Source organism: Pomacea canaliculata, linkage group LG2 (assembly GCF_003073045.1).
Source record: "Pomacea canaliculata isolate SZHN2017 linkage group LG2, ASM307304v1, whole genome shotgun sequence".
NCBI classification, from domain to species: Eukaryota; Metazoa; Mollusca; class Gastropoda; order Architaenioglossa; family Ampullariidae; genus Pomacea; species Pomacea canaliculata.
Window position 1 is genome coordinate 4,188,282 of NC_037591.1, and position 144,179 is coordinate 4,332,460.

The following is a 144,179-nucleotide window of genomic DNA, read 5'->3' on the forward strand; positions in this document are numbered from 1 at the left end:
CACGCACTCTTCAGAAGATTTTTTTTTTCTCGATTATCTGTTCCTCATTAAGACAGCGATGACGTGAGAGATGCCGAGCAAGACGATAACAAGTGTGCATGTGAAGTGAGAAATACTTACCGCCTTAAACATTTTTTTTTTATCAATACCTGTAAGATTTTCAAAATTTTCCCTTATTTTTCTCACTCCTTCCCTCCAACTTCTCTCTCAAGGGTTGAAAGGAGCAATAGCTACCTTAAAAACTTTACAAACGGAATAATATATATATGTTGCAAGTTTTAGATTCTCAGGTAAAAATAAATATTGGCAGACAGTATTAATACCTGCAGACCGAATTCACACATTTCTCACATATTCGAGACTGTGTCCGAATAAGAAGGTTTACAGAGAAAATTGAGACTTGGTCGATGTCTCCCGGTCCTCGTGTCGACACACGTGTGTCTCAGGACTGACTTGTGTTTACCTGTGTTTACCTGTGTTTACCTGTGTTTACTTGTCACAAGGACAACATCGGAATGAGGAAGAGTGTGAGGAGGAGTGTAGTATGACGGAGGCCAGGAGGAGCCGGATGTGTTGTAGAGTGAAGTCGAGAAACTTTACTTCGTAGCGAGCAGGTGACGAGCTCAACACAATGTCTGTCTATGGAAACATTCTTTTCATTCAGCTCACCTTTCATGTACAAAATATTTGCAAAACATTTGTCTTTGTTATTCAGCTCCAGAGTTGTACAATTGGGATTGACTTACTTGCCTGACTTAGTCTTAGGACATGACACCCTGATGTGTCCTAACAACAAACAACAACAACCTGATGTTCTTGATCTCTGACAGTTAGTTTGTTTGCTAACAGAAAAATTTCACGGTCTGATGAGTAGGTCGCGCAAAGTAGGCCAGGGTTATCACATAATATTTTATTTATTCCGGGTACACAGTGCTTGTTGTACAAAGTTTATTTTTCCATGCATGAGATTTCATTCACATCCGAATGATTTTCAGCTGTGCTGGAAGCTTCTGTCGGTAAACATCAATACAAACAAGCATCCAGACATTGATTATCGTCGCCGCTGCGCAGACTAAAAAGTTTTGTGAAGATCAACAAGTTCACAACCCACCCGACATTACCGGTTAGCGGCTGTAGTTTACTGCGTGTTACAGGCTTTAACGGTCAATACATCATAGCAACTGTTTATTCTTGCAGCTTTTGTTTTTAGTCTTGGCAATTTAAGCTTTTAAGTTTGAAGGTTTTGCCTGAATATTTTCCTCCCTCCTTTATCTTGCGTCACTGGTGTCGCTCCACTGTTCATCCCTTTCGCCTTCCTCTCTGCCTCTGGCATGGAAGGGATGCTGGCGAGCAAGTGTTTCCGACTAATTCTAATTTCTGCTGGCATTTTCTTGTCTGATTTTTGCTGGGTCAACTCTTTGTGACAATAATTAAGCTGGCAAAGCAGTCCGGGGTCTACAAAAGAGTATAAGAATAGTGACTCAAAGACAATTATACATGTAGCAGTAAGCAAAGTCACGCAGACAAACGCACTGACAGGTATGGTCACACAGACTTACACATAACAGGAAGAATTGTCTCACAGATACCAAATAGTAAATAATGTTCACACAAAGGCGACTACCCACGACCACTACACGTGTAGGTGCTTACAATGTCTGGCTGCTTGTTTGGATCATATTTACGTGTTTGTGGTTTTCTTCTTGGCTTGCAGAGGGCCGAGGGGAGTCTGGCTGGGACCAGGCACGTGACCTGCCTCACTCTCGAAACCAGGATCACAAAAAGTGTGGCAAGCCTGCTGTGGGATTAGAACTTGCTGCAGTTCAGTCAGCCTGAACGACGCTCACCCTTCTGCTTCTTGTGTTGCCCTTCATTCCCTCTTCCTTTCCCAACGTTTATCCTGCACCCCTCCTTTATTTTTATTAATATTTTTTAACATCAGTTCAAAGTGTTAAGTGTTATAAACGAATAACTTTTTCCCAACAAAAGCTGTTTTGTGGGAGGATGCAGACGAGGACATTACCTGCAGGATAAGCAGCTTCTGCAATAAAACCTTGATGGTCCTTTTGGCCGCATCTTGTCTGTAAACTGGGTTAAAATATAGAGAAAAAAAATTTTGCTGGCTGTGGGGAAGGTACAGACATGTCCTACGAGTCTCGCCTGACTTGGTGGGTGGCTGCGCACGAGTTGATGATGTCGGCGAGTTGGTAATTGGCGTGTTTATTCTGTCGCGTTTCCATGGAGATTTCCCCACCGCCATACGCTAGGTTGGAATTTGTTTACTAGGGTGAACTAGGAAACTAGGTTTCCCCTCTTTCGGAGTTTAGTTTTTGTTGGACGGGACAAAAAATATGATGACTGGGATAGAGTCTGGCCAGACGGCGGGACAGAAAGAGGGAGACAGAGAAAAGGAAAGAGGGACACACAAAGTTGAATGTTACACTCCACCCTTTGTCCTTTCGCAGTCAGCAAAAAATGAAACGACTGTTCTTTATCAAGGTGTGTATGAGTGCACATTCTCTCTCTCACACACACACACGCACTCCTACAATGCACGCGCTGGATGAAACATTTTATGAATACAAGTCAAGATAACTGTATTTAGTACGTTCATTGTTTTGTTTTTTCACAGAACTTTATCTGTAAAGAGATTTGCTTTCCATAAACTAGAAACATCATGTTTTGCTCTGTCCCCGATTAAACACAAGTAACTGTCACTACTTGTCCCCCAGACAGCTGCCTAGGGTCCTGTTGGTGACACTGGACTGTGTGCTACCCGAGTCTTGATGTACAACACAGGGAAGTTTAATGGCGGGATGAGCTGTTGGCAGATAGGGATGCAGTCTTGAAACTTTCCAGTAACCATGTTTCTCTCGAAGTCAATGGAAATGTTGACGAACGGTTGTCACTCTGGTCGTCGTGCGCAAGGTTGGCTGCTGTCAGGAGATTTATCACAACATGTCAGCAAGAAGGGCGTGAACTACAGGTCTCGACAAGGTTTGCCCACAAAAATCTTGTAACAATATTTATCAAAAAACAAAATAAAAAATCCAAATACTCTGACGCGGGATGGGAAGAAGCTGATTGGAAGAGTGAGAAAGTATGATGGAGCAACAATGGGCTTCTGGGAGGAAGTTTACATACCAAAGTTAACGATGAAAAGACTGGAGGCTGAGATGAGAGGTAACCGGAAGTCGTTGGCGGAGGCTGTGATGTCGTCGGTGTTCGTCGTGCACACTGGCACTGTCGCCGTGCCCTATCCGTCAGGAACTGTGATCTCGCGAAACACAGGGTCTGGCGGTTGGGCCTCGGCGCTGGTGGTCCAGACGACGATGACGACTGTTGCGTTGACGACCAGCAATAACAACAGCAACCGCAATGGCAGCATGACAGAGTTGCTGACAAAAAATTTGAATTATTTGCACAGTGTGAGACATTTCTTCAACACTTGATCGAGCCAGACTATTCGTGTCTCTGAAAAAAAACCTTTTTGATGTTTTTTCCTTACTACTGTGACCAATGGCGAGAACAGGTAACCCTGTAATGCAGTTCTTAGAATGAATTTTATAAAACGATTCTCAACTGTTGAAATCTTTCTTAATTTTTATCGAAGCTTTATTATTGGTCTCCAGAGGAAGGCCAAAGATGCACTAGCAGCTGTCTCACAGTTCATAGGTCAGAAACACTCTTCAGAGGCAATGTTAGTGAGAATGAGAGAGGTTACAGATCGGCAAAGTCCACTTCGAGGAGACTGCAGCTGATACAGTCTCGATGCTCGGAAAATCTCGCTAGCTTCAGGAGAAATGACGAGAAAGCGTGCCATGCCATTTTTATCAGTCACTGTGTGTTGTGAAAGTCACAGTGATGATGATAATGGCTTGATGGGCCTCTCATGACATCGGAAATCGGGCTGACAGTCGCGAGTCTCCCCCATGCAACAACAACAACAACAACGACAACCCTAGGCCACGTGTCTCGAACTGAAATGAAGATTTTCCTGGATTTCAGAGCAAGGAGGACGCCTGCAATCATGTCTTTGACCCAGCCCACCAGAAGCAAACGGCAGCGCGGGTACATGTCTTTGCCAACCCTGCCTCCTCTCTCCCACCTTCCTCCTCTGTACAAATCCTGCAGAAGCAAAGTTTTGGTCCTTTTTTTAAATTTTGAAGACAGATGGTTGGATCTTTGAGCTGGCGCTTAAATCAGCAAAATGTGGGAGAGAGGAACATATTTCAATCGCTGTACAGCATGTGAAGTTTTATCTCCGGGATTAATTTTTTCTTAAGAATATTTAAAGAAATGTATGCGAGCTGACAAACACGCTCATGTTCGGATTTATAAAATTGCAATGGACACACGTGACCAAATATATTGCGGTGTATGATAGTCGAATTCATTTCAAAAGTAATTCTGAACATCAGTCACGACTCGCGTGTCTTAAGTGTGTGTGTGTGTTATTCGAGTGTCGTAAGTGTGTGTGTGTGTGTGTGTGTGTTGTACGTGTGTGTGTGTGTGTGTGTGTTGTACGTGTGTGTGTGTTGTACGTGTGTGTGTGTTGTTTGAGTGTTAGTGTTGTTCGCGTACCTGTGTGTGTTAAGTGCGCACCTTCCCTCCCAGACTAGGGATATGGGAGATGGCGAGGCTAGAGAGTGTTCTCGTTTAAGCTACTGTTAAATATTCTGTTATTCCGGGGGATATTTGCACCTCGTGATCTCGATGGATGTTGTGGGCTGTTGAGTAACGACCGAAAGACGAGTGAGCTGTAAGCATTGCCAGCCATACCACAGCTGCCTTGTCCTGGTATCACTCCCCATGCAGCCTCAAGGAAGCAGAGGTAGTGTTACCCCGGGGTTAGCCATGGCACGGACAGGGAAGTCAGAAGTAATTACGGAAATAATTGGAAGAAGGCATTGAGCTTGATGCTGGTTGATGATGTAGAGACCTACAGCTGTAGCAACACAATGTTTGGTTATTTATTTAGAAAACTATTAAGCATTAATTTTGTATTCTTGGACTTATCTTGATTTATTTTACTGGCCGCACACTAGCGGTATTGTATCTGTTTGTTAAAACCGTTAAGGTGGTGTTTCGCAGGGATCTGTTTTAGGTCCCGTGCTATTTATTATGACTTTCTTTTATTTGAAGCCAGTTTTTGTGGACATTTCTTAGATATAATCTCATCCCATCCCTTTAAGACCGATGCCGATGTTCATAAGTAGCTGTGATATATTGCACATGTAAATAAATAATAAATAATTAGCCAAAATATAAAGATAATGCCACAATCATACAGTCTTGTCGATTTTTTTTCTTTATCTTTAAAACTTTCGTAGTTCGGGTTCCAGGTCTTGCATAGTTTCCATGTTCAACATGGAATCTTTGACAAAACTTAACCTTTTCACTTTTTTATTGTCATTTAAACTTTGGCATTAATATATCATTGATATAGCAGACAACTTCCATTAGCTCAGATGTCAAGATCATGGTGACAGCGCTCAATTTCATGAATTTGATTCACCATGGATGCCTTAAATATTCTCGGTAAACTTCAGGGCCGTAGTCAAGGATCGAAAGTCGTTCCTCCCTGGGTACAATGTGGAACTCCAGGAGAAGCATCTTGTTTTGGAAGTTATAAAAGCAATGTTCAGACCTCACGCTTCATGTTTCTTCACCCCCGAGGTACCTTTGACACTAACTGATGCTTTCTACATTCCTTTCTACAAATCTCTCTTTTCTTAACTATCAGATAATTCCAAAATTCGTGAATACCACTGAAGTCTTCCCGTTCTACATCAGACCACCGCATGCAATGTATCCGAACAACACGAGAACTCATTTCGTCAAATCAGCGACACATTCTATAAACTTTTACAAAAGTTCTCAAATTTACTTAGAAAATTCCTTCTGTAGAATAGGTCTCTGATCCTACCTCGTGTGCAGGGAGTTCTGTTCTGGTAATATTTGGATTGACTGTACTGTAAGTGTGCTTGAATATCAGTGTTGTCCATAGGAATGGGAATCCCATGGGAAACGTCCCATGGGATGGGATGGGATGGGACAGCACACATTTGTATTTCCCATGGTAGTCGATACTTGATATTGTAAAATAAATTTACGCTGAAATTTGCATTGTCAGACTTTTTAAGCACAGGAAAAATACTTTTTTATTCCAGTTTCATTATGCCATGACTTTGTTAACATGTGTGCAATGCGCAGTGTTGTCCATAGGAATGGGAATCCCATGGGAATCGCCCCATGGGATGGGATGGGATGGGATGGGACAGCCATACATTGCCATGGGATGGGATGGGATAGAAAATATGTCCCATGGACAACCCTGTTGAATATGCATAAGGTCAGTTGGCGCACGTGTATGTGTCTGTGTGCGCGCGCGTGAGAGGTGTGAAAGAAAGGTGGGAGAGAGTAAAATTTATTATAGAAATATAAATAAATATAGAACAAATGTCTATATTACTATAAACCAAAACTGTATATATATATTCAGCCTTCATAGTTTATTATCTTTGTCACACACAACGCACACATATTGTTTCGTATGTTAAGCACAAATATGAAACAAGAAGAAGATAAAAAATAATTGTGTAACAGTGTCGATATTTATGCTGGGGAGCAACATAACCGAAATATCTTTCCATAGTAACTCCTTCATTAGCCGTAAAATCGTGCACATTTTGAATAGAGGCACAGATAATACACTAATTAGAAAACTTTGTACAGACCCATTGCGGGAGAAAGAGGACAGCAAAAAAAAAAAGGTTATAAATATTAAAATAAAATCACAGAAAATAAATAATAAAAATTGGTATCGATAAAATATGCAATAAATTTGAGGAATTAAAAAAATGAAAACTCAACATCAACGTGTGCAATAGGAAAGATGCACGAAAAGAAAACCTTTTTCTAACAATGTGTCGGACTAAAGCTGCCGCCCAGTAATAAACATTTTGCATACCATGTCTTTGTAAAATATTTTTAAAGTTTAAGACCCAGACTTTTTACTAAAAAGTCTTGATATTTTGTCCTTCTGCTTTTGGTACATATTGGTAAATGTAATGTGTTACTAACAGGAGCATCTATGTGTAGGACACTGATCGGCAAACGACGAAATAAAAAATTTAGGAACATGTAATATGAATATTTGCTAATGGAATTTAAATGTCTGCATCAGTGGCAACATTGGGGACCATTGAAATAAAATGATTTTAACCAGAAGGTGCGAGGAAACGAACTTCCGTGTCGCCATCAATTTTTGTTCTGCTCAAAATACAGAAATATGTCTCGTGATTTGACCATTATTTAACGAAAATTGGGCGAAAACTATGAAGAGACCATAGTTTTTCCACAGACTGTAACCTAGTCCATAAACTATTTTCTCCCTTCGATAAATTTTCCAGACGGCAACACAATTATTTTGCTGTCGGTGATACACGAGACGCAGGTAGACAATCAACGAAATAAAAATTATATGAAATTTGGACTGCGTGAAAATTTATATTTAATTTTTTATTTGTTTTTGCAGAGTTCTCTATACTAAAACTTCGGATGTAAAAAAAAAAAAAATAATACAACTATCTACTAGAATAAAGTATACATTTTTCAAAGTATAGTATTATTTCATATAATTAATACAACATTTTACCTTTAAAATTGAACGTCCATTTACAAAATCATGACCATGAGAAATTTCGCTATTTTTTTAAATATAATTTTACTTTTCCATGTTCTAATTTTTGTTTGTTTGTTTGTTTGTTTTGTTTGTTTGTTTGTTTGTTTGTTTGTTTGTTTGTTTGTTTGTTTGGGTGGGTAGTTTCTTTTGCAACTGCTTTAAGAGATTGCCGACAAAATCGCTACAAAAACATACTTTAAAATTTTCCATTTTCACGCAGAGGAAAATATCTTTTATAAAGTAATATTTCATTTTGACAAATCTATCACATGAACTCTGGAAAATCGTACAATAACTAAACTGCAGTCTCAGTCGTTACAAAATGCAGATACTGGGTTTGGCAATCTTTAGACACAATCGTCAGTTAAATTTTACAGGTAAATCGCAACTTTGAAATCTTGTTTCTCTCAAAATGTGAATTCTGTAGTACACGCGGTTTAAGAAAATAGAAGCAGTCCACTTTATATATACATAACTAGTAACTACCATATTCGTCAGGTACAGGTAAAATGTATCATAACTGACACAATATACAGCATATATATATATCTCTGTGATAGCCTACCTGTGTATTAGTCATTCACCTATCTCCCCCCACACCCATAGTATGCATCAAAACTCACCCGACAAAGCAAATGTAGTAAGGAGAAAATGACTTGTCTTATACAATATAAATATTATGCAAATCCTATTATGTAGTATAATATTATGACATTAAACTCAATATATACAGATATTCACAGCTATACTAACATCATGTTATTGCAGTCCCAAACTTGTGCACCTCAACTTTACAAATTTTCACAAAAGCTTGAAAAACTTCGTTTACAAAACAACCGACAGCTTAAACTTGGCTAAAGTATTGCCTTCTTATTTACTTGGCATTTTTCAGTTTTTATTCCAATTATTTGATAAAAAAAGACAAACCTTCAAACCTGACCTGAAGCACGGCCACGAGCATCCCCATGTTTACCTCACACGTGGCGAAATAGTTCTGACAAAAAGTGCTCACTCAGTATGTCTGATAATAAACTTTAAAAAAATTTTTCTCCAGTATTTCATTGACCTTAACAATTAAAAGCGAGAAAATAATGCCACTGAAAATTATCATAAAGCTTCTGTATTGTTGTAAATGTGATTAAACAAGATTAATTACAGACCATGAGGGGCGAGACACTTGGATCGTCTAGCCTCACAGGTTACGAATATCATCCTAAAACCACTGACATTCAATCTCACCGAAAGCTGATTGAAAAAAATATTTTAAACTGTTTTTAAAATGTTTCTAGAGAAAACATATGAGATTCTAGCTTGCCTCCTACTGTAAAAACTAGCAAATTGTTATTTTACCCTTTTTCTCCGTGGAAACCTGAGAAAGTTGTTTGTGTACGCGATCCTTGGTTTATGTTCATGTTTACAAAAGGCAAGAAAATCACTGTTCAACATTTTTTGTTTCTCAAATCGCTAAATCTTAGTCTCATTGAATACTAACAAGAATATGTCAAAAAAAGATCCGTTCTTTGAAAGAAAAAGACGGATTTTTGGTTGAAAATTTTTGACAACAAAATAATCCTTGTGACTTTTGCGAATATTTATAAAATTTGTTATCAAAACGAGTTTTTGACCAACAATTATTTAAGATATTTTTTAACGTGGAGTGAGAAGAAACCACTGACATACCTGGAGGCAGTGCGAGGTTCGTCTGGAGATATTTTATTCTCGCCCGAGGTACTAAAATAAAGACGAGACATACACGCACAGAAGGAGTGACCAGACCTCGACAAAAAGAAGAATGAATGTACAGGAGGGATGGGAATGAAGCGGAAAAGAGGGAGTGGTAGACATTGCAATAAATTATTTAAAAGTACAGCAAGGAAATGAACATCGGTGAAGAAAAATTCTAAGTTATCCCAGAGATAAATGGATTACCTGGCAATAGAGACCAACGAGGTCCAGAACTGAATTCTTTTAAAATGAACTTTAATCAACATCAATAATAAATCAAAATTAAAGTAGGAAGGAATGTGATAATTATTAAAAGTTCAAGATTCACAGAAGACGATATGGAAATATGAATATTATAATAAATCGTAGTATTTTATACGAGTTCTGTGACAATATTCCTGTTTAGTTTAGTTCCACAGGTGAAACAACTGATGAATATTCCTTCTCACCAACCCTTTCTTTTTCTAACTTCGTCTTTTCTTCTTCCTGAAGTCCGTATATTGAAAACACATGATGCGCAATCTTTGATTTGTAATAAATATTTTTTAATCGTTTTTTAAAAAAAAAGTTTCATCCAAGACATCGAAATTTGTCGAACGATCGATTCCGTATTCATTTCATCTTTGGCGATTCCGGCACTGGCATCCACAGATAACAAACAGGGTATCGATTTCTCGGTCATGCGCAGTGAGAGAACTGCTGCAGGCAAATGATGTCTGGGTGGCTGCCCGCCCATCACTCCATACAAGGAGCGGGCCGGGCGTCCAGATATAGAAAGGTCAAAGGGCATGGTGAGTAGGAGTGAGCGTGTGGCACTGCGCATGATCGCACAGCTTCTAGAACTCGGGTGGGGAAAAACCCAGACCAGACTATTTTTCTACTGTGACTCAGTTGTTTAGACCGTCCCCTGCATCCCGAACATTGAGATCTTTTGAACAGAAAATGTGTGATACAGACTTTGACTAATCGTTCTGTGCCAAGGAGTGCTTTGCCCGCAGGTATTTAAAAAATACCTCAATGTCGTAAACAAGAAATGTTTTGGCGAAGGGTGATGGAGAAATCTGTTTGTAGTTGATACCTTGAGAAGGTCAACTACGACAGCAGGCAGTAAAGAGCAAACTGTACTTTAGAGATGGAAGTGTAGATGGGGAAGGTAAGTGGTCATCAAAAGGTCATTGTCAGCTTTCGTATTCGTATTCGGCGATCATAAAGTCACTGCCACACTACAACCACAAATGTCAGTATGATGACTCACGTGGCAATCAAAAGTCCTACACCTATTCAGTAAATGGTCAATGATCAAAAGTCCCTCTACACCTATACAATTTAACTTAAATGATCAACGATCAAAAAGTCGCCCTGCACCTATCAAATTTAACCATAGATGGTTAATAACGAATACATTACTGTAACTTATCAAGTTCAGCTGTAAATGGTCAACGAATAAAAATTTACTGTGCACCATTCAAACGATTAAATTCTCCTCCCAATTTCTTTCCTCTCTCCCTCATCCATTCTCTTCCTTGATTTAAAAGACGAGACACACTGGTGACCAGAGGCCTGACCGAGGTGAATAAAACGTCTGCAAGCTGCTTGAACGACCATAAATGTGTTGGTTGGGTTTGGGTTTGGGTTTGGGTGGGCTGGTTGGTTGGTTGGTTTCACGCAACTAGTCTCTGTCAAGGCAGGAGCGCTCTCTGAACGTATCTGTTCACAAAGATGAACAGTAAGCTCATGTCTTCCAACGATCTTTAGCCATAAGATCAAGTGTAAAAACAAGTTTTTTTTTTCTTGTTTATTTGTTACTGTAAAAATATTAACTCTATAAACCAGTGTAACTAGACAGCGAGCTGTCAGTGGTTCAGCGTATCTAGGACAGGGGAGACTAATCCCTCCTTCCTGCATTACCTTCCATGACAGGTCTGTGCAACGCCGTTCACTGGACAGCAGCAGACGTTCAGTCAACGTGACGAACGAGCCTCCGACTACGGCATGGTCACGTTGGTGAGTAGACGCTCCAAACGGCGAGTTATTGCCCCTGACGACGTCATTCATGAGCTCTTCCTTGCGATACTCTCCCCTGACATCCCGAGGGGAAAGTATTTTAGTCGAGGGCATAGTGTTGCTAGAGGGACAAGAAAGCGACTAGAACCGAAAATAATCACCGACACTCGAAATTGAGGTCGCTAGGGTTGTCCTGTGATCACGTCACCAAAGCTACGTTCCCGGATGTGTAGTGGCTGTTGTAAAGTGAGTCAGGAGTAAGTTATGGACACCATGAGATTAGTCTGAGCTTCTATGCGGTAAACAGCATTCTTTTATTCTACTTTTTTCTCTCTCCATCTTGCAATTGTAATCATTCAAAGGTATTTATATTTTTTTACGGAATATGTTTTTCGGATGTTTGTTTATTCGATTACTGACTAATTTAAAACAAAGTGAAGAAGAGACATTTGAAACGAGAGAAGTTAGGATGAGTTGAATTAAGACAATTAAAAAGGTATTGAAGAATCTGATTGTTTGTATCAGTATTGACAACAGTATACCTGGTAATACTACACGTGACGCAGCGCGCGCTCAAGCAAAACAAACACCCAAACAAAACAAAACACAAATACGAACACAAGGCTGACACGTACACATCGCATGGTCCAAACAATTTTAAATCCACCCCCGCTAAGCAACTAAGATATCGGGGACTGGGTCAACCTGCCCGAAAGTGCAACATCACGAGTGCTGCTACTTCGATTGCATGCGCCACACACACACGCACACATACACACACGCACGCACACACACACACACGCACGAGAGAGTGAGAGAATGTAAACAGCAGATGTTTGGGAAAGTTCAAGGACTGAAGGTTGTTTGTGCAGTTCAAAAGCTCTCCTTGGCTAAAGCAGTTTAAGGCTGCTCGTCAACACATACCCACCCTTCTATCCACCCCGACCATCACCCACCTCTCCCCTTCTGCCATTCTCGTCATCACCCGCACCCTTCCACCTCTGCTTTTTTCTTACCACTACACCCGCTTGGCCACTTCTGTACCTGTTGCTGGCACCATTCCAGTGAACGGACTCTTGTACACGTTCTTCTCTCCCACGTAGCCGCATTTTTTCCTCCTTTTTATTGGTTATACCCAACTTAAGTGCGCAAGCACACACACATACACACATGCAGACACACATACACACCCTTGATCGTCCTGTCTAGGTTTTTCCCTCAAGATCCCTTCCGGTACAAATATTTGAGGATCATGTGTACACTCTCGTGAGCCGATCTTATCGACAATATTATTTTCTGTATTTTGAAATTGTATACAGTTGCTTTTTATTGTGTGTCGTTCTCACCTTCCACCTGTCCCACACGTCCATTCACCTGTATCCACCCATCCTTCATGCTCTGGTTATTTGCATTGTTCCGACGAAAGAGAGTTTGACAGGGTGCAGTGAAATTAAAGTTTCTTCCAGTATTGTTCTTTAATACGAAAGTAAAAAGATTTGCTTTCGCATCGTCGTCTCACAGAAATTACTTTTGTTTGTGTATTTACGCACGCAACTTGTTTATGGATGTTTTGTTTACTAATGTCTGCTTCACTTTTTGTGACGAGTCCGTGTGAGAAAGGTCTTCAAACTACTTACCTTACCCTACTTACAGTTTTCAGCCCCGGGGTGAAGCCGCTCCCTGCACTGAATATTTGAAATTTTGAATTCCACTGTCCGTTATCTGCTAGTAGGCGCGATGGCGCATCTGTCAGGATTTCACTTCACATCTCACAAAAGGAAGAAAATAGTATCTTGCTTGTTGTCCTTCCTTACGAGGCTTCATCTTTGAGTTTGGCATATGTAATAATTAAAGTATTTAAAAATCGCCTCTACAGCCGCGAATATTATAGACACTCGACAGCAAAAATAGCATGGCAATGAAAAAAAATAAGACAAATATTACTTTAATGAATTATTGAAAAAAAAAAACGAACGAGAAAATACACACTATTAAATAAAAAATAGACCACATTGATACATCATTTACATGTCTGTCAAGAGGACATTAGTGCAGCTCATGATGAGCAAAGACAACAAATAAAGTAACACGGACACACCACTCATTGTGACTTCCAACCATAGACACAGCAAACTCTTGTTTTTCACCTAGCGCCAGTGGACTAGATAGAGAACAAGGTTGAAGGCAGATGAAACTAAAACGGATGTTACCTGGGTTTGTATAAAATGTTTGTGCACGACAGTGTTGGCTAGACACTAATCAGAGAAAACTTAGGGACTGCCAGCCATTTGCTTCAAAAATCTTTTTTCCAATTTTTTTCTTATCAAGTCTTTATTGATGAAGGCGACGATTAAGTTTCCTCGACAGAAACAATTGATTCACGTGTGTGAATTTGTATTTCTTGCTTTCATTTTCTTCATGCATGTGAAAGAAGTAGCGAAAGCTTAATAATGATGGAGACGACTAACGAATGTCTTCTAGACAGTCGCATGCAAACGGTGCCGGAAACAGTTGATTTTTATCTTAAAATTTCTAATTATGTTCCACAAATATTAATATCCTTCCTAACACCCCCCCCCACACCCACAACCCACCAGACTATGTCACGTAGAGATCACGTAGAGTTCACGTGTTTTATGACAAAGAAGTAGTATCTTTAAATCAACATGGCTGCCAGTAGTTGTGATTATAGTCACGTGACTAGTCCGCCTGCTCGTCCATCTCTGAAGATTTATGACACTCTCCGTCCTTACTCTTTGTTCGCTTCTTCCTCTTTATGTCTTCTTTGTCTTTTTACTGTTTGTCTGCATAGTTTTTTCTCCGTTCGTCCTTCGTATTCTGTCCACGACTTCTACTTCAAGCGCTTAAAGCCCGTCTCCTGGTGAATGTGATTATATCGCATGTTGATGATGATGATAATGAGGAGGAGGAGGATTATAATGATGATGAAAAGAAATAGGATGATGAGGATGAGGAGGAAGAGGATGATGATGAGGAGGAGGATAATGATGATGATGATGAAAAGTAGCACAGACCTTTTGTATTAAATTTGTTATTTTATCAATTTTAATGACACAAACTGATAAAGTAGTATGTTTTTCATCAGTGACGAGGGTATTTTCACGTTTGTTTTTCATCAATAGCATTTTACATAAAAGTAGTACTTGCTTATGCCAGCGTTTTCTGTTGGGAATTTCGTCTGGCACAAGGTTGAGGTGTTTTCAAAGATTATTCTTTTATTGTTCGTTAAGGGTAAGGACGCTGAAGGTCGGATGTTTGTCAGGGTTGCTTGGCCATTGATAAGCGCGGCAAAGGCATGTGCCTCTACCATCATTCCCACCCCACTCCCACGTAACCATTTCCGGTGTAAGTACTCTCCCTTTGCTGTAAGGTCACGAATGCCGACTGCGTGTCTGGCTCCTCTTTTCAACAACAAAAAAAGGCGCCCCCAGCCTGCAGATGAAAACCTAGGAGTGTCCACATGCCGACCCAGTTTTTTTTTTTTTTCTGTGCTCAAGCTTTTGGGGGATCGGGTTTCCGCCCAAGGAGGTATAGTGTCTTTGATAAACCTGTTCCACATGGCTGCTTAAAAAGAGGGAGGTTAAGGAAACGGGACAGGAGTGAATTCCACGACTTATTGGGAGACTTTTCAAAACGGAGATTGAGATGTCAGTTAAGGATTGCATCACAAGGTGCAAAGCATTTTATTTATTTATTTTCGTTGGAAAATTGAAATAAAAAAAAACCATGACTGTAAACAGATCATTTTTTTTTTATTTTACTAAGCTACTAAAACGAGGCAGGTTTGTACAAAGCTTCCGGCTTAGTCACATTCTTTGTTACGGCTCGCCGAGACTAACTTCGCAAGAGGCTAAGCGTTGGTCTTGGCAAACAGACAGCAGTCCACCTATACACGTCCGTGGTTCATTGACACAAAGAGATTTTCTGACGGACAAATGCTACGTTGTTACCTGTTCCCCAGGAATCCTGCTGCAGGGGAGACAATTCTACTGCCAAGTTAGGTCACTGCTTTACGGAAGTTATCTTCCTTCAACATTGCTATTCACAGTCGCATCAACAGGCGTTGGCGCTCTCTCTCACACACTGTGCAGATATTTACATACAACTGTATACAACCACAGGTAAGCTCTGTCTCTGTCTCTGTCTCTCTCAGACGCGCTGTGTAATGTATCTGAGAGTACCAGTGCAAACGGCTAACTGTGACTGTCGGCTGTTCATGCTCTAATTAACGTGGTCATCATGCCCTCATATTACTTAATGATCCAATCAACTTCAAACATCAGCACGAGCCTTCTTCCTGACTTGAGTAGTTGTCCACGGTACCTCACATTGCACTCACTTCAAACAACACCGCCCGTGATTCATTGGCTGAAGATTGCATCACGTGATCTACTTTGCGTGAATAAAACGATGTCGCCTGGAAAAATTGCATCGTAACAAGAAGCAGTTACACATAATAAAAATAGAGATGCAAGAGATAAAGTGAATGTCTAAGGGTCAGACAGATTAGTTCCCTTACCCTCTCCATGACTGTGTAAATAGTTAAAATAAATAAATAAATTTAAAAAAAATTAAAAAAAATAAATAAAGGTAGGTTAAAGTAGTACAAGTTATTTATTTCTGATTTTTGTCGTGTTTACAGAATATTAAAAAAAACTTGATGTGATATTTAAAAAAAGGTGACTCGACCGTTGAAGGGGTCACGAACTAAGAGACACTGCGGCTAACTGTGACTTGGACAATGACAACCACAGTTCTTGTCTGTTCTTCTCTCACTCATCACGAGGAGCTCGGTACACACTGTCCACTACACTGTCCTATCTTTCTTTTTTTATCATTTAGTGAGTTAACTCGCTGTTTCTTTACTTTTTTTGCTCAACCGTTTTCTTTCATTCATTTATTTTTTGTCTTTGGTTCTTTTTATTTCTTTTTTCGTTCGTTTTTTTTTCTTTCTTTCGTTAATTTGCTTGCTCACACGTGTGTACATCAGTTTGTTTCTTCCTTCCCTCCAATGGAAGTTCGCGCTGTGGAATCTTGAGCTTGAAAGCTTGACACATTCCTGTTACATTCCCGCCACTTTCCTCACTCGATGTTTGACGTACGGCGAAGTATTTGTCCACAATGACCACTCCTCCCTCTTCTCCTTTCTTTTATCTTCCCCTTCCCCTTAGCCCCTCACTTCTCACAATCTATCTTGCAGACACCTAACAAAGCTTTGTATTCCAACACACCATCCAATTTGACACACTCCGTAGCTCAAATGCGAAGGGATTGGTCTGTAATTCGCAAACAGTTTTCTCTCTCTCCTTCTTTGTTCCGGATGACCTTCCTTTCTCGTCGTCAATCCTCCACCTCATCCGCCACTCCCAGTTAGCTGCAGCACACTTGGACTGACAGTCGAACAAAGGAACAGGGCTACGTGTGATATCTGCTCCACCAGCCTGTGGATGTGTAGGAGTGGTCCTTCTTTTTATAACATCTAGGTACGAGAGTTCGGCGCTCACGGCTTCTGTTTATTGCCAGAAATAACTCATTAAATGCCACCCCCTTTTATTGTTTTTTTTTATATTATTCTTAATTTATTTTTCAAGCATGAACTGGTTTCAGCAGTTGTTTTTTTTTTTAAGTGTCCTGCACTTAAATTGGACCAATAATAATCGGTCGGGGTCGAATTGGAGTCGGGGGAATGTGGCGGGTGGCAAGGAGCGGAAAGACTGCGCACTTCTTCGACGAGAAAGGAGGGGCAGGAAGGGCAGGGGTAGCAGGAGTGCGTGGAGGAGAGAGAGCAAGAACTGTCACGTGAAGTTTTTACAATTTTTATTTTTTATTATTATTTTTGTAGAGGGGTGAAGATACCCGAGGAACAAAGCCGGGACCGCCCTCACCTGCAGCTGACTGGTGGTGGTGGCCAGTCCGTTGTTGGGGGCCACAGGCAGGTGCGAGGGTCGTGATAGCTAATCATCTACCCTACGAGCGCGCCAAGCGACAAAATTGGGGGTGGGTGGGTATGGAATGGAGGAGCAAGACTCTTTTGCAGGCGAGAAGCATGTGGTGAGAATGCAGGTATGTTTACAGCGGTCTAACCTAACTGGTCCACTCAGTTTGAATTAGCAGTCACTTGATTGCTCCTTGTCACGACTCAGACAAATGAACGCACTCACACGTCTGCACGCATGCGCACAGGAACTTGTTGCACTTCCGTTGTCTTTTTCTGGCGTCTTGACTCTATTATCGCCGCCATCACGCTGGGACTCGCAGCAGGTGAGCACATCCTTCACCACGTGCACACAAGTGCGCTTTGTAGTCTCCGGATACCTGCTGTAAAACTGCACTCGTATGCCGATGTCTACCCTAGAGGTTTCGCAGGGCACGAAGGGTAGGGAGCAGGGGCAGTCTATATCATCACCCTCTACACTTGAACCTATCCCAGTCTCTGGCCCCTTAACTGGAAGTTTAACTTACAAGCTTTGGATCACGCAAACTACAAAATATGGTTGAAACAAAGAGTCTCGGGTGAAGCTACCATCGACTAACCCAAGCCTGACCATCACAGCATGGTCAACAAATGTCTTCTCTTGTTGACTCCAATGATGCTGAAGCACATAAACCGTAAACTTCAATAGTCAAAATCCTCAAAACAACACTTTCAAAATAAGCAACAACTTATCGTGTTTTCTTCCTCCATGAGTCACTAACAAAGTTTATTTCTCTGCCTGACTTTTATCCCGCTATAGTTCCACTGATTTTCATCAAGAGCATCCCTAAAACCTTGATACCAGTTGATACTAATATAATTGCACTTACATAACGGTAATGACTGGGTCCTTCCTTGTCTGTAGGATAAAGAATCTTCAAGGATGCTTAATCCGGACCTCATTATCCAGAGCAATCAACACCAGAGGCTAACACCTTTTTTAAAGTTATATTTCCAGGATCATTGGTTTATTCTTTTGCTCCAACCAACCAGGTGTTGTTTGATTCTCATAACACAACAGCCGCAATCAAACTTGCTGAGGACAACAACAGCTTTGGCGGGGTTATTCAGTCCATCTCTTTGTTTTCCTCACACGTGGAAGGTGAGTGCACAGCTATTATCTTCAGTCTGTCGCCAGACGATGGTCACCAGGGCCAAGCCCGTGTAGCTATCACAGAAAGCTGTTACAGGCAGTAGGTATATAGACCTGTCTCCATTCAGGGACAGCTGGGAACTGAGGACGGTCTGTCTGAGTATTTACGACAAGGGCATAGTCGGTCATCGACACAAAAATATTAATTAGTTTGTTTTCGAGTCGCTGGGCGTCCTCCTATTTTTATTAAAGTCCGGGAAAGCGCCGCTTTGCATTGTCTTCCTTTTAAATTTATTTATTTATCTATTCTCCTCGCATCGCCATGGGCTATTAAGTGAAAATAAATGCTTAAATATACTAGAAATTTCCTGCATAACAGGTGTAAACATTTCCTTGTGTCAGCTGTGGGTCGTGACATTTTATTGTTGTGTGCACCAGCTAAACTCGGCCAAGGAACCTCCGCACGTTGTTTACGCGTGGCTGGAGCGAGGTCGGTCAGCGCCCTCTGCTGGCAGTCGGCCGAGACGGACGTGTTTATGTGCATCATGACCACGCAGATATATTATATATATGCTACAAGCCAGTGTTTTGACTGCAGAAGAGAGAGCGAACAGCGCGCCTCATCACCATTCAGCTCCTTATCCATGGGAGCAAACTCTGGTATGTCTTTATGTTCAACGTAGTTCAGTCCCTTGACATGTGATGGTCACCGGGGAACAGGATGATGCTCTAGCTGTCCTCTTACTATCTCAAACAAAAAGTGTGATTGTGTGTTTTGATGGGGTTCTATAAATTGTGTTAATTCTACATCCTTGTTGCTCTTTCTACTGACTCTCTCAAATCATTATATTAATTATCTTTAAAAAAAAATTGTTAATCAACATTCTGAATTGCTTTTGGAGAATAGAAACGTGGCTTGCCGTAAATACCAGTAACAGAAGCGAGGAATAAAAATAAAGGCAAAGGATTAGATAAAATTTGCGTTACCGATTCATCAAAAACATGCCCGAGGAACCTAGGAAGATTTATTTTTTTTAATTTTTATTTATTTTTTAATTTATATATATTTTTTTATTTATTTTATTTTATTTTATTTTATTTTTTGCTGCAAAGAACCCGTCCTATACTCAAGAAAGTTGTAATAGTGTTGACAGTCTCCTGTTTGGGATTGAAAATACTGTACAGTTTTATCAGTTGAATATCATATGAACTGTGAGCCAGACTGATAACAGAGTACTTGCACAGTTCCAATTAAAGTATAATGACTGGAAAGTTCTGATTTCAGATACAAAACCCAGATAAGTTAGGTAAAAAACACAAATAATTTGTACAGATGGCTGGATAAAGAATAAAGAGTTTGTACTGAAAACAGTGTGTTGTTTGCTCTTTGCTCTTTGGTCGCAAATAAAAACGAGTTTTGTGATACTGGAAATGCTTTTGAGCGGCATCTTGTCAAGGTTCATGGGAAATCACATGAATGCTTTACACTGCATTAGTGAGGAAATTTGTAATAAAATAATGTAACTATGAAAAGTTAAAATCAAGAAAAAATCATACGTAAAAATCAATTACCGACAATTATATTGAGAAAGTCAAGTTTATTAAAATTTAAAGAACTGGATATGACATAATGACAGGACGTTAACAACAACAAATGTTTCAAACACAGGTATTCTTCTTTCTTTCTCTCTTACTTTATTTATTCTTTCTCTCTCTCTCTCTCTTTTCTTTTCTCTTTCTCTCTATCTCTACATATTGCCAAATACTCTAACAACACATCTTGCTTTGCTGAACGAGTAATATCATGTGACTGACTGTAGTAACTAAGGTTACTAATAACTGAAATGCTGCCTACAGTATTGTTGCTGTAGGATTTACTGTTTGATAAAGGTCGCTCAGCCTTGTCCAGGGTAGTTTAACGGACCTAAAGGCAAAAAATAATTTAAAAAAAATTACTGATGACTTTAAAAAGTCTGCAATTTCTGTTAATCAATACGACATCGATAATGCAAATGGAAAACAGAAAATGATATCGTAATTGTGATAAACGATAACATAACTAAAGCTGTTAGGATTCATCAGACTCAGGCAAGTAACTACTCAAGTAGTCTGCAAGATGATGATGAGTGGGCAAGGAAATATTTCATTCAATTTGTACTTTCTATTCTGAAAAGAAAATGAGTGTTTCCTTAAAAGACACTGTGATGGCAGTAACAAGGCGCAAAATAATTTGCTACGGACATGTCTTACGATCAATGGGGCGTGAAGAAGGCGGTCCTGGAGAGAAGAGTATGGGAGAGATAAAGGAGAGAAAGAGAAAGGATAAATGAAAGTTGAAAGACAAGAATGGCCAGGTTTAAGATTTAGAAGGTTTGAAAGAATGAAAAAAAGAGAGAGACTGCGAAAGTTAGCTTTAAAATTGCGGCGATGATGATGATGATGATGATGATGATGATGACGATGATGACGACTACTTACTGTCCCCACTGTCGCACTGCGCTGTGATGGAGGGGACCTCCACGACACACGGGCTGTTGTCCTGCGCCGGCAGGTTGTCCACGTACACCATCACGAAGGAGTTCAGCAGCTGTCCAAGGGCGCTGCACTTGCGCTCAGGCAGAGTTCTGCCGCTTTGCTGCGCCAGGCGGACGACGACGAGCTGAGAGTTTCGGCGGGCGGTGCATGCTGGTAAATAAAGTAAATAAATGACTTGAGACAGTACATACTGGTAACTGCAAGTTAAATTATGTACATGCATATTTATTCGCTCACAAATGAAGATAATTTAAAATACGCATAAAAATAACTCTCTCTTTCACACACACATGGACGCACGCAAAAGAAATGAGCCTCTCATACTCACTGGTGCTAGGGTCAGTCGCAGCCCTACTAAAGGTGACATCAGGGCTTTGCTGCGAGGTCAGTGTGCGCCCCTGGGTCACTTGGCCAAGAACGTTAGTTAGAAGATTCGGTTGTATCAAGGTGGGTAGATTAGCCGGGTCTGTAATTCCTGTGGGCGTCTCCGCAATAATTGTTCCAGGAACAGGCAAGCTCCCTGGGGGCAGTATTGGCGGCAGTAAGGGCAGTAGAATGATGTTAATGTTTGTTGGTGTGGTGGTGGCCGTGGTGGGTGTCGTAGTGGTAGTAGTAGTGGTTGGTGTTGTAGCAGTGGTGGTTGTGGTTGTCGCTGCTGTTGTCATAACAAGCCTGACAGGGAGAAGTATCTGCAGAAACAAAGCGGATTCCTTGAAATAATAAAGCCCATAGAATCCGATTCAAACTATTGGCCCGCAATCCTTTAATTGAAATAGTGTTAAGACTGATAGAAGTAAATAATTAAAAACGTTAAAGCTAGTTGACAGTAAGGATGGACGGAAGGCGGAATTAGAGTCATTCTAATACATCAATCTGTAACAAACGAATTTATACAACAATGATACGCACGATGATCATACCTTGCTAAGGCTGCCACCTCCATGCATGGAAGGCTCCACCACCAGCAGGTTTCCGGAGCTGCCGGCATGGTGGAAGGGGTCGTGATGGGGCTGGAAGAAGGTGGGGCCATGCACGACCGGCCCCACTCCGTGGTTCATGTGCATGTTCATCATGGGGCTCTGGTTGATGACGGGAAGTGGGTGCAGGTTGTAATCGTCTACTGACACCGGCAACCCTTTGGGTCCCACGGGGTTCCATTGCTGGTACAACTTGGCCAACTGCGGGTCCTTCTGGATCACCGGGATGAAGGCCTGACCCAGACTAGACATCCCAGCTGAGGACTGCCGATCGGCAGCGGGTGGGTCAGGATGGGCTGACTGTTGACAGCCTTGATCGCAATCGGGTGGTCAGGCGTGCCAGGAAAGAGCTGTTCCCCAAAGACGGGCTTGCCGATAGGGAATGGAGGGCCAAAAGGCAAAGGTTTCCCTAGCGGTAGCGGCTGACCAAAAGGTCCTCCGACAGGATGTGGTGGGACCAAAGGTCCTCCAACAGGATACGGTGGGAGCAAATGTTGGTTTTCGAAATGCTTTGGAAGGACAGGAATCTTCCCAACCTCCGTGTCAGATTCTAAAGGTAGATGTCCACCAATACCTGGAGCAGGTGGCAGAGGCTGTGCTGGCAATGGAGGAACCCATGGAAGTGGCTGTTTACCGGAAACCGGGAAAAGGTTGTTCACGGGAAGCGGGTACGGTTGCTGCTGTTGCTGCCAGGGGGAATTCCCTTGCACAAACTGTGGATAAGCAGGAGGCTGGTAGTTGTTGTAATTTTTGTTGAAGTTGCCAATAAAGTCTGGCTTGCTGTACACGGGTTTCTCGTAGACTTCTTTATTCTCGTATCCATTGTATGCACCTCCACCATTTTGGTAGTTTATATTGGAGTTGTAGTTTTCATTGTTGTTAAAATTCTTGTTGCTGTTGTAGTTACTGTTGTAGTTGCTGTTCTTGTAGTTGCCGCCTCCATACGTACCTGTGTGTCGGTCGCCGCCGTAGTTGTTGTTGTTGTTGTACCCATTGCCATTCTCACTGCTCTTGACATAGCGAGTCTGGCCGCATTGATGTACCCGCTGTTGTACCCGGTTTGGGGCTTAGAAATATACACAGGCTTGTACACTGGTCGTCTGGTGGGTATGGGTCTGTACACGGGGGCCGCCGTCGGCTTGAAATAATTCGGATTTTCTGTGTAGTATTTTCTGTCATAATACTTGGGGCCAGGCTGGTACGGGTAAGTGGTTTCTTCCTCTTCATCTGAGTTATCTTCATCGTGTTCTTCATCATCGTCCGAGTCCTCTTCAGATCCGTCTTCGGTGTAGGTGGCGCCACATCTGACGTTATCTGGCCAATCGCAAACGCTGATATCCACGTTAAAACGAAGCCCTGTGAAAAAGACATGCTCCTGACTTAGTGAAGAAAAAACACACACTAAAAATATTAAGAGTGATACTTATTATTTGACTATTTCTTTGAGATAAAAGCTAATATTTTTTTTCTGGGTTAGAGCAACCATGCCCCACAAGGAGCTTGTTTCTTCCTCCCCCAGCTGACACCGAAGCCACATGAAGGGTGAAGAAAGCCTCCTACCTGCGGGACAAGTGAAGGAGTACGGCTTGCCGTTAGCACATCGCCAGAACCTTGTGCAGTCCTCGCTGTCCGGGATGTAATCCTCGCCATCGTCGCATGACACGCTGCTGGAGGTGTAGGAGGAGGCCGTGACGCAGACAGCAGCTGCAACATGTAGGGAGGAGCAGAGCGGCTTAGAGTCACCATGCTGCACGTGCTGCATTCGCTGCTCTCGAACGTGTGTTTACCGAAAGAGAAACTCCGTTTATTGTGTGTAAACACATTTAAAACAGGTAACCACAAGTTTATAAGTTGTAAATACAGGTAAACACGTTTGTAAGCTCAAAGGCCTGATAGATGTTCTACACAAGACTCCATTCATTTATTTGTTTTTTGAGGGGGGGATTCTAGGTAGTCTCTCTGAGTTCGGACATCTTGTCTGCGTGTTATGGCTCCTGAGTTTATTGTTTTGGTTTTTTTTTTCTTTTGCACTTTTCTTCGCTGTTAGTACTGTACGTTAATAAACAATTTCTTTTTGTCCAAAGCAGATGAAGAGTTTAAAATCCGGTAACTGTTTCGAGCGCGTTTACGTATTAGTTAATGTAGCTAAAACTAACTGCATTTTATTAATTCTCATTTAGAAGACCTTACTTGGACTTTTTAAAAAATCCTCTGAAAACTTTCAAACAACTTAAAATTTGCGAAGACCAGCAGATTGACTACGTTTTAAGTTTTCATGCGTGCGGCGAAGTTTCAAACTTTCTCTTTCAAAAGAAACACGAAGAAACAACATAAATGGTTCTCACCTGCGATGATTGGCAAACACAAGCGGGCGAAGGAACCCATTCTGAATCCCTACACGCTGCTGAGAACACTCAAACCTGGCTGTGACCATGCTGACCCTCCGTTATATACCCACAAAAAGTTCAAACCCCTATTTTTCTCACGTGTGTGCGGCTAGAGGCCGCTGGGCCTACTCGCGGAATTTCTCATACCGACTCACGAACGGTGTGCGCACACAGGAAGTGACATCAGCACCTGTCACCAACAGCTTCAGGTCTTCTTCATGGCACAAGTTCTTTGCCACAAACTTCCGTAAAAAATTTAATGAATGACTTAAAACTAACGACAAGTCTGTTGTTTTCGTTCCCTTAAGAAATAATTTTTATTTAGAATAATTGTCGATTTCACAGGTATGCCAGTGTGTACAAATGTCTGGACACAAGCTAAAAATAGGTATGGGTTTCCTCAGGTGTGTTTTGGTTCTGAATCATTGCCGCTCATGAGATGCCGCAGCTTTGCACAGAAGGGAAGCTGTCGTAATCCTTTGAAGTCAGTCGGTATCAGGTGTGACTAACATCTCGTTGGTTTCGACTGGCACAGGGGGCGATCACTGTGGCGACACCCTCGGCCATTAAGTGGAGACGACAAGGACAAGAACAGTTTCATTTTGTATATTTTGTACCGAACAAAACGCTTTTCCTCTACTCAGCGCCGCTCGAACCAGAAGTAAAGCTCGAAGTTAATGTGGAGAAGTGTACCTGCGCGCTCTTCTGTGAAGATGCTGGAGATGACAAGATGACCGCCCCTCCCACCAGTTGCCTGCTGTATTTTTCTTGTGAGTGTCAAAACACACAGCCGCCCGTTAGTCCGTATTACGACGTGCCAAAGGTCGGTCGCAGATTCTTTACACAGGTAAAACTCTCTCCTCTTAGCTACCTGTAGCTACCAAGCCAGGTGTAAAGTGTCTCAAACCTTGTTATGCTACACTATAGTCAGTGGTAATGATTCAAACCAGATTGTTTATTGATCTTGTGTCACAGTAGACTTTTTCTTCAAACTATTAAAACCAGCTTTGATTGCGTTGGTGCAACTGTACATAAAGTTGTCTGAAAAGGCAAACTACCGTACGCACCTAGTTATTACGAAAAATACTTCCAGTGACTCAATAGTAACACTAGCCGGGTACCAATACCCGAAGAATCCAGTGGTTCTTGGTTCATATCTCATATCAGGGCACACAATTATCGCGCTTTTTTGTTTTTTTGTTTTTTGTTTAAAAATACAAATAAAGATAACCAACTTGATCTGTATAAACTGAGTTTGATGAGAGTATAAAACTTGTGTACTCGACATCTTTGATGACCTTAGTTTTGAAGCGAGAGTTAGCAGTTTTCCCAGCGCAAAATAGGAAACGTAGAAATTGCATTTTGTTTCCAAAGTTATAAAGCATATGTTCAAACCCCAGGGCACTACTACTTTACCCCAGGGCACCTTTGTTACCGGCTTTATCTAAAGTCCCATGGAGTAAAACATTTGATGGACGCCCATTACCGTGTGAACAAGCTCCATCTGGTTATTCATCAGTTGACCTCTTATACAGAGCTTGGATAAACTGGACGACACTCTCTTTAATGGGAATTATCTTATTGTCTCTGTGTGCTTGTTTTATGTCTATATATGTATGAACAATTTTTTAAGGAACTAGTTATTTTTATGTTTTCTTTCTTCACAACAAGAAATATTTTTTACAAACAAACAAATAAACAAACAAACAGAAATAATAGAAGTTTACTAGTTTCATCATCAACATTAAACACAAGGCAGTTGAAGCAGCATCGCACCAGGTCCTTTATTGCCCTCTCATCAAGATGTTTTCTTAAAGCCAGACACCGACAGCGACCACGCCGACTGCTCATGGAAACTGGCAGAAGGCACGCGCCACACAATAACAACCAACAACATTATCAGGGAAGAACGATTTCTCGTGACATCATGTCATCGCTTCTCTCCAGCGCGTGCATCTAACAATCAAAATGGAAGAGAGGTACGTCGCATGCGCGCTCGGGACATCCGGTCAGCATCAGCAGCACGGTGTTGACACTCTGCTCGAGCTGAGAGACTCTGTCGTCAAGGTGATGACACATGGCAGACGGAAGGGTCACGTTGAACGAGTCTGAAACAAGAGAAGGGAAAGATAAAAATAAAAATGACAAAGCAAAGAGGGGGACCTTCAGTAGTAGTCGTCATCGTCGTCGTCATCGTCATCGTCATCATTATCATCGTCATCATCAACAACATTTTTTTTTTCTTCGCCAGCTAATCTATCTTTTTGTGGGACTACTCAGCTAGAAAATCAAGGTGAGTACTCGAGCTATCCACGACGATGGTGGGCAGATCGGTGAGGTCAATGGTCAAGACAGCGTTGTCGCCCGCGCCCTCCTCCTCGTCTGTAGAAGCACCGAGACCACCAGCGGCAGCGCGACCGGCGGGCACGTTGCTGGAATTCTCTTCCTCCCTCTCCTCGTTCTCGCCGTCGGCTGGTGCAGCGGCGCCGAAAGGCAGGTGAGGTCTTGGCAAGTTATTGTAGAAGGTTGAGGCCACCACCTTCCTCAGCACCAAGATGAACTGTTCGTTCTGATCCGTGCAGTTCACGAGGTCAATCTCCACGCATGCTTCTGACGGAAACTGTTGCAGGAGAGAACAATGAAAACCGGCAGTAAGACTGAGGGACCGAAAGGCAGCTTTAAAAAACAGAAGTGCTTGATATATATATTGCTTGACATACATATAGTTTACATTGTAGCAAAAGCGCAAGAAGTTTCCAAAGGCGGGAAGAAACTCTTTACCTGTATGCCAGACCCTCTTCGCACTTTTCTAGGGTCAGGTTGAAATTAGTACAGGTCACATAGGTCGTACAGGTAGGGTCCAGCCAGTAAGGCACTGAGCCGTTTTCAGACCTGCACCATTCGGTCACAACATTCTGCAGAGGTGGTTGCTGCTGCTGCTGATGTTGGGTCGGAAGCTGCTGATGTTGGGTCGGAAGCTCCTGCTGCTGGGGATAAGCGCTGGTGTCTACAGCCAGTGCAATGAGGACGCCACCTGGGATTTCAACAGTTGAATGTTTTTTTTTACAGACCTAACATCATTAACATGCAGCGATTCTGAAAATAAAACTAAGAATAATGATGGAAACAAACACTGAAAATAATATCGAACAATACTGGATATTTCATTGAACACCTACCAACAACAACGACATTTTTAGAACAAAACAGTAACTATACAGAAAAAATAATTTTTTTTAATTTGAAATTTTAAGCTTAGAAACACTAGAGATCGTGAAAGATCGTTGCTGCTAATCAAGATCACAGTGTTTTTGTTTTTATCCAATGGTTTGGGAAGCATTTGCTGGACTAAAGGTAAGAGCATACCTAACAGAGGCTATCCCTACTACGGTCCTAAAGTCAAGAAGAACTTGAAGAACTCACCAAAGGCCAGACAAGCCAACATGCTCTTCATGGCTGCTTTTCACGAAACTTAGACAGATGAGTAGAGTACAGTGTCTCTTAGGCAACTGCAATATTGCTTCAAAGTTTGTACCACGTCTACTTATATGCAGACCAAGATGAGGACGAGCAAATCTCCCGCTGGTGACACCAGGTGTGGTTTAGCAGTTGATGGACATCGCTTCCTGGTTTGTGAAATCTTGTCAAGCTCTGCAGTCCAAGGCAGATTCACAATGGGAGACAGATTCTTGCTGTTGATGTCGTGCCTGAGGTTGTGACCAGAAGACTAATCTCCGTCGAGTAGTTGGTTCTGCTTCCTACATCCAGCTGTGAGATCATGTTAACACTATTATGCTTCTGACATGTCCACAGTCTGCGCATGACTGTGTCCCTGTCATTTGATTCTCTGATGTGAAATAAAAGGACCTCTCCCGAAATGTTACGATCATTAGCAAAGATTTTGAAAGGTTTTAAATTCGTTGTCTCGTGAACAGAATCCACGCAGTTTGTGTCCGTAATACGGGATGGTCTTCGTGGCAAACCATTTATCAAAGGAAGATTAGAACAAAACTGTGTAGAATCAGAAAAGTGTTGGCTTGTGGGAAAATTGTAAAGCACGCTAGATAAGGAAAAGTACTTGTTTTAAAACATGTGTCTTTACTATCACTGTTATTTCAGCGTTTTTCTCACCCGCCTCCCCCAAATGTCTCTGGTTTGGCGCAGCACCCCAGAACTGCTCATCTCTTGTATCATGCACCATGGTGTTACTGTCTAAAGCAAAGTCCTACTTTGATATGCATGTACTAATCTGCACGAAATTTTCTTCAGTTAAGTTATTAAGAGCATGAAAATATTCTTATGAAAGAGGATTGGATGAGCAGACATGCTTAAGTTTTTTTTCCTTTGCAAGTGATCATTTTATTCCCAAAAGCAAACATACCACACAGGAGACATGCTCGTGAATATTCTAATAAACAATAGAATAGAGTAAGCATTATAATAAAATTTTTCAATATATTTATCCAAGTGAATATGTTCAAAGGACTGGGCACGAAAGACTACAAACTGATAATTCGTACAACAAACTCAAGCGTCAACAAACAGGTAACACCAAGACGAAAACATGAAGTACATGGACGAAGAATTGAAGAGTGAACGGAACAGTAGTCTTGAGTTTAAAAAAAAAATTCTTCAATTAAAGTGATTAATATTGAGCCATATTTAAAGGATTTAAACGTCATCACACTGAAGAGAAAAAGCTTAGAATTCTATTCTAAGAAGGAAAAGAAGTGACTGCCGAATTTCTCTCATCTGATGTATGATACAGAGAAGAGCAACACAGACTAAAGATACTGATTCAGGTACCAAGGCGTCAGTAGCTCACTTTGAGGGCAAGTCCATGAAGACAGCAGATAACATATAATGGGCCATTCTTTAGTATTAAACATTTTATATGCTAATAGTTTTAACCTCTCCAGCCAGGAAAAATCCTTTAACGGGCTGGCTTTTTGTTTGGACGGATCAAGAGTGTGCACGTTTAAATGTCATCCACATATACACACATAACACAACGTTAGGACTTACTGCTTGATGACGAGTCTTATCATTTTATTTACAAAGTTCTTGTAACCAAGCTGATATACATTGTTATCAAAAGTCAAGATCATCATCTGGATCTTCATCATCAAAGTCATCAGCATCATCAGGAATATAAAAGATCTGACCAGGATTCTTTTCTGATGATGTTCTGCAGCAAAAATGAACAATAAATGAACCTTTACACTGTTAACAGTAATAACTCTGGCTGTTCAATAGTTTTGTATAGTCAATAACATCAGCAATAAGAAATAGCAATGTAGATGATTCAGATGGTAAAGATTGTTAAGGATGATGCTGTTCCAGCTCACATGAAGAAGTGCATGGAGTTTCCATTTATTATCATTTATCACACTCACAATTAATTCTATTTGTGCATGCTATACATGGATGAGTGTTGTTTGCTTGTCCAGCAATATTCACCTAAAATTGTCTTGAAAATAATTTCAGGGTGTGTTTGTGACTAACAATGCTACTTCTGAGCATGAGTTTGTGTATGGGCTGCAATAAACACAGACAAGTCCATGTTTTCAAGCAAAGCTTTTAAACATCAAGGCAGTTACTTACACACTAGTATAGGGAAGAACTACTTGGTCCTTTGCAGCTTTCTCTTCAGGACGAAGAGTCAAATTAAAGGTCAAGTTTGCTGTAGGGTCAGACTGAAAAATGAAAACTTTCTTCTCAAAATAAGTAGACAGTTTTGATACAACAATTAGCACGCACACATTTGGTATTTAAAATGACGACAGCTATTATGAAAGAGTACCTCAAGTCAAGCAGCAGTAAAGCTTCATAGTTTCAGCTATCCAAATGTTCAGCAATAATAAAATTCATGCTCTAAATGATTTAATAATGATATTCAATGAAGCAGGAGTCAATTCTCAGACAGGGGGAATAAAACAAATTTAGGATAACTCTACAGTGTTTAAGAAATTGTTTTTTAGCAGCATGACCTCTTAAAAATCCTCGGCATAATCCCACAAAGCCAAGTCTGGTTAATTTTCAGATGAGGTCTGAGTCATTCCCTACATTACCCAAACTAGGTGTTAAATTTTTTTTTAACCTGCTTTTCTGTAGCAATGCTACTGGGTAACTTTTTCTTCACAACTGCTGACACATCTGTTACTTGAAATCTCTCGTTTATGTTGAAATCTTCCTCCTGAAAGTCCAACAGAGATAAAACAATTATTAAACAACAAAATCAAAAATGGACTGACAAACTTACATAAAGTCAATTTTATAAAAGAACAGCTAAAACAAAAGTTGCTTGTGACAGTGATGGTGATGATGATTTTCATAACCATATTGATGCTTGCAAAGTGCATTTTGTAATTTATATGCTCACATTTCTAATGTTCCCAAAGCACTTGTATTCAGCCTTTTTAGATGCAGCATTAAAACAAAACTTCTTTCTGTCATATAACACCTCAAAATAACTCTTTTATCAATCTATTAAGAAGAGGATTTACAAAATCTGAGTCCTGCTTCAAACAGCTGTTTAGATGGGTCATCAACTTAAAACTACAGAAGCCAACTATGTTGTTTTGGCTCTCAGAATAAAACACATCTCATGCTCTAACAGTTATGTTGTTTAACATCACATTGCATACCACTAATTTACATGCTGCTTGATATTTAATGACAAAAATATTAACAGACGTTTGATAAAGTTTGAAAAAGAAAGCTAAATAAATTCTTTTCCTGGATCCATTGATAAGCTAATAGGCTACATGTACTTGCCCATTCTGTTGATTTTTTCCACAGTTCACTGTGTTGTATAACACAGCCATGCATGTGATGATGAGTAGATGACGGTCTCAAGTGAATAATCGTAGGGACACGACTCTGGATGACTTTGATGGTAGCCTCATCATGCACATCACTGTGTACCAATGCCACCACCTGCTGAACTGTGTTGCCTTGAAAAGAAAAAAAATCACTTAGAATCAACCATAAATTAGTTAACAAAAGACAAATCATCATGCATGTCTTAAATGAGTCATTATAAACATTGTAATAGAAAAGAAGCATGCTGTTTACTATTGTACTAATATGATATACTTAAATGATATTCAACTCTTTTTGTATAGAAATGTAAGCATACAAATTACATTATATGACAAAGTACACCTTAAAGGCAGTAATATTGTTATGATCATCACTGTCACAAGCAGCAGGCCTGGTCATGTTTAGGGGCAACCAGATGAGGTATCTGCCGGGGTCCTGCACTTTTGATAGTCGTCAGAAGCCCCACGCTTTTGATTAATACGGCAACTAGGTTCCAAATCCCTATGCCTCAGGGCCCGCAAGGGCTAAGAATGGGCCTGACAAGCAGACTTTGTTTTTGGTTAGGGATCTACAAATCCAATTGCTCATAGAATTAAAGTTCATATCACTTTACCTTTCTCATTCAAGTTAGCAAAACTGTGCAGTACTTGTGGCACAAGAGCAGGGGAGTGCCCTTGTGCTAATATTGTCACTGAGTCTATCACAACACCCAGCCTCTGTTCCTCTCCAGTGATGCGTGAGAGCATGTTAGTAATAATGTGATATGCCGTTTGAGATGTGCCACAACAGTCACACCAGTTCTTCATGACATCAATAACCAGAATTCTGAAAATACATCAGTGAAAATGTAGCTTTAAAGGGCAAACCAGTGCTCAGCAAAAACTGCTGGAAATAGAGTATAAAGTATTGAAAAACGTATTCCAATTGTACTGTATGACAAACAGGCACAAGAAATACTATATTAATTTTTTTCTTAATCACACCTGCATTTGTGGAGAAAACAGAAAATGATGAAAGGTTAGTATATCTAAAATAATGTCATATTAGCATATTTCTCCTTCTCTCTCACACACACAAAAGATATACTGTAATCATACCTATTAAAAATTAAAAGTAAGACACAAGGAAATGTACCTTTTGGTTAGTTCTTCAGGTAAAAGCCTAATAAAAAATTCTGCAGGTCTTTCATATGCCAGTAACAAAACCATGTCACATCTGTAGGAAAAAATACACAATTAACTCTTGTTTTATTTATATACAAATTTGAACAGATAAGTCTAAGTTTACTTTGCACAGTAACTGCATTAAAGGATAAAAGAAACCTACAGACTAGAACTTCTAATAGAAGATCTGACCGGAGTATGCCATCACTAAAAACAAGGTTGAAACAGTTTTTATATAAACATTTGTATCACACAAACCTCTGACATAAGTTTTGAAGAAATGCAATGACTAGCTGTCTCCCAGGATTCTCTTCATTGTCTGCAGCAACAAGTCAATTTCATACATCAGTACATCAGCCAATCATACATCAAATTTCTTATTTGAATGGGATTCGTTTGACAATCACAATCACAGGTAAACAAAACTAATCAGCTGAAATATTAAAACAACAAGCAAATGATTCGCCAATAATAAAGACGCTGTCCATAAAACTGGCTAATCGTTTAAATTTCAAATATGTAATAGATGCTGGTGTACTCTTTCACTTTCGCTCGCAACTCGACCATGCTATGTATAGCTTGTCACCTCGAAAATGATGAGAAACATTGTACCTTCAATCATTATAATGCGAGACTGAGCTATTCCTGAGAGCAAATATTGAAGCATTTTTAAGGGGAAGGTTTGCTTGTTAAATACAAATGCAATGCTCCTTCTTTGCTAGCGAAATAGCTGATTTTACTGTCGTCTGCAATGTACCACCATCATCACAAGGGAAACTACTCCCACTAAACAACCAGAATTCCCTCCCCTTGCGCAGTTTTTTTTACCCCAGTTGCTGGTCTTTCCACAAACATGGACAGAAAAAGTGTAAATTGATCACGGTTTATTTATTTAATTTATAAGTAATTAAACACATCTGTGCATCACATTTTATGCTCCATTTCGAAATTATCTAAATAAAATGATTTTTCTGTATTAACTTGTTTCAAACCTTGCTTTAAATACGCAAAGATCTTTTTGCTTACGCAAAAAATTTACAGTGCAAAAATCTGAAAAGGGGTCCCTCAAAGAATTTATTGATTTTACAACTTATTAAAAAGCTCTACAATGAGAGAAAGTTCTAGATCACTAGAAGTAACTAATTGGCAGTCGTTTGCATATTTCCGAGGACGGATGCCGTGTGCTATAATTTGTATATATTCTCTTGGAACAAACTGGGAAAATAACTGCATGCCATGACGAAGTTAAGGTCACTGCGGTTATAGTCTGATTTTTATTATTATTTTTTTTTTTTTTTTTGAGTTTAGCGATTGAAGGAGTAAAAAAATAAGTTGAAAAAGACGCAATAAGATTTAATATACTTTTCCCCGATCACTACGGATCCCACTTAATTTAAACTCCATCCTTATAGAGAGGTCGATAGCCAGGTTAATTTTAACATTACAGGGGAGCAAGTGCTGTTCGTTGCAATCTAATTTCGATCATTATAATCAATCCTTCTTATCTTATCAGGTCTTGTCTTTGTCGGTTCAATCACACTAATCCCCACCTAATTTTAGGTATCCTTGAGTACAGTATAACGCTTGAGAAAGATCTGGGAGGGAAAACACAAGGGTGTTTACACAGGTTTACGCAGGGCCGGCCATACAAAGTCAGTTGAGACAACAGGTGGTCAAAACAACAGCACTTTGAGACTTTGGACTTTGAGATAGACAGGGATCAATGAAGACATTAAAATAACACTAATTAAGGATATTTCTGGCATTAGTGTCGAAAAATAAAATACACTCAACACCCAAAAAAAATTATTCCCAAGAAAATGGATCCAGAAATAATCTGGGCAACTGACTCGTAATAAAATTTGTCGGTTTTCTTTGATAAGAAGATTAACTATTTTATAGGGTACCATAAAGGTTGAGTCTCTTTCTCGCAATCAAAAGTTTGGGTACAATTATAGTCATAATAAAAAACGCTTGTATCTGAAGAAGTGACTGAATAAACATTTGTCTACTTGCTTAGTGACCTTTCTCTGATAAAAGAATAAGCTATAATTTTCGAAAACTATTTATTTATTTTTTTATCTCTTTTTGTTTCACACACACATGCACATTCATGCATAAGCTTTCTGTTTGCCAGAGTTTCACAAGAATCAAAACTGTTCTCAAAACGCAACTAAGACAAACAGCTTTTTGTTGTTTAATCTGTTGTGATTACCTTTAATATTTCAATATAAATAATGGTTGGAGCCATCGTGACCGCAACGACCTCGTCTAAACTTCCAGTCGAAATCCAAACGGTAATATTCACAGGAGAAAAAACATTCATCAAGAGTAAACAAACATCCGTCATGGGCAATGAGCTCGTGGGTAGAAAGTTTCGTCTCAGCCCCGCTGGGCGCCTGTTTGTGTTTGACTTCCACGCAAGCGATCCTTCAAGTCACGTGAACCACGAAGACGCATCAAGTCCAGTTTTCTGGTTTAATTCCACTCACAGGAATGAAGTGGTCGTTAGGAAACAGGTTTAAAACAAAAAATAAAAAACTTCCTTAAATCTTCTTTCTCTCCCCATTCTTTCTACAGAGAGAGTAAAAGAGAGAGAGAGAGAGCGTAGAATAATACTATAAAAATAATTCCGTTTAATAATAATAAAAAAAAAACACTCAGCAGTAGACAAATGTTGTGGTAAAATGCCACAAGTCTTTGAAAACAGTCATGGACATTTTCGATATTTCTTACCAGACTGCGCTCCTGGCTAACCCGAGTGAAAGTCGAATAACTCAAGAAACACTTATCGCGAAGGTTGGACGAGAAGCGACTGCGTGCACGCCGATCACAAAGGTTAATGTGTTTGTGTTGCCATTCCAACGACATTTCTCTCAAGTCTGGTGCTGCTGTGTTCCAGCCTTCCTTCAAAACAAGTGAGTTTTCTTGGCAGTGCAACTCGTCCTGTAATGTTACAAACCCGTTACATTTTTTCATGTAAATATTTATTATTAAGTAACAATATTAGTTTGCATAATGCGGTTGCTAATACGGTTTAATTTAATTATTCTATTTTACTTCGTCTTCTAAGAATAAGTATTATTTATAAACACATTAAGAACACTGGTTTTTTTTTCACATTATTATGTCTTGACAACAAAACAAAACGTAGCTAAGGTTGAAACCGATTTATATATAAAATAGCCACAAAGCAGTATTTTTGATATCAGGCTAGGACTGTGCTTTATTAAGAGCAGGGAAAAGCACACATTTCCCCTAATTACAAGGTTGAGCAAAGTACAAATCAATATTTCCCCCGATCTGAATGAATATCCTCTCCCATCCGCTCAAGAGATACGAATTTCCAATGATTACCATATTCTGTAAAACATTACTATACGCTGCAAAATTACAATAAGCTGTACACATTGTACTGTACGATGTAAAGCTTTCCCGTACATTACAAAATTCTGCAAATACATCAAAATATGCTGTAAAAGTCAACCAAAGATGTCACGAGTACTCACCACGATGCCTGATCAACAGATGATCCCAGCCAACCCAATGGCAGTAGCCTTGGCAACGTATATAAACGTACCTACTTATATTTATGATACTATACTATCATTAGCAGTAACACTGGTAGCCAAAAACCCACATTAAAGACTAATATAAATGAAAATCTTACAAAGACAACAAAAATTAAACACTCACAGAAAAGGCAATCAAATCATCCAAAGCAGGGGAGGGAAAATTACTGCCCGAGGATGTCTTTGGGTCGGCCCTCCACCAAAATGAGAAGTGCACTTGTATTCATTTTTTTATTCAGCCTAGGTTAATTTAATTGAAATTTAATTTATCAAGTACAGCAGCGTGAGAAATCGGCAGTCGGTAACATTCTAACACAAAGTACAAAGAGGACAAAATTAATAACAAGGCTAATGTGTCTGATGGAGTTGACTGAGAACTTCGGGGGCGGCTGCCTTAAAAGGAAAGGCTGGTTTTAAAGTTTTATTGTGAGCGAATTTAGATAGCTTCACTTCGCACAATACATTTAGTAAGTGAACACCATTATGTTGTCCATTCCATTATCACTAGGTTTGTTGTGTAGTCACCTGGCCTGGGTTTTAAAATACCATTTTACTGGCGCGCCCCATAGCTTAGAATTTTGAGACCGGCCTTTAGAAAAAACTTTGCCCACCCTGATCTAAACTCAGGCTGAAAAGTATAAATTAAAATTATAACAGAAAGCTAAATAAACATCTAGAATATAGAAACACGAGGGATCCGGTAACCAAAGCAGTTCACCACCCCTGTGGACATGGCAGGTCTTCTGGCACCGACAGCATGTGACAACAGCAGGAAAGGAGGACACCAGCACAGTTCCTCACCAATGCAGGCTTGGCAGGACTCCTAGACTCCCGAGAGCCAGGACAAACAACAAGAAAAGAGGCCACAAACAGCTCACCACCAATGCCAACAGCCAAACCTCCTAGACACCAACAGGAACAGAGGGCACGAGCAACACCTGCGGCGCCACAAACAACGACCGTCCTCTCACATCTTGTTACCACTCACACCATTTTCCTCTTGGTTTAGGATATTTATTGTAACAGGTCGACTGTCACTAAATCCTTCCCTTCATAGTCTCGCAAAGTCATCTGGCATCATTTACAGTCCATGTAGCTAACCCAGAAACCATCGATGGTAGGATGCACAACCGAGAATCCAAGGTTCTGGACTCGTTGACTTCGATCATTTTCAGGGTTGACAAGGGTGACGTGTCCTCACGATGACTACCATCTTTTGTCGACATGGCCTCGCTCTGAAACTGTAGCAGGGGAGGCTGGTAATGATTACTGAAAGTTTGTTTTTATCTCATTGCCGTGTTGAAATTTATTTGACATTCGCCGCGGTTGTCCCACACGTAGGATCTTGTAGAATGTTACCGCACGGCAATTAACGAACAATTGCACGAGGCAAAGCACACACTTCACAAAGACCATATTTGTAAGATCGAAGAATGTCTGTTTGAAAATACTGTTTGCTCGCATTGTCTTCTAGATGAGTGTTATTTGAAGATAAGGAAGGTCTTGATTTGATGACTGACAATGTCCTTTAAAACGTATAAACCTTCTAGAAGAGCTGGAGGACAAAATAGTTTCCAGACCTGAAGCCTACAATGAGATATAAATGTGTCCACTCAAAGCTGAAACATACTTTTATTCACGTATTTCTTTCTTCTCTCTGTCCGTCTTGCCGTACAAACTATGCTTGACTAATATCACTTTATTTTCTGGAAGATTGCACACAACCTTTTTGTACGTTTAAGATTTTCGGATTTATCCTATTTGTTGTCATCTCCATTGGTTTAATCATATCGTCAGCATCTGTCCCGTGTCCAGGACCAGTCTAAGTCCTAAGACGATATTACCACCAGCTCTCACCAACGATTTTTTTGTTCAGCCTTTCCTTGAGATGTGCTGAATGAGAAAAATAAAGACATACCAAACTACAAAGAAATGAATGCAAAAGCTAGAAAGAAGTGTAGGGTGCCACTTACCTTAAACTAAATAATATTCAATTCAATCCGAGGTAATTACTTATCACGGGGGTCATCAAAGAAATAAATAGTGAGGGATGAACAAAAGTTAAGAGAGATATCTTTCATGTCAGGTCTAGTTGATGCTGGAAAAAAAAAAGAAAGAAACCACCTATCGGTTCTTCGACCACAGTTATGTCACTTTTCTGGATTAAATTGAATCCAGCGGTCGTTAAGATATTTACGAAAATCTGCAAAAAGGGAAATTAAAAGAACTAAGAAGCGGCATGCCAGCATCATCACAAAAAACACACGAAAGTCCAAGATGAATTGTCTTCTTATCTCAAAGCCAGCACACAGAAAATGAGAGCAATGTCACATTAAGGAAAGAGAAAGAGTGATTTAAAAAGATAATCTGAAATATGTAAAGAGAATGATAGTCAGTCCATGCTAGACGTATACTCGGATGAATTAGCATCAAAAGAACCTGACAAGAAAGGTTAAAAAAGAGGACAAGAAGAAAGAATATGACGAAAAAAAGAAAGAGAAGACAAGAAATTTATGTTCATGCGTGCGCGCGCGCGTGTGTGTTTGTTTGAGTGTGTGTGTGTGTGTGGGGTGGTGTGTGTGGGTGTGTTTGTGCATATGTATGTGTGTGGGTGATGAAAGAGTCATTAGTGGACACTCGTGATAGCCAGTGGTAGCCAGCTACTAGCCATCACCAGGGTCCTGCCCTGCAGTCGATGAAGAAGAAGACTAAACAAAGGAGCGGTTGAGCCAATACCCGGTGTACAGGGGCTGGGTGGCTAATTGCGACCTAATATTTGCGCCACTTTCAAACTACCGTATTTATTCTAGACACACAGAACCGGGGTTGAAACTTTCCCCTGATTCATCTCTCCTCAAGCTCGCTCTTTGTTCTCCTTCAGTTCTTCTGTGGTTATTGATCACAATGAACAGACTGGCGAACAACGTCACCTAGTGCGTGCGTGGGTGGGTGAAAAATGTGTGTGTGTGTGTGTGTGAGGGATTGTAAGAACAAAAGAGAGAGAGAGAGAGAGTGTATGTGTATGAGAGATTGTGTGTCTGTCTGAGAGGGAGAAATAAGTGAGAAGGATTTTATTTATTTAATTATCTATAAGTCATCGTTGTACTATATCATCGTCATCATATATGACGTACCTATTCAACAAGTACTAGACATGATATACACGCACAAAGAGAGCTTGACAGGTGCTACAGACACACCTGTATCTGCTTGTAGGTCCGTCACATCGTCTGCGAAGTTCTAAAAATGCAGGAGTAACGTGATCACGTGACGTTCTTAAACTCACCCCATACTACCTTGTTTGCAGGTATTTATATCGCAAGCTTTTTTAAAAAAATTTTTCCAGCGAAGAGCCAATTAATTGCATCGATTTTGTGTTTCATTTACGGCTCCAGTCCCAGATGCCGCCATTGACATGACGTCACAGTTGGACTGGGTGGTGACGGTTGTGGTGAGGGGCAGTACTACTCAGCACACGGTGGTTGTTGGACTAATTGAGTAAATTTTATGAGTTCTGCATGCTATCGCGGTCACGTGTTTAAGGTGTTGGTCTCTCTGATTAGCGAGGAAAGCCGTTCATATTCTCAGATGTCTTGTGTTTGAGTCGTCGCTCATCAAACCTCGGCGAAGCGACGACAACGACACCTTTAAGAGCGATCGCTAGTCAGCGTGACGACCTTTTGTGGGTTACACCTGCGCCTGACACGCACTGTTGTTACTGCATTTGTTTGTTTGCTTCTTTCTTTCTTTTTGCTTTGTTGTTGTTGTTTTTAGGAGGGTGGAGTAGGGGGCGGGGGTAGGTTCTTTTTCTTACATGACCTCACTTCTTTCTCTGTTGCGGAAGCAGTTAACCCAGCAGTTAGAGTAACAGCGTTGGAACTGAAAGGGTCAGGGTTCGATACCCATGTGGAACAGCAAACTTTCCCCAGTCGGAAGCGCTTGCCTGACTCCATAGAGGCCTGGGGTGAAGCATCGAGAGGAAGACGTGATCATGCAAAAATATTTGAGAGGAATTGTATAATTTTATAATTATTTACGATACTCGTTTTGGGCAAATGCAATCAAATACGTGAAAAAATTAAAAATAAAGATATCAATGAAACATTTCATTAAAATATAAATAAATATCGCCGACACAAAAAGGATGCTGATGGCTAGAACACTGTTACAGTCTCGAGCTACTGAATAATCCAAGGCACGCGCCTGCGCAATCCTACAAGGGATGCTACTCGGGACTCGGGCAAAAATCCCGATCCAATCCCACCCGTCCTCTGTACCCAGCGTTCCTTGCTGCACTCAGTTTAGGTTGCTGGAAATCTCTATGTTGTTGGAATAGCAAGTTTTTGTTCTTCGTTCCTTCACGATCTGTTTGTTGGATGTATCAAGCCTCACCTGTCTGTCCGACATCGCAGGTGCCGGTGAACACGACGACAGTTCATACTTCAATCTGACATTTTAAAATGTGAATGCAGTCTTCTTTCTTCGTTTATTTTATTTTTTTTTTCTTAACTTCTCCATTTTTCTCACTCTTAGTTTACATTTTAACTCGTTTCATTGTTAATTTCTGTTTCTTCAATCAACTCATCGGTGTTTTCGTACTGCTCTGTCTTTCTTCTCTGATGGTTTCTATTTAAAACTGTTCTTATTTCTTTCTTGTTTTTAACCTTTTGTTTTTAATTAATTCATTCTGTTCTGTCCTTGTTTTTATTCAATCGTTCATTTACTTCTTCACTCACTGGCTCGTTCGTTAACTTATTCATTCCTTTGTCTTTCATCTGCTTTGTCCTATTTTATATTTCCTCACACTATTGCTTCATTTCCGTCGTCTATTCTCACCCTCGACAATTTCCTCGTGGAACCCTCCGCTGCTCACCATTTACCATCAATATTTCAATCAAGAACTTTGGAAGACCGCCTTCGGAAGAAAAAAAAAGACTTTGCTTTCGTCGATGGTCGTGAGCTGGACCTTGTCATCGCTCATTGGTTGCTGAGCAGATGGGAGCAGTCGAGAAGGTAGTGTTGAGGAAAGAAATGAAGAATGTGATAGTCTATGTGTTTATGGGTGCAATTACAGGTTCATTCTGGAGAAACCAGAGTTAATCTACCTGTAATTAAAGTTTCATACAAGCTAGGGGTCTTGGAACAGGTGTTAACAAGTACAAAGTCGAAACACAGTGTGAGGTGTGAATGAATGAATGTAGATGGACATCTAATCACCCTTCATCTCTCCTTCTGCTGAAGACTTGTTGTCAGGCGATTATGATATATGACTGTGAGAGTATATGGCTATAAGCTGTTTGCGTGTGTATATATATATCCACCTCCACATTGTCGAGCATGATAAGTACAGTGAAACACTCACAAAACACCCAACACCCCAAACACCGCAAACATCCCAAAATAACCCAAAACAACACAACAACCCCACAAAACGCACACAAAACACCTAACACCCAAAACAAAACAACCCAACCCAACCCAACCCAACCCAACACAACACAACACAACACAACACAACCAACACAACCCAACACAACCCAACACAACCCAACACAACACAACACAACACAACACAACACAACCCAACACAACCCAACCCAACACAACCCAGCACAACACAACACAAAACAACACAACACAACACAACACAACACAACACACCCAGTGTCTGGTACAAACTAATAGACAGGACGGACAGCAGCAGACAGACCAAGAAAACAACAAAACAAATTTTAGACATTATGTTTGTTCACTTACGTCTCTACTGAACACTCAGACTTCGTTTCCTGATATTAAAGTCATCACACGACAAGAGAACAAAACTTCTTAGTCACTCACTTAACAAACTTTTGGTCAGCGCTTAAACGACGAATGAACGAATAAAACAAAGAACCAACGGACCGCATCGATCGGTCGCAAGTACGGAGACTTCAGATGGGGAGGAGGGACCTGACTGTTGTTCGGTCGTTAAGGTCTGCGGCCCTGGGTACTTCTCGGGATTGTGAGCAGTAAAATTACTAGCATCAGCAGTTCCTGTGTCGAGCAAAGGACAGACCGCCGTCGTTAAGGACGCCTAAATGGGAGCTTCGTTAACCCAATCCATCATATTTCCACCTGATGACATGCTGAACCCAGCAGACGATGTGCCGGTAAATCACGGCGGACTTAAAGTAACTTCTTTTGAAGTGCCGAGAACGTCATCTCCCCTGGCTCGGCCTTCTCCTATTTCCTGGAGAATATAGAAACCACGTGACACGAGGGGCGAGGACTGAGACACTTCCTCTACCTCGTCTAAATCTGTGTTAAAGGATGTAGAAATGATGGATATGAGGTATGTACAGCAATGTCTTACAACCAACCAGCCAACCAAAAATGTTATCGGTTCAACAAATTAACCAATCAACAACAATAATAAATCAACAAACAAATAAAACAATAACATAAAAAAACCAAACAACAAAAATAACAAACACACGAAAGAATAATATAACAAACCAACCAACAAAATTAACAAACCAACAAACAAACCAACGAAACAATAACATAACGAACCAACTAAACAAACAAAAGACGAATGAACGAATAAAACCAACGGACCGGATCGATCACACACAAGTACAAAGGCATCAGATGTGGAGGAAGGATTGGTGGATTAAGTCTACATCACTGCAGCTCATCCTGTCCTGTCAGCAGGTGCCAGGGGCACTAAGAGCGCTAAACTTAGTCCGTGGGTGGAGTCCCTTGTTTGTGACGTCACTTGACGTCACTCCGCGCTTTACTCTGCTGGTTAGTGCCCTCGACTGTAAAACAGAAGGCCGACTGTTCGAAGCTCCTCTCGGTCCCGACTCTGGAAAAGTCTTTTTTGTTTTTGCACCCCTTGTAGACGATTGTCATTAGTTCTTTATCCTCTCTCTTTCTTTCTCTCTCTCTCTTGGGGTTTACTTTTTTCTTTAGCTGGAGAAAAAGTTAAGATGGTGGAATGAGAGGGTCGGGACCGGTCTTTCACATGTCGTGCCCAACATCTATTCAGCCATAAAAATCTTTAACTGTACCTACTGCAGTTTGGTTAAAGAAATATTCATTACTTAATAGCGGAGAAACTCTTAATTTAAAGCAGAAAAAATATAAAATGGTTAACAGCTCGGTATTTCTGCCAATACAACTCATCCTAATACTCCATTCAAGTGCTCACCCACCCCCACTCACCTCTGACCTGCACTCCCACCCACTCACGCACCAACTCGCCATTTATCAAACGCCTGACGCGAGTAAACGAGACGGAAACTGAAACAAAGGTGTGAAGGAAGCAGAAGTACGTTCCTTCCCGAGATTTCGTTGTCAGGGACGCCATCAACAAGTTATCACAACACCCACTTAACAGATGAATGCCTTTGTCGCCCGTTAGCGCATGCGCAGCGACGGAATATCCTCAGTACCTAAAATTAGTTTACTCATCCAGCATTCTTTCTTGTCCACTAAACCGCTGATAGTTTCACCGTCGGTTAGCGTTTAACGGTTGGTTAACTTTGTCCTCGGTTATTTATTAACCGACGTCCATGAATACGAGCCCCGCTGCTTAGTGATTGGAACAAGAAAACCTGCGATATCGGGGTGGGGGAGAAGGAGGAATCCATTACTGTTCAGCACCACACCAAACCAAATACCAAAGTAAACGGAGGGCAATTTACAGACGAAGTTCGGTCTCGTTCTCGCCGGCAAACACCGAGCTCGGTGATGACGAATAGTGGGGACGAGGACGAGAGGTTGACTGGGTGGGCTTGGTGGAGGGATGGGGAGATGGGGTGGCTTCTGTAAGTGAGAAAACAAAAGCCGGGCTAATGGCCGATGAGACACTGGGGGCCAGGGCTGGAATGGTCAGTGGGAGGGTCTGGCATGACCCCTACTCAGCGTGGGGTCAAGGGCAGAGGTTAAAGACAGGAGCAGGTCGTTCCTGTGTCTGTAAGTGCAGGATCTGCGCAAGATGTCACACGTGCAGCTGGGAAAGTCACACAATAAGTAAAAGTGTAAGTAACCCTCTCTAGGTTGCATGCTACCTGAATGTCCATCAGAATGTAGCCAGGGATAATATTGGAGGAGCTGTCAGAACGGGATCGAACTGTGGATGTTTGTCTCTCATCGACCATTAAATATTTACGGTTATCTTTATTTGTGTGTTAAACCGTCATGATAGGTGAATGATAATGTGTAAATGATTGACCGTGGATAACTTTCTCAATTTCTGTTTTATGTTTGTTTTGAAGTTCTGTTGGTCTCGCAACAGAATTTTAGACCTGAAAGAATATTTTTTAAAATTTTTTTCCCAGTTGTCTTCCTTCTTCCTTTCTTCCCGCTGGCTCTCTCAATCTCCCGCACACACTTACCATCTGCACCAACACTTCACAAGCACTTGTAGAAAAGACACAAGGATTGCAAGTATCGATACGTGCAAGACAGTTTCACAATGACATCAAGAAGACATCTCCAGCTTGTGTTTTGTGTCGATGTGAGACAGATCGACATGTCAACAACGGCCACCATCACCGACTGTGCTTACACTACAACATCTGTCACTCAGTCAGGCTCAGTGGAAGGTGAGAAAAGCTTAAAGAAGAGAGTTGGTGAAAGGTAGGTTTAGTCGTTATGTATGCACGTGTGTTCATGCACGCGTGTTCGTAATCGCATGCACAAGGACAAGGATGAATAGAAATAAACGGAAATAGAATGGGGGTGAAGTAAGAGGAGGAACAAAAATTGACAGGCAGATGTGGAAGGAGGTGCGAAATGGATTCTTTTGTCATATGAGTGTGAATGTATACCTGAATGCTTATGAATATTTTAGCATGTGCTTTTGTGTGTCTGCAAGTATAAGAGAGAGAAAGCGAGTGTGTGTGTGTTTGTCTGAGTGTGTGTGTGTGTGTGAGTGTGAGAGAGAGAGTGAGTGTGAGTGAGGGCATGTGGGCATGTGTGTTTGTTACAGAGAGATTACATACACGCAGCTACACTCAGAACCTGTCCATCAGGTCCTACCACCAGTAAAATATTTCCTGTTCTATCGAGATGAAAGGTGTTCACTCACTTTCAGCGGAGCTAGCGTGACGACCCGTCACAGCCTCACCTCACCTGGCTGAACTCTGACACGCCGCCATTCAGCCTCGCGTGCTCTCCCGAGAGGAGATCCATTTGGCGAGTGGATGGCTGGAAATCGGCTGACGTCACACAGGTGTAAGAAACCAGCACGCGGAGGTGAATAAGGCAAAGGAACACTAAGAACACCAGAATAATAGGATGGATTAATTAGCTAATCAACACCTAGAAGGTGAGGCAAACAATGATCAAAAGAGGAAAAAAAGTATGAATATGGTCCCTGAGAGAGTGTCGGCTCTACTTTCAACAGCGGTACAGAGAAATTACTGCGCAGGTGTGATCAAACTCCACCTGAGTTATGTGTACTGCGTGGCTTCTCCCATTCATTAATGTGGGAAAGAGTAAGGGAGACCACCCTCCTCCTCCTCTTCCTCCTCCTTCTCCTCCTCCTCCTCATCATCATCATCATCAAAAGTTTCTAATGTTGCACTATGTATGGACACACCGATGACGACTTTCTCAACTTTTCAGTTCCTGTTGTTATTGCCGCCTGGGACATGCAGCTGGAGTAGGGTGGATCTACCCACGTACACCTTTAATATTTGACCAAGGGAGAAAACGACTTGCAATAAACCTTGCTACATAAAGAACATATCATTACTTATTAACAAGCATTTACTCATTTATTTAGACACAGTTTCTTTATTTGTGTATTGCGTGTATAACACAATTAATTCCAAACAACCCTGAAAATAAATAAAATTGTTGGTCTCGGACATGGATTTGGTATCTCTGTATGAAATTATGGGAGCCAACCACCTCTGAGTTCATGAATTAGTGAGAATTCGCAACTCTTGCAAGACAGCGACTGATAAGTCTTGGAAATTATTCAATAAATGAAGTGAAAATCCATACTGTCGGCGTTTAAGACTTTTTTCAATATAAAGTGAGAGTGGAATAATTTTGCCGCTGAAACATTTGTCAAAAAGACAACCCCTCCCCTAAAACAAACAACAACAAACAACTGTAGGGTGAACACATGGCAGCGAACAGGTGAACCTAGTTTTTCAAAGTCTGTTACCTCACTGTGACCAGTCAACCGAGGAAGGAGGACGGGTGCATCGCCGACTCAAAAAAAAAAAAAGAATAAATTAAAAAAAAAATGTGCGGGTCGGTCAGCCTTGAGCGGACATGTCATCAATCTTTCATGCTCGCGAGATCCTGCATGTCAGTGCTAATGAGGGGTGTGAGTCTGTGCACAATACAAACTTTGATGGTATGGACCCTTCATTTCCTGTTGTTGTTGTTTTGTTTTTTTTCTCTCTCTCTCTTGACGCTGTGGTCACTGAAGTGTTTACATACCTCGTCTGGTCACGGGTCACCGCGGCTGGAAAGTTATTTGCTCTTGAAAAGTCTGTTGGTAGATGGTCTGTCCCCAAAATTAATTTTATGTTTATATAGTTGTTAAATGAGTAGTGTGAAGTTTGTCTGATGTAATCTTGTGACACACAACAACAACAACAATAACAACTTCTATGAATTCGAACAACACCCATCACCATTGATACCTCCGATAACAAACACACCAAGAAGCATTAACAACCTACCCGGGGTGAGATCAGTGAACACTGTTTAAAATCTGATCCCACCTGTGTATAAGCTTCTCTCCGCCATGACCGAGCTGTCCTCAGGTGAGAATGCGTGCGCAAGAAGTTTGAGAAATCGATGTGAGAAGGGAGGGACGAGGAAGGTGAGAAGGGAGGGACGAGGAAGGTGAGATGGTGAAAAGCTCATTTTACCTCCATTGTAATTCCCTCATCGACTGAGGTGCACCGACGATGTGGGCGCTGTCAGTATTTCTGCTTGATTAGCAGATACTAGCTTGCAGTGTCAACCTTGATAATGATGATGATGATTGATAACCCTTCAAATGAATGTGGAGTCATCCGCAGGACACGAAAGATTTCTAGAATATTCTCCCCAAAACAAGGTTAACACACGCTTAACAAAACTTCAAAATATTTTTCCTCAGATCACACCCCGTCATAACAACCTATAATTTGCTTTACATTAATGTCATCAATATACCCTGAAATAACAATGTACCCTTAAGAATCAGTGAAGTCAGAGCTTTCCTGATTCCTGAAGAATTCACCTGTCCCCAGGTTGTTAGCTTGTTTAGTTGAACTCATTCTGACCTGGATCTTCACATAATCTTTTTTTAATCAAACAATGAGTATTAGAAAAAAAGTTGAACAAGAATATTTTCTGAAAGTGCGAAGAAATTGCCGCAGCCGCCCGCGCGCCATCGTCACGTGCACCGGGTGCAATCTCGCTCAGGTTCCACCCGGGAAGCCATTCTTTGTCGCCTTAGGGCGAGAATATATTCCCTGTAATTCTCTCGATCGAAGGTGGAGTCTGTTGACAGGGAAGCATTTTCTCTAAGTCTGTTAGACAACAGAAGAGTTAGTTCACTAATTTCACTCCTAATGAGGGCATATCTCGGGGAACCCAAACTCGAAAGCAGCTAATAGTCTCGGCTAGCATAGTCTCACAAATTTCTGTCTTGTTCTCAGTTTGTGGCTTCGTTTCAAACAACTAATTAATCTTATAGGTATCAGTAAAGGGGTAGAGAAGTAGTTTTTCAGTCTTTGCTGTCTCAGTCATTCGTGGTTTTTTTTTTAAATTAGAGGATTGGTTTCATTCGTCACAGAAAAAGCTAAATCTCCTTCTCGATCCTACATTTTGGAAGGTAAACACGTTTCAGCAAGCAAACAACCCATTCAGGCACAGGTCAGAGTATCGTTGCTATGGAGACACGTGTGATAATTCGTTTGTTTATGTGTGGCTGGCGGCGCTGTGGGCTTTAAGCTGTGCGCATGTGCACTGGAGATGGCGTGGTGCCCGTGAAAACTCGAGGATTAGCGAGAACAGGGGTCAGCGTACTCGGACGAAGGTCTCAACTCCGAGACTTGAGACGCAAGCTGTGAACTGCAAGCCTAGTGATAAATCGCCATCTCTAGACATCAGAGGCAGCTAGAGACAAGTGAAACGAAGATATTCAAGTATGGATATCTAGACTGTCCCCCTGTACCCGACATACTGGAAACCACGTGCTTCTGGTCATGTGGATAAGGGTACCGACATTAGTCTTCTGCTCTCCCAACTAACAATCCTCATGAGAGGAAGAATAACACAACCCTAACAGTTATCTCAAACTAACATATTCAGTTTCATATCATCTCAAAGTCCATCAATTTTCCTCTTCCACATCCCTCACCCCAGCTGATCAAACACTAACCATCCAGGCACATGTTGTCCTGTAATGTCGGGTACAAGCGAAACTCGTCATCTTATCCTTTTCGTGAACTAATCAGTCCTCCCTACAAGTAAGAGAACATACCCCGCACCAGCCACCCACAAACCTCTGTGTTCTCTGTCATCGTCTACTTTTTTTTAACTTCACATCGCAGTCCCCCCTTGTCTGGATCATCACACGATCAGCAGGAAATCTTCGCCAGGAGGAGATAATGCTCATCGGCGGACGACAGTAATAGAGTTAACCGCCTTTCCCGATAATAAGACCGTGGACGTTAAGAACTGATCATCTGATTATGAAGCAGGTTCCGGGATGTCATGATGGACCAAATCGGGTAACAGTTGGGGCTGGCCTCCAGTTAGTTTCTCACTCTGGCGCTGCACTGGTCGGATCCTGCAATGGTCTGGCCTGGACAACACTTTGAAATATCGCCTGCCTCCGTCCTCCACCTAATTGCAATAAATCAATTTATTGTCGATGAGAACGAAAGTCTCATGTCTGAAGTCCAATATTTTCGAAGAACATAATAAACGATGTAGCTTACTTTAAATTGTTTTCTCCCTTCTCTACCCGAAAAATAAAAACAAGGCTTTGACCTAAAAACACTCGACTACCCAGAATATTATATTAAATTCAAAGTAACAACCCCAAGCCATGTATTTCTCAATATTTTATTACAAGAATTTCTTGAAACTGGTTGTTATTTGATGTTAATATATGGAAATAACGAGTTCGAGATGAAATATTGAGATATTGTGGTTATGTAACGATGATAAGATTATTTACAGATGTAGGTTTTGTCTTGGAATCGTTCCTTCTTGTGTTTAGTGGATTTCTCGATTCAAAGTCCAACCTTGCAAAAAAACTACTTTCCTTTCCTCCAGGTCTTTGATGAAGATTGAGGACACACATACTGCACATTCAAACCTGGGGAAAACATGAGGAACTTACTTTGTCGACCATGTCTGCGCATGCGCCGGCGACACCTAAACGGATTGAAGCCCACGTTGATAGGATGAAATGTTTGCTCAACTTTTACATCGGAAGTATTTATACCGCGGCAAGTAGATCACTTCTTCATTACTGCCAGTCACTGGCCTCTCAACTATGGGATGTCACCTGACATGTCACTCTCAGACCTCCATGGACGTCACTCTCCCGTTCGTAACAACATCCCGTGGACGTCAGTAACACAAGAGCTTGTACTTGTTGGAAATAATTTGATGAATAGCGATATAGTTTTCAAGGAAAATGAAAAAAAGGCGATGAAGGGAAGGAAGAAGCATCCCTTGTGACATCTGTCTTCGACTTGTATGGTGGCACGACAGACACTTGGGCAAAGTGAGCCTCGGTGGTACAGCAGGAGGTAAACTGCTGAAGACCTCTTCTTGTTGATCGATGCAGAAACCAGCGGGTACTTTGGTGGGTTTGTACAGAATTCTTGAACATTCCTTCCATGAGGTCTACAGAGTACTCATCTTTAAAATGTTCCTAAGTGCACCAGGAAATAGAAGAGAAAAGAAGTTCCCTTGCACGATGTAATATTACTCGAGGACAACGACGATGATGACGATAATCTCGCAGTCATTTCACCGGGAGATGTGAGAAGATGGGGAAAAAATAGCAATAAAAGGTAGGAGAAAAGACAACATCGTACCTCGTGGTCCTGCCAAGCCAGTCCACTCCATCATGGTTAAGGAGCGAATAGAAAATAACAGAAAAGTAGAAAATAAATTGAAGCCCCGGGCTGACACTCCTCTGGGAAGCGATTACACTGCTGTGTATACACGATCTCTCTTTATGCTCAGTGACCAATAACTCATAGATAGGAGCAAATCGATTCCAGTGTCTAAAGAGGGAGAAGAAGGAATCATAATGTAAGTAGTAATCCTGTAAGAAGAAAATAAGCGACGCAAAAGCTACGAGGGCAAAAAGTTGAATTTTAACATTCCGTTGGTCCTTCTTGGGATCTTCAACTCACAGACACGCCTGAGTGATTCCACACCTGGCTAACTGACAGGTCGCCGGTGTCCTCACCTGCCAGGACTCTTATCATTGGATGTGATTGGAACTGGAGTTTGTGTCTGTTGTGGTACGAGGTTAAGGGTCCATGTAGTTGTTGTACAATGTTAAGGGTCCATGTAGTTGTGGTACGAGGTTAAGGGTCCATGTAGTTGTGGTGGGTGTGGGTCGGTTCAGAGAACCTTGCGTCCAGCGGGAGGAACAGAGACAAGGGTAGGACCGTCAGTATTTCCAGAAGCTCTGCAGTTTGGGTTCATTTTACGAGATTACAAACTTTATTCTTTAAATAAACTCGAGAAGGTAAATATTTTATAAGATGTGTGTAAAAACTCCCTCCCCTCTTTCATTTTTGAGACACACATACAAACTTACTAAAATCAGATTGAAAACATTGGCAAAAGGAATACAGACAGATACGCTTGATTTGTCAAAGTTTAAGCCAGTAGGACAGTCAGGTCATGATGTTAATTATATAGACACATCAAACAAAAACATCCTACCCCACTCCCCTTACATAGCTACGCATTACCCACTGGGTAAAGGTAAAAGGGTAAAGGTCGTCCTTTGTTTTCAAGTCACTAGGGAGTAAGGTGCCAAAGCCCGTCCAACAATGTTCTTCTTTCTCTCTTGCATACATGCAAACACAGATATATTTTACAGACATCTTAAACAAAACAACTTCATGGATAAACTATTGTGGTATTGTTCTAGCCTGTGGACCCATAATTTTATACATCGTAGGGTTTCTCTTTCAATGCTACACACGTCATCAACATGCCAGGTTTCTTCTCATGGTCACAACATCCGGGCATTATATAATACTTTGCTCACTTTTAATGACAGCCACACATCAGATTACAGCCTACACAGTGTCCGTGATGTTGCCAGTACAGCAAAAACAACACAAAAATAAAGCTGACCCCTCTCTCCTTCTCTCATGTTATCTGAATATCACGGTGCTAGACTTTGGTCTGTAAATCACATCTCCTGTCACTTTTTGGTCCAAGCAGTCGCAGCAGCATGCAATGGTGTAAGCCTGTGTGGCATTTAAAAAAACTACTCGGCTTCACGTCCAAGTTTTGTTTTATTTGTTAAAAATAAAATGATATTAGTTAATATTTTCTAGCTGACAGTGTGATGGATGCAAGTCATGGAAGTAGGTGATGGCTGCCTAGCAACGCATTTCTGAGTTTTTCTCCTCTTGTATTGGATCTGGGTCTGAACATTTTGTTTTAAAAATTTGTTTTTCCGGACAATAAATTGTCTAGTTAACTGCTTTTAAAGTACAAGTTTTCTGTTTTGGGTACATACTAAGATAATTTTTTTCCAATTCACGAGTTTTCCAGAGTCTTAAGGAACTAAGGATTCATTTCATGTACACTGCGTTATCTTCTTCAAAAAATATGTGGATTCCAGTCTATAAAAGGTTCTATTCACAAAAGGGATTAAAGAACCTTAAAAGGCATTCTGACACAATAATTAGTCTGTTGAGGCTTTATTTCTTTTCACAATAGGTAAAAAGGACAACCTTCAGCGACACTTAGAAAACGACTTTAACTTCTTGCTGCCAAATGTTTTAGTTTTTTCATCCAAAGCTCCTCATTTACTCGTCTTATCTTTTGATTACCGAGGAGGTGGGCTGCACTTCTTGCAAGTTCATCTCTACAAGAAGCGGCTCGTCACTAGAAGACTGTATAAAAACTATTCCCTCCTTGTCGCTCCAGACCTGGCTTCCAGCCAACAGCAGACGATAAAGAAGCGAGCTGTCTGCTGGGCTTGAAGAATAAATGGCACAAAAACATTCCTGTCGAACTTCCTCCACCATTAATATGACCGAGGAACATGATATTAGAGTTTCTCATGAAGACACGAGGAAGCAATTCGTGAGGGGCGAGTGGGGGAGTGGGCACAGAGAAAGCGAGAGATGAGAGAGAGAGAAAAAAAATAGACCAACGATAGTAATAAAATGACAGAAAACAATAGATAATTTTCCAATAGGCTATGATAGTATATTAAAGGTGCTTGTATAAGTAACTGTATGTTTGTGTGTGCGTACATATGCGTGTCAAAAAGTGCAGCTGTGGCTGATTCCCGCCCCTCCCAACATCTCTCAGTGATGGAAATAACTTTGAAAACCTTCGGAAACGGGATGTGAATGACAATAAAAAATAAAACTATGAAGACTTAATATTGCAGTGTATTGAAAATTTACAGTTTTACAGGTATGAAGTGAGAATACCTCGTTCACACCTGTGCCAAACACCCAGTACAATAATTTAATTTTTTTTTTTTTAAAGTTCGGATTCACTGTGAATAAGCTCTTGGAATGACAACATTTCAAGTGTGAAGAATCTTTCTGATGATTACATGTTCTTAGTCCAGGATGAATTATCACAGTGACAGCACACGCTCACGACCTTTGACCTTTTCGTATGTCGAATTTTTGTCTAGAGAATACATATATATATATATGCCCGCCTCAATGACAATTCATGGTCTGGACTAGGAGCTAGCAGTCCACTTTAGAAAAAATAAAAGGCAGAAAGAAAAATGGGAAAATCGCCTGGGACTTGAGGACTGTAAAAATCCCTTTCAATCCCATCATTCAGCGAGCTTTCCATGGCGGCTCATCGTCCTGCTGTGAGCTCAGATTTGTTCGACTTGTCGGTCCTGGAGACAACATTTACAAAGGGCGACATGAAGTGAGTGCAGAGTCTTCAGGTAGACATCCACCGACATAAATCTTTCGAAATGCAGGTACTCGCACACCGTGCAAAATCATTTCTCTCTCTCTCTCTCCTTCGCCATCTCGATGGCAGAGTGATCAGTGGGACAAAAAAAAAAGGTTTATTTTTCAAGCCACATACTGTCTATCAGCGATTCCTCTTTCTTCTGTCATCATCTCCAGGAACCCAGGACAAAGGTCTGTGGTTAACGCCGACGCCGTGACACACAACCGATAAAACTAATGTTTCTGACATTTGGTTTGGTTTCTTTCTTCCTTCCACTTTCTTCCTCTTAACTTATCTATCATTTTTTCATCCTTTACTTCTTCCTAATCTTTCTTAAAATTTCATTCCTTCTTTCTTTGTTTCATTTCCTCCTTTTCTTATAATTTATTTTATACTTAGCTCCTTTCTTTCTGTCTAAAGACATTTTGGTTGTTGTTTTTTTTGATAGAACATTTTTATTTCGATAATTAGCATGTTTTCAAGAATAACATGTATTTCTTTGATGTTGTCTAGCACCTCTTATACCTGTATGAGGTAGTTCTAGGTCTGTCCTTTGAAGATTATTTCACTGCTCGTGATGAAGCCATTGAAACACAATGTGTGCGCGTGTCTGAACTCTTCGTCAAACGATTTTGTTTTCTCTTTTTAGTTTTGGAGAGCATACCCGCACACACTTTGTTATACATTTCGAATTTGTGGTGAGTGAAGTTGTCAGCATACAATATACCGATGATTTGTTTTTCTTTGCTTAAATTGCATTTTCTTTGTTTTTCTGCTGTTTGATTTTGAGCTTTGACGGATTTTTTATCTTACATGTCTTGCTTGAGTTTGCTTTGATTGGATGGGTTTTGTATTCATTTCGTTTCTTTTATTGTTGTTTTAACATTGTGTTTGTAAGTTTTGTCGGTTTTGGTGGGTTTTTTAATTTTATTTGCTTTTGTGAGTGTAAAAATTGTCGTGTTGGTGGGTGAGGTGTCAAGAAGAAACCTAAAATCATGTAAAGTCACCTGCAGCACCCGAGTCACAATCACAAGTGGAGGTGGGACTGATGTGTTTAGTGTGTGCCGATCACTGGGTGTGAAGTTGCTGTTTGTTTTCTTCCAACACATCAATCTGGCTTGTCGCCTTCTACGTCACCCGCAAACCCACCCGGCATGAGAGCCCGTGCACCTGCACACACACACACTCACACACTCACTAATTCTCTCTCTCACACAATCACACACATTTTCACACACTCACTAATTCTCTCACACACTCACACACAAATACACACACACACAACACACACACACACACACACACACACACACACACAAACGACACTAACATAAAAACACACACCCACACACTCACACACACTCATACACTTACTAATTCTCTCACACACTCACAAACACTCACACACATGTGATCAATCGCCGGGGTTTTCACCTACGTTCAAGAACATCCCACCTCCATATTTTCATCCATTTCTAACATCATGCAAGGCTGGAAGCAAGATAAAATCGAATCATTTCTGTCCTGCAAGTGATGTCATTATCGGTGGAAGAGTTTGAACTCGCGGGTTGAGAGAGAAAAGTGTATTGAGTGGAGCGAACACATCGCATGGAGCATTCCTGCTGTAGTCTGTCTGTTGTTTTATCTGGTGGGAGGAATGGGGAATGGGGACAATCCCCAGTCCAATGTCCAGCTACGCAACCGAAATTAGCCGTCTAGAGTTCCACTCCCGTCCCGTTCTAATTTTAGCCTCATCTCATGACGTCAGTTCTATATGTAGACATAGATATACGATGTGAACTTTATTGTCATTATCTTCAATGAGACAAGATGGTGGTCACTGCACGGGATGAGAGAGAATCAGATTAGATCGACTTTAGTCAAATAAAATATATTGATGATGTCTCCTAAACAATTTTAAAGATGAGTTACTTTTTGACTTCTGAATACTTACCTTTAACAACCTACTATGATATTAACCGTTTTCAGTTTCTACCTGAATACTTGCTAGAGAGAGGGGAGATAGAAGTCTGTAATAAAGAATAAAACAAGACGAAAAGTATAGAAAACTCTCGAGAAAAAAAGTTGAGGGTAAAGAATTTTGCGGGTTTTTTTGTCGAGTTTCTTTTACTTGTCGGGCGGCCTCGTCACCAAGCCTGTGTAATGCCAGGTAATCGCTGGTGTGAGTCTCTCACCAAATGTCATAGGCAGAATTTCTAAATTATTAATTAGCACTTCGAGTCTCTGACCATAAAATTTCAAAATTTCGAAACATTGAAGAGTAACAAAAAAAAGTTTCTTAAAAGTTACATTAGGAGAAATAAAACATCAAAAAATATTTTTTTTTAATCACAGACTACATTCGTGTTCTTACTAGTTGAATATGTTTCTGATTATGTATACAATCATCTTCGCGTTCTTGAAATGAAGTAGATTTTCCAGTCCTCAATCCAGTTTCAGCAATATGTCCAATGTGTGTGATCCTCATTCATTTCTGTGACAGCTATACTGTCATCATTAACTTGCTTATTCTTTCTCCTTTTCTAAGATGACTTCACGATGACGACAAAAGGCAATAATCATTATCAGAAACTGAGTTGATGAACTATTTATTACCTGAACCTGTTTGGTAGCTAACTATACCTGAGCTAGCTCTCAGATGTAGATGAGCTGGTAGCTCAAAGTAGGGTTAGCTAGATGAACTGTTTAATGACAGGAACTTCTTATCAAAAGTAGATGATCAAGGTAGTTGTCAGATGAAGATGAGCTATAGTCAGATGTAGAGGAACTAATATTCAGCTGCAGATTAACTAACAGGCAAACTGTAGATGAACTAACAATCTACTGTAGGTAAGCTAACAGTCAGCTGTAGATGATAGTCAGGTGTAGATAACAGTCAGTTGTAGATAAACTAATAGTTACTTGTAGATGAGCTAACAATCTACTGAGATAACAGTCTACTATAGATGAGCTAATAGTCAAGCTGTAGATAAACTAACAGTCAGTGGTAGATAAGCTAGAAGTCTACTGTAGATAAGCTAACAGTCAAACTATAGATGAGCTAACAGTCAAACGTAGGCATGGTAGTACTGACATCTGCATGCACCAGTCCCCCAAGATACCGCGAGTAGTTTCGATGTACTCATCTAGTCATCACTTTCCATGCTGGCAGTCTTCCTTTTTTCAACGATTTTTTAATGATGTTATTTTGAACTTTCAGTCCACAACAAACGAGTTTCACAGGATGTCGGTGGTGGTGTACAGACTCGCACCATCGTCAGAGCATCCTGCCGGGGTCTAGCAGCAAGTTGCACAAACAGAAACTCATCAGGAGGCGGGGAGGCTGCCTGCAGTCCCACCACTAACGGCACTCGTGACGTCACCGCAACCTCCGTCTCCCACCCGCGTGCCACGGTCACGTGACTTCTGTGGCGCGCTATAAAAAGTACCATCGTCTACTCTCCATCCACGCTTCCTTCATTCGCTGAGAGCCGGGGAAGGACCGAAGGCACTTGGAGCAGAGCGATTGAAAGTAAATTTGTTTCGCAAACAGAAAGTTGTCAATCTGTCCTCGCCAGTCCCTCCAGGACTCCATCCAACATGAAGCCAGGCCTGGCACCTGTCCTGCTGACCCTCGCACTTGCGAGTGTAGTTACCTGGGCCACACCTGAATCGAAGGAGGAGCGAGCGGAAGAAGCGGGCAAGGTAAGCGGTTCTTTTGATCCGTGGCTGCGAGTCTGATTGTCTGTGATTACCTGAGGCCCGAGGACACTCCTCGCCTCTGTCGATAGTCTTAATTGTAGTTCACTGATTGGCCCTCAAATATTGAAGACTTGGCGGAAATGAAGGCCTTTAATGAGAGATAATGTTTTTTCCGATACACGAAGTAGGTACTAATGAGAAAATATTTTCAATTTAAGTTTGTTTCTTTAATGCGTTTGTCAATATCAGATCGAAGAAGAAATTCTTTGTTCACCATCTCTCCAAATCTTGCCTTGTTGTCTCCGTCGCATTTTCTCTTGTGTAATTTGATTTTTTTTTCTCTATTTCTTCTCTTTCTGTTCCTTCCTGACTCTTTCTCTCTCTCCCTTTGTACTTTAAATAATTTTTTTTTTTTTTCTCCATTTGTTTCGTCTTTCTTTCGTCTATTTCTCTCTATTTCTTCTTTATCTCTACTCTATTTTTCTGTGAATCATTTGTTTTCTTTTCTTTTCGTCGTATTTTCTTTCTCTTTTGAGGTCTTGATTTTATTTCTCTCTCTCTTATTTCTTCTTGCTCTTTCTTCAGTTATTTTCCATTTTTTTCGTTTGCTTCTTTCTTCCACTCATCTCTTACTGTATTTTTTCAAATAGTCACACAAATATTATGGAAAGAAAACAAATGTTTTAAAATAATTTTAAATTACTTTTATACCTATAAAAAGTAACTTATCGGCAACTCGCTTATTCACAAACTTTAGTGTGATTATGTCTGCTGTCAGAAAATGTGTGATAAACCCCAAACATTTCGATACAATGTGATTCTACTACCGAAATGTTGTAGTATTTTGCATCAAATAGCGAAATAAACTTTTAGTGCATCTTCCATAAATTGCCACAACTGTCAGTGAAGACTGCATGTAAAATATTCAGTGTATCTTGCATCTACTATCACACATTTCACTGTATCTTGCATGTGTCTGTATTAGTCTTGTGAATAAGTAAGTATGTAGGTGAGCGTGTCTGTTTATGTGAATATGGGGGGATGGTGTTGGTGAGTCCGTTTAAGTGGAGAGATCTGTCTATCACTTCTGTCGAGCGCTGTAATGAACTCATTGGAAAAGCGCTATAAAAATGTTTATTATTATTTTTATTATCTACTACCACACATTTCACTGTTTTCTTCATCGGCTAAAAACTATCTTTGTATTAGATCAATGTCTCCCGTCCTCCCCTGTCCAGCCACACACACACTCTCTCTCTCACACAAACTTCAAGACACTTCTTGAGAGTGAAGGATTAAGGAGCAGGAAGAACACGCAGCAGTGCGGAAAGTGCGACGGCGGTAAAATTCAAAGCAATAATCTCAAAGGTACAGAGTCCCCTACCTGTGAGTGACTCACAGACATCTGTTAATTGTCTGCTAATGGTCATGTATGCATTGAATTCGAGATTTCATGAGAACGGACGACGGGAAGGTGATGTTGGTGTCGCCCACCCTGACTTACTTTGGTGAACTGATCAGCGATAAACGATTTCTTCCTCCCAAGTAGACGAGGGCCTTCAATTTGTCATCGTTAAGTTTAAGTTTTTTACCATCCAGTCTTTCAGGTCATCAATACAAGCGTCAGTCTCAGTGGTGCTGAGAACAGACCGAGACCCAGTCGGCGGGGTAGAGCAGAGAATTGATGAGAAACATAATGAGACTGGATGCGTGATGAAAGTGATCTTGTGTACAAAATGATCAAGCCTTAGTAAGTACTAAGTACTTGGGGGACCCCGCAGAAAATGGGAGCAGAGCGAGATGTTGACCGTCGATGAACACAGTCTGGATCCTCTCAGTCAGACAGGAATTGAACCATGCTACTGAGGGTCCAGAAGTTCTCTAGAGGATGCAAAGTCTTTACAGGAGCAAAGAATAGTCGATAGTGTCGAGTGACACAGACAGGTCAGGCAGAGTCAAACATTACCACTATTGAAGGCAGATAATATGTTCTGGGGGACTTTGATGAGAGTAGTTTAGTCCTGTGAAAAAACCAATATGCCGGATGAGGGATGAGGTGGTGTTTCTAAGTGTCCAGAGCTGTGTCAAAACCAATTTCTCAATTATCTTACAGAGAAAATGCAAGTTTGAAACTGGGCAGAAGTTGTTTAAAACATTTACTTCCAGCGTGGACTTCTTAATAAGTGGCCTTACTAGGCTAGTTGTAAACAAAGATAAGAAGACATCTGTTGACAAATGGACATATTTGTAATGGCAAAAGGTAAAACATCCAAGTTTTCTAGAAGTGGACATTAGGTCAAACTAGCGAAGTTGTTGGCTTGGCTCTGAGAATGATTGCCTTTACATCAGCCTCGGAGACTGGTGGAAGCACAGTAAGAGAGCATCCTGGGACATCACAAGAGATGTTGTCGGATGCTGACATCAAGTCTATGGATGATTGTATATCTCAGATCTTACTAGTGAAAACCTCACTAAAAACAAATTGCGGTAGCTGTGAAGCAGGATAGTCATGGGACTAGGCAAGAATCGAACCGCCTACCATTTTTTTCTGAAGCCAAACTCACTAGCCACGGCAGACTGATGAGCGATACTTGCTATGATGCCTCTTCCAATCACAGTGAACCACTTTTAATAAAGAACCACTAAGAAATTAATTATTTTTTAATTTACCTCGCAAAGGCAGACAAATACCGAGATACACTTGCCCTTTCTTACCTTTCTTTTAATCTGTTATTTTTTTCATCCTTTCATTGTTTTAATTCGGATTTTATTCCGCCGCCGTCTGGAGCGCAGGTGCATGGATGAACACCAGCAAGAGAAGCTGATCACTTCCGCAGTTGATCAGCTGGTGTTTGCTCAGCCTCACCATCCATCATTGTTGACTCGGAAACTGGTTGAGTTTAGAGACTCTGGTGCCGCCAGTCCCCACAGAAACCATTTCCAAATATTATTGTCCGCCACAGACACAGGAGAATGCATTTGGGCTTCATGCTTTACTTACTTCATTATTTACATGATGCTGACCACCCCTTTGCTGGCTGGGTGTGTTCTCATTCTTAGGAAGGGTGAAACACTGAATTAAATCCATTTTGTTTACAAGAATCCCACAATGAACATCAAAACATGGATTATTTATTCAAAGTTTATTTACATCAAACACAAGGGTCAGAAAATGTGTTTAGTGGAGTATTGCATCAGATTAAGTTTTTCAGGATGAAAATATGTTGGCAATGTTTTAATAATATTCAGTTTTGATTTTTGCGAGTTGGACGATCATCCAGACTGAAGACTTAATATTGGATTGAGCAACTTCTGTATCGTTCAGAGTTTTCCGTGATACAGTCCCAGGTCTCCATGATCTGAGACAAAAAATCTTCTTAAAATACCAAGCCATCGCCAGTACCATTCTACCCGTTGTTCTCAACCCTGACAAGCAATCCTCCTTTTTTTGGTTGAAACTGTTGTTGTGACTGATAATGTCATCAGCATTGTCTGTGACATTTAGTCTCACACGGGATTTTCCGAGGGCTCTCTCTAGGTGGGATTTATAAATAAAAGAACAAAAAATTTATTGATGTGACATATGAGTAAGTACTTTCTGAACTATTAATGATATTTTTTTTTACCTTCTGGCTAGAAGCAAGTCCTCTTTCTAAAGGTAAAACTCTGATAATCTCGCATAAAACATAACTGATTGAATTCTTTATCATTTTTTTTCTTTTAGAAATATAATTAGTGGAAGTAAATTACTACACTAGAAGTGACAGGTTGTTAACAGTCGCTGAAATGAGTTCTAACCCTGTTGTCATGGTAACAGTTAAATATTGAGGGACTTTTTGTAGTTTAGTCTCGTGTGGGAGAATCACTGTCCTGAACAATTTTGTCCTCCCAAATGTCAACATCTTTAAAATATTCTCAAAATACAAACAATACACACGGGTAGAAGGATGTTGAAAGTATATCTACTGTGGCTGGAGTGTCTGTGACATTTACAGGGGTGACCTCACACTAATTGATTATCTTTTCTGACCTCAGTAGTCTGTAATTTGTTGTGACGGGTGTTCAGGCCAGGTAAGCAAAGGTTGACATGTCAGTGAGAGCGGAAATGACATCTGCTCTGTCGTGAGGAAAAAGCTCCGAGCTGGTGGAAAGCTTGTGATGGCACGATATCTGCAAAAGTTATCCCTGGGTTTTATTTTTTTAAAGAGGAGGGAAGAAAGGAAGTGGATTTGGCCAGGTAAAGAGAGACAGGTAGAGGGGTTGAGAGAGGTTGAAGTAGAGGTTGTCATCAATGTTCCCTGCAAAGTCGACGCAGTTCCAGGTCAGGAAACAAGCCCTTGATTTTTATCCCGAAGAAGGAGATAGTCAATAGTTCATTCTGAAGATCGCCAGGAGCAAATGAGGGGTTAAGGAATTCCCGAAGCTTTTACAAATTAAACAGACGTTACCATTGTGATGGAAAAAGGGACAAATAGGGGATTGGTAATTTGGGGACAATGCGAATGGCGTCTGCAATGAGAAAATAATGATGCTCGGCAGGTAATGCAGTTCTGAGCTGCACAAACCTCCAAGACTTGTGGAGAGGTTTTGACAGACAAATGTGATTCTCATTGGCAGCACCTCCAAGACCCTCGGGTGGTGTGGCTGGTGGGAGGAGTGAGTCAGAGGGACTGTTAGTTATAGCTGGCCAAGGTCTCTAGTAGATGGATGTAAATAGGACACAAATAGTTGACTTGTCACTGATCCCCAGGTCTTCAACTCATTCCAGCTTAGGTAATTCCTTCCCAACACACACACTTTGACTTATTGGTCGTTGGGGATTGAGTCGGTGTCACAGAACACATGTTATGAAGGCCATCTTTAGGTCGGGAAAGAGGCTTGACTCCTTTTCATCATTGTCATAACTTTCTCATCCTAGTGAGGTGTCAGGTATTTATTCAGCTAAAAGTTTGCTGAGCCACACGGGTATCGAACTGGCTAGAGCGGTCTAGCCCGACATTTCTCTAGCATTCGGCTATCCTTCCCATGTGTCCATCCACACACACACACACAAAACAAACAAACAACAAACAAACAAACAAACAAACAAACAAACAAACACACACACGCACACACACACAAAACAAACAAACAAGCAAACAAAACACACACAAAAAACAAACAAACACACACAAAACAAACAAACAAACAAACACACACAAAACAAACAAACAAACAAACCCACACACGAGCAAAGCAATAGCTTTCAATTTATCGTTTCTTTCGTCCATTCTCGCAGCCAGCGCTCTCCGAGACAGTTATTATAAGACCAAAAGTTTCTGCTGATTTTCTTTGCTCCTGGCGAGACTTATTGTGATGTGCCATGACACTCGGACTAACTGAATTAGTGATTTACTGAACATTCTCTTGTCATGAGCCAGCTTCCAGTGCTTTTCTTGGGAAGCGAACTGTTGTGTAGCCAACTGGTGATGTGTTCGTGTCCATGTTTGTCACAAAAACTCCCGTGAAACAAGCTGCTGGGATTCTTACTTCAAACATTCAGTTAGAATTTGTGAATATGGACTTATTTCATTTGAAATCAAAGTCTTTTAAATATTTGTCCTTGTGAGTTAACATTCTTCTCAGTGTATGCTTAACGAAACATTTACCAAATATATTCATGAGGTTATACTTTTTATTTCTATATTGTAATATTTTCTATATATCATATTAATATCAGTGCGATTGTCATGATCGTCCTCGCCATTATTAAAAGTATTATAGAAAGCCCAATGTCAGTAGTAATAATAATGCTGACGACGATGTGAGAGGAGAAGTTCGGATAAGACATTGGGACTGGTGACTGGTCTACCCGTGTATGTCAGAACAGAAACAGATGAACACCCCATCGCCCCTTGTTCTGGCTCCTTCACTGCGGAATTCTAGAATAACAAATTCCACATCCGCCGGCTGAAAAGTCATTTTTGCATTTGAAGGATATTGACATCTGGTTGTTTATTTACACTAATGGTTCGCTCTCGATATAGAGGCCTAAACCATTGAACAATCTAGAGATTAATATTGTACATTAATCTGCTTACGTTGTCAGGGTTACCGTCAATTGGGGAACAGTGACTACATGTTGATTAGAAATGTGTGGGCTAAGTCCCCAGTTTTTCCTCTTTCTGTGATGTTTGTAGGCGTGTTTTTCTAGAATAGTTTATTGAGCTGAATATTACCCTTGCGAAAACAAATTTGCATTTTACGAGCCTTTAACCTGATTTTCTCTGAAACCTACATTCCTGAACGGCGAAGAAGAAGAAAGGTGTGTTCTGTTTCTGCCAAACTGTAAAGACAGATTTTAATTTTATACATTTCTTGGTTTAAATCACATTTTTGTTATAGATTTATCCTTTTTTCTTAAATTACTGCATACTTCAGCATCTTTTATTCATTTTTCCATTCGTTACATTTCTAATTGAGCGATTTTCCACCCCGTGCACCATCATCTTGCATTTCGCTTTCTCCGCCTTCTTGTCTCTTGTCTCCTGTCTCCTCGATTATCTCGTCAAAGCCTGGGCTGGCTGGCTGTCATTATCCTTGCCTCATCATCCCTGTCCGACCCCTTCGCCACCTTCTCTGACGTCACACCCTCCCAGCATTCACCTTGCGATGGACGTCCATCGAAGACCGCGCTCACCGACCGTCCAGTCAAGCGTCTGGAACACACCGAATGACAAGGTGGTGGAGGTAATGTCTGCGAGGGTTCGTGGACGAAAGCAGTGACTGTCATCAAGACCAGCCACGGAATGATTAAGTCCAGCGTGCGTCTGTCAAATAGCCGCTCCGAGTGCTAATGCGGCTCCCATAATGTGTTCTTTGAGAAAGAAAGAAAAAAAAAACTACCCGACAAGCTCTGACATAAGATCGATATAGTCATTAATATCTTAATACCAACGGTATTTTGAATTAATTACAAAAAACACTCTGGCTTGTTTCCGCGTCTAATGAAATACCTGCGGGTGTCTTCAAAATGTTTTTATCTTTCAAAAGCACGACATATCCATTAATCTTGCGGAATTTTTGTCACTTTAGCCGGGATGAAATATCGTGTCTATCTTGTCCACACATTCCATTTCGCCGCCAGGTATTTTAAATGCCAACGGGCGAAAATGTAGTTTGTCTAATGGGTGTTCAGGTAGGCTTGTGTCCATTGTCCACCAAAACAAGGAATTGTTTTTCAGGGCGTTCTGCGACTCATCCTGTGTCTAAGTGTGAACAGAACAAAAACTATTTCCGTGACAACAGGTGACAGGCCTGCAGGCAGGTGATTGAGGCTGTATTTATCGTGATGACTACGGGGGAAAAATTGAGTGTATTTCTCGGGTATCGACATCTAGATGATTGAAGCGACACCTTGGTTGATCTCATTGTCTTGTTGATGTTCAATTTTGAGAGAAACACTTAAATTTATAACTGGATTGTTGTGTAGTTTTATTATTTCAATGCACTGTTTCATTTCTTTCTTTCCTTTTTTTCTTTGAATTTTTGTTTACTTTAGCTGGCAGTGAGTGGATAGGTGAAGAAAGAAAGGCGAATATTGGTGAGTGTCAAATGCTCTTTGCGAAAAACGTAGATGGGAGTAGATAACACGAGTTCAACAAAATAAATACTGTCGTGTTTCCAATAATTCCAAATGAACCTTTTGTACCTTCACAAGTCATACATGAAGGACAGAGTAAAATACAAAATATTTGTTTATATATATGTATACAAAAACTGCTCAAGCAGTATCTAAGTTAAGAATAATAATAATATCATCACCATCATATTATACAACAATAGTGTAGACGTCGGTTGTTCTTTTCTGCCATCGTCACATTTTGAAGTGCAGTCTATCTGTCTGTCAGTGTGTGTCTCAAACTCACATGCACACACGCATACTTTAATACCAGATAAAACACAACTTTTACCAGCCTCCGAAGAATAAAAGAAGAAGAAGAAGAAGCCACCTGACGCCGCGAGTTGTTGAGGTGAGAGGGACAGGGGAAGATGAAGTCCACCGCGTTGTCACCCGAAGACTTAGGGTGGACAGTCGGATGGACGGCCTCTCTACTTTGTTCCTTCTTCAAGAGGCGAAGAGAAGACAATAGTAGTTGTCTGTCCGCTGACATACTGCAGGCCACCAGGTGGCGGTGTGGGCAGACAGCATCACTAGACACACAGATGCGGGATCGTCAGCTGGTGGAGTCCCTGATGTTTCTCGGCGCCTGTCGCCTTGGAAGTTGATGTTGAAGTGTCAACACACCACAATGTAAAGCTTTGTCGAGGGTTTTGTGGTAGCAGAAGATGCTCTGTTCTGTTGTTAACTCACTGGACATAAACATGTTCCTTCAGATAACTGGAACTTGATTAGAGGTAGCGACCACGACAGAAAATGCAGACACGTGAGAACTTTAAAGTGTTTTGGTGAGAAAGCGACTTTTCCTACATGCTACACTTGGAACCTTCTCACAGACACCGAGTTCCCAGTTTACCTTTTCCAGGAATCGCAAAGCAATCGGAAAAGCAAAAAAGAAAAAAAAAGAAAAAAAAAAGAAAAAGAAAACAACCCCTAAACCAAAACATTTGTCTCTCGCACAATGACATCCTACCAACTCTTGATTCTTTAAATATTGTTTTTAATATCGCAGACTTTTCTGACATTTATCGTCATTTCAGAAACCGGAAGCTTCGTACTGACTATAGCCTCGTTCTAGTAGTTAACAGAAAAAATCTGCCAGCAGTGTAGTAACACCAGTCCGAGCTCAGTTCCAAAGACCCTCGTCCTGCAGGTTCTCTCGCTCGTTGAGCCTCACTCATAAAGAGCTCCGTCAGCATGATCCAACTCCCCACCTGCAATGTTTGACCATCGATCAGTGTTCTCGCTGTTTGGAGCTCGACAATCATTGCAGCTCATCGATCATACTCAGAGTTCCGACCAGGTTTATAATGTCCGCCATCGTGTCAGAAATCTGCTAATTAAGTTTTTATACTTCTTGAGACATGGCTATCGACACCCGTGTCCTCCAGATTCTCGTATTTTCGTTTCTCTCGCAAAGCACTTTGTTTATTTCTTTCAAACGATCACAAAACACTTCTGAAATCACAGAGACAAACAGACCTAAAGAACAGTTTAATTTATTTGATGCTGGTCACAAATCACGAATAATATTCACTGATCCATGGCCAGCTCTCTTCATGACCAGAGGTTTTGTTGACATTGCTATCAAGAGAGATCGCTAGAAACATTTCTTTCTCATAAGATATTTGCTATTTGACGATCAAATGAGGTTTGTGGGAAGTTATGTGGAATCACACCGACTGGTTCCAGCTCGTGAAAACTCTTGACATTTCTTTGGAATCTTGCGCAGGATCCAGAAATGATTAAGATGTCGGATGAGAGCAAAGCTTGAAAGAAGTAAGCCCTTAGATTGCTGTTTAGTCTCACACTAACCATGTTTGCTCTCAAAAGTTTCTTGTTCTTTTTTTTATTATTCGCTACGTGGTTGAGAGGAGGGTCTGGTCAGTTGGAAAACGGAAGAAAGCAGACACACTTGTCGTTGTAAAACAATTCTTTAACGATTTGATAACGATTTTAAAACAGCTTTTCATCCATGGGTTGACAGCCAAGTTCTTGTTCCTACAACTTTATTGTTCTTTCAAAATTTCATCGCAGGTAGTTGAGATAGATCGCACAGAAACACGCACGCACACCAACACGATTATTCGCGCGCGTGCAAGAAAATGCAAATCAGAAAGGATATTTTTGCAAACATAAGCTCTTGATCATTATCTTTGTTTCAAATGTTACGAAATCTTCGTCTGTTATGACCAGCTTCTGTCAATATTTAATAATCTCCATCCTTCTCTTTTTGTCACATTCCCGGTCTGTCCACCTGCGCCTGGGTGTTAACACCACCCGACATGTGGCCTGCATCGTCCATGCTAGGTCTACAACAAACGCACAAATAGTCCGCTGGTGATCACAACAACCTCATTAACATGTTTTACATTAATTATTAGACAAACAAATCTCACACGCCAAGACGAAACGAGGAATTCCGTGAGAGAACATTTACTTCAGGAAACACCTCGGATGGTCGAGTGGTCAATGGAAACATTCGTGGACCCTTGTGACGCCACCTGGGGTCAGAGTGCGGGGTCTTGTTTCTTCAGACGACTTCATGGCTGCCAGAGTGTCCTGAGTGTCAAAAGACACAACATTCAGTTGATTTTTTAGTTATTTAAGGACAGTCGTCAGATCCTGTGGCTTTTTCACAATTTCCTTTTTCGTTTTCAAGATTTTGTTTAACTTTAGCGTTGTACTAATAAGCTAATAGTTAATTGTCTTATTCGTAAAATAACTCGCCAACAAAATGATTAATCAGCCACTCAGATTTGAATTCTCTCTCTTTCTCTAGCTCTCCCTCTCAACTTCTCTCCCTTTCTCTCACTCTCACATTTTTCTTCTTATTATTATTATATTTCAGCTTTCCTCTGTATCACTTCTGTCCGCATATATCTCATTCCTTCCTCTATTTTCCTCACTCTTTATCCACTGTGTGCGTCACACCAGGATAATGACGTCATCGTTTTCTGTGTTTCAGTCGCACGCTGAGGGCCTGCAGTCACCGATGCACCTGCAACTGCTGCTGCGGCAACTTACACAGCCCGGCAAAGGATGCCCTCAGTAACGAGCAGGTTCACGGGGTCAAGGGCATGCTTCAGGATGGCAAGGTCATTCCTGAGGCCGGTGACCTGGCCGGAGGTCAAGTGGAGAAGCGCAATCTCGACACGCTAGGAGGCTTCCAAGTTCACGGCTTTAAGCGAGACGGCGACACCGACGAGGTATCATCCATCGAAAACGAGGACAACGACAACGAGGAGAAAAGGACATTTGATACTCTTGGGGGCATGAACGTTCATGCGTGGAAACGAGGCTTCGATGATCTCGGAGGCATGAATGTTCATGGATGGAAACGAGGCTTCGACGATCTCGGAGGCATGAACGTTCATGCTTGGAAACGAGGCTTCGATGATCTGGGAGGCATGAATGTCCATGCATGGAAACGAGGCTTCGATGATCTCGGAGGCATGAATGTCCATGCATGGAAACGAGGGTTTGATGATCTTGGAGGAATGAATGTTCATGGATGGAAGCGAGGCTTGGACGAACTCGGAGGCATGAATGTTCACAGATGGAAACGCGGCTTGGATGACCTAGGTGGCATGAATGTTCATGGATGGAAGCGAGGTTTTGACGATCTTGGCGGCATGAATGTTCATGGATGGAAAAGAGGCTTCGACGATCTCGGCGGCATGAATGTTCATGGGTGGAAACGAGGCTTCGACAATCTTGGAGGCATGAACGTTCATGGCTGGAAACGAGGCTTCGACGATCTTGGAGGCATGAACGTTCATGGATGGAAACGAGGCTTCGACGATCTTGGAGGCATGAATGTTCATGGCTGGAAACGAGGTTTTGACGATCTCGGCGGCATGAATGTTCATGCCTGGAAGCGAGGGTTTGATGAGCTCGGAGGCATGAACGTTCATGGATGGAAACGAGGCTTCGATGACCTTGGTGGCATGAACGTTCATGGATGGAAACGAGGCTTCGATGACCTTGGTGGCATGAACGTTCATGGATGGAAGCGAGGCCGTGAGACAGATGACGCAACAGATTTGCAAAAACCGAGCCCTCAGCAAGCAGCGGAGGAGTAGATACTTCATTTATTTCGCGATTTGAGTGCGTCAAGCTCTACTGTGAGGCGACTATATTATGCACGATCACCTTTCTAAAAAATGTTAGATACCAGAAAGACAGAAAGAAACAATAAAAAAAAGACAGTTACAAAAGAACTTTAGCTTTCAGATCGTCATCTAACGCTGTGTCAGGAATACCACTTGAGATTGCCAAGTCATATTGCAATGTTGAATGAAAGTGCTGATTGGTTCGAAAATGTTCATAAATAAAGTGTTTAGCACTTCAAAGTTGTTTTGTTTTCAAACTTCCGATACCAGAATGCCATGCAAGCTACACAACCGGAACATGATCACACTTTCACCACACGAGCAGAAGGGGAGGGGGAGGCAACACAACAAACCGATGTGAGTCGTGGGGATGTGGATTCCAAGATTTCAACCCTCATTCTACACTGGAAAGACAAGCTGGTCACCCTGACTACCACAACTCTACCTCTCTTCTGTTTGAAAACGATTTCCCAAGTGTATCTGTTCTCACCAGACCAACAGAGTTATCAGTCCTTGTGTTGACAGGGGCAAGAAATCTGTACAGTAACTCGGGACACGATGGAGGGCATCGGTTCCTATCCATTGTCGTTATTTTCTAAGATAACATAGCAGCAAAGGGAGATAGTTCGCGCAATTCACACAGACCCGTATCCCTCCCCCTCCCTTCTATAACAGAGAGCTGTTAACGGTCCAATGTTGTGACAGTCGGGAGTAAGCAACGGTCTTTGTGCCGACCTGTCTTAAGACGAAGAAGATAACCTGGTCGATGAGTGACGGAGTATGTGTCAATAGGTGAGCGTGCAGGTGTGACAAAGACCGTGTAACACAACCCGAGAGGCTCCATGGTGACCGAGTGACAACTTCGAAACAGTTGAGTAGCTGTTGTTGTTTTTAAGCTGACGGACAGAGCGCGCTTTGTTTCTCCCTTCGTCCCCAGACAGACGTGAACTCCGTAATGTTTATTGTTTACAGTTTACAAACTCCATGGAGTACTGTAAACAAGTTCAGCGCTCATTGCAGTAGACATCAGAATATATCTTTGACAGAAATAAACATCAGCAGTTTCACTACAGTTTGCAGTATCCCACGCTCTCTCTCTCACACACCGAGGTCTACACATAAAAGTATCACGTGGTTCATTTTCACCTGGTCGGTTTTATTGGTAGCACTTTGTTTATTGTTCGCCTTTTCTCGTTCTTTCTCTTTTCAGGCGTAGAATAAAATTTCGATATTTTTTTTGCTATAGATACAAGATTCCAATAAAAGAGCAAAGTTTTGAGACCTGCCCGAGCGGACCGTTAGCGGCAAGCAATAAATTCCACAGAACTGCAAGACCTGGTTATCTCCCTTATCAATCTTGTCTACTCACACACTTGCTTTCCTCTTTGTAAGAGTGAGTGAACGCGACAGAGAAAAAGAGAGTTTGAATGGCGGGGAGGCAAATTGTTGTCGCTGAGTGCACGAAAAATGGCGATCGACTGGCGAGACAAAAAAAAAAAAAAAGAAAAAGAAAAAAATGATGGGAAAAGCAAAAGGTCCGTTACGAAGCTGTTATCAGCGCCGCGCGGAGAAATAATCACACCGTCAGGACATGCTGGAAGCCCTGCTACCCGCACACTTCAGTCCAAAACTTTGTGTTTTACTCCAGAAAACTCCTGGGTCTGTAGCTTTGCCAGAATTCTTACATTTCATTAACACAACTACACACACACACGTGCTCGCCTGCCCGCTGTACAAGTCTACGACCCTCGTCAGTCGCTGCCTCCAAGTCCTGGACATCTGACCTCCCCACACCGATGCTACTCTAGGTGGGTGAGAGCTGTTTCTGGTGTACTTAGCAGCCGTACTACGTACCAACGGATGTTCCTTCTTTCAATTTCACATGTTTTGGTTACAGTAGTACATTTGTCGCTAGCTCCATTATGGAGCCGGTCGCCAGAGCGCGGCCTCTTGATCCGATATTACTTTGGCCGAGAACATCCATGGTTCTGTCTCAGGAATCACATTTGGTGAGGCGGATCTTCAAATGAACCACAGCCGATGGGTCGCGAACACGTCGGCACCGGATCCTGGCCGGTACTTTCGTCGTGAAATGTCTTTGCCCGTCGATGCCATGTTGGTATCACCATTTTCTGTATGAGCTTACTCATACTTTATTTTCCCCAATATTGCCCACAAGGCAGTGCGGCCATCTCCCAAAAGCTAGGATGGTTTTAGCGCAAGGAATGGTGACATCCTCTTCACATACAAACGCGGAAGGACAGAGAAACATCATCCTATCATGCACCGAAATTGCGCCACTTGAACTTTTTACAAATACATTTATAATTATAAACTTCTTGACATGCTGACACTATTTTCCTGAAGTCCGTTTCAAGACTGACATTCCAGCGCTCATTACGGTTGTTGTAGACCATCAATACACGCATACATCTGAACAAAGATCGACTATTATAAGTTATTCATAAACGTTTATTGGAATATTCTTTTTCTCCCTTTGAAATCAGTGTTTCCCGCAGGCATTCAAGTTTTCCCATAACCACGGAGCAAACCTGACTGCTATAAAATTCCCTGCTGTTTTGCATGGATTATATTGTGCAAGTTATTGTGCATATATGGATGGCACTTTCTTAAAATTTACCCCATTAGCTGAAATACTTTAAGTACACATTTTTAAACAAACATACCAGGCAGACAGCTAGCCGTTACTTTTAAAAAAAAAAAAAAAACCCTCTAAGAGTCACTAGACATCACAGATACTAATTATAAGATTCTCAATGTTTTGCTTGAAACAATGCCTTGTACAAGTCAAACCTTACTCTACAAATAAATTCCAGAGCAAAAAGCTTTTGAAGGAATATGTTTCACAGGACTAGTGTAGATCATATTAATCTTTACGCTAAGAGTTCAAACTGTATTTTGTAGTAAGTATGGCATTTCTATAACATTAAAAACATGAGACTTGTTTTGAAACCCTGTAGAGACAGTAATATAAGCGTGGTTTTTGTGCTTTAAAATACCTACCCTGATAAGAAAAGAAATAAAACAAAAAAGATGGCACAAACCTAAATCTTCACATATAATTATCACAACAGCAGCCCATCTCTTCATTGTTGCTTTGCTTGTCCACCGGCAGCTGACAATATCACACGACTCCAAGCCTTCAGGCTTCTAAATTCCTATAAGACTATACCCTGCTTTATTTATTTTTTGGTAGAGAATTTCAAATAGTGTATAATTCAGCAGGCTACTAAGAAATTGAAAACTATAACCCTCCTCAATGCAAGTGCCTTTGCTGTCGTCATTATGTATGCACAACCAAAACATGCATTAGAAAGAAATTAACAAGCATTCATGTGAACAATGTGGAATTAAATTACACACAGATTGTAAGCATGAGGTAAAAACTTGCATACATAATACCTATGTACAAAGTATGTTGATCCCACTAAGGGAAAATTGTTCTTTTAAAAACTTTCAAGGATGTTAAAGATTACAGATAAAAACAGAAAATGAAACACTAAAATTTTGTTTAAAATTGTGAGAGATATTCAACTACAGGTATCTTTATACACTGTTCAGCTCTGTAACTAAAAATATAGAATCATTAATAATAAAAAACAATTTCCATTTCTCCTCCTGCCACCAGGGATACCCATGTACTTACTGCATAGTTCAAACAACAGCTGCATTATTACTGTTTTAGCAATTACAAACCTCATCCTCGTGCAACACTACTGTCTAAACACAACTTATCAGCAGCAGCTCAATGATGAAGTTGTTACAAAAATGCAACTTTGCCTTTGCTGTTCATATTGTGGAAAACCTTATGTAGACACCAGAGCTCCTCACTTTCACACCTAAAGACATGACACGCAGACAGACAAAATCAGGTCAGCTGTATAAAATCGACAGCTGTTCCAGGATCATGGATGTGCCAATAAAGACCTTAAAAGGACTTTCATGCAGTAAGGACCTAAGTGACAGTCATCAATGCTTAAGTTTTTTTCTTGTGTGGTCGGAAAGAAGTATTATTTATGAATCTGTGGTCTTCTCTATGATGTATTTCTAGTAATAAATAATCAAAGAGTTAATTTGATGCTGTTGCCATATTTAGAAAGTGTCCTTAGCGCGCTGATAACAACACCGTTAATGTTCCAAGTTTTCTAGAAATCTAAGTAATAATAATTGCAAAACCTGAAAGCCATTCTTTGGTGTAATACAAAAGTCAGTTCACGTGTCTCTCTCTCGCACACACTCTAACGGGAAAAGAGAGAGAAATAGAGCTTGCACAGTAGTACTAGAAGATCAAAGTTCAAGAAAGAGTAAGTTTCTAAAGACCTTTTGAAAAAAGAGTGTTTTTTGCGAATACGGAAGGGCAACTAGTGTTGTACAGATGTGTAGACCAAAATGCGGCGAAAAATCGTCGGTATTGCGCCAAAGTCGACTCCGGTAATATTTTATCGATAAAAGGACTTAAAAGGGTCACAGAGAAATGTAAGGACCTGTGTGAGAATTTGAAAGGAATGGCAAATAAAGGACTTAAAAGGCCTTTTGGCGAAAATTCAATATAAAAGGACTTAAAAGGACCTTGCAAGGACCTGGGAACCCTGTGGATATGCAAGTAGAAGGATGAAAATTTTGTTGATTAAATGCATTATATGTTATGCATTTTGAATACACACTGAGCTTCTGGTTCTAAAATTAATGACATAAATCTCACAAATCCCTAACCTTCAAGGCCATGACACTATATTTTTAACCATTTTTTTCTTTTGGCACCTGTCACAGCTCTAAATGTGCCGTTGCAGATCCCTACGAAACACAAGAGGCAAGAAAATTTGCCCATTATTTATGCTGTTTCATGTACACAGCATTTCACAACCCTAGAAAACTTTTTTGAAGTACTTCAAAGGTGTAAATCAATGCTTACTAAACCTGCTACTTCAAATGCTTTTAATGGGACTAATTAAAATTTGAAATAATTACTTATAATTCGTTTGTTTAAGTAAAATAGTAACAAGCAAATTTCACGAAAATGAAAAGTCTGACACTAAAAAATAGCAAGTACCATAAAGAGGAAAATAAAAGCCTCTAAGGCTTCATTTTCATTTCCAACAATATTAACACCCTCTCAATGGGCACATGAAGTATGTACAAAACTACTTTTAGTAGAATGACAGTGAAATCTATTCTGCACACAACGATTCTCACTAATTTTTTTACAACAATATTTTGTCATTAAATTCACCAAAGAAAGAATAAAAATTAGACCCTTAGGATTACACTTCACGTAAATTTACTGACAATAATAATAAAACTGACAAAAAATTGTTTCACTGGCGCAAAGATTTGCACTGCAATTTTCACATAGCCATATCAATACCAGATATTACTCATGACAGATGGACACTGAAATAAAAAACATGCCCCATCTTGATGACAAAGTTAATGCAAAGGTAAAGACAGCAATCTACAATTTCTGATACTAACGTAACGAGATTTTTGGACAGAGTAGAAGCTGAAAAATGATTTTTTAAAAAAGCAGGGAAAAAAGTTACGGCTAAATTGTAGTTAGTTGGAGCTTTATGCCATGTCAGCAACTGAGGCTATCTCATGGCGAGAGCAATGTACAGGACTATTCAAAGCCAGACATAACAATATTTGAAAAGGATAGATATTATTCTTTTCTTAGTTATGTAAAATAAGTAGCTTTTGAAAATGGCTAAATTGAAAACTAGGGAAAAACATACCAAATGGCTCAAACACAAGAAACTTGAATACCTACCCATTCAATGCACAGATCTGGTTTAAATTTAATGATTACTAAATATGTTACATGAGAAGAACAGTTAAACAAGTGTCATTAAACCACAGAATAATGAAAACTGAAATTCGATTGGGTTTTTTTGTAAGCAAAAGGACTGAATTACAATCCTACTACAAAAATGATACAATCTACACAATGTATACCTGGAAAACGTAGCTACCACCACCTGAACATTAAATCAGATAGCTTTACGCATGAATGTTTGTACACTTATCACTCAAGCACAATAGATGGAGAAGGAAGAAAAGAGACCAACAGCCCAATTTTCTACCTTAGAGATCCAAAATACTTTTATATTTACTAGAAGGGTGGAAAAGGCCTAGGGTAAGGGCTCAATATTAATCACAGACCTCTGGACAGTTCATCAACTGAGAAGAAACACCAAGTGAATAAACAATAACACCTCTGAGAACATTTTAACAAATTAAGTTATTAAAGTCCACTGCAAATGTTTGAAATATTTCTTTCAGGGAGTTTTAACATCACATGCCTAATTTTCATCAGTGCATTTCCCACGTATTGCCTCCTGCACTGTCACAAGTAAAATAATAATAATAAAATTTAAATGGCTTCACTTAAAATAAGTGTCAAATCATGTTGACAGGTTTAAATGGCAAGAAGATGAATAGAATGGTACAATAAGAAAATGGAAAGGAAATCTTTATATCAAAAATTGACTCTATCCTGCTCAAGCATACACACAAATGGTCTTGCACAATGCAGGTGTATGTTATAACTATATACATCTTTCAAATGTTTGTTGCACATGTGTGTTGATAACACATGCCATGCATACTTCTGTACATGCATGCGGTCATTTTCTTCCTCTCTCTCTCACAGGACTTCTCATACAAAAGGATGCATTCAAGATAAATTTCATAACTGTCGAAACAAAAATACCAGTCAACAAGAATGCGCAAAGATGTTATTTTTTCAAACAAATGCATTTGAAACATGCAGAAATTATATAAGCATATCTGAGCACCATTTAAACCCACTACAATGAGCTTCCCTCTCCATATAAAATGCACATATCTTGTTAGTTCTGATTATATGATTACAATATGCATGTAGAAATGATGGGGTAAAAAACTAAACAGGTATATAAAATAAACTAAAAGTCTTTAAAAGCCAAGATGTCAGATGTCATTTAAACAAATAATATTGGGTGTTGGTCTCGTCCTAAATACAGAAAAAGATTGCTTTGCCACAACAAACAGTGAAAAGGAATGTTAAGAGAATGTCTTAATGGTCAAGATGTACAGAAACAAACAGATTCAGGGCACCAAGTGCTGTCGCCAAGGTGGTGTGCTGGAGCTGTAAGCTGGTTGAAGTTAAACAGGTCATCCTCTTAGAAGTCTCCCTGTGGTGCTAAAGGTCTGATATCTTGGCGTTTGTCTTCAAAATCTGCCCAACATATCAGATTGCAAATAGTGAGACTGCAAGATATAAGTACAAGGACTACGCACAAATCTAATACTTAACTATGTCAAGTGCTGTTCAATTTATCTTCCTCTTCCAATTTGCCAGCAAGATGAACAATCGTAATGACAGTGTGAGACGATCATGCCAATGGCAATAATTACACTGACCACCAGTGGTATTGCATTCGATTCCAGTAGAACAGATGACTGTACAAGTTTAACTGCTTAAACTGATCTTTCAACACAGCCCAACACAAGAAGAAATTCTTTTGACATGGTGACTGCGTTATCTTAAAGCTACGATATCATTCCAGAAGTGACAATAAGAAGTTTACTTTTATTAATTATTTGTAAGGGCAACAACTGTAAAATAAACACAATGAACAAAGACAGACTTTTTTAATACACATAATAAACACATTATTCAAGTGCTACTTTTGTATTTATATTAAAATTAATATACCAATACTATAATAAAATTTTATTGTTCTGGTACTTTGCTTACAAAGCAATGATTAAGTTTAGCCATTTACCATTAATGTTTAAAGCCAGTGCTTCTTTAAGAACCTCCACATATACAAGAGTAAACTAGCATATAATGACACAATACACATAACAAGCAAAGTGTTTGGTGGGTACAGACTGAAATGGAAGGCACATAAAAAACAATCTGGCAGAAATCAGGAATACTGAAATGTAAAAAAAAAAAAAAATCAATGGCAGCATCAACACACATCTCAGTCCAGTGACATATAGTGTCAACAGCATTAGACAACCTTCGCGCGTGTGTTTACAGAAAGCAAAGGAAACAATGATAAAGTATAGGAACATTTGGATGTAAGACTAAGAGATAATGCACAACAAATTTCTGTTTGCACCCTTTTAAACACTTTGAGTCTGGGCCTTGACCTTTGATTCTGATGCTCAAAGCACGCAGGACTTTGAAATATTGTAAAAAAAAAATAAATAAATAAACATGACTGGAAGACAATTCAGAATTAAAATTAATGTTCATAGCTGGGGAGAAAGAAACTGTTCTAACTTGATTCTAATGTATAATAGCCCTTATAAATTCAAAGAAAATTAGATATATTAAATGTATTTTCAAGAAGGAAATTTTTGATACAGGCTTACCCCATCTGATGATCACTGAAATATCTAGCCCTGTATTCAGGAGACTTTAATGGTCACACACCACTCAGAAATGAATTAACATAACTTACGATGATGAGCAACTTTACAATCATAAATAAGCTCAAAAATAGAGAAAAATCAGTAGCTGCCTGCATGTTCACCGAACGAGCATCTCATAGACATAGTGAACATTTAATGTGTAAATGTCTAAGAAAGACCGAGTTATGATTGAAATTTGTTTACATCCAGAAGCTGTGCACAACTAGACTGAGAGACACCCACAAATTTCCAAAGCACATACAGTCAAAGATGGCAGTAATAAATTCTGATTGGTAAAGTGTGTTTGCACACTGTCCCTATTAGGAATTTTCCAGCTCTTGTCTTGTCGAATCTGTGTGTACACATGATTTGATTTACAGATTTCTGGTCCCACTGTAGTCTGATAGTTTTTCTTCTGTTTTTAGTGTGCTGGTAACCTTTTTTGGGTTTCACAAAACCTTTTTATACTTTATTCACCTCTTTACATCTTTTACTTACTATGTTGGTTTTTTTTTTCAAAATATTTCATATTTATATGACTTGGGAAGACTAATCCCTAAACCTTTAAAGTTAGAGCTACCTTTTCCGTGATATGGTCCTAGTTGCTGGCATGGCATAAAGCACAAACAAACAAGCCACTGTAGTCAGATAATACCAACAGTTGCTTTGAAGCTAACACCATAATAAAAAAATCCTTTTAAATTTTGATGCCAATTCCTTTTAAGGATGACAGAGCTCTGCCCTAAAAGTAATATACTAAATGAGTAGGGCATTAATGAGCTGCAGTCTATAAAAATTACAAAACATCATACAGGTACAAATTTTACAATTTCAGCCCCTAAAGTCTTTCAAGGCTACAAACCCCTCAAGATATAAATGCAGACAAATGAATGCATTTTGCTGTGATTGCAAGAGTTGGCATCTATTCCTGAAATCAGGTTGGGTTTTTTAATGAAGCATTGCTTTTATATATCAAGATGCTTAACTCATCACAGTTTGGGGTTTCTTGCTCATCCACAGAGCACATGTATGGGTTCTCTCCCCAACAATCCTTGTTTGACAGAACGGTAAAGAGTTGAGGCCCATCTGAGTCAACCATTTTTTTGGGTGACTGGCTAAAATGTAGATGAATCTCAACATGCTTTTCATGCTGTATCGTGTTAGCCTTTAAGGCAGATGAATATATAATAAAAATAAAATTGTAACAAAGTGGTGGTGGTGACAAGAGCAACACACAAGTCTACAGAACAGCTATCAAAAAGCTATCACAAGAAAACAAGATTTTGCAACTGATACTTCAAAGAGTGAAAAGCATGTGTTGGATATGATGATGGGAAAGGGAAAGTGCGCAACTACAACTATACGTCTAAAAGAACTCAGCAAAACACTTCGTGTTATTTCTATAAGCAGACACACAGATTAATAAGCAACCATTAAACTGACATCAACCTGTAGAACTATTCTTCTGCTTAGGGGTAGTTATCATCCTCAGGATTTTCAACAGCATGGTTGATATGGATGTTGCCATTCTTGTTGTCATCCTGTACGTCATCTTCATACTTATCATACTGTTCTTCATCTTCAATCTTTCTCACTGAAATGGTTACCATACTCAAAGATGTGACGAACTATTACCTTCACCATTCTCATCTTGCATAAATGTGTATTTTCCTAGACTAAAAAAACTGAAGTCTTCAGAATAAACATGGGTGGACAGAGAATGACGTCAGTTTAAAAAAGATCCTGCCAAAGATATTAGGAAAAGAAATTAAGGTTTATCATGCAAAACTTTTTCCTTCACCCCAAAAACCACAAACCCACTTCCAAAACAGAACTGGGAAAGACATACAAATAATAATCAGCAATCCACAGCAATACCATACCCATATAGGAATTCAGAGGTAATGTTCCAGAACAAGAAAATTCAACAACACCATTAAAACTAATTTTAAAAAGTTCATAGGTGAAACAACAGGCTTCAAAAAATTATGTATTAAATCTGATAGATTTGGACTTAGGTGATGACGACTGCTTAACAAAGATTAACTGCATTTCTGATGACTCTTTAATGCCTATGAATTAAGAAATTTCTATCTTATATATGTAGCTGTTTAAATCCATGGAAAATGAAAATCCTTTCAGAATGACAAGCAGTCTATTTGCAAAATGTCTGAGGGAAAAATATGCAGATTTAAGTGGGGTTTCAAGCTCTGGGTACTCTCTAGTGTACAGTATCATCCTGAAAAGTACTCTTTCAAATCACAAAATTGTCAGCTTTAGCCCTCTAAGACAAAAAAAAGAGAGAGAGAGAGAGAAATATATAAATATTTATTTACTTTGCTAATGCTAATAAAAGAAAATTTTGCTCAAAAATATCTTTTCTTTGAATTTAAGTTATTTTTGATGGCTTCATCTTTATAAAATCTTTTAATAAACTAGCTGTGGCTATTCACTTTTGCAGATCCATGACACAAGCTAATTATCCACTTTAGCAACAATGGTTCTTGTTAACAGTCAAAAATACTTATATGGCTTTTAAAAATATTGGGAAGCAAAACACAACGCACCTGGTGGGTTCTGACCAAAGTTCTGAAAACAAAGAAAATTTAATCATCACTTTGTGGTAACATTTTATGCTGTAGTGGAACACTAGAACACTTAAGGGTGTTGATGCCTTAGTCTTTGTGTAATAACTGAACATTGTAAATTGAATTTGTAAAGCATATGAATGCAAAATCAACATAAATGGAAGACTATAAATGAACCAACAGTTAACCATAGAAGGAAACAGCATTAGGAAATAGATGAGACCAGGGCAAACATAAACAGCATGCATGCTATGATCTGGCCAGTATACAGTGTGTGTCTGTATCATTACTTGTATCTAAAAAGCACCATCAGCTTTTAGGGTACAGAAATGTAAAAAATGCTTTATTATTATTTTTATAATACATCACATAAAACATCATTTAAACATTAGTGTTTCTAATGCTGCTTTTTCAAAATCCTTTACAAAGGTTTAGTTTTTCTCATTATAATATTTATCAAGATAAGTACCACATTTTAGTGAAAAGCTTTATGAAGAACCATATAAAAATAAATAAGCAAAAAGTCAATTTATTACTCTGATATACTTGGTTGCACTACTCTCTGTGAGGAATGAACTGGATTCTAAGTTACTACTGCAGTTCACAGGTCATATTTACTTTAAATAAAAGTGATCTCAAAGGATTACAAAGGTCTCAAAACATAATTTATGCCTCAATAAACACTGTATTTTTTAAAATCCTACTTCTCGTGTAAAGTCTATTTAATTTTATTCAGGTACATCACTTAAAGAAACTACTTCATACTTCACTACAGCTCTACATACTGATGAAAATCTCTTTCAAAGCTACAAAATATTTAATCAGAGAAAGAGCTCTTTTAAAGTGACCGCTAACACAGTGACAACTAAGCACAGCTGTAAACACAATCACCACCACAGGCAGCACAAAATGAAGGTCAAGCTATTATTTGACTATTTGATCATCTGCCAATGATGATGGCTGCTCTGGACAACTCATCCTCTACTGGCTTACTTCCTGCTGACTGTCCGGGAGCATGGTTTTATTGCTTGAAACAGGAAATGCTCAGCTGACCTGCATCAAATCCCAAGTTAGAAAATCTTTAAGAGGCATTAAGAGAAATGGCAGACTTACCCTGGGAGGATTGGCAGGAGGTATCTGCTGCAGAACATTGTGAGCATGGTCCCCATCTTCCTCCTCTTCCTCATTTCTTTCGAATCTGGCCACACCATGCTGTGGACCGCTCTCTTTCTGAAGTTTGTTCGCTGGATTCAAACCCAGCGGCTGGACCTCTGACTGTTTTCTGCCAACAAAATCAGCTTCCTTGTCTTTGTCGTTCCCATGGAACAGAGGGGGTACAACTTGATGGTCCTCATCTTTTAAAATTTCCTTCTCAATGTGACCATCCACCTGCAAAAACAGCTCATATGTTGACAACTGATTTAGTTCAGCTCAAGGCCTGAACACTCTATATCTCAATTTTCAGAAACTTACCACGTGCAGTGTTTATTGTGATCATATCCACAGATTAATCTTTTTCTGTTTGTTACTCCCAAATTCAAACACATGGTAAAAGAACATCTTTTTAGTACAAGTTTTTTTTATACCAAAAATGCCTCATTAAAAAACACTAAAAAAAGGCCTAACAACTTCCACTAAAGGTCATCTCATCTCGCACTGCACATTCTCTTACATTGGCATTGACAGGTGCATCTGGAATATTGATCTCATTCTTGCTGTCATGAACTGGTGGTAGCATCTGGTGATGCTGGTTGTCCAGAACTTCTTGATGCATTCAGCTGAAACACACAATCATTAAAATCAGAAATAACCATGTGCCACAAACTAATATCTTCCACTCTTTACATCTGCCATACTTTTGCAAAGATAAGTGTGTCCCCAAATAACATATCTTCAAAAACAGAAGTTTTGTCTAATTATTACTTATCCTGCCATTTCATGTGACAGCAAGCACTGTCTGCTAAATGTAATTAACATTTCACCACATTCCAGTTCATATTTTCCCCCCCTCGAGGATGGGAAGGGTTGAGGGTGTGTAAGAAGCAGGTGCTGGCAAATGCGGAAAAAAAAAAACAAACAACAAAACGCAAGGTAGCTGTGTAGAGTGCCATGGATCATCTGAAAAAAAAATGCAAAAACAAAAAAAGGTAGGGGAGGGAGGAATTCTCTTAATGACACCTACAGCTTTCGTAAGGAATTTATGTCTTTTTTTAATACGTCACAGGTGTTGTTGTATCAAACAACCTTTTGATGGCTTGAAACACTGTAATAATACTGCTTATCAGTGGACTGTTACTGTATAACTGTAAACCTTCCTGTGTGTAGTAGTAAGCCTCTTTAGTCTCATTCAGACTCCTACAATCTCTCTGCCTGTGATGACAATACTGGCTGAGGTAATTCTTCTATAGGGCCAATTTCAATTAACTCACGTTAACTCTTTAAAAATCAAGTGATCAAGATGGTGTTCTGCTGGAAACATGCCAATGTTGACAGGTAGACTAGCTTGTACTAAAAGATTAGCTGCTATAGTTTATGGCACAGATAACACTGTCAAAATCAAGTACAACATCTTTAACATGTTGCTGAAATCTATATTTGGAAAATACTTCATAATTTGTAGTAGTAAAATAGTAATAAAAATATTCGTTTCCTAGCCATTCCACTTTTCCTTCTCTTATATGCAAATGCGCACTCACACATGGACAAAAAAAATGCCAAAACAGGTTGTATAACATCATTTTCGATGTAGTATTTTTAAGAAGTAAAAATTGATAGATTTACACATGCACATACACATTCATATACCTGCAGCTACCTTATTTACATGCATGTAAATGTGTACACAGATATGAGCGTACATATACAGCACACACATATATATATATCTACACATGCGTGCACGGACAGATAAAAAAAGTGGGAGACACCGGAATTTAAGCCAGGCTGTGTGCTTTAGTAAACCTCTTGCTTCTATAGAATTACATACCAAGAAACATTGGTTGACATAGGTCTAAACGTTTCTACTGGTACCACAGAGAAAACATGATTTTTAAAACCTTCCACAGAAAATGGGTTTTTATTAAATGTTGGCTGTTGGTGTTTATAGAAAACTTATCCAGTTTACAAGTAGTAAAGCCAAGATCTAAACTCACAGTCCTACTTGACTCAAGGGCTTCAGTGCTGCCCCACTAGCTCATCCCTTTTTTATTAACAAAATATCTAACGGATATTTAATGTATTAAACATTCTCTTCAGAAAATATGATCTCAAACACAGTAGTAATGCCATAGAATCCATACTATTCTTTAAGCTCAAAGGAAAACAGCAGATACAGAATCAGAATGGTCTGCCCACCAGCATACCTGTCACATTGTTGGGAACTGTGGTAGTGCTCTGTCCTGAGGAATAGTTTGACTGAGCGGCTGACTGAATGACATTATCTATCTCTTCAATAATGCTGGCTGAGGTAGTGACTTGCGGATAACCTGTCAAATGACAGGCAAGAAGTCAGAAACCTCAGGGCTGACAAAACACACAGGGTTGACATCTCAATATGGAGAACTGAAGAAAGGACTGTTTTTCATGTGACCTGCATCTTGCCCCTCCATGTTAACCCAGTAAATGACCCGCCCTGCAGTGAAATTCCACTTACAAGACTGATCTATCCAGCAATATTTGCAAGCACTGGCTCAAGAAGGTTGATGATGTGGAGGTAGTTAGCATAAATTATTACACCTTAGATGTTTCTTTTAAAAAATGAGCAGTGGAATCCAAGGGCAATCAGTGAAGATAAAAGCCTACATCTGTTCACATGTAACGTCACAATATGAAAATTTGTACTGTCATATCTTTCAGTTAAGCTGCATTAGACAGAGAAATTACAAGCTGTCTGTGCAGTTGTGTATGCATGTAAACACTTGCAGATATATAAATAATTATATGAAATTATGCTTCTTCTCCTAGACTTAAAAAACAAAGCACATTCTAAGTGGAAGCCATAATTTGTAAATGACCTTTTGGGTATTGCAAATCTTTGCCATAGCTTATATCACTGCAAATATTGATAGACTGTTAAATAAAAGAAAACAAAACCAAGTGAATTAATATTTTTATGACAAAACCAAAGCCAGTGACCAATCTCCTGCATAAAATTATCAGTCACCTTTGTAATTTTTAACCAGAAAATCTCACTAACATTCTTCAAATGAAAGTATTCAAAACCAAAATCTCTGATTTCTATTAAGATTAAAAAAGAGCAAAGAAAAGCCAGAAAAAAATTTCTACAGAACTCAAAGAATTTGAAAAATCTATTTCAATGATAAAAATGAATCTGAAAGAAAATAATTATTATTAATTTGTTTTGTTATGTTCCTAGCATAGCATTATGCTGTTTAAAATGTTGTAAGAGGTATAGTTATCCTTATTCCTACCTGTCTCATTCAGTCCTTTTATTTTTGAATAAGACACCTGCACGTCAAGAGGGTTAATCATTTCACCTTCCAGGCTGGAGTGGGAATCATTTCTGCTCATGAGAATGCTGCTACTTTGGTTGATTACTTGTTTTCCATCTTCTAAATTTTTTCCAAATGTTTCATCTTTAGCATCTGAACAGAGAGAACAGCACAGCACAGACTCAGCATAAAGGCAGAGGTGACAGAGCACTACCCAGGGTGGAATCTACCACTGACCAAGAATGTAACACTCTTGGAGAAGACTATACTGTTTGTTTGTGAAAAAAAAAATATTGAGAGCATTAGGATTGTATGTTCCACATCACTTGGTCTGGTCATATAATAAAATCTCTGGAAAAAACCTGGATTGGGAAATCTCTGTAGCAAGCAGTCTGAGATATTTACCAAAACTTTAGTAAGAAGCTTCACCTATTTTGCACATTTGTAGCAACAAATTGCAGAACATTTAGAAAGGGTAATTTAGATAATAACTTTTAATAAAAAAACCCTAAAGCTTGACAACATAGTTGAAAAGATAAGTATATGGGACAATGACAGTTGATGAAGCACTTAAACAGTCTATGACTGATGGAGAATAATTTGAATCAGCTACAAGAAATAGCTTGGAAAAACATCACTTTACATAACACACATTTCACACCAATGATGACAAGCCTTTTTTGCTTTAAAAGCTTACAAAAATCAGCAGCAACATTAAACTATCAAGAAACAGGAAACTCAAAATTTAACATGAGAAAATACAGAAACTTATCCCACAAAACAAAGCAGGAGAAACGGCGTTACTGAAAAGTAGAACACCTACCCACATTCAAGCCACAACCCCCTCCCTCCTACATTATCAATGTGCCAGTTTAGCCATACTGAATAGCTTCATAATCCTCACAATTCATGATAAAAACTGAGAAAAAATTAATTTTAACAATAATCTACGCTCTGAGATCACTGAATGAAATGATTATTTTCATCATAAGAGACTACATGAGAATAAAAATAAAACTGTTCCAGCAATCCCAAGAATTCAGTTATAATATTAAATGTTTCCAGTTAAAGTTATACAGTCTGTAGCAACTCCAACAGATGTTTATCGTGATAAAAAATATGTCAAAGTCCTGAACATGCACACATCCTCCTATAATCTAATTCATTTCACTAACTACACTGCTAAAAGTGCAGTTCAGAGTCAGGCATATGTACAGGATGTTTTAGAGGTAGAGCTGATGGCTGAATTGTGCAGAGTTGATGCTTAATATTAAACTAAAATCATGTTATCAGTGAAAAGACACCTCAAACATGTGATGTGGCTACCCTTGCATCAGGATGACAGCAACTAAGGTTGCTTTTGTCCTGTAAATTACACAACAGGACAACAAAGATGGCCTTTTAATTGCATTTAGCCATTTAGATTTAAGAAAGCCACGTAAAAATGCACAGCTGTATAAGTTCATTGTAGTAAGCTGCAAGTTTCCAAATATTGAATAATGTTCACTTAAACAAACAAAATAAACATTCAATTTTTAGTTTAATATTTAAATCATGTAACTATATAAGCAGGGTGCATTTAAGTTTTAAGGCTGAAAAGAATTAGTTTATTTCTTCACCATGTGACTATTTTGCCAAATCTTTTCCCTCATTTTCTCCATCTACTGACTTAAGCTCTTTTATATCTTAAATTACTACAAGAATACAATTGTACAATGAATAATATCAAGAAAACTTTAGTACCCACTAAAGTGCTTTACCCTTGAAAATATAGGTAGAACCAAAGCTAGACGAAAAACCACTTCAACATAAGATTAGAGTTTTCATTTGCAAATATTTTGCCGAATAATATTGAACACTGCTTTAGTAATGGCAAGGCACCCAAAGTCCCCTGTAACTCAATTTTATGTCCAAACAAGATATGTTTCTGAATGATAACAAAGACAGTTACTGCACAGCTTTCTTCTCAAGTGTGAATGTTAGGCTGGTATAGCAGAGGGAAAAAATCTACATTTTTACTACTACTAATAATGAAAATTCATCTAGCACTGCTCCAAAAGATACGCTCAGAGCACTTCAAAAAATATACACGAACACACAAACCCAATCCTAAATGAATTTTTCTCTACATAAGACACCTACAAATACATACAGTCCCCGATTTTTAAAAAAGTAATGTTTGGATTTAAAGAAAGTAGAAGAAAAGTGAGCAAAGTAGGTTGATGGGCAGTTTAAGGTAAGTTAATGGGGCTCGGCAGGAAAAAGACCCTGTCCAAGACAGTTAAGGAGTCTTAGTTAACAGGACTTGATCAAGTCTGGTGTCAGAAAATGAATGAAGCAGTCACACGGGCGTAAGTTCAAAAAGGTCCCTAGGGCCAAGCAAGAAACTGTGAAATATCAATGGAAAGTTGGAAGGTGATATGATCAGTAATGGCCAGATGTCATGTTGTGTAATTCAGGTCTAGACGGTCTGCAGTATTGTTCGAAAACATTTTAAAGTCTATCAAGATGATACTTAGGAATTCTATCCGGAAAAAAATCATTTAACTACAATCTTATTGCACCTGCCAACAATGACGAAGGCACAATCTCATTTAAATTTTCCTTCAAAGACCTGAGGGTACATGTTAGTTATGTAGTTAAGCAGAATAATTTCCTACGAGTAATATGCAGAATGCAAGTTAGTCTGTCTACACCAACTAGAGTCTTGCAGATACATTGCAGCACTGAACATGCATGAAGCTGTTACCTAATCCTTTAAAGCTACATAAGCTGGCTAAAATCTTTCACCAAAAAAAGTAGAACAGGTGTTATGATCATCACTAGCAACTTGAATAATAAATTCTTTTTTAATTAGCTTGTACCTTGCCAAAACCTGACCTATCTTTGCAACACTGTGTTCCTTTATATATATCTAAAAATAAAACAAAAAAAAAATCATCTTGTTCCTCTATTCCAACACAGAGAAAATCTCCATGCACAGAATTATGTGTGCAGTGGTATACCATTTAGTAAATCATTGTTTCTGAGGCCAGAGAGAATAATAATCAAGCAGTTGCATCATTCCAAATTCTGACAAATTCTCGATGCATTCTATGCAAGTTGGTGAAAGGGAGACTACTTGAAGTGGATGGCAATGTTTATTAACGAAACAATTGTTTATGAGGATCTAGGATCTCTACAGAGGCAATCTATATAATTTTATGGTAAGTATTGCCTCATAGTAATAATATATTTTACTGTGACTTTTCTTGTTTTCTAATTGAGACCTATTGTGATCCAGGGAGAAAATTACATACTGAGACCACTCTTAGGAAAAATCAAGTTCCTCATGCAATCAGTTTTGAGCTACTGTAAAAGAAAGTCTCTCTCTAAGTTTTACCATGCAACATACAGCACAAAGAAAGTTTCTACAAGCAAGGTACTTTAACCGTTCTTACCCAGCATCTCTGCATTCCTCTGTGGCAGGTTCTCCTGGTGACCACCAACATTCTGTTACAGAAATCCATCTTTGCTTTTACAAAGTGCTTGATTTTTACAAATGAAACGAGTTAGCTGGATTAAGGAAGATATGATCTCTTAAAGAGTTGGGTTTTAAGCCAGGACTCAAATCTAGACAGAGTTTAAAGAGAGGCAGAAAATGTTAAATGGTTGGAACATAGAAGCACCTGCCAAATTTCTCTTATCAGAGAGGTCAGCACAAACAGATCAAAGAGATATACTCAGGAGGCAGGGTGCCAGTAGCTCAGATAGGTATGCTGGGGTGCAACTGTGAAGACAAACACTGTGTAGCAAAATTGTCATCAAACACTCAAACTGACAGCCACCATAGCTAATGGAGGGGTATTACATGGTCTGCTTTCTGGGTATGGCAATATGTGCAGCGTTATTTTGAGACCTTTGAAGCTTGTCCAGTAGGTGTAGTTCTGATGAAGAAAGTTCCAGTAATACATAGCTTTTTTATAGTAAAGACTGATAGAAGAGTCAGATGTAGCTGATCCCAGAAAGTTCAAGGAAGAGGAACATGCAGACTGCTCTGAGTGATATTCCAAAGACAATAATGCATCAATGTGTAAGTTTCCTGACAGCCTGGGAAAGCAAGATGCTCTCTCCGAAAAAAAGGTAAACGTAATAGAAAATGACACACAGTTTAATTTACTTTGTTAGGCTATTGAAATGACTTGTTATGTCATCATTTATTTGCAGTTTGTTGATGACCTCCATGCTTGTACAGTCTACTGATAGCTGTGTGATGGTGAAGACTTGCCAGAGATGAGAAGTTGGGCCATATACTAGCAGTTGTGCACACACGTGATACCACAGCCCAAGAGGTGGATGGTAGGACAAAGAGACTGAATTTCTACAGTAAATAAAAAGAGATCCTAGAGATGAGCCCTGGGGCAACCCATATTTCAGTCACAGGTGGAGACTGTAGTGCCTTGAATCGTACTTCAATCCACCACTACCATTCAATTGTTCAATTGTGTTGCTTTTCCTCTGCATTGAATGAGCTAACCCTGTTGGGATCAGGGGCACCCCAAAAGTCCCACTACAAAGCTTTCCATCTTTCCATTCTGTCATCCTCTGGGATTTGCTGTCAGGCTGTTCAGCTCTTTGATATTGCTTCCCCATCTCTTCTGTTCCTATGACCACCAAGGACCCAGGAAAGCCTGTTCTAAGGCAAGGCAACCCTTGAAGATTTTGAAGTGTGCCTAAACCTTGTTTATATATTCTGACTATGGCCAGGCAATACAGTCTATCATTCACCTAAATGCTTCATGCTACTTCATTTGTAAAAAGAGCTTTGTGAGATAAGGTCTAAGTAGCATCTTCTGTATAAATTGTACTCTCTTTAGCAAGAATACTATCAGGTTTCAAGCAAATTAATGACCAAAGAGCAAATTAGTCTTGGGAATAATTACTTAGGTCAAATTTTAGTTTTATGAGCTCTATTTTCTGGACTTTTCATAATTAACAAACTGTGACATAAAGCTTTTCTCTGAGACAAGAAAGTGCAAATTATCTGCAACTGTAGATTATGTCTAGTTTATTCCTCTTTATATTGACCTGATGTTAGGAGTCTAGTTGAAGTGTTTAATGTCTTTTTCTGCACTGATCTTCATGCAATGTGATTAGATGTTTAATCAAATACATTAAACAAGATTAGCCTGTTCTTGTTCTTGATCAATTGCTTGCAATATTTAACACAAAAAAAAATCTTCTTAGTGTTGATAGCAGCTTCAGCATTTTTCTTTTATAATAATAATATTTATAATAATGGATGCTAAGTAAACTTGTAAAGTGCACTTACCTGAATGGATGCAAGCTTAAATTGCTGTACACTACAGGTGAATTGATGGTCAATCACACAAGAAACATAAGTGTCAGCAAATGGATAACACCATGGTGAACATGACCTGAGGAGTGAGCTTCAGGTATGCTCTATTATGAACACACTTCTTTTTATAAAATTATACTTTTTCAAAGTTTTTATTAAAAATATTTTTATGAAGAAACCCCCAAATAAACTATGCTGAACATAAAATAGTATCCACAAACCGCATTCATGTTATCTATTCCATTTTGCAACCCGCCAGCTGCTCCTGGAGGCACAATCTTTTGCTGTTCAGGAAAGAACTGCTGATGACCCAGACTGTCTAAGTTTTTCTGGAATTGTAGCTGCTGCTGCTGCTGCTGCTGCTGCTGTTGCTGCTCTGGCTGAAAGTTAAGACTGTTTCCTTTCTGCTGACCTTGCATCTGGGCCTTAGCCAACTCCACCTGTTGCTGTTGCTGTAACAGTTTAAAGCTGTCATTAGTGTCTAAGCAATCTACCAAGAGACTGAGAGACTGAACATTCTCTAACCTGCATTAGAGGTAAACAAAACTGCTGCAGGATATTAAGAGAACAACGTGCAATCTCTCAGCTATTGAAAAATCGATTTCGATAAGTATATTTGGTTTCTTTTTGCCTTTTCTCTAGTTGTCTTCAATACATCATCAGTACTGTTGTTTGTTCTTCTGTCCCTCGTATACTATCAAATGCTTTCTTATGAGTGTGACTGTGCACTATACCGATCTTCATTTATTATTATTATTAAGGATAGAAAAAAAATTAAATGACTGCTGCAATGCAAACAACATTTCTTTTAAACTAAGGAGGAGGGGAGAATTTGTGTTTTACACTGAGCAACTAAGGCTATATCACAGCCAAGCAGCTGGTTGTGTAAACAGGTACTACGTGCAGAGAAAGAACAGCATGCCAACCTCTGCTAGAAGCTGAATCTAATACAATCTAATACTTAATAAAACAATATTTTTTATTATTCTGTCAGTAGTTTAGAAACCTAATAATCTTTTTCACAAAAGCATTTTCTTGACTGATTAATTTTGGCTACTGAATTTTGTAACATTTTACATTTAAGGTATAATGTGCATAAAAATGTTTGAGCAAGCACTACCAAAAAGCGCAGCAAAAAATTCCTTCCCTCACATTCTTTACGAATGTCCCATGTTCCTTTTGAAAATGATGAGTTAAAAACAATAACTGAAAGCTTAACATACATTTTTTTTTTTTAGTGAGTAAAATGGACTAATTATAGGCGACAAAAAGTTATATGAAACGTCAGACCATAGGTATACCTAAGCTGGGTACTTGTGACCTTTTAGTGTGATTTCTTAAGTCCACAAAACATACAAAAATATTGAAAAAAACTTTGAAAGACCCTTTAAAACTTAGCTTTGCCTTTTTGATTAGCCTCAAAGAGTTTCTATCATGCATAAAAAGGACAACGAAACCCATCCATTGTATTTTTCAATTTAAAAAAACAATCCAATAAAAAAACAACTGAACCTGAAACCACAAAATATTTCAAGTGAGAACATATTACAATCAAACCTTGAGTGCTTGTATTTCTGTATTCATATTCTGGATAACAGCCTGTTGATACTGCGCCTCCTTCTGGATAACATTCAGGAATAAAATTTTGTGTTCAAAAACCAACAGAATACGACATTAATGATATTGTAAAAGTACACACCAAAAGCATCTCTTCTGTACACATTAGTACTTTATTGGTAACGACACACACAGAATGTGCATAAGGATGAAACCAGCAAACATATCCCAGCCTGCAAAACTACCACCCCTCTACCAAAATTAGTGGCTGGGATTATTAACATCCCGATCTGTCTCCATGCCTGTTTCTAAGTAAGTGAAAGCACGAAAGTAAAAGAAAAAAAAAGTTTGTTTAGATTGCTTTTAGCATTAAGGTATCTTGCTCACCTTCCCATTCTGCAGCTGTTCCTGCAAGTTTGAAGTTTCTGTCTGCAGCTTAGCATTCTGTCGTTGAAGATCAGCAATTTGATCTGTTTAAATAAATGAAAGTCATGCAATTAATTTATCAAAGAACCAAACCTTTCATGGGTTCAATGATGATAGGTGTGTCTGTTGTAGAGCTCCACCTGGAAAGCCCCCAGGTAACCTACCAGTCCCAAGCCCAGATGGAAGAGGGCTGGGCATAGGGCTAGCAACCCCATCCTGTAAAACAACCTCTGCTAAAGAAACAGCAACTGAACTGCAGCCATATGCTCTACTGGGGGTGAAAAGGAATAATAAGAAGGTGTCTGTTGTAGAAGTGAGGGTGTTTGTTACATGCCAATATTAGCGCATGGTGTTAGTGGATTCCCTTTAAGTGGATAGGTCTATCACTTCGGTACATCACTCTGAGCAAATCATTGGAAAAGTGATGTAAAAATGTTCATTACTATTAATGATTTTGCAGCTATCTAAAAAGAACAAACTTGCACATATTTTTGATCAGATTTCTGCAGCTTGCTGAATTCTATTATTTAATTCAGTAACAGAAAAAAATGAGATGATGGTAAAAGAATTATGGTAATACGATCCATCTCGAACTGAAAAGTACACACATCCCCCTCCTTTAAAAAATACAAAAAAAAACAAAAAAAAAAACAAAAAAACAAAAAAACAAAAACAAACCAAATCTCTCTCTTTTTCAAGAAGAAAAGCTAAATTGTATGTTATCACTGGAATGTGCTGGCCAATGAATAATTTAATCCATTTTTCGCCTTCTGATCACTTAGCACTGGATTTCTGGAAAAGTAACTACTATTATAACTGTTGTATTCTTACTCTCATTGTTCTACCTAGCTTCATTTCAGTTTACCAGTTTTAAATTAAAAACTAAAAAAGAAAAATATAAACCCAATACAATGCTTTCAAATGGATTTAGTCACCTTTAAGACGTGTGATTTCTAATTCTTTCTCGGCTCGTAGCTGCTGGTATTCATTATTGCGCTGTGCCTCCACTTGCTCAAATTCATCCCTCAGTCGCCTTGCTTCTTGCTCCAAGCGCATTTGTTCTACCTCATGTTCATCATACTGACTCTGCAAATGCCCTTGACTGTCAGTGTCACAAATGTTGCTAAGTGATTTTACGTGTTTAACAGCCACAGATGACTAGCATCTAAGGCATTTACATTTTAAAGTCATGGAAATGTTTAAGACATTAGCAAATAAAACTAAAAAATTTCAATTACTATTTTTTTAAAATATACATTAGAGTAGTGGTATTCCTGGAATAATATAAAAAGAAAAACTTCTAGATTTATAACATAAACTTATATATACACACGCACACTCATAAATACTTTACTGGCACTGTCTTGTCCATGTATAATAAACCTATAACTATCATTTTTAAATGTTGATACCTTGAGCATCTTATGTTGCTGGTTGAGGGAGTTGAGCCGGTTTGTGAACTCACGCTGCAAATGATGAAATTTTTCAAATCGGTAAGTCAGGTTTTAAGTGATATAAATGAACTGTCTTATGACAGCTTTAACTGTTAGCATATAATGATAATGTACTGCTAATACTTGTTATAATTAATGCACTCTAACAATTTGTTTGAAATTATACATACTTAAAAGTATGCATGTTTATATATGCTTCAAGGATGTGCATAGCCTGGCTTCATTATGCACTGAGGCTCTTAAGGTTAGCCTACGTGTCAACACTGCCTAAACCAACCACTAACCAACTGTTCCATCTATACATACTACAATGGATACCGACACTCCACTAGCTCTTACCACACTCCATTAGCTCTTCGCCTTGACTTCAGTTGTTCCCCCTTCACCTTGCTATAATAGCATGGATCCTGAACTTCTAGAGGTAAAACTTAAATGTAGGAGAGCAGAGTTGGCATGGCGAATTACTAGACTTACTGATGTCTTCATAAACAAGATTATGTTGATATGCCATCAGCTGGACTTTCATCAATGCCAGATTCAGTTTACACTGATTATAAGTAGTATGGGTTTCAGCCAGTCATAAAACAGTTTGTTAAAGCAGCAGTCCCAAATCATGTGATTTTGATCTCATTCCATCCTTTTTCCATGTTGAATGCCTTAACTACTGTCATATATAACTCACATAACTGTTTAAGCTATTACAGACCAACTTGTCATCTCTTGCCATGCCATGTCACTAGCCAGTTTTCTTGATGATACACAGCTTTATCAGCTCCTCTTGCTGAGCTTGCTGGACTGATGGCATGGACATAGGAATATATCACGTACCTAAAGACTTGGTTGAGCCAGACTACAACAGAATGAAAAGACTGAACTGTCACAAGAAATTACTCGGCCATCCTTCTCTTCCTGTTCTCTTTCCATAAGGAACTCATCTATTCCTGTCTCTGCTTCTGTCCACAGCTTGAGTGTCACTTTTGAGTTTAATTTGTCATCATCATATTTCACATGTCTGCAGAACTGTTTACCTTGAACTTTATATGATTAGTCCATATTTGTCATCTCACCATTGAGGCAGAAACTCTTTGTGCCATTGTGCTCTCATAAATCGACTAGTGTAATTCTCTTTTACTGGCAGACTTCAGATCTGAACACATGACACCTATCATTTGGTCTCGTCATTGGCTCAAAGCATCGGATTGTACAGCCTCTAAACTTTCCACTTTGACTTATTCTACTGTTATTTTCATCCTTGATACCTTTTCAAACTCACACCCTCTATACTCCCACATGACTACTTTGTCCATCTTCTGACACCAAGCTTCTTTGAATCTCACTAAGACAAAAGTATATGGACAGAGGTATTTTTTCTATCAAGTTCCATCGACCTGGAAGAAATTATCTGTCAGCCTTCATTGCGCTGATTCTTTGACCACCTTTAAGTTCGCACTTAAAATGTACTTTTCTCGAAATTGATGACTTCACCCTTCCATGTCCAGATGCCAGCGTAATATGTGTCTGTATTTACTCGGGGGAGGTGTGTCTGTTACATAACTATGTGTATGGCTGGCAGCGTGTATTTAAGTTAATCTGTTAAATTTTCCTACTGCGAAACACTCTAAGCAAAGTATTGTGGAAAAGTGTTTTATAAATGATCATCATTATTAAACAATAGTAGTAGGAATGTTTAACATACAGTCTTTTGGATATCTTTAAATATACTTTTACATTAAAATTCTGGCTGGATTTATGAGACTTTCATTAATATAAAAAAGCATTAAAATCAAAGTTTAATGTATAAAATGCTATATTCTGGGAGTGACAATTCCAATCATTTTAAAATCTTTATAGTGAGCTGTCAATAAGTTGACTAACAATGGAAAATGTTAAAAAGGGGCTAGACAACAATGACAGTATATGTATTTTATACACTATGGGACTTTAGCTACATTTGGAATGTCAAACACTTGTGAAATTTGCAAAAGCTAGGCTGTGACATGCAACAAATGGAAGTAAATTTTCTCTACCCTTCATCAAAGAGACTAAAATAGTTATGATTTCTGACTGAGGTACAGCGCAACATAGATACCTTCAGGCATTTTCATCCTGCAAGGATGCAAGAATGTGCCTATGACTTTATATGAACTGCTACTCTGACAATGTTTTCATTTAGAACAGTGAGGCATCACTTCAGTGTTAAAGTCAGTACCACTTAGATAAACCTTTCCCTCTTGATCAGTGAGAAAATGCTAATATTAAGTGTGAGAAAAAAATTGCATTAAACATTTAATGAATATGTGCTGTGTTTTCTATTTTCCACATATGACATGGAAGAAAAAGTAAATACCTTGTCATTGTCACACTTTTCCTGCAGCTCATCCTTACTCCTGATAGCTTCTGCAAACAGACAAAACCCAGATATTTTTTTTGTGTGTGGAAGAAACAATACTTCCTTAGTAGTACAGACACATACCGCCCTTACTTGACCCAGCTGCTGCTGTAATCCATAATTTTTGTGTGTTGAGGATCTGATTTTATTGCTATTTTCTTTGTGGTTACCTTATTAACCAACCCAAAACCCCACAATAGTCTGGTAATCTCAGGCTAAAGCCTTAGGGATGAAATGTTCCAAGAGACTCCTGAATGTTTCATGGACTTAGCACAAGACTAACAAACCTCCAATTAACACCAGAGTGAGTACCCAGTGCAACTCATTTGCCACAATCAAGATAAAGAAGCAGTCATGAGATATACACAACAGTCTTGATTAAGCTAAAACCTTCTGTAAGATCTGAAATGTTTATTTATTAGCTTAAGCAGACTGTCTACACCTTTAGGTCTTTCCATTCTTACATAATAAATAATGTATACACTTTAAGATGAATTCATAGTCTACCTTCAAAAATTTATACCACTTAAGTAAAAGAAACGTAAAATTTGTAAAGCGCATACTCACACTACTAAGGAGTATGCTCCTAGCGCTTAAAACAAGAATGAAACATGGACAGCATACGAGTGACAGGAAAACAAACAAATAACATATGAACTATGAAAGAATAAACAACTGTACTAAATAAAGAATAAAATCAAATACAGAAAGCACAAAGAGGAACCAAATAACAAGAACATGAGCTGAGAGTAACATATTACAAAAGGAGGGATGCTAATTTATAAAATGAATCATTTATAAAGCGCAATATCTCAGCCAAAGGCGAACTTATTGCGCTGAACAATACAATACATCTTTATTGTCTATGTCTGGTTGCAACAGAGATAGAAATTGTCCTTTGTTGCTGGGAGGTCCCACAGTCCTAACAAGATCATAAAATAGTAACAAACATAAAGAACAAGTTAACAAAAAGTAACAGATGTAGAACAAGATAAAAAAAATAGTAACAAACAGTGAAAAAGGAGAGGGGGGGGATTGATGTTTTACGCCGTGTCAGCAACTGAGGCTATATTATGGCAAGCAGCCAGCCCTGTAAACAGATGCCACGTGCAGAGAAAGAACAGCGTGCCGAGACGAGAAATGAACTCTGGGCAACCAACCTTCAAACAGTGAAAAAAACTAGCACTATGGAAAAGGTTGTTGTCAATAATAATGATGATAATAATATGGGAATTTATAAAGCACAATATCTCAGCCAAAGGCGAACTTATTGCGATGAACAAGATCATAAAATAGTAACAAAGATGAAGAACAAGTTAACAAAAAGTAACAAAGATGTAGAACAAGCTCACAAAATAGTAACAACATGTAGAACAAGATCACAAAATAGTAACAAACATGTAAAATAAGATCACAAAATAGTAACAAACATGAAGAACAAGATCACAAAATAGTAACATGTACAAGGAAGACAACTCGAGGACTCGCTGCCTTCCCACAGTAAAAGGGACATAATTGTAGATTTAGAGGTAACGACTCCAGAGAATAAGTTCAGTGACATACTGAATACTGGGATGATATTGAGTAATCTTGAGAATATGAAGAAATGTTATCACATGAAACTGCAAAAGGGTGATCATGCTTCAGTTTACTCAATGTAGCTCTAGGTCGCTGCTGAAGCGAGCGAGTGGAATCCAGCCAATAGATCCAAAAAGTTTGCACTTCAAAATAACATTATATGTACCATCCTGTTGCAAACCAGAACAGAAAGAAAACGCAGCAGAGCCACACGTCAACATGAAGGTCCAACACTTTTATCCAAATCGAAGCACGACAACAAAGACAAACAATATCAAGGAGAGCCGATCCCCTCAGCCTGTTAGGCTTAGTACACAGAATCAATCAAGTGTCATTTACATCAGATGCTCAAAAAAAGTTTCAAAGGTAGTGTTTGTTTTACCGATAAGACTGCTGTGATTTGTAGTAATGATTAACAGCTCATCCAGCCTTTGGTAATATAAATTATCTATTTATAATCTGCTGATGTACGTTTTGCTTAATTGAAGCCATTGGACTAAAGTTAGGCAAGACCATCTTGAACTACATAAGTAACGTTTATTAGATGGACTGAACAAAGTTGCAGAAGAGTATGATTATTTAAAGGCCTTATCTAACAATGAATATGAATACTGAACAAAGTAGAGAACTGGGTACCTGATAAATTTTTTATCCCAAGAACCCAGTGCATGTTTGATCCATTCAGAAAAGTTTACCTTGATCTCTTTAATAAAGATTGTGTTCAAACTTAAATGACTAAAAATTTACTGGGTCTACCATAAATAGTAGTCCCATAAAATACACTAAAGAAAGTGCAGTTGAAAAAGTGTCAGCAAGTGAAAGTCTTCATTCATATGTATACAGAAAAATAAGGAAAAGACCAAATGTAAGTGCAACATAACATACACAACATAATAAAGACATGCACTGTCTTCTATCTCATGCACTAATGGATGCATATAAGTGTGCAGTTTGGGGAATATTATGTCTACACAATGTCTCTCACCCAACCACCCACCCCCCTTAGGTGCAAGCAAGCACACACGTGAAGATGTACAAGTATATAGATGTATCGACAAATCTGTATAGCTCAAAACATGATTAGAATATCAGCCTTTGTCAGATTTATGCTTGGATTAGGCTTGATATCAAGTACAAAAGTATATAAATATGACTTTTAATACTTCAGATATCAGACAGGCTTGTAACTAGGTTACATGTTATTACCCATCTAATAAAACTGTCTTCTAAGACAAAAGAATTATGTTCTACCACCTTTACCTCCAAGTAGATGATTTACCTATAGTCTCACAAAACATCACAGTCAAAGCATGTTGTGCACAATCTGAACTCTAGGAGTCATGCACTACTGTCTGGTGCATTCAAACAGTGGTGTTAATTACAGACCCATACACTTTTTCACTTACAAAGAATGAAATGGAGCATGCACAGCAAGGGGCACTACTAGTCAATAACAAATTGGGAAAGTAGAACTGATGGCTGTTACATCAAGCATTTTATCAACCAAAAAAACTGACCTTCTAATGAATGTGTAAGGAAATATCTTTGGAATCAGATGGAGAAAGTAAGGGTTGAGTTGTGACCAACCAATACTGCCTTGTTGCTTTCATAGATCATTTTGTTCGTTGGTTGGGTTTTTTTAAACTGTAAATTCTTCCCCCATTTTTCCTAAGTCAGTCAGCTGCATGTTATTCACAAGGATCCTCAATTCCAGCCAACACTTGTTCCAACATTAGAAAGTTTGGCTAAGATTTTCAGAAAGGTATATACACCTCCAGGTTTAGGTTAAGATTCAGAATTTGTGACTTTGGAAATGTGCATGCAAGGGGATGCCTGTAGACATAACATACTGAAAAAGTACAGATATTTATCTAATTATACACTTGAGTACTTGTAAAATAAGTACTAAAGGATAAAGACTCATTTTCCTTTTTGATCTTTATACAATTTGGACACAACACTTGTTGACTGCATTAGTTATGCTTAGCTCTTCACTGATTGTTGGTGTTTCAATTTACATCAGTATCACAGCAACAAGATTAGCCCCTTAAAAGCTAAATATGTACACTGTCATAACTGCAAGATGAAATGATGCAGGAGTATTCCTTCCTAAATAGGGGTAATGGGGAAACTGTCATTGACCAAGAAGAGCCCCAGGCATGTGACTGACAACTTGGACTTTATAACACAATGTTTCTAAATAACAGAGAAATACTTGAAACAGCTGAATTTACAGTGTGACAGTCTTAGTTTGGAAGCAGCAGACTTACCGCCAAGCTTCTTTTTACACACAAGCTTTTCTTCTTTAAATCGAGAGTTCTGCTCATGTGCGACTGAAATAATCCATTGAAAGAAGCCACAAAGGATTTTTTAACATGAATGACTCTCTCTCAAAAAAAAAAAAAAAAAAAAAAGGTTTGCAGCACTAACAGCAGAAACAGTAAGTTTTCTAGGCAACTTGTCGCAGATTATAAACTTTTTTTCAGGATATAAACAGTCTCTCATAGAATGCATTTAGAATAAATTTGCGCAGAGAGAGAGGGTAGAAATGGCGGTCGAAAGTAGGATCAGTTTAGTTTCTTCAATGCAATCATCTACTTTCAGTAGTTCGTGTGCATGTGTTTTTTAATAACCAGCATAAAGTGACCCTCAAAATGGTAGTTCACAACATGAAGTATTCATTAAAATAGTTGAAGGAAAATTTATGTCTACTTTTCTGATGACATCAAAAGTTTTATATATATATCAGCCCAATTTTTTTTCAGTCAGGGCATGATTACTGCAATACCATAAATAAATGGACACTTAAACAATTACTCAACACATCATTATTTAATATGATGTTTACAGTAAAGTTGACAAGTTATAGAATATCTTCATTCTTTCAATAGTATTAACACATTAAACAAAACAAGATTCTTCATTTTAATTAGTCAATACTGCAAATCATGTTGTACTTTGCCAATGAAATTCCTAAGGTCAATAAATAACATTTCCCTATCTCACTCAATGACCCTGTCTGTTTTTCTCAAACATAAGCCTTTCAAAGTGTGGGGTTTATTTTCACATAAGTAAATAAACTCTTTCAACACAGCTCACTATTCTTAATCGTATCACTAAATTTAAAACATGCACAAACATATTATATACACATAATGACAAATGGACCTGTGTATGAAAATGCATGCACACAATAACATACTTCCACAACAAACACACACACATACACTCTTTCACTCACACACACGAATACAAACACCTGTGAATTGCAACAGCAAGGATGCAATTTATTCTAAAATTATTTAAAAGCCATCATTTTGATTACTGAAAGCAGTTATTCCTCTTTGAAAGTCAATAAGCACTACTTTCATGTGCACTAGAAAAATTACAGCAGCTAAATTAATACTGTCACTATGGTAATCTAAAAAAAAACAAAGGACAACACATTCTTGCAACTTTTCATATATATATAGCTACATATCTCTTGACCAGGTCCTTAGTGTTATTTTTCTTTGAAATCTGTTATCACTTTTCTTATTTCTACTATTAACAATAACAGAATAAATGAAATGTGCGATTATGTGTGAAAACACATGATGAATGGGTGTATCAGATGTCTATGTCCTTATTAAGTTCTTCTAGATTCAAACGGATCCTATGAGTCCCACCTGCCAGGCCTTATTTTAACCAATACAAAAAACTGTCTCCCAGTTTATTAAAAGTAATTCATCCATAACACACGACCACACCTGAACCTGCACTCTTCAGCTCACTTCCCTGTTTAGTGGGATTGTACATGATACTTATGTCCATGCACCTTAATATGGCATCATGTCAGTAACATTGTTTTACCTTGTGAATTACTTGTTTAAATTGGTAAAACATACACCATAATAAGCTGAAGCTGCTAAGTGTTTCCTAAAAAAATATTGCTTGTATTTATTGTATCTTATTCTACACATTGTAAATCTCATTACATATTTATTTTCCTCATCACATGTTATTAGTGTGGGAAATATTTAACATTACAACAATGTTCAACACTGCTAGTTTGAGTTTTATGCCATGTCAGCAACTGAAGCTATCTCATGGGTTCAATACCGCACTTGTACACTTACAGAACTGTTTCTGTTTAGCATTACACCATTGTTTTTATCAGATTGTTTCATCTATGCCTAATAACTTGGAAAAAAATCCTACTTCACATTATAGTTTTTCGATGCCGTCTAAGAAAAGAAACATTACGTTAGGTGTGTAAAATTATTGACCGAATACACATCGCAATGTTCATCTGATAGCATATTCCACAAGATAATATGTCACCAGTTAATTTTAAACATATGCAACTGTATCAATATACGACCTTTTTCTTTCAATTATCACTCACCCTGCAACTCTGCCACTTTGGTTTCTTCTCCTCTTCGATACCTTTCAGCAGTTACTTCAGTGTCGCGCAGACGACCTACCGTGGAGTTATACAGGTACAGTAAATACACCGTTCCGATCACAAAGAATGCAAGGACAACTGCTCTAACTGGAAAACCACCCCTCTGCATTGTGACGCTAGAAATTGACAGCGCTACAGCCAAAATCGTTTACGTAAGTCCTTCTTGCCACCTCAGCGACGAGGGACCGCCATTCATAACAACATGGCGACGTGTCATATTCGATTCGGCTTGCCACAGACTTGCCCTCGCGCAGTAAGCAGCATTGTGGTGTGAGCATGCCACATAACGGAACTCGGTGAGCAGAAGTGAAAATGGTTTCTCTTCAAAACCATTTGCTTAGTTTAGTTTTTATTATCTATAGCCAGAATATCTTAATATGTTTGCTTCAATTTAATTCTCAGTAGTTTTTCTTTAGTTGGGGTAGAGCTAGGTGGTAGGTTAAAAAGAAAACACAGTTTTTTTTCGGACAAGACTATCACTTTGTCTATTTCCATCTTCTCCAGACCAGACCTGGAAGTTTTCTGACCAAACTTTATTCTCGATCCTTTGCATGTCTCCCTGTGACACTGGAGGGGAGTTTTGGGGATCTTTTTTATGGGAAATAATCTCTGCATTTTGAATGACAGCTTGAACATATTTTTCTCAACCATATAGCAGCACGCGTACAGTTTCAGCTGTAGATTTGTTAGTCATCAGCCCTGCGTTAATTATTACTTAGCTGGACTGTACACGATGATCTATGTGTCACTGATCACTGTCCTATAATATAATTTTATAAAACTTCCCTATAGCTAGGCAATATTCTTCCCATGGGCGGGTTGAAAAACCTTTCGTACCCTAGTTTTGGATTAGAGATTAAAGATGGTATATAATGATGAGCCCCCCTTTCGCTCCAAAAGAACATCCTATGGATATTTTTATATTTTTTAAAAAACTGAAGTTGCTTCAGCTACAGTCCCCAGTGGGTGCAGTGTGGGTGGCTAAGGGAAAGATAAAAAGGTTTCAGGTAGGCTGAAACTTCAAGCTGTGACTGCCTGTACGTGTCATTGTCATTGCTTACAGATGGCTGTTTGCTCAAAAATACTTTTTTCATTTGTTTAAAAAAAAGCATAATGCTTCAGTTACTTTTAGAATGAGTCAATAATAATCGAAACGTCTTAAGGATTTTTCCTGGCCTCTTTTCTTTCCTCGCTCAACACCAGTTTCACACCTGCTGTGACAGTCAGCAGCATATCATGAAGACATTTTGCACAACACGAGGGACGCAGCCTCACTCTAACGATAACGGCCTCGATCGTCTTTAACCTTCCTTACCTCTCTGGGCTTCCCTGCGGCTAGTTTTGTATATCTCGGGAATTTAGAGGATAATGTGTAAACTTTGTGCATTCCCCCCAATACAAACTACAATAGAGCCTTCACCGAAACTGTCAGCGACGTCGTACACTAACAAAAACTTGTGCCTCATGATTCCTTTATGTCCAAGATGGTGTAAATAACGCCAGACACATCGCCCAGATAACCTACTTAACACAAGGGTTCTGCTAAGGCTAAATCCCCTGTTCTTTTTGATGAAATTTTAATGCGTACTGTACGCATTTTTGCGTAACAAAGCCCTGAGCGATAATGAACAGTAAGATTCACACCGTGTGCAAGTTTTTACACCGCTTAGCTCGTCTGACCATACTGTAGTCCAGCTTTTGCCAAAGTATCAATAATCTCATCAATATGTTAAAGACACGTCGCTCGTGGTATGTGACCAGCTGTTTCACGGCTTTCAACTTGTTAACTTGTCAACCCCTTAAACATCATTATCATGTTACATAAAGTGGAATAGACTCTTCCTCGACATTAAATTTTCATATTTATGTGGGAATCTCTGCAGGCACCAAAGTGTTGGCCACGACATGGAGGAGTAACGTCTGCAGCTGAGAGTTTTAAGAGTTGACGTCACTTCCGACAAAAGATTGAAGCAGCAGCTGAAGTGCGACACCTGGCGACTTGTGTGACACCTGGCGAAGACTGAAACCTGTGACTTGCGCCACAGTCACATCCAGAGCGCTGCCTCGTCATCTTCATGGTTTGACCGTTCTTTATGTGTGTGGTGGTGGATGAGGGATGGGCAGGAGTTTATGTTATTAACAGGAACAAGACTTCCTGCTGCTCTGAACGAGTAGAAAACGCGGAAATCGCATTCGCGCATAGTTAAAAATCTTTCGCGAAAAAATTTCCTCCTAGAAATTATTTTCGTAAAATACTTTTCTGATGTGTGTACATGTGCCCTCGCGTATGCAACTATGTGCGTGTGCATTTGTGTTCTCTGTGTGTGTGTGTGCTCCCGCGTTCTTTAAATTGTTCGATGGTGCAAATGGGATGTCTGCGTTACTGTCTGATAAAAAAGTCTTTTTAGGTAAATATAAGTACGTACCAAATAGATGTGTGTGCAGGGTAGCAAAGATCTATATGTACACGCACCATTATGTGTGCACGTGCTTGAAAGTCGATCTGAGTGAATAACGGTAACCCCACGCTGTTTAACCGCTTGCAAACAATGGTAAGACACTTTTACATTTACTTTTGGGATATAAAAATGCCTTGACAAGTTAAATCTTAAGTGTTTCCTCAAAAAAAAATTAATTAAAATAAAGTTCTGCCCTGTGTACGTTTGTGTGCGATTTTGTATGCTGTCACTCTGTGTGTGTGTGTCTAATGTCTACAAACGTAAATACCATTGCGCACAATGATCACCTGCTGTTAAAAAATATTTTTTTCATTTTTGTGCCCCTGTAGTTTCTCTGTAAAGGTGTGTGTGTGCGCGCGCCAACTCACACACCGCATGTATATACACACGTACACAATTTACGCCCATTTTTACCCCAACCGAAGGCGTGCTTTTTTTTCTGTTTTCTTTACGAATCTCATACGTTTCTCAACCGAAACTTTTGTCACAAACATTTAAAAAATATATTCTATAGCTACAATTTGTATTAAAAAAAAATAAGCTACAGAATGCTGTCCCTGAACAAAGGATTTTAAATGTATTTAAGTCAGCCTGGTAGGCAACGGAGCCCAAACGGCATCGCACTGTCAAAGAAATGTTTTACATCACGGTAGGATTGTGGCAATGACTTTGTTTTTATAATAGTTCTCAAATGATTTCCGCTGGGAAAAGGCTAATACTTTTAGGATTAGTTGTTCAGACACTGTCTACTGAAACATTTAGTTTTTCTAACTCAGTGACTTTAGGAAACACTTCGGACAAATGGTCCCTCTCGAGCCAGCTTAATCATCAATACTTGTTATCTTCTCTGTCTCTCATCAGAACGCGATGTTTCTACTAGTCACGTGACAGTGTCTACACCTGACATCACGTCTGACACTGAACAGTTAGACAGGAGACTTCACACCGTCTTCACTGTCAGATATCGTCACTAGGGAGGATGTGTACACAAAAGGCAATAACAATGCAAGTGTAAACATGTCTTTACCAAGCGGCAATCATTCCTCTGTTAATATTTCTTCAGAATACTTTAAAAATTGTTTGATTCATCAAACATCAAATGAGTTCAATGTAAGTCTCATGCAGATAAGAATAAACACTTCACATTTCAGTGCAAAAGGAAAATGTACAATAGTAGTAACTGTACCACACAACCACGTGGCTAAGATTCAGGTGACGACGGACACACAGAGTGATGATTTCGACATACAAGTCTATGACATTGGAAAAGAGTACATACAACTCTTGCCTTACTACATAGGTTCTGTAGATGTCGTCTCTCTGACCAATAAAATCAAGACTGTGATATACATTTATAATACTTCAAGTATTCGATTTTCTTTCTTTATTAATATATCCGCAGTTTCCATTCCTCAGCTGGAAATCAACTACACGACAGCCACCCAGGGTACGTGAAACACGTATTTTTCACTTGACTCAACATTTGAATAACCACTGTGCTACTCTAAACGACTGAGAAGTAAAATGAACCTGATTACGGAATTAATGCAATTGCAATAATGCGAATAATAAACTAAACACTAAACAGCTGCCATCACGCAGAAGCGTTGTACTGTGGTAATTACTAACAATCAAAGTGCAAGACTAAATTCGACTAGAAGTCCTCAAAAGATAGGGTTAGTAATTAAAAGTTTTTGTGTACAGACTTTCAGAAAGACATTATGTAGAGTAGACGGCCGTAAGTGGCTAGAGGGCGCCACGAGTGAATAGCTTCCCAGGGGAGGTCAGTGACGTCTCTGTTGTACTTCTGACCACCCACCTGTATAGGTGCTGTTGTCTGTCTGTCTGCAGAGACCAACGCTTGTTACGTTCTCCACTGTCAGTCTTGGCCAGCTCTAAATAATGAATATGACTAACTTTGTATACACCAGTCTCGTTTTAATAGTTAACTGGAAAAAAATCGTCCAGTAATGCAAGTTCGTGTTCTGACGGTTAGACGGGGGGGGGGGGGGGGGGGAATACGCAATGTCGGGGAGAAGAAAACTCGTGTGTATTTGCCCGCGCTCCTAATCACCGCAGTCAGGAGGGTTCCGACACATCAGGGTGGTGTGTGTTTGGCGGCTTACATGGTATTGCTTATCCCGGCGACTCATTTTAGTGTAGTGTGATGCTGCATTTTAGTGTAGTCGGCAGACGTTAAAGAAGTCACGTGACGTTCCTGGACTAGGACAGCGCTCAATGTTCATGTCGCCCATAGGAGCAGTTGCTGCTCTCTGTCTTGGATGGGGGACCGAGTGGGAAAGTGACGACAAATACTGAACAATTAGACAGGAGACTAACACTGTCTTTACTGTCAGATATCGTTACTAGGGAGGACAGTCACAGGCAAGTTGCAACTGTCCCATAGGACCACCTGCTAATCCCCTCATGACAACCATGAACTCAAAACCTCAGTAAAAGCTGCTAGAGCTAAGTTGATGTAAGTGTAATGATGTTTTAACGGGAGTTAACAGCACTATACCGCTGTTTCGGAGAACATGGGTAAAGCTGAGTTTTCTTTTTCTGGAGTCAAATTTTTGTATGTAAGGCACGTGATCCATGTGGCGAGATTTGAAGCGGCTGACGTGAGAACGTTAAACACAATGTTTCACCTGCAGGATTATAATGACGCAGGTAGTAAGAGTTGCGTCATAACTACCACCAAGAACCGATATTTGCATTCACGAGAAAAAGGAGACTCATAGAAAAACATGTTTTAAATATTACGAGATATTTGCAACTATTCTTGCGGAAAACAGAGCGTTTCACAGAATGACATTCATCTTGTTATATCCTCTGTGCGTGTGTTGCAGATTATCGGGATATGTGTTTTACTGATTACAGGCTTTGTTCAAACACCCAACTGGATCGGAAGAACTCGGTATCCACTCATGGACAGCTGGGCTGAGATACCTATCCCAAGGCACCATCAGATAATGGTCAGTTTTCAAGAAGTAGATATAGGAGGATCTGAAGAATGCAGACATGATAAAATATCTCTTTACAGTGAAGGCCATCTCAATAGCAGTTTGATCCATGAGATATGTACCACCCACAAGCCACCTGTTTCTCTGTACAATGTCAGCAAGCTGTACATTCACTTCAAGTCTGTGACATTTTATCCAGGGACAGGGTTTAGACTTTCATTCTCTTTTCACGCCCTCTCCGCTCTTCCCCAACAACTGAGGGACGGCAGGTGGAACTGCTCTGTGCCGCACTGGCCCGACTTCCGCCTGCACTTCCCGTGTAACCTGGTGTCCGACTGCGTGGGCGGCGAGGACGAAGTGGACTGTCCTTACACCAGTCACGTGTGTGGTCCAGGCTTCCAGTCAGCTAATGGCACATGTCTGCAGTTTGTAAAGACAGACCGAAATATTTCGTGGAAGGCAGCTTCGGAAATTTGCAAGTCTCGAGGTATGCTGCTTATGGCGGCGCAAACACCGACAGAATGGGCAGCAACTCTTGATCTTCTGCGATATCGTCCCTTTGAACGTTCGTTTTATGGGCTTGTACTATCTCCCCCTTCATTGCCATACATGTAAGTCAGCTTTAAATTTTCTCTCACTCTCTGTCACCGAATTAATTATACAGATAACTTTTCTGATTACCTTCTTTGACTGGAGTGTCTCATAAGTAACCTTTATACTATCCAAGCAAATCAAAAGTAACAAAAATGCTATCATGCTCAGCATCTAGTCTAAAGAAGCGATTCTATCATATAAATAAATAAAAAACACAAAGTTCTACCGCTTGTCTAGTTTTTATGGTGTACGTGAAACAGCGCTTTAAGTCGGCGAGTAAAATATTTCACATGCTTCACTTTCCTCCCGTGTTAGGTACAGTCAAGGGTTCACAGGACTGGATGGAATATTCATTCATTTTCTGCCAGTAGACTTTTATTACGGAATTAGTGGCTGCTTTGGCATCCGTTTTCGTCCAAAAGACATCTTAGATATATTTTTACCACTGTGCGATATCAACATGGCTTCTTTGTTGATCTGCAAGTTTGCCGTTAGTGGCGACGACACTTTACCACAGATGCCGGTGTCACTCACAGCCAACTGGTCAGTGGACGTCTTGCAGTGTCCGTCACTCCACTACACACACACTTTCCTCGCTTGTGATGTCGAGAGTGAGTGCTGGGCGGACAAGTACGACAACGCTAAGACATGTAGTACTCCTCTGACGTCACTTCCGCCTTCGTTCTCCTGTATCAACGAGATTCAACGTGTGCCCTACTCCCTTGTGTGCGATCATCGTCCTGACTGCAGCGATAACAGCGACGAGAATTTTTGCATCTTTTTTACATGTCCACTGAACAAAAAGCTGTTTGAGTGTTCAAACAAACAGGTAAATACAGTGTGTCTGTGTGTCAGTATGTGTGTGTTGTTTTGCTTTTTGGTAGTGTTACCAGTAGTTGTGTTCAATTATCTATGTCTGGCACAATAATTTCATGCAGTTTTTCCTCCAAGTCTGTACTAGTATTTGATCTCAGTGATCTGAAAAGGGTAAGAGAGGTCATAAGGGCATTAAAAATATCGAAACAATGGTGTAATGTGATGGGAGTGATGGGAGTAGGGACTGAATACGGAAAGAGACGATGAACAATTAAAAGCAAAGAAATAATTGTAACAAATATTATCACGAAAATACACGGATTATGTATACAATCATGTTATGTCCATCAATACATTAGAATTATTATCATATTTTCTTTGTCTTTGCCAAATTTATTGCTGATTACCAAAACGTTTTCTCACTGCGAGATTATATGTAAAATATGTAAACTGTTTTACCTGTGATATGCCTTACCTAAATTATAATTATTCTTGCTTTCTTCGTCGTGACATCACTAATTGGAAGTTTCTCATTTTAAATAAAGAATTGGAATTAGCATCATTATGTTTCACTTTAAAAGAAAAAATGCAATCATATGTCAGAAATAAATGTATAAAGCAATCACTGATCTGTCTATTTAACCTCCTAACCGCGAATAGTGAGTTAAAGTTTCATGTCCTGGTATTTCTCTACGACTTTCATTACTTTACATTTTTGTCGTATTCTTGCAAGCGCTTTGGTTAATACTTGATAGTTTGTTTTGTTCTTTGCAGTGCATCCCAGATCATTTCAGATGCGATCATTTTTGGCACTGCGCTGATGGCTTAGACGAACTGATGTGCATCCATCAAGAATATATTCATGTAAAAAAAAGTCATCCTCCCCCTGCTATCATAGACATCGACTCTAATGGTAGGCTAAAAGCAGTAGAACCAATAACAATGAAAGAAAAAATTATGTGTCCCGAAACCCATTTCCAGTGTCCAGGAGTTGACTTTTACTGTCTGCCCGTCTATGTTCGCTGTAATGGTGTCTTTGACTGTCCTGGTAAACAGGACGAGACGGCGTGTGACACCTACACCTGTCCCGGCTACTACCGCTGCCGCTCGTCACACGTCTGCCTGCACCCTGATCACGTGTGTGACGGTTGGTCACAGTGTCCTGAGGGAGACGACGAGCTGCTGTGTGACCTTTCTTGTCCTGACACGTGTGTGTGTCACGGACTGGCCTTCACCTGCACGCAAAGGTTTGCAGCTATCAATTACCCTGAACTGCGGTATCTTGACGCAAGTGGCTCGGGGATGACCCCCAGAGATGTTGTCAATAACACCATGATTGTTTATCTCAGCTTTAACAACTGTAACATCAGTGTTCTAGACCAAATGAACTTCGTTAACCTTCAAATCCTTGACCTAAGTAACAACTATATTACCTCATTCAGTTCTAATATATTTGGAACACTACATAACCTGAGGTCCTTGGATCTTTCGGGTAATCCACTTGCATCTTTAAACCCAACTGACAGACCTTCTCATCCAGCACTAGGACAAGTAATAGGCCTTGATGTTTCCAGAATTAAGTTTTCAATACTGGATGTTATGATTTCTGAAACATTTCCTAATCTACGAAAACTCAATCTCTCTGACTGCGGCGTTGAAACCATTGCTGGCGAGTTGTTCACAAACCTGACTGAACTACGAAGTCTAGATTTAAAGGGGTCTACTGTGAACTATTTCCCACCACAAACATTTACCTCCTTAAGTAAGTTAGAGTCCCTCTATGCTGACAACTACAAGGTCTGTTGTCCAGCCTCCCTTCCCGAAGGATTTATTCTGCAAAAGTGTGAAGCGCCCTCTGACGAGATCTCGTCCTGTGATGCTCTCCTGCGCTCAGACACATACCGTGTCTTCCTCTCGTTATTCGCGTCTTTAGCTCTGATGGGCAACGCGGGAAGTTTTATTTACCGTGTGTTTATCAGTAAGAAAACAAGCAACCTTGGTTTTGATGTCTTTGTCACTAATTTAAGTATAGCTGACTTTGTGATGGGTGTGTACCTGGCCATCATAGGAATAGCTGACCGTGTGTACCTAGAAAACTACTTGTGGAACGACTTAATATGGAGAAATAGTTTTGTGTGTAAGCTGGCCGGCTTTCTCTGTCTACTGTCTAGTGAAGTGTCAGCTTTCATTATCCTTCTCGTCACATTAGACCGATTACTTGTCATCAATTTTCCTTTCAGCGTCTTTCACTTCGTTAAACGTTCGGCGTGGATTGCTTCAGTTATGACGTGGAGTGTAGGCTTCATTATCGCTCTCATTCCTTTGCTTCCGTCAACAGCAGACTGGAACTTCTACAATAAAAACGGTATCTGCATTCCAATCTCAATCGCGAATAAAGACTTTTACGGAAAAGACTATGCTACCGGTATCATGATTATCCTGAACGGTATTCTCTTTCTTTTTATTGCCGCTGGTCAGTTTTTCATCTTTTTGTCTGTAAGAATTAACAGTATTCCAAATTCCGACACATCCAAGAAGACCAAGGACCTGACCATCGCCCGTCGACTGATGACAGTGGTTGTGTCTGACTTTTGCTGCAAGTTCCCCGTGGCCTTGCTGGGACTTCTAGCGGCCCGCGGCACGCCAGTCTCTAGTGAGGTCATCGTCGCTCTCGTCATCTTCATTGTTCCACTTAACTCCGCTCTCAACCCCTTCCTGTACACTTTGAACGTTTTGATTGAGCGAAGGCGAAAGTCGAAAGAAATGATGTTGAAGAAGCATTTAATATCGCTGCTAGAACAAAAAAACTTGTCGAAGTAAGCGGCATCTAAGAGAATTTTTTTTAATAATTGCAGCTCCAACAGGCGTAAGTAGCTCATTTCTACAATATTTATTTCAGTGATAAAGGCGGCTCTGGTCCTGTACATCTTTGTCTTGCTAATGCAATTATCTACCTCAATTCCTGCTTTATACATCAGAAAAACTACGTGATTTTTGTACGTTTAATAAATGACTGAGATTTACTATGTATACACTATTAACTGAAATACAAAACTTGTTAATACATGTATTGACAACAAATCACGTTTTCAACACAAGTAATATGAGTTTTGTACAGCCGAAATTTATAAGGGTTTAGTACATAGGGCCTAAACGGTATACAAATATTTAAACAATATATTTATATTTATTGAGGATGCCAGCGACTGTTTGGGATTTTTATGCCCATATCGTTTACTTTAATATAAAATTTTATTCCTTAATCTAAGTCGATGTTGGTTTAACACTGAGACTTGGTTTAAACCTGCTGGCTTTTACTGACTGTGTACATTAACCACTTGGTTCCACCATCCACCACTGGGCCTACAGTATCACATGGATGCTGATGATACACAGCTGCTAGTGTCTGGCGTCGTTCACAGCTGTAGCAGGTCCACACCATCACACAACACACACTTTATTGTGTAAAAGTCTGTTGGAGAACAAACTGGACATGAATGATGACATGAGTAAGGTCTGTCACACAGCCTCTGAAAAAACTCAAATGTCTTTCATTCATACACAAGAGAAATAAAAGTATTTTTATAAATCAACGGGAGGTAAGCGGTAAATATTTAATGCTTATTGTAGAACGCTAAACATGTTTTGGTAAAATTTAGTCGTTTACAGCCAAAGAAAGACGAGAGGAAACAAATAATAAAAGTAAAAACCTAAGTATAAAAGTACGATGGTTACAGTCAAGTGGGGCAGGTTATGAGGTTACGGGTTACAGGTGTAACAAAAATTACAATCATTATAAATAAGTGGAACCAAGTGTTTTATATTTTAAGACCTTGAGCTTTTAATTATTCACAATATCGATGATTTGGATTTTTTTTTTTTTTGACACGTAAAACAGCTAAATTTTCAGTAGCATGTGTTCATGGTAAATACGATGCTCAGGGAATATTTATATAGCTATTGTAAATGTTAATAATTATTTTCACACAAGTAATCTGTTGGTTCCAGATATCGTCTGCAAAACCCAATCCACACTTCTAACCTGATACTCTTAAAACAGAACTTAGCTGTGAATGTGAAGGCCACTTATTGGATATTTTATCAACAATACTTTAAATCGTAAATAATATTTATATAGTTATATATATATATGTTGTACGATAGTATTCTACAGCATTGTAAAAAGAATAAATTAGGAGGTTGACATATACATGTATGTGTCCTTTGCTACACGTGTCTGTGTGTGTGTGGAAAACCCGTGGAAGAGAGTAACGTGGGACTCATCCTAAACGACTGCCTTCTAAGCTAAAAATATATCCTTTTGATAAAAAAAAGAAGCAGGCAATAAAACCAACAGAACACAATCTGGCCAGTTATCAAGAATATTGTCAAAACAACAACTAGACAAAGAACGACTACATGTTCCCAACGAGGTTTTAGCAATGGCTTGTTCTACACATTCACGAACATACGAACTTCACTGACGACAAACACACGTTGATCTCAACCGAGGTTTTTTCTGCTCATTCTATGAAAATAGAAACCTACAAGTAAACCCTAACCTCATCCTAACCCTTAGACTTACATTTTACCTGTTATGGTGTGTGTGTGTGTGTGTCACTGTTTTATATTTTAGAGAGTATCACCTTCAACTGATTCAAATGCCAGTGTGTTTGTTGCCGTGTACAGTTTGTACTAATGTACAGAAATGCCGGTAAAACCATTGTAAATTCTCTAGTCTATAAAGGTTTGCCAACACTTTAAAAATAGAACCACACATACAGTAAATTCTTTTTGGAGTTCATCAAGGTTTTAAAATAGACATTTCTTTCGTTTTATTCTGATAATGGCAAAATTATATATAATTATATAGAAGCTGATTTTTTTAAATTTCATAATTTAATGTTAAGTCTTTAAATGTAGAAAAGATATTGTACTGAAAAATGCTTGCACCGTTAATTGTGGAGATTTAAATAAAAACTGTCTGACATAAATGCGGCTTCTTTTTTAAGTGTAAAGGTCTTTAAAAGGTACAGGTCGTCATCTAGACACAAACAGGTTTGTCACAGTTTCAGGAAAGATTATTACCACCAAGCACATCAGCCTAAACTTCCAATATAGCATCCGAAGGTAAGCCTGCACGTTTATTTTCGTGTATGTAAACAGCAAGCATGCAATTACAAAGTCCGCTGATGATTACAGTTATCAGTGCATTCAGATAATTAGTTTTGCATTAGCTCCATTGACCTTTAAATGTCATCAGCTCAAGGCGTTAGCGATTTTAACTCGTTATCTGATGATATTGATGATGATGATTGATGATGATGGATGATGATGATTTGTATCGCGCATACTCAAGCTCATAAGGTGTGCTCTTAGCACTTGAACAGAAAGGTTGCAAGCTGATGTTACTTAAGTTTGCTTTTTTTTTTTTTAACCTAGACAGAGTCATTTAAAATATTGTTCTCGGGTGGGTCTTTAACTAGGAGGGCCTCTTGCCGATAACCTGTGATCACGCGCCTTCTCTTAATCGCTTCATCTTCTATCATCGTTCGAAGTACAGCGGTGGGTAGCACTGTCTAGTTCTGATAGGATGCCTGTAGAAGAGTTACAAGTTTTTCAGATTTTGGTGAGTGATTTCCTTTTTTCTATCTTTTTCACAGATTTGATGAATGTTTCCATTGTGTTTACTTGGTATTTCTAGCCAGGCCTTAGTGAGTTCGAAAGTTTACTATTTTGTCTTGTTAGGTGATTATGGCATGTCTGAATTAGTTTTCAATTTTGTTGAATATACTGTATCATCTACTTTTGATGCTAAAAGTATGGCACAGTGACACAGAAGTGCACAAAACATGGATGCTAAAGATTAGCTATTTTTAGTTTTGGTTGCGCAGTTTTCAAAAGGTAAAACTAAAAAGCTTTGTAGGAAATTTATGTTGTCTGCATAATTGATAATGTTGGTTTTAGTTTATTTTACTTATTTTATTTTGGTTTGACCAGGCCACAACTACCCGGTTGAGATATAGTTTCTTTTTGGAAGTGATAGCTTTCCTTACTCCGCCAAAGCTTGTATCAGGACCAATACTAGTTAATGTTTTCTTTTGCAATCTGTGATTGCCATGCTCAGTTCCCATGGATGACCAAGCATCCCTAAGTGCCTTCTTGCCTATGTGTTTTGTTATCTATGGGAATCTCCAATGTGTGGTTTCAATCCAGTCAGTGTGAGCAGAGTCAGCTTATGTGCTACAAAGGGAGTGTGAAGGAGAGAGCAACTAAGAGACTGTGTGTATGTTCACGAATATGTATATGGAGAAAATGTAAGTGGGTGCACTATAATAATAAGAAATGTAGGTACTGTACAATGAGTGAAAAGTCACCCACCTACCCCCCCCCCCCCTTACAATCCAGAGGAGGCACCTGCTTTACTCAGAAGTTTACTGCGTCCAGGCTGCTTTTTTCATCTGGAGTACATATAAATGTCAGTTCTAGGCAGGTCGAGCACGTGCCATAAAACAGGTCTTATCTTCCATGACAGACATTTGATCGTGAAAAAAACAACTTGCTTGATAAGCTTCAGATAACTCCACAGGGTATGATTAACAATGGTAATGCTGGTGATGCAAGTCTGATGATGAACTGGCTTACTGGCTAATGACTAATGGTTAAATTCTTGTTTATTGGTATGAAGCTAATGTACGATGTTTTTCTTTTCTTATGCATTTAACCCTTTTTTTCAGAAAAATCACTGGGAATAAAGAAACTTAATAAACGCTGTATGAAGAAATGCTTTGACTAAGATTTTTCCTTCACCCTTCTCTCAGGAATAGTGTGTTTTAGCCTGCCTGGTTATTTCGGGGCAACAGCTTCTTTCTGACGGAGATGACAGTCTTCTCTCCGTCTCTGTGCCTTACCTTACCTAACACTCTAGGGAGCTGGGTATTCATTGTAATCTGGATCAGCTGGGGTAGGTACGCGTTCGCTACACGGGTATCAAACAGGGTAGTGTGTGAAACTTCGGCTTGGGCTAAACGAATGCACTATTAGTGGCCATTCCTGTGTCTTGAAATGTATGTCTTACTGCACTGTTTCTTTAGTTAGGTCCAAATTGTTAGAAGCTCATCATTTTTAAAATGTTTGTCTTACTATCCAGTTTTCAGACTCGTTCTGCATATTCCTATTTATTTGTTATTTCCTTTTAGCTTTGTTTAAGGGCAATTCAAAGTTTGAAAATCCCAATATGACATTTCCCGTGACAGTCTATATCTCTTCTCTCTGTTTCTCTCTCCATATCTCTATTCCTCTTTTACAGATATATATATATATAAAATAGTGCGTGTGTGTGTGTGTGTTTTCTAATAAAGTCAAAAGATGTTAGTTTTGAGAACATGTTTTCAATAAATAAAGTCTCTTTTTTCAGGGAAGATAGTAAAATCAGCAAAGACTGAGTCTTAAAGACCAAAATGACTTGTGCTGCTGATGATACCTGGGCGACGAAAGTAATCAAGCTTTTGCTATCGGAGTACGGCGGAAGAGCAAAGTTTGACAAGATAAAAGTTAGCATGCACCAAAAAGGTCTCATGACAGGGGGAAGTCTCAAAAATAGCTTTTAAAGCTGCAACGGGATTTTCATCTTTGAGAAAGATAACAAAGTTAAACACGTCTCCGTGGGTTGGAGGGAGACTAAAATTTGCTGTAAAATCCGTGCACCAGGGTCAGAAACGTGCATAAACGAGAACTGCTCAAAATTCCACGTGTGCAAATCGTTCATTAGAGATGATTGCCTAAAGGACACTTCATGTCCCTTTGGTCACGAACTTCAAAACGACACCAACAAGAAGGTGTCTGAGACCTTGGGCCTTTCTTCATTTTCATCCGAAGAAATCCGCATCATGCTTTTTCGGAGCATTCCAGCCGTGTGCGAGAAGTACAACACAGGAGACTGTGATGACGATGACTGTCCAGAACTCCACGTGTGCTCTCGTTTCATGCAAAGAAAATGCACTGCTGGGAAAGGCTGCAAGTTTGATCATTCATTTCAAACTTCCGAGCACAACAAATGGGTTCTGGACACGTTTCAAGTCCGCTGCTTGACAGATGTAGAGTTAGTAAAGCTCATCCTGATGAAAAATGACTTTGAAGGGGCCCCTATCGCAGATGCCGAGTCACAATCTAAGACGACATCCTCTGCTCCTTCCATAAGTCTTCTCAGTGGTTCACAGTCTACATCTGAAGAACAAACGGAAGAGCAGGTCTTTGAGGTCTTCAGATTTCTACTTAAGCGTTTTGGGGGACGAGCTAAATTCAACACATTTTTGTTCAAAAGAGACCATCTGTTCCAGGGTTTTCAGCGAGAAGAAATCATCGACTGGCTGAAAGAACACACTGACCGTTTTGTCCTGTATGAAGGTGGTGGCGATTTAAATTATGTCGCCTCTTACAACAGATATGCCAGACTGTGCTTCGGGTACAATAAGCCGGGTACTTTTATTTGCGATGACCAATCTTGTAAAAGCTTCCACGTCTGCAGAGATTTTGTAACTGGCGCCTGTGTCAACAATAGAAAGTGCGGCCTCAGCCACAGTTTATCCTCCGATTATAATCGTCAAGTATGCTTGGGTCTGGGCCTTCCTCTGTTAACGGACAACGAGCTTTGCTTGGTCATTCTCTGTAGCAGCCCTACAGTCTGTGTAAATTATAACACAGCAAGCTGTCACCTGGAATACTGTCCAGAACTCCATGTATGTTCCAAAAACATCTTGAATAAATGTACAAATGGCGATGGCTGCAAATTTGGTCACGTGATATCAAATTCAGGAGAACACAACTCATACGTGTTGAAGGCGTTTCAAATGGACACGTGGCAAGAGGACGTCCTGCTCAGAATGGTGATCGTCAAGAAGGGAGGGCACCGGAAGATATCAGGGGAAGTAGGGATCTCACCTGTACAGGCAGCGCCTCCAGTAAGTCACCCAGAAAGTGAGACTGTCTCACGTGTAGAAGGAATATCCACTGGATGCCATCGACAGCTTTTGGGTATCCTTTCTTCTGTTGAAAAAGAGCCTGCTGAAGTACATCCAAGCCTGACACCACAATATGATAAAGCTGACACTAAGACAGAGGAAGCAGAACCGAAAGGTTAGGAAGCGGATTTCTCGAAATTCTGTAGTCTTGAACTGCTGTCTTCACACTAACATGACAGCTTTTAATCCTTTTATGACTAGGGCAAACGTTTCTCTTATTCTGCTCTAAATCTTTTACATTTAAATCATTTTATGTTTCAATCTTTAGATATATTAGTTTTTGAATGAGACTTTTTGTATTTGTTCGATATAAATATGGGAGATGACGATAGTTGAGGATGACAAATGTTCTCTCCACCTAAGGTGGAAAATTCAGACACAGGCAGACTATACAGGACTCTGTCATATATTTAACTAACGCTTCATTTTTATCAGTTTGCTTTGCTAATTGGTGAAAGGCAGACGACTAAGACCTGTTAGCAGACACTAACAGAGAACTGCAAGACCTCACCAACAGACAGACAGACAGCTGGAACGCATACAGAACAGAAACCACCACTGACAAAAGCAAAGTTGTGGTCAATGGCAGCGGAAAAGCAATGATCTATATGAACGGGGTACAGATTGAAGAGGTAAGCAGCTTCAAATACTTGGGAGCCAACCTCTCCGAGGACGGCAGTTCCACGCCAGATATCCACATCAGGATCGCGACAACAACAACGGTAACAAGAGACGTAAGCTGATCTTTGGTCATGTGATCCAGCACGACAACCTGTCAAACACTCTCCTTCAAGACACCTTGGAGGGTGGACCACAAGGCGGTGGCCAGAGGAAGAACTGACTTACAAACGCCAAAGACTGGAGGTGGTCCTGTACATTACCTGCTGACTATTGCCCGCAGTAGCCCAGAGTGGCGGGCCATGTCGCGTCTGTCCATGTGATCCCCCAGCCACAGGTGCCGGTCTAGGGACGACTGAATGACCGTCTCTGCTACTCATCTCCTAAAATGATTTCTTCAGAAAGACCAGGGAACATTGAAAGCGACTCAGAACGTCTCTTTAGTTTAAATAGTTCTCTGTTAATTTATGAAGGTGCAATCATGTAGCTCATAGAAAACGATGACAGTGATGATACAAGCTACACGCGCATACACTGAATTCCTTTTCCTGGTTTGCGCACGACACTAAGAAAACTGCTAAATGCTGATTGGATGCTGCCATAGGAAACCAGTCTAAGCGTGAGATCCTTATTAGCAGTAACTAAAGAAAATATTTGATAAAATTTATATCATTAGTATTTCATCCTTAAGTAACAAACATAGCGGAAGGAATAAATTTGTTAAAATAAACATTGCTCTTGAACTTTTTATTGTTTATTGTCCCAAGTGTTGTTTTTTTTTGGACCGAATAATGTATTGACAGAGGCAACGCATTACAAGCAATGATAATCTCCATATTAAGACTCATCAGCTTGTATCAGAACTCTTCATAGTAGTTCTTTGGAATCTTTCTGTTAGTATAAGAATGTAGCGACTTTTATCAGGTAAAACTAGTCTAATACTGTGACTGAGGTTAAGGTTTCTCTATTTTAAGATCAAGAGTTTGCTCATTATAAAGTAGACCAAGCATTTTTTTTAAATTCGTAATAATGGATACCCCAAGGACCGTCATCAAAATTATTTATAGTGTTTAGTAAGAGGTAAGCTTGATGTAAATGTTTCATGTTGCCAGATTTGGATTTTAGCGAGTACGAGTACATCTGTGAAACATACACCTGGACAGGTGCATGTCCCAAAGCTTCAGACTGTCCCGGTTACCATAGTCCTCATCGCCTGCCTTACCTGTGGATGATTAAGGATGGACGATGGCGTAAATTAAACACGAAGAGATGCAGACGCCTCGAGAGACTGTTTTGTACCTTAAAAGATGTGCATAATGAAAAGGTAGAGGTAAAATTAAGTTTAGATTACCGCTTAAAGCTTTTTCACTGAATAAGTAAGGTTAAAACCTTGACTGCAATACCGCAACAGGTACCAACGGTATTGCAAGCTGCTTCACAAACAGATGGATAGACAGAAAGAATAAGTATTAAATAACTCTGTACTACTCCAGCGGCTAGAAAAATATCTCCACTGGGAAACTAAATGTTTATCATCCCCACGGTTATGAAACTTATAACTTTTAAACTGCGTAGAATTGTGATCGCTGGTTTTTTTATGGTGTAGTAAAGTCTTTTGTCACTTAAGAATATCACAATCTCCGATGTAAATCCAAAGGGTCCTGTCGACTTCTGCGCCATGGGAATCAAAATTAAAGGAAAACCAGTAAAACTCAGACGTCTGTCTACACCATCATATGTGACTGCAACACCAGGAACTCCTCTCAACTTCTACACTCAGTGGGTGTGGTACCGGCAAGAACGTGATGGCACGTACACCCCGTTCTACCCGGTATGTATCCAATATACTTTCTGGGTCTATCTCGTTTTGAAACATTGTGTGGGTGTGTGGGTGTGAAATCAGACTTCTGCAAAAGATTTGAATATGACAAAATGCTGATATGTTTATATATATACACACACAGAGTGGGCCACTTAAATGTAACTGACTCGTCCGAGCGTATTAAAGGAAGCCGACTACTCTGTATGACTATATATATATAGTCCCACTGATAGCGGTGAACGACAAACAATTGTCCTCACGACCACAGGTTTCTGGGACCTTTCACTCTTTCACCTTTTTTATTAACTCAACGAGTGATAAACATTGTGTACAGTTGTGTGTGCGTGATATCAGGGTAGCTTGCAGTACACTCTGGAGAAGAAGTATCTCAAGGGACAACGTACGTACTATTTCGAATTTGAATACCTTCGCCTGATGGTGGACACTAACAGCCCACATATGACTCAAACTAACCTGGACACACTGAGAGTAACACGCGTCGTACGGCGACCAGTCTTTGTATCTTCCAAGAAACAGGATGCTCCGACGATGTGAGTGTTTTATATTGAAGTATTATATTTAAGATTTTTGCACCTGACATATTTATTTTCCATCATATTTGCCTGCAAGCGTTCCACTCGTGTCTCTTGTAACTAGAAAACATTATCATGATAATAATTATGTGTTGTGCAAACTTTATTGAAAATTCTAGGAGAAGCAGTGCTGTAAGTAATGTGTTCAGTTTCGTTTACATTATTATTAGTAGTAGCAGTGATAAGACATTGACCTTTTGTCGGGTGAATACATAGTACGAATTTGTTGTTCTTTTATTTCGCCATATTTATTCCTTAAATCAACTTAGTTGCGTAGAAACGCCGATTGAGGCTGTACAATGTCGTGAAAACTACTTTTTCTATGATCTTTGAGAGAAAAGACAAGTTGGAAACAGGGTGATAATAGTTCAACACATTGACATCAAGCGTGGGTTTCTTACGAAGTGGCTTCACCAGGGCGTTTATAAACAAAGACCGGAAAACTCCTGATGACTAGCTGACATTTACATTGTTTGTAATGGAAGGAAGTAAAATATCTAAGTCCAAGAAGAAGGCTTGTGGTTACTGGACCTAACCGACCAGTTCTTTGCTTGGCTTTCAGAATTATCGCCATTATATCAGCATCAGAGACTGGTTGAACTTTGATCAGAGAGCATCCCAAAAGAATATCACGAGATGCTGTCAGGCGCTGAAATCAAGTCCCAGGATGATCGAATGTCCGAAATTTTGTTAGCAATAAATAAATAAGAGAGAAAGAGTACACGCTGGCAAAAATAAATGATTAGACTGGCCATAACGCGCAGGACTTGATTACCGGTTCTCAAAGCACATGTGTGTTACAAGCCGTGGACACACGCGCGCGCACATACAAATCCATACCCACATCCACATCCACCCACACCAAAGAAATCTTGCTGCAGTGAAAAGTTACAAACACAGCGAATACATTATGCTTCACGTTGGTGTTGCAGGTCACCACTGCTGTTGGACGAGGTCCCACCGCCAGTGCTGCACCAGGTACCTAGACACTGGTCTGCTGTGGACCGATATCAGGAATTTGAACTGTTTGAACTGACCTCTGGTGACCCAGAGGAGGCCGACGTTCAGCGCCAGTTCTTCTCTACGATGGACATTAAGGATTATGAGATTGGATGCATCTTCCGTGTTCAGAATCCGGGGCTGTGGGATAAATACTGCAGGTGTGTGTGACCACATTTGGAAATATAGATATATATACCCTATGTCACCTCGAAAACCTTTGTATGATTTTCTGCAGACTTCAATGGACAAGTGTATGCGCATGAGAAATTCATTGGTCAGGATTGCATTATAAGATTTAGATAACTAGCTATTATACTTTAAAAAAAAAAACACCTGACGCTCGATTGCTAACGTATCTTCTAGGAGCGATCATCTAAGTGGAAATATTGTATTCCTTTATAATTTACATATCTGTAATAGTGGTTTATGTTTGTTTTTTTTGTTTTGTTTTTTTTTTTACTTTAGTGCAAGACGGGCCATGACCCCTCTAGGACAGTCACCAGAAGAGGTGGACGAGCGCCAGTTGTTTCACGGAACACCGACACTTCAGGCGGTCAGGGGCATCTGCGCCAACAGTTTTGACTTCCGCAGGTCTGGAGAAAATGTTGGAGCTATTCACGGCAAGGGAGCTTACTTCTCCACCGCAGCTCGCTACAGTCACAGCTACACGGGACCAGAAGGAACCCCCATACGATTCATGTTTCTGGGAAGGATCCTGGTGGGGAAGTACACCTTGGGTCATCCTTCTTACACTAAGCCACCCGAGCGTGACCGACTGAAGATGTACGATTCGTGCGTGAACGATTTGTCTGATCCCACGATCTTTGTAATCTTTGACTTGGCACAAAGCTACCCGGAATATGTCATCCAGTATACAGATGTTTCTGATTCCAAGTCACCACCAAGCAGTCCTGCATCGCCAGTAGTGACATCCCAGAATCAATCATCGCCATCTTCCTCCACCAGCTCGTCAGATACGAACTTAGCGGCGCTGTCTTCAGATATAAGTCCGACACCATTGTCTTCAGATTTAAATCAGACACCATTGTCTTCAGATTTAAATCAGACACCATTGTCTTCAGATTTAAATCAAACACCATTGTCTTCAGATTTAAATCAGACACCATTGTCTTCAGATTTAAATCAGACACCATTGTCTTCAGATTTAAATCAGACACCATTGTCTTCAGATTTAAATCAGACACCACTGTCTTCAGATTTAAATCAGACACCATTGTCTTCAGATTTAAATCAGACACCATTGTCTTCAGATTTAAATCAGACACCATTGTCTTCAGATTTAAATCAGACACCACTGTCTTCAGATTTAAGTCCGACACCACTGTCTTCAGATTTAAATCAGACACCAATGACAGAGTCAGATGACTCCTACTTTTCTGATTCCTCGTTTGATGACTCCTTCGACACAGATCCCTTTTCAGATGAAGAAAGAGGAGTCTCAAAGGTGATGCAGAAGGCAAAGATGAAGCTAAAGAAATCCTGTGTTATTTGTTAAAATACAACTTGTAACGGAGGCGAACAACAAAGAAATGCCAAACTGTGTTTTCACCAAGAGGTTTATAACTTTCATAAGAAGTGGCCAGCGGCATTAAACTTAACTGAGCTTAATTTCACTTGATGATGCCTCAACCATAAGGTCGAGATAGTGTAACATGTTGAGATGTTGAGAGATAGTGTAACAGCAAGCGGCTGTTTCCTGGGTTTCTATCAAATTATTGTTATAGAACCAATGACAAATAACGAGATTTATAGGTAATTATAGAGTTTCCAGTTAAACATTAGATCATGTATCTTATATCAGTGTTTCTATGAAAATTTCTCATTTTTAATAAAGCTTTAGTCCATAAATGAAAACAATACTTTGCTGTATTTTCAAAAACTTGCTTATTTCTACAAAAATTATATTTGCATTTAATTCGCGCTTTTCGAGAACGAACCAGGAATTTGTATCTACTGATGTTTGGGCAGAATAGGAAACAGAATTTCTCTTGAAGAGAACTTCTTTTCAAAGCAATGATCTATATGAACGGGATACAGCTTTAAGAGGTAAGTAGCTTCAAATACTTGGGAGCCACCCTCTTGAAGGACGGCAAAATGTCCGCATCAGGATCGCGACAGCAACAACGGCATTGGCTAGACTAGATAGGATCTGGTATAGCTATAAGATAAGGTTCACTTACAGGCTGTAGAAATTCCTGAAAATGCCGATCCAGCTCTACCGATGTGACACGTGGACTCTGCTAAAGGAGAATCCAGGCATTCGAGAACAAGTTCCCCGTGGCCTTGCTGGGACTTCTAGCGGCCCGCGGCACGCCAGTCTCTAGTGAGGTCATCGTCGCTCTCGTCATCTTCATTGTTCCCCTCAACTCCGCTCTCAACCCCTTCCTGTACACTTTGAACGTTTTGATTGAGCGAAGGCGAAAGTAAAAAGAAATGATGTTGTAGAAGCATTTCATATCGCTGCTAGAACAAAAAAAATCTTGTCGAAGTAACCGGCATCTAAGAGAATTAAAAAAAAAAAAATTGCAGCTCCAATAGCCTTAAGTGGCTCATTTCTACGAAAGATATTTGTTCCAGTGATAAAGGCGGCTTTGGTCTTGTACATCTTTGTCTTGCTAATGCAATTATCTTTCAATTCCTGCTTTATACATCAGGAAAACCACGTGATTTTCGTACGTTTAATAAATGACTGAGATTTACTATGTATACACTATTAACTGAAATACAAAACTTGTTAATTCATATACAGGTAGTCCTCGACTTACGACGGTGATCCATTCTTACGCGGCGTCGTAAACCGAATTTCGACGTAAGTCGGATCATACGTTCATACAGTACTGTACCATAATAACAGTTGAGTACTGCAAACACTTAGCCTACCCAAACACCTATCCTAACACAGCACCCTACATAATTATCAATAAACATAAGTACAGTAAAATATTGATTAAGTATATAACGCTGATTTTTTAATTCATAATTTAAGGCCAGACACCGGTCGAAAAATTGTCAAAAATTTTTCATTTTGGCCATTTTCAGATTACTTCATAGTGTCAAAGTTCATATTTTGTTCTATTCACTCGCCAAGTGGTTTTTCATAGAATAATCTAGAAATATGTCTATTTTGTCAATGAAAACATCTACTTCTATCCTATTTACTTTTCCCGAGCGCAGAATTAGCGAGAATAGGGAATGTTTGAGACATAGCAACACACCTCGCCACGTGGGCAACTGTGTCACATCGTATATCGTCGAAAGGTCAGGACATGAATTTTCAAACAAAGGCTGAGTCAAAAACCCTTAGAAGGCCCAAGCTATGATACAAGCTCTTTTCTAGACGACACAAAGGGTCGGAACTTCCTTATATGGATGCATGCGTAACATACTTTGCATATAGCCAATCAGAATTCACTAATGCCGACCTAGACGGGGTCATAGGGCACACGAACACGCTTCGGCTGTGCTCGGGTATCCCACAAGGCAACTGTCATGGCCTCCGATGTATAAACAATGGCGACAGCAAGTCAAAGCTAGTTCTGGGATATTTTCTTTTCTAAGACATTAACGTTAATATTAAATGTTTATTGTGACTGTCAGACGCTCATTTCTTCTCACAATACCACGTGCAAAAAAATAAAAAACCACGTGGACATTCTTAGACCGTCGTAGCAGCTAAAAAAAGTAACTTAGTGAACCGAATTCGGCTGTCGAAAAACACCATCAGTCATGTGGTAAGCGAGCTGAAAATAAAGCGAAGTTTTCATTTCTGCTGCAAATCTCGGTAGTAATCAGGGCTAGATGCGAACATTTACACATTTGAGTCAAACTTGCAATGCTAGTTATTTATGTACTTTGTCAGGAATGTAGGGAAACAGAGCTTACATCATTTGCACAGAAAACAAAGGTTGGGTGGGGGTTGGATGGTCTTACTCCAACCAAATGTAACAAACAGAATGTGAAGACAATTATGTGTAACATTCATAACAAACAATGAAAACTGCTATCTAGTCAAGTTTGTAGCCATTCAGTGTCTAGAGAGCACATCATTGTCAGCCCCTAAAAGGCCAGACAGCTATAGTGCTTTTCCAGAAATCTTTGACAGAAAATAAGATACCCTAGCCACAAAAATCAACCATCTTTAATCCATGTGACTACAGAGGTAATTCATAAAATAATCCTAGCATACAGAGGAACAGAACATGAGCAGCTGCTTAAATTCTGGTGCACCAGTGATGTATCTCTAGATTTCATGAATAGGTTATTCTTATTCCTATTTGCCCCAGTGGAGCATAGGGCTGCAAGAATTGGTTATACTCCCCTATAAGCTTTTGAAATAATTTCTTTAATTGATGTTCATCCATCACCCTGCAACTGAAGGCTAAGAAAGATGAGAGTGTTTCCTACTAATGCTGCTACTTCAGTAGATGCTCGCAAAAAATTGGAAGCAATATGCGACATCACTAAATGTTAGATAGCAAAAGACCAAAGATGGCAAAACCATGAAGCTAGTGGACACTGAACTTCTATATAACTAACTAAACCTATAACTGTGTTGCTCAATGTTTGCAAACACCATTGTTTTTTATACTGTGTACTTCTCTGAAGCCTGGTCAGCAGTTGGTACACAACACAACCATGTTGACTTTCTAAAAAGTGAAATAAAATAACTAATTTTATTAGTAATGTTAAAGTTATATGTAGTAACACATTGAAAGATGGTTATATTTTTCATTCAGCAGGTAAATTACATGAAAGGCTTAGATAAAACAAAGCTACTAAGCTTGATATTTCTGCTCGCGCTTTTTCCGTTCATTGTTTTTGTTACAGTTTGTTTACTTAAAATCCCTATAACTTTATATTGACATGTGATACAGGCCTAAAATTGGAATGAAGTTTTCTTCATACATATGTAAACATTTCAGTGAGAGCTTTTTAAAAAATATTTAGTGGTTTAGTAGTTACTAAGCTTTCACTTTGTTTTCCTTCGCCTTTTCAGTTTCTTGTTTTAGTAAGCTTGTTTAGTTCAAAAGCTTATAACTTATATTGACATGTGATACAGGCTAAAATTGAGTTGAAGTTTTCTTTATTCATATTTAAACATTTCTATGAGAGCTTTTAAAAAAATATTGAGTAGTTTAGAAGTTACTAAGCTTTAAGTTTTTCTTTCCGCGATTTCTCAGTTTCTTGTTTTGGTTAGAGACTGTTTACTTCAAAAGCTAACTCCTTCTTTTTGACAAGAGATATAGATCTGCAATTTGGTTGAGCTTTTCTTCATACAAATTTAAACATTTCTATGATAGATTTTAAAAAATTACTTAGTAGTTTGGTAGTTATATACCATTTTACATCAAAATTTCTTAAAATTTAACACACTTTTTACAAAAAAAATTATAAAAAAAAACTAAGAGGAATTCGCAAATTCTTTATCATAGAAATGTAGATCTTCTTTAGGTAACTATTTCAAAAAGAATTTTGAGTCTACTCACAAAATTGAAGAAGTTTTTAGCTTTTAAAATTGTTTGTTTTGGCGCCATTTTGGATTGTTTCCATGGCAACCGATAGCACGACGAGTGCAGTAAAACCATTTTTTGAAACTTCATTCAAGGGCTAAATAGCTGATACAAAAAAATCCGCGCTATCCCGTGAAACAAAAAAAATTTTTTTTCGACCGGTGTCTAACCTTAATGTTAAGTCTTTAAATGTAGAAAAGATATTGTACTAAAAAATGTTTGCACTGTTAATTGTGGAGATTTAAATAAAAACTGTCTGACATAAAAGCGGCTTCTTTTTTAAGTGTAAAGGTCTATAAAAGGTACAGGTCGTCATCCAGACACAAACAGGTTTGTCACAGTTTCAGGAAAGATTATTACCACCAAGCACATCAGCCTAAACTTCAAACATAGCATCCGAAGGTAAGCCTGCACGTTTATTTTCGTGTATGTAAACAACCAGCATGCAAACACAAAGTCCGCTGATGATTACAGTTATCAGTGCATTCAGATAATTATTTTCTCATTAGCTCCATTGACCTTTAAATATCATTAGCTGAGGGCGTCAGCAATTTAAACTCGTTATCTGATGATGATGGGTGATGATGATGATGATGATTTGTATAACGCTTACTCAAGGTCGTAAGGTGTGCTCTTAGCGTTTGAACAGAAAGCCTACAAGCTGATATTACTAAAGTTGTTTTTTTTTTTAACTAAGAACAGTCATTTAACATATTGTTCTCGGGTGGGTCTTTAACTTTAAGGGCCTCTTGCCGATAACCTGTGATCACGTGCCTTCTCTAAATCGCTTCATCTTCTATCATCGTTACAAGAGTACAGCGGTGGGTAGCACTGTCTAGTTCTGATAAATAGGATTCCTGTAGAAGAGTTACAAGTTTTTCCGAGTTTGGTGAGTGATTTATGTTTTTCTATCTTTTTCACAGATTTCATAAATGTTTCCATTGTGTTTACTCAGTATTTCTAGCTCGGCCTGTCTCAGGCACATAGAAGACAAAGAACAAAGTTGCAAAAGGTAAAGCTTCTATAGCCTAGTGGTTGTAGGCCGTGTGTACCTCGACATCGACATTCCATAGATATAAACAATATCCCACAAACAATATTAAATGTATGTGTGTTGTTTTATTTTTTTAAAGACTTTAGACCAGCCAGAGCCATTTCTTCCATTATAATTAAAAGCAACAATAGCAAATTATAATTTTGTTCACCTTTTCCGTGATAAAATATTTGTTGATAACATAATAATAGTACACTTAATGAATATTTGTGAACGTGATAATGTTAGTTATCTTCTCGAAAAATATATGTTCAACAACAAGCCGTTATCTTCAATGGTATGTCAACAGACTGATGCGACATAGAATATCAACACTGAGATTGGCTGCTTGTGAAGAGGTTGGTGCAAAGATTATACATTCATTTATAGATAGTGAGTAACAGTATTATCAGGACTAGTTCTTGCCTTTGACCAGTGAATGTTGTATTTCATCTGATGGCACGGAGATGATTATGTCATGGCGGGAAAGCTGAACAGTTGGGAAGAGTACAGACCGTTAGATGCTTTTTGTATGTCGTAAAATAATGTCAGTTAAATCTGACTAGTTTTCAATCTGTTATCGCTTCTCAGGTATTTTGTCGCCAAATATCTAAAAATCGCAAGCACTTGTAAAAGCAAAAAGCTTACCTGCCTACACAGTATATGGATGCACGAATTTTCATTGGAGACCAAAGATATTTGAAGGAAAGGATTTGGCTCCGGAATCTTCATATCATACCCTGGACACGGTAAGTTGCTAACAGCTCATAACCTATGTACTTTAACAATTTCTCTTTACAATGGCTTGTCATACACTCGTTGGAAGACTTTTACAGTTAAGCTATGAGAAATGAATATAAAAGTAAATTTTCTGAATTTGAGTTGAGAATGTAGAGCAAAGAATATTAGAGGGGGGCAGGAAATGTTAAAGTCGGGAATATCAACATCTTCCAACATTATCATTTTTCGTTTTGTGTTTGCTGAATTTTGCTTTAAACTTTTTAATGGCAGAGTACTCGTGTGTTCAAGTTAAAAGCACCATAATGGCTGATGAACGGTTGGAGAAGGAAGTTACCACACTGTTGCTTACAGAGTTTGACGGAAGAGCAAAATTTGGAAAACTCAGAAGGAGTTTGTACCAGAATAAAACTGTCAGAGACATTGGCCTTCGTTCCGCTTTGAGGCGGATATCAAACATAAACAAGTTCTTAGTCTTTGAAAAGAATAACAAGGTAAACTGTCTGTCTGTCTTCTGCAAGGATGCAAGTATTTGCTGTGGATATCGCAGGAGAGGATGCGAAACGTGCAAAAAGGAAAACTGTCAAAAATTCCACGTGTGCAAATACTTCATCAGCGGCAGCTGCACGAGAAGATTCAGCTGTCGTTTTGGACACGACCTTAGTAACGAAGCCAACAGGAGGTTGTCAGACAGGTTGGGTCTGTCTTCTTTTTCATGTGAAGATATCCGCACCATTATACTTTGCAGCCATCCAGCCGTGTGCGAGGAGTACAACATGGATGGTTGTGATGACGATGACTGTCCAGACCTTCACGTCTGCTCTCGTTTCATCAAACAGAAATGTACAGCTGGGGCTTGCTGTAAGTTTGAACATTCTATTAAAAGGTCCGACCATAATATGTGGGTTCTGGACACGTTTGATGTCAGCCATTTGACGGACGAGGAGTTAAGGGAGATTATACTGGTAAGAGTTGTTTCTGACCGGGATATCGGACTACAATCGCAGATGACACCTGCTTCATCGACGCTGAGTCTCTGGAGTAGTTTCACAGCGACGTCAACTCTGTCACTGGCAACAGACGACACAGATGAAAGCGTTGTCGATGTTTTCAGCTTCCTGCTGAAGCGTTTCAGTGGGCGAGCTAGATTCAACACATTTTTGACCGAAAGAGGCCATCTTTTAGGACATTTGGGGCTAGCGGGCATCATCGACTGGTTAAAGGACAATAAAGACCGATTTCTTTTGTACGTACATAGAAGTAATTTAAATTACGTTTCTGTTTACAACAGCCGAGCTAGGGCGTGCTTCAGGTTTTACGACCCCAGAAAATCGGGCTGCGATAATAAGTCTTGTAAGTACTTCCACGTCTGTCGAAAGTTTGTCGCAGGTGACTGTGTCAGCACCCTATGCAATTACAGTCATAGTTTCTCCTCCGGGTCAAATGCCAAAGTGCGTTCGGATTTGAAACTGGATGAGTTCACTGACAGCGAAATCTGCGCGATCATTCGCTGTAGTAATCCAACCATCTGTGTCAATCATAACACATCAGGCTGTCATCTGGATGATTGCCCAGACCTCCATGTTTGTTCCAAGAATACCTTCAACCAGTGTACCAGTGGCGATGGCTGCAAGTTTGGTCACGTGATACGAGATTCAGGAGAACACAACGCCTACGTGTTGAAGACGTTTCATATGGACACGTGGCGAGAGGACGTCCTTCGCAGACTCGTCATCGCCAAGAAGGGAGAGCACACAGAAACGCAAGAGAATGTAGGTGCCTCTGCTATACAGAGAGCGCCATCTGTAGGTCAGCTACAGAAAGCCATCAGCACCCTCGACCTCTCGAAATCGGTGAACGACAAAGGTGAGCTCATTTCACTTTTTTAAAATAACTGAATGATGAACACGCGTTTCTAATAAGGAAAAACAAATGGATTCAGATTTTGTTCTGTCTCACTATAGAGAACGAAATTCTGAGACAATCATCAATCAGATCATAAATTATAGTGAACTGCTTATATGTAATGCTTTGACATTTACAATGGAGTATGGTTAGATTAGATGTGAGATAATATCTCTATCATAGTTTTGTCAAATGTCCTTTTAGAAGTTTCATCCACGTCTACCCAAAGGCGTGGTCCGACACACTACAAATCTTCAAATCCGACTTGGTATCGAGATTTCACAAAGGTGGAACTACTTGTTTTTCCATAGATATCTTTCCCGGGAAGTACGAATACATTTGTGCAAAGTACACCTGGACAGGTGCGTGTCCCAACATTCCGTTCTGTCCACATTATCATCATCCTGACCGCCTGCCATACCTGTGGCTGACTGCAGAGGATGGACAATGGCGAAGAATCCCCACAAGCGACGGTGTCCAGCTGGAGACACGATTCTGTGAATATGATGATGTCCTCAAAAAAGAGGTGAAATTGGTATTTTATTACCGGTTGCCCATCGGAAAATTTTCTGTGTATAGGCAATAATTTATTTCTGTTTATGTAGTTCCTTTATTAATTCGTTTCCGATACTAGCTGACTCTTACTGGTCACCTAGGAAAACTGAATAGATGCAGTGGCTGGCCAGGCTCACCACCTTGGTCTGTATTTAAAGACATTTTTTTATAGCATTTCTTGCAACAGGTGTGTGGTTTTTCTAAATTTCTCTTTCTGTGTGTGAAACTTGAGTAGGTTAGTGTTGTTTGTTGTACTGTGTATACATGCAAACAAGAGGATGGCGTGGTTGTTCTGTCGTTATTCTGTTTGTTTTTCGAGAGTGCTACAATTTTTTTTATTGAAAACTGTTCTTTATTTTCTTCATTTTTTTATCCATTATTAAGGAGATTCTCCTGCAAAGTCACTTGCCAGTCAAACGAATTCTTCTTCTTAACATACCACTTCGTTTAGACTACTAGAGTGTTTTCATTATTAATATAGCTTCTGATTTTTGTTGTTGAAAGTTTAATATTCTTGGAATGACCCGAATGGACTTCTGCGCTATGTCAGCTGTATTGAAAGGAGCACCAGTAAAGCTTAAACGACTGTCAGCACCATCATATGTGACTGCAACACCAGGAACTCCTCTCAACTTCTACACTCAGTGGGTGTGGTATCGGCAAGAACGTGATGGCAGATACACCCCCTTCTACCCGGTATGTAATTTTTTAAATTACTAGATCATTAAACAAGTCTTAATAGGTTAGAACTTTTTTTTCAAAATAACAACATAAAGAACTTCATAACATATGACCATAGAAGATGTTAAATTAAAGACTGCTTGACTGCGCAGTAAATTTTACAGTAATGTTTATTCAGAATTTGAAAACCTTCAGTTCTAACAGCTATTGTCAATTTGTGTGTGTGTGTGTGTGTGTGTGTGTGTGTGTGTGTGTGTGTGTGTGTGTGTGTGTGTGTGTGTGTGTGTGTGTGTGTGTGTGTGTGTGTGTGTGTATGTTTGTGTGTGTGAATAACAGGGGGCGCTGCAGTACACTCTGGAGGAGAAGTACCTTAAGGGGCAGCACAAGTACTACTTCGAGTTTGAAGACCTTCGCCTGATGGTGGACACTCAATCCTCGCCGATGATACAAACCAACCTTCATACGCATGGATCCACAGTTGTCTTCCGGCGACCAATCTTTGTATTGACTAAAAATGCAGATTTTCCAAAGATGTGAGTTTTATGAAAACTTTTGTGTGTGTGTGTTTGTCGAAATTAATTTGGTGCGGTGGTTAGGGAGAACGAAGGGAGATTATTTACCCATAATTTTACTATTAGTTTTGCTCACTGAGAACATCACAAAATAAATCTCAGCCTTGCTTTTTGTTTGTGCAGGTCGTCACTGCTGCTAAGTGAGGCTCCTGCATCAGTGCTGCATCAGGTACCCGACTACTGGGCTGCTGTGGACCGCTTCCAGGACTACGAGCTCGTGGAGCTGGACTCAGATGATCCAGAGTATGATGCTGTGCAGCGACAGTTCTTCTCGACCATGGACATCAACGGACACAACATTGTACATGTTTTCCGTGTGCAGAACCCAGTGCTGTGGTATAAATACTGCAGGTAAGGATATTTGTAAAAAATAGGTGTATCTGTATGTGCGTGTGCGCTCGCGAATGCCTCTACCAGAAGGGAAACTCTTATAGGATATCAAGGGATTTGTGTATGATACTATATTTTGATCTATAGTAACATTCATGAATTTGATTGTGTGTGCAGTTTGTACCATGTTCATAAATTGAAGCAAAATTTTTTAATTGTTTATATCGTTAATAATGATACTCTCCCATGTTACTACATTCAGATTTATTTATTTATTTTGTCTCATTCAGTGCCAGACGGGCCATGACCCCTCGAGGTCAAAGTCACGAAGACGTGGCCGAGCGTCAGTTGTTTCACGGAACCCCGACACTTCAGGCGGCCAGGGGCATCTGCGCCAACAGCTTCGACTTCCGCAGGTCTGGAGAAAATGTTGGAGCTGTCTGGGGCAAGGGAGCTTACTTCTCCACCACAGCCAAGTACAGTCACAGCTACACACGTGCTCATATCACACTCACAGGCGACCCCCTGCGGTTCATGTTTCTGGGAAGGATCCTGGTGGGGCAGTACACTCTGGGCCATTCTTCTTACACCAAGCCACCAGAGCGTGACAGGCTGAAGATGTACGATTCCTGCGTGAATGATTTGTCCAACCCCACCATTTTTGTCATCTTTGACCTGACACAGAGCTACCCAGAGTATCTGATCGAGTACAGTGATGTAGTCCAGCCATCTCCTCAGAACCCACCACCGCAGGTCAAGAACAGACGTCACCGCCGTCGTTAACTAAACGCCAGAGTATCCTCAGCAGATGCCATGACTACAGTCTTCATGAATTTTAGCATAACCTTAATTAGTTTTTCACCGCCAGCGGCTTATGTTTCTGAGAAGGATCCTAGTGGGGCAGCACTCCCGGGGTCATCCTTCCCTCACCAAGCCACGTGCGTGACCGGCTGAAGCTTTACGATTGTTGCCTACACGATGTTACCTGCCCCGCCATCTTCGTTATCTTTCACCTGGCACAGAGTATCTGATCCTGTACATTGACAAAAGAGATTTTCACTTGTTTTAACCATGCACCACGATCGCAGAACAAACAGACAGGTCACCATCACGACTATCATTTCTAGGCAAGAAGCACAAAGACTAAAACACAATATGTTGCAATGTTCCTACGCTTACTTAATAAATTTGAAAAGTATTCTTTTAACAAATAAATTATTCAAGGCCGCCATCAAGCCTAGAGAGTCTTTGACACTTGTTGAGCCCTTTTTTATAATTAATATTGTAAAAAACGTTGGTTTATAATCTTCTCATAATTGATCATCTCTTTATATTGACGTGAAGAAACACCATATTAACTGACTGGAGAACAGAACAAAGGCGTCAGTGCACAAAACTTTATTAAACTGTTGTTTCAAGATGAAGATGATAAAGCCTTTTCTGTGTATTTTTTTTTTTAAAGTGACATAGTTTCTGTGTACCATTTACTCCTTAATATTGGATTTCTGCCATTTCTTGAGATATACCCTTGCATTTCTTTTCAATGTCAAGGTAGGTGCCAAAAGGGAGATTATTCTCCACTTAAAAGCTGCAAAAATGATAATTTGTTTCATCTGCTGGTGGTACCCTAGTTATGGTAATGAGTCTTTCCTTTTTACCTGGGAAGTTGCACCCTTCTGTTTATCTAAATTCATCAGACCACGTGTCCCTGCTTCCAACACAGTCTTAGGCTTTGGAGACGTGTAGTTTCTGGAAGTGGAGCAGTGTAAAAATAATAGTAACACAAAACAACTCGCTGATACAATGCCACGTGTCCTCACCATGTCTACTTATATATGTGTATTTATCTGTCCTTTTTATTCCTATGATTATTGTGTGTGCTAATAAATCTTATAAATATTAGGATTTAATAATAATAATAAATAATAATAAAGGCCTCTTTTGTAATAGCGAATGCAAAACCTGACTTGTGAAAAGACGAGACCTACTGACGGTCTGAACTAGTTGCTTATCTCATGGTCGAAACCATCTGGTCACGTGACAGAATGAAAGTCGCGATATTCAGTTGGGTCACGAACTTGTATTACTGGACTGCTGGCAAACGATTTTTCCTGTTAATTACTAAAAGGAGGCAGGTGTGTACAAAGCTTCCGGTTTAGTCACATTCATTGTCTAGGCTCGCCGAGACTAACAGCGGAGAACTTGGCAAGAGGCTAAGCGTTGGTCTCGACAGACAGACAGCAGTCCACCTGTACACGTCCGTGGTTGGGTTTACTAGAGCTTGACCCATAAATTTCGCTTTGGTAATTAATTATAGTTGCGCTGTCAGCATATTTCCACCAACAATAGAAAAGGCACAGCTGTGATTGCTGTTCCCAGAAGCGATATAATGAGGTGCAGAGGCTTCGTGGAACAACTTCAATCGACTCGTTCGTATCACAAGCAGATTTGGTCTGGTGTACCGCTGGGAAACGTGCGTGTGAAGCATTTTTCAAAGATAGGAGTCTCCTTGTATAACAACAAATGTTATTTCGATTTGTTGATGATAGAGTTTATACAAGAGTGTGTCCTGGACAGTGTCAAGAACACAAATAAGGTAAGTACACGTACAGGCTTCTGTTGGACAAAAACAACCCTCATGAAGAATTTTAAAAAGACTATTCATGTCCATTTTTACTAGATGCTTTGAGACACTTTAAAGTCCTGTACTTTGATATCCAGTCGTGCAGGAAATCTAAGACTATGTCGAATTTATACACGAGACAAGAAAGACGCAAACACAAACACTGCAAAATAACAGTTGAAAAAAATGCTATTCATCTGATATGAGCGGACAGCTACTAAACAGGAGGGTCAATAAACATTCAACTCATTATGACCACACACGCACACACCTTCCTATAACACTTTTCCCTATCGTGGGAGATTAAATCCAACAGTCTCAAGGACTTAATATAGTTCGTGAACATCTGTGTAAACACTGGCGGTCCATTTGAAGAAAACAGTGTGGAGCTACACAAGTATGTGAGACAGGTGAGCATATGGTACACAAGTTTTGTTGCCGACACTAAATTTCTAGAAATCAGCTGGTACTTTCGATTTGCCAGCTATTCAGGAAGCAACTGAGATTTTTTTTTTTAGCCACGACGAGGTTGGTTCGAGGTTCACAGAAGATGAGATAAAGACAGACTAATATTAAATGTTATGCTGTTGACATTTGTTGCTATGGCTCAAGAACCTGCTCTAACCTCGGGTGGGAGCCGTGCTTATCGATAACACCTCACCTTTCTTATTTCAAAGGATTAAATAGAGATTACTGGCTGCGTAGCTTTCTTATCTGATATCAGGCAGGTGAAAATTCATGAGTTTGCGCATGCGTAGTTCTGACCTATATTAAAATCGGTGGTGGCTGTACTTCCTCCTACATTTACCCAGTCTGTGTAAGTTGACTTGCTGTTTAGAAGTGTTTCTTACAAACCTTGTACGGATTGCTAAAGACCACAAAGAGCATAGGGCCAATATTGAATGAGGACCTTCCAGACTGAGCCTTGAGCTGACAGTATCATTGAGAATTACAGAATTGTCAGGACCGTTGTCAAGGTAAACAATAACAGATTGCCTGTTGGTATGTGAGATAGTAGTTAAGTCGTTCACTGTGTCAAAGGTGTTGTTTGTGAGTTGGGCGAGTCTTTAACAGGTAGCCGAAATTTTGGCTACAGCTCCTCCGACATCACAGGTTTCAGTAAAACTGACTTCTCTAAACATTGTTTACAACCAAACAGCAGGCCTTTCGAGATGGTTGTTGTCAGCCATTTAACTTCATCAACATTAATGGCAGTAAAACCAGTACCAACTGTGGTTTGTATTCGCACATAGTTCTCTGGATTCTTACTTTTCTTTATTATGGGGTGGTGGTGGTGGTCCAGTAGTACAACGGTTGGCGCCTGTCACCAATACAGTGAAGGTTGGCTGTCCAGGGTTCAGATCAGGGATGGGCAAGCTACTTTTAATTTGTAGCCGGCTAGGCTACAGCTACTTTTCTTCAAAATGTAGCCGGCTACACTACAGCTACAATTTTCCAAAAAGTAGCCAGCTACTTTGGGCTACTTTTAAAATGTAGCCAGCTTCTTTTGGCTTCTTTTGGCTACTTTTAAAAGAGTGATGTTATAACAAGTTAGCTGTAGCAATATACACAAACATCAAACATACACACTAAACACTATATTACTTGCTTTACAAAGTTTTTATTATAATAATGAAACGGAGAACTGCGATATACCGACAATTTTATTTAGTGAATCCATAAATGCTTTCATTCATTCCTTGCCCCCTTCCTCTCCCGGCCTTTTTCACACAATAAGTACACGTATTTACGATTATATTAAACATTTCTGGATCTTTTCCTCATCCTGTTTTAGTGACAAAAGAAATTATATAAGTTTTCCGATAAACATTTGTTTTCTATAACTATTTGTTCCTATTACTTAGAAATGAAAACTAAACAGATGCTTAAGTATCAGGTACCTGGTGGAATTTTCAATAAGTTAGGTTATGTGGTGATGAAAAATGTCAACCTCTTATCAATACTGTGACAATGAACAACAGACCATTGAAATAAATGAGTTTGCATGGAATATAAGTAAAAACACTGCTTAATCTAATTAGGCAAGCAGATCATAAGGCATTTTTTTCTAACACTGACACTGAAAACAAAGAAAAGAACACAAACTGTTTCCAAAAGCTGATAGGGTGAAAAGTATAGTCCTGGCATACTAGAATAGACTTTAATTATATAGTAGGATGTCAAATGTAGCATATAAACACTGAAATATATTTTTCAAAATGATCTGATACAAGATATATTTATTTTAAATCTTAAGCTTGAATTTCTGTTTGTCGTTTTTGACATCCAGTCCTAAACTATAAAAACATATTTCTCAAGATTGGCTTGTGCTACAGCAGTAAAATTTTGCAATTTTGTTTAGAAATGCATAAGCTACAAAGTGATGCATTTGAGAATATGGTATAAACATTACTTTTAATAAAATTAACATTTTTCTAAATATTTTCTAAATATTTAATTGCCACATTCACACTGAGTCGGGGGGTAACATGTCTGATTTTTTATATCTCCTAGAAATCTTGAGATATCAAAACGGTTATGCATCAGTTTTCTTATCAGTGCCTCTAGTTTACAAAAAACCCAAAACCTTTGGTATATGACTTATGGTATTGTGTAAATTTGTTTTTTAAAATGCTTGTACGTTTTGAAACAAAAACGTTGATTAAAGTCACAATTTTCACTTTAGGTACTCAAAAACAGTTTTAAAGTGCTATATTTATGTTATTTTGTTACTCTATATTTAAAAACCCTTAAAGATATTTAAAATATGGATTTTAATTTTTGGAGTGTACCGGTAACCTTAAAACAAATCTACATTCTTTTAGTCCTTCATAGAATTGAATTTGACCAGAACTTTGGCCTCGAAGTTGCTGTCTGTCACCCTAGTGCGCAGCTTTGTCATGATAAGTCCTGCCAGACTGAACAATCTCTCAACCGCAGCACTGCTTGGCAAGACGGTGTTGGTGCGCAAATAAATTTGTTTGACCGTGGGATATTTGTCCAGTTCACTGACATTCTGCGACAATCCAGACATCAGGAAGGTAGTTGTCTCAGGGGTGCCGGTAACTTCTTCATAAATGATGAAGTCTGCCTGTTCGTCTGTGCACTTGGTTGGGGATTGGACTGGCGTGTCCATCAATGCTGCCTCTGCAGTCAAGAGGGATCTGCATTTCTCACGCAGGGTTTGGTCCCCAGTCCACATCAACTTGCAGCTGAAACAATAATATGCACAATAATTAATGCTTTGTTTAATTTGGTTAAAATTTTTTTCTTATTGTTTTTAATTAATTTTCTAAAATGTACTGGTTTTTATGTACTTATTTTGATTTGTACGCAAGTGTCAAAAGACCAGTGACAGTGAATATTATGTTGGTTTTTTTTTTAATCAACATCCCCCTCCCCCCCCCCAAAAGTTTATTTTTAATTTATTTACGGATATTTGTATAGCGCTTATTCTCGTTTAATCTGAGCTCTGAGCGCTTCACATTCTTCTCATTCTCAAAGAACAGTGACACAGAGTAGCTTATAAATGAAGAAAAATACATTGAAATAACGAAAACTCTCCTCACCTTGGGTTCGACACAGTTGCAAGCAGGGTGTCTTGGTCCTTATAGGCATCAGCAAATCTGGTCTCCAACCCATTCAGGACAGCAGTAGCCAGGGGACCACAGATTTCTAGCTTGGACTTCTGTTGCTCGATGCGGATCTTGAGGGTGTTGAGCTGAGGCAGGAGGTGTCCAAGCCCACGCACTTCTCGCCTGCAAGTAGTTGAGGCATCTGCAAGAGGCCCCATCACCTGCAACAAACAAATAACAGCCAAATGTTGAACCCCATTTTCAAAGGGGAAAAAAGGGAAGCAACCACAGGGGGCAGTACAACAGATGTTGATTCCCCTGGCAGGAACTCCACAGAAGTGATGTTCTCCTCTTCCTCATCACTGTCTGAGTCTTCTGGTGACTGATCCTGACCAAACACCCTGGAAAACAAAATGCAACGGAAATCATTAAATAATCTGAAGTGCATTTGGCCACATAGAACAAACTACTTTTGTTTTTAAAAAAAAATAAAGTGGTAACATAAGAATCTTCACATTGGAAGTACCTCGCCCACAGCCTGCTTGCTCATCCTAGATATATACAGCAGTACAGTAACGTACATAATCATCATAATACATGTACACACCTGAAAGCTTTCACGAAGTTTGATGCGTTGTCCGTCACAATGCGAACAACTTTGTTCTGGATCTTGTACTCTCTCAGGATGGAGTTGAGCTGCGTGGCTAGGACATCATGGGTGTGCGAACCTTTCACTCTTTTGCAGGCCAATGCAAAGGATTTTCTTTCATAGCCTTCCAAAAAATGGCAGGTAACTCCCAAGAATGACCTGAAACACAAGAAAGGAAAAGTAACATTAAAACTTAACCCTAATTTACATTGGCATCAAAATATTCTTTATAGATGAAAAACAAATACCAACTGAAATTAAACATTGAATTAAAAATATAAAAAAACTTGCCTTCGATGAGCAGTCAGCAATCTGCAGTGATGCATACATGCTCCACATTCTCCAGTTCACCGATAATTTTCTTCTTCAGCTCAGCCATCTTTTCCTGAAACACAATGCACAATGCAATTTTAGCAGATGAAATTTGAGTTCTGTGACCAAGAACAAAAGACATTAATTGTGGATACATCACCCTACTTAAAATAAAACTAGTAAAACAAACAAAAAGGAAGAAAAAAAATAGTAAAACTTACCTCCAACATTCTGTTCGCCGTTTTCCTGCTCATTAACTGGGTTTCCTGGCCAGTGAGTCTGGACACGAACTTTGAAAACTTCTCGTTCTCCAGCATGAAGAAGGACAGGTTGCATTCCAACAGGTAATCAAGGACGGCGGAATTGACGTCTGCTTTGCTGACGGTACTCTTGTGTTCCACTTTGAAGAGCTTCGAGACAGAGGGTTGGTCGTCGTCTTCCCTTTTCCGCTTTCGTGACGTTTCCAAGTCTTGAGTCAACTGCCTGGCAAGCAGTGGATGTTTCCTCTAAAATAAACACATGAAAATGAAACAAAATTTTAGAAGTCCATTCACAATCACAGCAAGTTTCTACCAAGCTAATTGTCATATTAAATTACTAGCATTAAATATAAAATCCTTCCAGCCACCATACTGTTCAAACGTCCTCCATGCTCTTTTCATACAAACAAAAAAAACACACACACACTTTATGACAAAGACTAAATAGATAGTACAGAAACGGTAAAGACAGCAGTTTGATCAGTCGAGCCCCTGCGGTAATCACGTTGACGCAACCCCTTACCTTTCCACAATCTTTACAACATGTACACTCCTCTAAGCAGACAAGCAAGAACATGAAGAATGAAGATCGATGAAAATCTCAACGAACTTACCTGCAAGTGCGTTCTCAAATTAAACGCCGACGTCTTGTTCGTTGAGTACTTTTCGTGCACCCATTCTTGCATTTGAAACTATAGCCACATTTTGTGCTTCGCAAAATGTAAAAAATTTCAAATAAGGCTGGAAATTGATGGGTACGTCCATCTTCGTGTAGCAGGGTTAGATGTGATTCTTCCCCCAGTCTCTCCACAACACCAAACACAACACTGTCGTGGGTTCTAGATGGTTTTAATCCGACGCCAGTCGATATTTCTGGCAGTGGCGAACCTTGATCTCACATACATCAGCACTTTTTTCGCAAGCATCAGCACTTTTCCCGCATGCATCAGCAAAACTATTTTCGCCCTCTTATGAATCAGCACTTTTTCCCGCAAGCATCAGCACTTTTCCCGCATGCATCAGCAAAACTATTTTCGCCCTCTTATGAATCAGCACTTTTTCCCGCAAGCATCAGCACTTTTCCCGCATGCATCAGCAAAACTATTTCGCCCTCTTATGAATCAGCACTTTTTCCCGCAAGCATCAGCACTTTTCCCGCATGCATCAGCAAAACTATTTTCGCCCTCTTATGAATCAGCACTTTTCCCGCATGCATCAGGTCCCACACCACTGTCAGTCCTGTTATTTATTCTCCCTCCCTCGAACATTCTAGCACAGACATTCTATTTCGTCGCAATAAAGACATTTTTGAAAAATCGCTACATTGTTGAACATCATTTCCTCCCTCGCGCAAAGACAAGACATTTTTACTTTGAACATTGCTACATTGTTGAACATCATTTCCTCCTCGCACAAAGACATTCTACCTTTTACATTGCTGCGTGCTGAACATTCTGGAATATAGATGCAAATCTACAACCCAAAGACATTATACTTTGTACACTACTAGAGTGCTACAGTCGTGAAAGTAGCCAACCTGTAGCCAAGCTACAGCTACTTTCTAAAATGTAGCTACGGCTAAAAGCTACTTTTTTTAAATTTGTAGCCGGCTAAGCTACAAGCTACAAAATTTGTAGCCGGCTACAGTAGCTGTAGCTAGGCTACAGCTACTCCCCATCCCTGGTTCAGATCTCATCTCGGGCACGCTGTTCTTTCTCTGCATGTGGTGTAATTTTACAGGGTTGGCTGCCTTGCGATATACTCTTTGTTGCTGATTCGGCGTGAAACACGAATTTCCTCCTCCCTCTTCTTTACAATGCTTTCTTCTCGTAAACCTTGTAAGCAAACATCGTAACAGCATTTTCTCTGTTTAATCTGTTGTTAATTGGATTGTTTGTTACAGGCAAACCAAATGATTGGTTCAATTTTCGGAGCTGGTATCGAAATTTTACGGACATGAAACTATGTTTTCTGGCAGATGCTGACATTAGCAAGTACGAGTACATTTGTGAAACATATACCTGGACAGGTGAGTGTCCCAACGCTGGAAACTGTCCACGTTACCACAGTCCTGATCGCTTGCCTTACCTGTGGATGATTCAGAGGAAGAAAGGTGGGGAATGGCGCGTTGTCCCCTCAAGTAAACTGCTAGAACAAAGCTTTTGTGACCTCTGTGATTTTGAAACACTTCAGGTAAGGTTAATATGTAGATACTTTCTAAGACTAAACGTGAAACTGAGCTATCTGTTCAGACAGACATTCAGAAAGAAAGACAGGGATATTTGAAATTAAAACATGCCCATAGCATTTGTTTGTCCGTGTTCAGTCCTTTGCATGTTTATAAGGTATGAGCAAGTGATACCAACTGATAGTGTAGAAATATTAATGGTTATTTGTTTCAAAGTTTCCTGAAGACTTCCGAGAGATGTTAGCCAGAATCACAGGAGAAGGAAAAAATCGTTCAATGACATTCAACCGACTGTCGACACCATCATATGTAGAGGCAGCGCCAGGAACTCCTCTCAACTTCTACACTCAGTGGGTGTGGTACTGGCAACAACGTGATGGCACATACACTCCGTTTATCCCGGTATCTACCTGTCCTTTCCTTTATTAGGCTTATATCCATTGTCCAAGATTGTTGTGTGACGTGCGCTGTTTCTGTATACTCACCTGTAGGTAAAGACAACGTGATTAAAATGAAGAATATCTCCAAAATCTACCTGCATTACCACGAACCTCATAGACTGTATTCATATCTCTTTGTTACGCTTTTCAGTCTAAAATACATACGAGTCTTTTGGGAGTGAAATGTGTCCTTCATTGGGTAGGTCTTTAAGTATGAAGCCTCCAATTTTTATGTATTGTTTGCACGTCCCTTCTTTACGAATACAAAAAATGATACCATTTCTTTGAGTTGCTGTACGACAACCTTTGAGAGACCAACGGTGAATTTAGCCACAAATATTGTGATATACAACTTCTGTTCTCACAAATAATAAAATGCATTGCTTGTGGCTTTCATTACAACAATGATTGTGTTGTGCACTCGTGCGTGCCTGTATGTGTGTGTTTGTAGGGGACATTGCAGTACACTCTGGAAGAGAAGTACCGCAAGAAGCAGTATCTGTATTACCTCAGAATTGAAAAGCTACGTCTGGTGGTGGCAACACACAGCTCGCCGATGATACAAATAAACCAAGACTCTCAGCAATCCACACGTATCGTTCGACGACCAGTCTTTATCTTCACTGACAAGTTAGAAGCTCCAACCATGTAAGTTTTAATTAATTTTTGTATTAGTGGACAAGGAGGGCAATAGAAAGAAAACTGTGTCGTAGGAGACAGTAAAACACAAACGGTCTGTTTTCAGGTCTCCATTGCTGCTTCCCGATGTCCCTACATACACATGCAAGGTGCCTGAACACTGGGCTTCTGTGGATCACTTCCAGAAGTTCGAGACTGTCTTGTTGGACGGTGATAGCCCAGAATACTCTGAGGTTCAGCGACATTTTTTCTGGACGATGAATGTAAATAAAAACAGAATTGTTGCCATATTCCGCGTACAGAACCCGGGTCTTTGGGATAAATATTGCAGGTAACCGCTCTGAGTTTGCATGTAAGTTTCTAATTTGTAAAAAAACGAGAAAATACAGCCCAGAGTTTGATATAGATCATTTGAGGACGTGCTTTATCTTGTACTCTTCGTCATAATATCTCATTAAAAATAATTCCTGATATCCTTTTAAGAAATTTCTAGCACTGTTAATGATGATTCTTGTATATTTGTCCTTGTGAGTGAAGCTTTTGTTATGTTCTGATAAGACGTTTGCAGGTAGGTGGTGTTATTTTAAGTTTGGTTTCATTTTTATTTGATGTCTTTAGTGCCAGACGGGCAATGACTCCTAAAGGTCAGGCACCAAAAGATGTGAAGGAGCGTCAGTTGTTTCACGGAACGCCGACACTTCAGGCGGCCAGGGGCATCTGCACCAACAGTTTCGACTTCCGCAGGTCTGGAGAGAATGTTGGAACTGTCTGGGGCAAGGGAGCTTACTTCACCACAGCTCGCTACAGTGATAAGTTCACGAATCCCATCATCGTTGCCAGTGGCCACCCAGTGCGGATCATGTTTCTGGAAGGGTTCTCGTGGGCGTACACCTTGGGCCATCCTTCCTACGCAAAGCCGCCGGAGAGTGACGAGCTGAACATGTTATGATTCATGTTAATGATATTCTGATCCTCCATCTTCGTCATCTTGACCTGGCTCAAGCTA

At 39.6% G+C, this 144,179-nt stretch overlaps 7 protein-coding genes and 1 long non-coding RNA gene across 14 annotated transcripts in view; 4 read left to right on the top strand and 4 right to left on the bottom strand.

Moving 5' to 3' along the window:
• Positions 1-21,607: 21,607 nt before the first annotated feature.
• LOC112557490 lies at positions 21,608-24,451 on the bottom strand. The gene is made up of 4 exons (XM_025227387.1): positions 24,362-24,451; positions 23,577-23,720; positions 21,960-23,372; positions 21,608-21,728 (listed from the first exon to the last, which is right to left on the bottom strand). The coding sequence occupies exons 1-3, from the start codon at positions 24,399-24,401 to the stop codon at positions 22,867-22,869; spliced, it is 690 nt and encodes a 229-aa protein (XP_025083172.1). The 5' UTR covers positions 24,402-24,451; the 3' UTR covers positions 21,608-21,728; positions 21,960-22,866.
• Positions 24,452-26,168: 1,717 nt separating this feature from the next.
• LOC112557346 lies at positions 26,169-28,214 on the bottom strand. The gene is made up of 4 exons (XR_003097941.1): positions 27,827-28,214; positions 27,185-27,437; positions 26,705-27,023; positions 26,169-26,511 (listed from the first exon to the last, which is right to left on the bottom strand). It is a non-coding gene; the product is annotated as an uncharacterized LOC112557346 (long non-coding RNA).
• Positions 28,215-29,431: 1,217 nt separating this feature from the next.
• On the bottom strand, positions 29,432-33,172 carry LOC112557179 (elongator complex protein 5-like). Its single transcript, XM_025226874.1, has 8 exons — positions 33,004-33,172; positions 32,650-32,710; positions 32,363-32,443; positions 31,842-32,053; positions 31,181-31,359; positions 30,504-30,599; positions 30,008-30,099; positions 29,432-29,591 (listed from the first exon to the last, which is right to left on the bottom strand). Exons 1-8 carry the CDS (start codon positions 33,056-33,058, stop codon positions 29,495-29,497), a joined length of 873 nt encoding a protein of 290 aa, XP_025082659.1. The 5' UTR covers positions 33,059-33,172; the 3' UTR covers positions 29,432-29,494.
• A 23,411-nt stretch (positions 33,173-56,583) lies between these two features.
• On the top strand, positions 56,584-68,837 carry LOC112558102 (feeding circuit activating peptides-like). 2 transcript variants are annotated; one of them, XM_025228309.1, is made up of 3 exons: positions 56,584-56,825; positions 67,451-68,457; positions 68,503-68,837. In XM_025228309.1, exons 2-3 carry the CDS (start codon positions 67,563-67,565, stop codon positions 68,565-68,567), a joined length of 960 nt encoding a protein of 319 aa, XP_025084094.1. In that variant the 5' UTR covers positions 56,584-56,825; positions 67,451-67,562; the 3' UTR covers positions 68,568-68,837. The 2 variants fall into 2 exon arrangements, with proteins under 2 accessions (XP_025084094.1, XP_025084093.1); XM_025228308.1 differs by having other exon boundaries at positions 56,586-56,825; positions 67,451-68,837.
• Positions 68,838-80,822: 11,985 nt separating this feature from the next.
• On the bottom strand, positions 80,823-101,486 carry LOC112556499 (putative mediator of RNA polymerase II transcription subunit 26). Of its 5 annotated transcripts, none has more exons than XM_025225561.1 (13): positions 101,193-101,486; positions 99,076-99,138; positions 95,186-95,235; positions 92,797-92,850; positions 92,320-92,470; positions 91,346-91,428; positions 90,959-91,021; positions 89,623-89,853; positions 87,504-87,555; positions 84,109-84,216; positions 82,975-83,097; positions 81,285-81,390; positions 80,823-81,001 (listed from the first exon to the last, which is right to left on the bottom strand). In XM_025225561.1, the coding sequence occupies exons 1-13, from the start codon at positions 101,359-101,361 to the stop codon at positions 80,971-80,973; spliced, it is 1,284 nt and encodes a 427-aa protein (XP_025081346.1). In that variant the 5' UTR covers positions 101,362-101,486; the 3' UTR covers positions 80,823-80,970. The 5 variants fall into 5 exon arrangements, with proteins under 5 accessions (XP_025081346.1, XP_025081344.1, XP_025081348.1 ...); XM_025225559.1 differs by having other exon boundaries at positions 84,043-84,216; XM_025225563.1 differs by lacking the exon at positions 82,975-83,097 and having other exon boundaries at positions 84,043-84,216.
• Positions 101,487-101,530: 44 nt separating this feature from the next.
• Positions 101,531-112,256, top strand: LOC112558063 (G-protein coupled receptor GRL101-like). 2 transcript variants are annotated; one of them, XM_025228252.1, is made up of 6 exons: positions 101,531-101,548; positions 103,136-103,330; positions 105,128-105,158; positions 106,595-107,288; positions 107,587-108,100; positions 108,862-112,256. In XM_025228252.1, exons 2-6 carry the CDS (start codon positions 103,328-103,330, stop codon positions 110,905-110,907), a joined length of 3,288 nt encoding a protein of 1,095 aa, XP_025084037.1. In that variant the 5' UTR covers positions 101,531-101,548; positions 103,136-103,327; the 3' UTR covers positions 110,908-112,256. The 2 variants fall into 2 exon arrangements, with proteins under 2 accessions (XP_025084037.1, XP_025084036.1); XM_025228251.1 differs by lacking the exons at positions 101,531-101,548; positions 103,136-103,330 and having other exon boundaries at positions 104,609-105,158.
• A 15,924-nt stretch (positions 112,257-128,180) lies between these two features.
• Positions 128,181-144,179, top strand: part of LOC112556851 (poly [ADP-ribose] polymerase 11-like) — a 71,916-nt gene continuing 55,917 nt past the window's right edge. Inside the window, exon 1 of the transcript XR_003097837.1 lies at positions 128,181-128,455. The gene's annotated coding sequence lies outside the window, so the exon portion shown is untranslated. The remainder of the gene's footprint in view (positions 128,456-144,179) is intronic.
• On the top strand, positions 128,750-133,916 carry LOC112557653 (poly [ADP-ribose] polymerase 12-like). The gene is made up of 6 exons (XM_025227642.1): positions 128,750-130,310; positions 130,661-130,875; positions 131,409-131,600; positions 131,922-132,118; positions 132,281-132,508; positions 132,778-133,916. Exons 1-6 carry the CDS (start codon positions 128,750-128,752, stop codon positions 133,268-133,270), a joined length of 2,886 nt encoding a protein of 961 aa, XP_025083427.1. The 3' UTR covers positions 133,271-133,916.

What these genes read in the sequence shown, in the direction of transcription:
- LOC112557490 (XM_025227387.1), bottom strand. Translation starts at nt 24,401, where the DNA reads ATGGGTTCCTTCGCCCGCTTGTGTTTGCCAATCATCGCAG. An exon ending in GTGTTTGCCAATCATCGCAG is followed by an intron (nt 23,721 to 24,361) that starts GTGAGAACCATT and finishes TACATGTTGCAG; the next exon opens with CTGCTGTCTGCGTCACGGCC. An exon ending in CTCCTTCACTTGTCCCGCAG is followed by an intron (nt 23,373 to 23,576) that starts GTAGGAGGCTTT and finishes TCTTTTTCACAG; the next exon opens with GGCTTCGTTTTAACGTGGAT.
- LOC112557179 (XM_025226874.1), bottom strand. Translation starts at nt 33,058, where the DNA reads ATGCTTCAATATTTGCTCTCAGGAATAGCTCAGTCTCGCATTATAATG. An exon ending in TCGCATTATAATGATTGAAG is followed by an intron (nt 32,711 to 33,003) that starts GTACAATGTTTC and finishes TTGTTGCTGCAG; the next exon opens with ACAATGAAGAGAATCCTGGG. An exon ending in GTTCTTCCCTATACTAGTGT is followed by an intron (nt 29,592 to 30,007) that starts GTAAGTAACTGC and finishes TTTTTGCTGCAG; the next exon opens with AACATCATCAGAAAAGAATC.
- LOC112558102 (XM_025228308.1), top strand. Translation starts at nt 67,563, where the DNA reads ATGCTTCAGGATGGCAAGGTCATTCCTGAGGCCGGTGACCTGGCCGGA.
- LOC112556499 (XM_025225559.1), bottom strand. Translation starts at nt 101,361, where the DNA reads ATGCAGAGGGGTGGTTTTCCAGTTAGAGCAGTTGTCCTTGCATTCTTT. An exon ending in CAAAGTGGCAGAGTTGCAGG is followed by an intron (nt 99,139 to 101,192) that starts GTGAGTGATAAT and finishes GGATTATTTCAG; the next exon opens with TCGCACATGAGCAGAACTCT. An exon ending in AGAAATCACACGTCTTAAAG is followed by an intron (nt 91,429 to 92,319) that starts GTGACTAAATCC and finishes TTATTTAAACAG; the next exon opens with ATCAAATTGCTGATCTTCAA.
- LOC112558063 (XM_025228251.1), top strand. Translation starts at nt 104,729, where the DNA reads ATGTCTTTACCAAGCGGCAATCATTCCTCTGTTAATATTTCTTCAGAA. An exon ending in CCCCCTTCATTGCCATACAT is followed by an intron (nt 107,289 to 107,586) that starts GTAAGTCAGCTT and finishes CTCCCGTGTTAG; the next exon opens with GTACAGTCAAGGGTTCACAG. An exon ending in TTGAGTGTTCAAACAAACAG is followed by an intron (nt 108,101 to 108,861) that starts GTAAATACAGTG and finishes TGTTCTTTGCAG; the next exon opens with TGCATCCCAGATCATTTCAG.
- LOC112557653 (XM_025227642.1), top strand. Translation starts at nt 128,750, where the DNA reads ATGGCTGATGAACGGTTGGAGAAGGAAGTTACCACACTGTTGCTTACA. An exon ending in ATGATGTCCTCAAAAAAGAG is followed by an intron (nt 130,876 to 131,408) that starts GTGAAATTGGTA and finishes TGTTGTTGAAAG; the next exon opens with TTTAATATTCTTGGAATGAC. An exon ending in AATGCAGATTTTCCAAAGAT is followed by an intron (nt 132,119 to 132,280) that starts GTGAGTTTTATG and finishes TTGTTTGTGCAG; the next exon opens with GTCGTCACTGCTGCTAAGTG.